The sequence below is a fragment of the Cyprinodon tularosa genome, unplaced genomic scaffold (assembly GCF_016077235.1).
Source record: "Cyprinodon tularosa strain WSP-4 unplaced genomic scaffold, ASM1607723v1 ctg448, whole genome shotgun sequence".
Classification (NCBI taxonomy): Eukaryota; Metazoa; Chordata; class Actinopteri; order Cyprinodontiformes; family Cyprinodontidae; genus Cyprinodon; species Cyprinodon tularosa.
In genome coordinates this window covers 100992-234171 of record NW_024039172.1, presented here as the reverse complement: position 1 = coordinate 234171, position 133180 = coordinate 100992, and the positions used below count along the sequence as shown (strand labels likewise).

Here is a 133180-nt window from a genome sequence, read left to right as displayed (position 1 = left end):
ACTGTAGTCTGTGAAAAAAAAAAAGTACAGCTATGGTCGGTATCCATCCGTATCCATGTCCTTTTACCGCAGAATAAAAGCATATTCTTTAAACCTTACCCCTGCCGGTTCATAGCGCCTGCAATTAGTCTCCGAGTTGTTAAGACGGCATAATGCTTCCTGTGAATCACAAAAAATACACTTTAGTAAAGCTTTAGGCTAGGCTGCTTTTAGCTTACCTAGCTAGGCTAGGCTGTCTTTAGCTTGCCTAGCTAAGCTAGGCTGCTTTTAGCATAGCTACCAGTAATCGAACATATATTTACCGCTAGCGTGGCGTTGTGCACCCGTCTTCTCTTCCTCGAGTTCGTATATCCCGCAAAGTTGCTCGACTGCAGATAGGGTGGCCAGATGTCCGGCTTTAGGGCGGACAGTCCGGATTTTCATTGCACTGTCCGGCGTTGCACCCAGCCGGACGTGTATTTGTCCTCCTTTACCCCCAGATTCCACATACTCCGTCAGCGCTCCGCCCCGCTCACGTACGGAGTACTTGTCTGTCTTCTTCTTCTTCTTGTCGAGTTTTATGGCGGTTGGCAACAAACTGTTAGTAGCATTACCGCCACTTACTGGTATGGAGTGTGGTTCGTGATGGTTTAAATATTGATCCTGATACATTCTACCCTAACTTCTTCTAAACATACATTCACACATTCACACTTAAAAATATAAACATATTTGTGCACAGCTTTGTATATCATTCCTTCACTCACAAACACACTTACTATAATTAAATTCTATGGAATAATTTCGTTTTCTTTAGAAATCGAATAATTATTTGTATGTGTTTACTCCCTAAATTTTTCCTCAGTATATCTAATAAATTAACCTTCTCCTTAATGTCTTCAAACTCTCTTCTCATATATCTTCTCTCTTTTTCATATTTATGACATTCTAATATAACATGTTCTATGGTTTCATATTTATCACAGAAATCACATTTGCCCGTTTTATGTTTTTGTATTTTAAAAAGTGTATGATTAAGTCCTGTATGACCAAATCTTAACCTTGTTATCACTCTTTCATCCTTTCTATTTCTTCTTCCATTTCTTCTTTCTCCTACCATCTTCTGAATTTTATAAAACCATCTTCCTGTTTTATCTTCATCCCACCTTTTTTGCCAAATTTCCATAAGTTTCTCTTTAATAATACTCTTTCCTTCTGATTTACTTATTTTAACTATAAAACTAATAGAATGTTTAATTGCCCTTTTTGCCATTTTATCTGCCCTCTCGTTTCCTTCCACCCCAATATGTGCTGGAACCCACACAAATGTAACTATCAGCCCCATGTTTCGTATTCTGAACAGTGTATGATTTATTTCTAATAAAATGTCCATCCTACTATCTGTATTACTTGTCTGTCATGTAAATCAATGAGAGCTGTTCCACATCCTCCGCTCGTCACCGCCCACGTACGTCTTCTCCGTCCTTCACCGTCAAAATACGGAGCTGAGCTATTTTTTGCTCCCCTCCGGTCCGTCCAGATCAAGACCCGCTATTGCAATCGCACCAAACAGAAAAAAGAATGTAGAGAAGACCCGGTTTGTCAAATTAAATTATAGTAAAAACAGATCGGTATCTAGAAATTAGAGCATAGTTTGTATATATTCCCAAAAACTAAAACAATAAATTTAGATTTTATTTCCTGGCAAAACATTCAATTCGGTTTATCCATTAAAGAAAAAAAAATTTTGAATTTTTAATCAATATTCTAATAATTGTAACAAAGTATTATATCCATAAATGTCGCTATGCAAAATGCTCCCTCCCAATCTCTGCTCTCAAAAATGAACTTTCCCTTTTCAAAAGATGTCTGAGAAAGATGCAGAATTTAAATGCAATTAAATTGTTTGAGTTAATTGAAGAATTTCAGTTGGTAGTCCCCACTGATTTATTTACTTTAACTACTATTATTATTTTATTTATTTTTATTTATTTTATTTTATACTTTGTTCCAGCCTGTGCATTTAATTTTATTTTTCAAAAGCAGGAGTTGTGATATTTCTTCTTGTATTGGAATATTTGTTATTGACTTGTTATTTGAGATTGTTATTGTTTTCTTATATATTCAATAACAAAAAAAAAAAAAGTGGAAATCTAAAAAAAAATTAACCATTACAGCCAACTGATTCTGATTAAAACTAATTTTTGAAGTAAATTATTTTGTGTATTTTTTTTACATAACATTTGCATACACAGTAATCTAGCGTACTTTAATTAAATAAATCAATTCAAGCTACCATCTATTTGGGGGATATTTATTGCCACACTTTGGGCCACTTAATACCAATTTAGCATGCTGACCTATGTCCTTATGACCACAGTGTACCAATCTTCTGATGGCTACTTCCAACAGGATAATGCGCCATGTTATAAAGTGAATCATCTCAGAATCATTTCTTGAAACTTTTCCACTTAAGTAATTGTGAATTGAGCATATTGACAGACAACATTTTATTTTTTATCTTAAATGCAAATTTAAAAAAAAAATAATTACTGCTCTAAATGTATTGCTCTGTCAGCTAAAGATCTGTTTTTGTCTCTATACTTTAATTAAATAAATCAATTCAAGCTAAAATGTAAGAGGCTATACCTGATCTCTTTGTATCAGAGATTTTCTTACCCAGGGTTGCAGGGGGGGTAAAACCCCCCCTGCAACCCTGGTTTGCATTTGTATAGCTCACAGCATGTTCATTTACATGTTAAAGCCTCCCCTAGAATTCCATGGGGGGGAGGCATGGGGGGAACACTGCCTAAGAAATTCCACGTCAATTTCTGACAATTTACGGGAGTTTTCGTCGAAGCCTGCAAATTGCCGTATACTGCCGCTAACCTGAAGTTCCACGACAATCTACAGTGCCGTATATTGACGAAAATCCCACTTTTCATGCAGTGTATAAAGTAAAGAGAATTGGTCCTAGCACTGATCCCTGTGGTACTCCACAGGTAACCTTTGAGCGTGTTGAAGATCTATCATTAACATGAACAAACTGAATTCGATCAGATAGATAAGATTTAAACCAGTCTAGTGCTGTTCCTTTAATTCCAACAAAATATTCAAGTCTTTCTTAAAGAATATTATATTATTTCATTTCTTTTGGTGTGTTTTTTTTTTTTTTGCTGCCACAACGGTTTAGTAATTACAGTCATATGAAATAGTTTCGGCACCCCTATTAATCTTAATTATTTTTATTTCTAAACATGTGGCTGTTTGCAACAGCTATTTGAGTTTGATATATTTAATAACTGATGGACAGAATACGATTTCAGTATTGAATCGAGGTTTATTGAACTAACAAAAAAAGGTGCAGTACACATTAAAACAAAATTTGACAGGTGCAAAAATATGGGCACATCAGCAAAAAAGACATTAATATTTTATAGATCCTCCTTTTGCAAGACAACAGCATCTAGTGGCTTCCTGTAGCTTTGAATGAGTTCCTGGATGAAGAGATTTTTGACTAATCTTCTTTGCCAAACAATTCCAGTTTAGTTAAGTTTAACAGTCGCCAAGCATGGACAGCCTGCTTCCAGATGTTCAATGATATTCAGCTATGGGCATTAGGATGGCCATTCCAGAACATTGTTATTGTTCCTCAGCATGAATGCCTCGGTAGGTTTTGAGCGGAGTTTTGGATCATTGTCTTGCTGAAATCTAAATATCCGTCTTTTCTTCAACTTGGTAATTGGTTATTGACCATTATTTTCAAAAATCTGCTGATATTGTGTGGAATCCAAGCGACCCTCAACTTGAACAAGATTCCCAGTGACAGCATTGGCAATGCAGCCCCAAAGCATGATGGAACCGCCACCAAAATCTACAGTGTGTAGCAAGTGTTTTTCTTGCTGTGTTTTTTGCTGCCATGCATAATGCCCTTTTTTATGACAAAACAACTCAATCTTTGTTTGATCAGCCCACAGGATCTTAAAACAAAATGAAGCTGGCTTGTCCAAATGTGCTTTTGCAAACCACAAGCAATTCTGTTTGTGGTGTTCTTGCAGAAAAGGTTTCTGTCGCATCACTCTCCCATACAGCTTCTCCTGGTGCAAAGTGCGCTGATTTGTTGAACGATGCACCGAGACACCATCTGCAGCAAGATGCTGCTGCAGGTCTTTGGACGTGGTCTGTAAGTTAGAGGTGGTCTGCGGGTTGTCATTGACCATTCTCACCATTCTTCTATTTTTTTTTTTTCTGGGCTTAACAAGAACCGTCCCTGTGGTCTTCCATTTCCTTCCTATGTTCCTCACGGTGAAAATGACAGTTTAAATCTCTGAGACAACGTCTTGTATCCTTCCCTGGAATGACCATGTTGAACAATCTTTGTTTAGAGATCATTTGAGAGTTGTTTTGAGGCGCCCATGATGAAGCTTCAGAGGAGATTCAAACAGGAGAACAACTTGGAACCGGCCACCTTAAAGGGGAATGACGTTTTTTTGCTTGTTTTTTTTTTTACATTGGCCCCTTGATCTTACGTTATTATATCATGTTCTACTCACCCATATGAGTTTTGTGTCATTTGGAGCCGTTCTGAAGATATTCCGTTAGGAAGACGTTACGTGGATATAACCTATGGCCAGCGAGTTGAGCGCACAAACTAAACTGTTCATAATTTATTATTTATGGTATGCCAGCAAATTGTTTCTTTCCCTTAACATTAGTGAATAATTATATTATTTTGAATACATATCATAAATATTAAACTTTCTAATATTTTGGATATTTTATCTCATTCTTTGAAACACCAGACTTTGCATATAACTTAATTAGTTGTGTAACTTTACAACATTTCTTTTAAATAATAAATTAGATGTCAGGAGTAACAAATTAGATCAGTCACTTGGTGCATTTACTTTTTTTTTTTTTTAACTCATAAGTCATTTTTTGGATTACTACTTGTACTTGAGTAAAACTATCAAGTACAGCATCTCCTGAGTAGAATTCTTGCGTATTTAACTACTTCTATGTTCCTTTCTTGTGTTTGCTCTGTTAGATCCAAGTCCCCAGTTGGTGAAGGCCACTAACACCGAGTCTAGTTCTGCTGGAGGATTCTTCCTGTTTAAAGGGAGTTTTTTCCTCTTCACAGTCACTGCATGCATCCTTGATGTCAGCAATTGCTGCAGAATTAATGATACAACACAAGTAAATCTCTGTTTCTCAATGCTTATCCTGGGAATGCTGCAAAGTCAGTGACTTGATGCACTCAGTTGGGTTTCCTTAGATGAAAAGCTTTGGACCAATCTATCTTGATCTAACTCAATTAGCTATAAAGTATCATGAGATAAAGTACTGTGATATATAAATAAACTGAATTGACATTTTGTAAAATTATCACATCCTTAGACTTAGACAAACTTTATTCTTATTTTTTTTGCACAGAGTATACAAAACAAAATTGTGTTGCTTACAGCTTACAACAGTGAAATTGAGCACTACCATTTATAAAGTGCAGAAGTGATCATCATGTAAACAGTATAAGGGAAAAGGAGAACCAGTTTAAAAAATAATGGTGCAAAAGTGCATTAATATGGAAAGGTTCAGTGCAGTGCAAAGTAAATATGGTGCAAAATGCAGTATAATATTGAGTTGTGTACTATTTAAAAGGATTATAAAAGTTTCAGCCAGGTTGGTGGTAGGAAATAATGTTGCGAGTGTGATGCAGAGTTAACAGTTCAACAGTCTGATGGCGGCAGGGAAAAGCTGTTACAGAACATGCTGGACCTGCAGTGAATGCTGCCAAGCCTCTGGAGCATGGTGGGAGTGTAAGGAGTCACTGATGATGTTACGGGGTTGGGACATGCAGCACTGGGATGAAATGTCCTTAATGGAGGGAAGAGGAGCCCCCATGATCCTCTCTGCTGTTCTCACCTTCTTCCAGTCTGAGGCGCTGCAGCCTCCACTCCATACAGTGAGCCAGCCGGTCAGAACGCTCTCTATGGTGCTTCTGTAGAAGGTGGGGAGGATGGGCGGGGGCATAACTTGAACATTTTCATGTTTTTTCACATTACAAAACCAAGCCTTAATGTTATTTTATAATATTTATATTTTATCAGTACAAAGCAGTGAGTTATCGAGTAGAAAACACATGGTTTTCAAACCTCTTTGCAAATACAAATCTGAAAAATATCACCTGGATTTGGATTCAGCTCATCTAAGTCAAAACCTTGCAGAGCCACATTTCCTGCTGCAGTTCTTCCAGGTATGTCCCCATCTTCACATGTGGATACTAAATAATATTTGCAAAGTAACTTAAGCTCAGTGAGACTGGAAAATGTATCAACTATACCTGGCCACAGATTATAAATTGAATAAAAGGTTTGGGTTGATACATGTTATTTGATTTAAGCAATTGCTTTGTTGTCCAACTAGTCTGTTTAGGGTGGCTTTTACTTTTTTTTATCCTTCCTCAAATCAACCCTGATCAGCCAGACTGAGGGACACACTTCAACTGGAAATCTAGTCTGAACCTACATTTAAAAACAACCGACCACATTTCTCATAGGGATTCATCTTGTTTGATGAATTCAGTTTGTTTTATGTTTTTTTTTTTCATAACTTTAATTCAGGAACAGATGAATGCAAACCTTAGGTAGGGCTGCTGACGATTATGATACCAGTTTCTAAAAAATTTTGCTGATATTTCATTACTGTGAAATCTGCCAGATTCATCATTGTTTGCTTGTCATATTTTATTTTTCTTAAAGTAGGGCAAACATATATATTTATAAAAATATAGATGGCAAATGCCGCCTTTCGCCCGTAGACAGCTGGAGATAGGCACCAGCTCCCATCGTGACCCCAGTAGGGATAAGCATGTTGGAAAATAGATGGATGGATGGTTGGCAGTTATCCCTCAGTTATATATTTAGTGTTTTTTTATTTTACATTTTAAACATTTCTATCACTTAATATAGTAGCTGAAGAAATTAAAATGAAATCAAGTGATGCGGGGGTTTTTATGCACTTTTTTTTTGTTTTCCTGCTATGTTGGTCCCCTGTCGGTCTTTACCTAGGGCCCCACATTTTCCAAATCCGCCCCTGGCTATGGAACACATAGGTAAGTAGAACTCGAATAAAGTTTACAGCAGCATATAAGGAAACAATTAGAAACTATATTAAAGGGGTTTGGATGCTTTTTAAAACACTGCTTTTAGTTTTCTGAAAATGTTTCAGCGTTAACTGTTTCTAACCCTAAATGACAGGTTGTCTTATAATATGAACACACCAGACTTCCTTTCCTATCCAGCGGTTCCCTGCGTATCCGCGCCCACCTCATGAAGTCAAACCCCTCCCTCACAGAAGCAAAGACAAACTGACTAATGGCAGACTTTGCTGTCAGATTTTTTTTCTTTCAGATCCTTTATAGAAATCCACCCCCCTGCTAATGTAGATCGGGTAGAAATCCTGGATCCCCGCTGGGAAGCCAGCATTACGCATGAAGCCTCAGCCGAGCACCATGAAGGTAACCTTTGGCGCTCTGGTCATCACTGCTGGTGTCTGCGGGATTCTCAGCTTCGCCTTTTTGGCCACTTCTCTGGGAACCGACCACTGGTACATCATAGAGATGAACCCAAATAATATGACTGACTTTGATGATCTCAGCTCTCATTCAGGATTGTGGCGCATCAACGAAGGTAGGTGGCAACAACTTCACCGCCTTTAAATATGATTTGATATTAATAACAGATAGTCATCTAAAACAAACAGCGTTTTGTTTACATCCAGGCGGGACAACACAAGATGACTCCATTGATTCATTTTCTGCCGATTCCTCCAAATACAACGAGACAGAGCTGCGCATGCTGAGTGAGTTCCTAACCTTTGTTAACTGTGCGTAAGGACAGCCATACCTCCGGTGTTTCAAAGCCATTCTCTGTTCTCAGGCATGCATGGTGCCATAGTAGTGATGCTGCCTCTCAGCCTGGTCCTGCTGCTGGTTGGAGGCATCTGCGGCCTGGTCAGCTCTCTGGCCCGGAGCCCAGTCCTGCTCACCGGCACAGCCTTTTACTTCTTTGTCTGCAGTAAGTCCAGCCTCATTTCACTCATTTATAGGGATGGATCATAGTCAACTGGAAATCAGAAAGTGGCTTTATTGCAATATTTCAATTGAAAAATAACATATTTTAGAGATACATACCAATTATTTTATTGGACCACATTATTTCCCTAATCATATATTTTCAAATGCATAAATCCTATATGTGAGCCATGTTTTGGCCTAATTGATTGCCATTAAAAACATTTAGCCAAAAGGGCCATTACTAATTTAAGAAGATTGCTGTGTGTTGAGTGCGTTATCTCAGCATAATAATGGAAAACTGTTAGGGGGTGAAGTGTGGTAGGAAAAAATGCTCATTTATTATTTCATATTGGAAATTCCCTGAAAGGTCTGGCTAGAGATATTTATTTCAAGTTGAGTGTGGTCCAGGATGCCGCTATGAATCAGGGACCTTCCTCATGTTATGTTGTTGATTCACTGTGGTTAGGCAGTGCTAGGCAGTTTCATAAAACTCTGTTTACATTTATAGTTAATACAACCATCAGATATATATATATATATATATATATATATATATATATATATATATATATATATATATATATATATATATATATATATATATATATATATATATATATATATATATATATATATATATATATAGGCACATTAATTATGTCTTTGATAAAAATTGTTTAAGTGTGTCTCAGCCAACCAAAATGGAGAACAGATAAGTTGATTATGGCTTGGCTACAATGAAAAGAAGGACTATGTTATTTACCTTTGCCGTCGCCTTTTTGGTTTAATTGGAAACAACCTTTCATTCCCTTTGAGTCAGCCCTCTGTTCAGAGGGCCCTATGCCTGTGGTTTATCAAGCCACAGTTGAAAATCTACAGGTAATCGTCAAGATGAAGATGAAAGTCTATAGAGTCACCAGTTCAGACAAGCCTTTTTCTACCTTTGGGCTTGTTGCCTCAATGTCATGCTTCATTTAGGTAAATTATGCAAAAGAAGCCCAGCCAGTGTACGCTGCACAGTACACTAAATAAACTATGCAATATATTCTCATACTTATATTAAAATAGGTATGTCCTGTTCCAAGAACATACCCTGCAACAGGTCTACATTTTCTTTTATTTAAAATCATTTTTTTTAGTTTCAGTTTTCATTTTGTTTTTAATTAAAATCTGTAATATAGCACAAACTCACAACACATGCTAACTGGAGGGTCAAGAAGAGTGAAGCAGACACACAAAAGTAACATTGAAGCACTGATCTATAAATACTAAGAACTGTAATAGTAAACTATCTTGAATTTTTCTGTGATGGGCTCCGGGGTCCAGGTACAGGTTTGGAAGGCAAACTTAGTGAGGAGGTCTGAAGAGATACTGAAGGATATTGTATGAAAGGATGTTTCATGGCTGGGTGGGGTAGGTGTGGGGAAGAGAGGAGTCTGAGAGGTGAGTCCTTGTTCCTGATTGGGCCGGGCAGACTTGCTTTTTTAAGGGCTGGACGGTCTGCTCGTTCCATCCACCGTGGTCTGGGACGGCCGACCCTTTGTGGAAGTGTGCAAACTGAGGGTTATTGCTTAGGGTTGGTGTTAAGGGGCGGGTACAGGTTTAAGCCAGATCCTGCCGTGGTACAAGAATGATGTTAAGTTTAGTGGACAGCAGATCGGTGAAGAGAAGAGTCTTGTGAGCGGCAAGCAGAGCCTGCTGTGCGACCAGGAGATCAGATTATTTTAGGGAACTGAATTTCTCTCATTACTGAATTTCAATTAGTTTAATTAGTTCTTCAGCATGTCCTTGAACCTAAAGGAACATCAGTCTCTTAGTACACAAGTTTTGTTAGTTCAACTTTATGCCACAATTTTTAAGAACCTGCTTTCGTAGGAGAAAACCCAATGAGTTAATGCATTTTCAATCAAAATAGATAAAAATTCTAATATAAAAACCTTTCATTTCATGTAGTATCTTCACAATATTATTAAATTCAATTAGAATTTGCAAAACATGCTCAAATATATAAATCCAGCAGATTAGTTTATTTGTTTTCAGTAATGGTGGTCTAGACAGTATTGTTATGTTCTCTTTAATATATGACGCAGTAGTGTTAAAGTAACTAAATTAGCTTGAATAGATCCAATAGATGCCAGATTTATGTTAAGTTGTTTTTTCAGTCTTTCATGCCATCATCTATCCCATCCACTTCCCTCTAAGGATGCGCTGAGATTTGTTTTGGTCATATGACCAATGTGTGAAAGGCTTTAAAACGTATTTATTTAGATGTAGTCCAGGGGTGGGCAGCCCATGGCTCCACAGCTGCATGTGGCTCTTTAGCCCTTGAGGCTCCCTGGAGCTTTTTCAAAAGTTTCTGAAAATGGAAAAAGATAGATTTTTTGTTTGTTTGTTTTAAAGGCACACTATGCAACATTTTTCAGTTAATTAATGTGTTCCATAACGTTTTGGATGATTAAATGAGTCATTTCAGGTTGAACAAAGATATTCTCGGCCGCCCTGGTGGTCTGTGGGGGAAATACCGCACTTGCAATTGCAGGAGCCCTCGGCCCGCACCCACAGGCTCAGAAGTCTCGCGAGAGTCGGTCTTGCTTTACAGCGAGAACTGCTACACCCCCCAGTTAAAAGCATTCTCGTTGCTAGCACAGTGGCGATCTTTGTGCAGTTATGCTACGTTCACGCAGCAAAAGCAGCAAAATCGCGTCTGCTGCTTCATTTTTGCTGCTTGTACCAGTTAGTTCTGACGCGCGGCTGAAGCAGCTTTGCTGCTCTGGCTGCGTGGTGCAAAAGTGTGTCTGAGGCGCGTTGGGCGGAGCTTCACTATCCTTTCTCTGCCTTGCAGCTATATTTGCTGTGATCAGTGGGAATAAAGTAGTTTTAATATGTGTTCAAGTAAGAAAATACACCTGAAAACGTAATCAGTGCAGTCAGTTCATTTAGATTATTATCCTGCCTTCAATATTTTTTCTGTCGGAGCCGCTCAGACCCCCACATACCAGCGGTGCGCCTAGGAATCCCTTCATCAGCAGCCTCTGGCCAGGTCGCCTCCTCGCGGTTCACCGCGGCAGCTGGTAGGTATTTTTCATCTCAATAATCCGAACTGCATATTCTGCCGGCAGATTTCTGCATTTTAAGTTAATTTAGGCATCAATAAACTGTTTAAGAAATGTGATCATAGCCTCTGATCATCAGCGCTGTGTCTCTCTCCCTGCGTCAGATGATTAAACGCGCCCGACGCGCTGCTTCAGCTGCTCAGACGTGCTGCGCCCGCTGCTCAAAACGCGCCGCAGGACCTTTTGCTGCGCCTTGACGTGCGTCAACCATTGACTTTGCATGTAAACTCGCTGCTTCTGTTGCGCCAGCTGCGTCCAGTGTGAACGCAGCATTAGTCATTCGTTGCGTTCGCCTGTCTGCTAAGCTCAAAACAACCGTGCCTGGCTTGACAGAGAAACCAGGAGAACAGCTGTGCATATTTACGACAGTGCACTTTTACTTTCGCCCTCTGGTGGGAGCCTCGCTGGAAAATCAACACCGGTTGCATAGTGTACCTTTAATATGGCGTGTAAGCGGTCAAACAAATATTCATTATATTTTCCAATGCTGTAAACATTTGTGTAATAAATAAATTCAAACAATAGTTGTAAACATTTCTGTCAACAAAAAATTGCATCATAGCCAGCAACACACGTTGCAGGCTGCCTTGCATGTTGCAAGGCAGGTGACTGCTGAGTGTCGGTGAGTCTTGGGCCGTGGATTCCAAAGGGAAAAAAAGAAAGATAGCTGATGAGAACAGAGGATTCAAATAAGAACGGATCATATCATTTGCTTTCATTACCAACGCGGCAGGATTGATAGGTATTGGGGAAGGAAGCCTGCATCTTTGCTTTATAATGAGAAGTTGTCACGAAATAAAATGTGCCATTTGGAAAAGCATTCCTAAGGAAAGTATGCTAAATATGCAGCCGACCACCAAGTTGTGAGTGAGAGAAAAAGTGCAAATGCAGAAATTCTGGATAAATCGCAGGAGCGCAAAGATAGATTTAATAAGTGGATTGGTCTCTGAACTCCACTACTGCTGCTAATTTTGTTGCAAGCATGAAAAACTGTCCACAGATCGAACTGGTACAGTGGCGGAGCCACAGGGATGGCTGGGGGGGGGCAATTGTCACCCCAGAAGTGATCCTTGCCACCCGTGTTGCCACCTGGCTGGAAACATTAACACTGTTTGGATTTTACGAAAATTTGCGAATAAAACAGTCAAATGTCCCAGTGGACTTGAATGCATCCTCATGCAGCACGCTTCTGCTACACTTTTATTGGTTAAGCTGACATTCAGTTCCTTCGTGCTCCAACGGCTCCAGAGCAGAACACGGCAGTGGTACACAGGATCAAGGATGAGCGTTTGGAAATTTCGTTTTAAACAGCTCTAGCCAATATCATTTTTTAAATTGCAGCCTTGAAAAACAGTAAAAAATACATTATTAACAAAAAATAGTAATATAAACATATGACTGTATATTTACAGTTCTAACATTTATCATTATTTTATTTTTTTAAAATACCTAAAAAACAAAAACCTGAACACCCAGACGGCTTCTTTTAAGAAGGGAGAAAATGAAGAGACCACTTTCTCCGCTTGAGTTTGTTGTGCTTTTGGAACCTTACAAAGAGCTTTTTAGGCTTAGTAAAGTTTGGCTTGTGGTTCCAGCTAGCACTACATCCTGCTGAAGAAGTTTCTCTGCTCTTAAAATAAAAAATAAACAAAAACACCTTCAGACCTTATTTGGACTAGGTTGGGTGTTTTCTTACATAAATAACCACAGGTTATGAATGTTTTGTTGTTGTGCTTGTGTTTCTTGGGGTTCACTTGAGACCATCTGGGGGCCTTTTGGGGTTCAGCGCCCTAAGATTGCCATGACCAGTTATTTTTTCCTTTGAGTGTTGAGATTAAAATAGTACATTTTATGTGGGCATTTGCTCTGTCTAACTGGCCATTGGACAGCTTGAAAATGAAGTTTGTTCTCTTCTTATTCCCTTTGACGAGGTAATTTTGTTGTCCAGTGAGTAATTGTGTTGGATTATGCCTTTCTCCCAAACTGCTTGGATTTTGACCTGTTTTATTCTCTTGTCTAAACCAGAGCCTAAATGTTGTTCTCCCATGCTAATGTCTTTAACAGATCTTCCTGGACCCTTGGTCCTGTATGATCTTTCTGACCTTACAGAAACAAATTGGCATAGTTGTGTCTGTAATGTGGGTTCTTACCTCACAAACGTTACCCTTGCCCTTTCATGCAAAGTAAAAAAAAAAATGAATTGAGGTAACAAGATAATGATCAGGTGTGGTTTCTATTTGCTCTGCTCTTTGTTCTGATGTAAAACTGCTGAGCTGTACTCAGGACTATGGGACTCGCATGAACATGTGTATATCTGTGGAGATTTATTCAATTCTGAGAAATTGAATTAGGTGTTCTCAGCAAAAAATAAATCTGAAGAAAACCGCATCCAAACGAGTAGGGCAGACTTTAGATTAGTGGGTTGATCGAGGTAAGATATTTCTTCACTTTTGCTGGGATAATTGGGAAGGGTTCTAAAATTTAAAGGGAAAACGCCTTTCTGGATGCTTATCTTTGAGGTAGCTTGATCATGTTTTTAGTTTCAGTTACAACTTGTTCAGAAACCTCTGCTCTGGGAGATAAAGTCTAGGTTGGCTCTGGCTGGACAGTTTCCACATTAAACCAATTCAGATAAAATGATGGGTCAGTCTTATATTGAGGACAACCTCTGGTTGAATTAAACATAACAAAAATACATTTTTAATAATAATAAACATTATTTAAAGCACCTTTCAAAACACCCAAAGACACTATACAGCAAACATAATCAACAATACTAAAAACAGCAATCAGCGGACATATGCAATCAGTGGAGGTATTTTTTATCTTAAAATTATTAGTTTTTAGCCTTGATTAAAACCAGAGATCAAGTCAACATTACGAGTTTGAGGAGGGAGTGAATTCCAGAGTTTAGGAGCAGAGCTTTGGTTCTCTTTGCTCCCTATGCTGATGAGGTCAGGCAAGACACTCAGTGAGGTGGATGGAAAAGGGGGATATGAGGATTTAGGAGGGGTAGCAAACTGAAGGAGAGCTTAGAAATATGGGAGGGGGGGCAAGATTATGGATTACCTTGAATGTGAACAACAGGATTTTTAACAGAATTCTGAAGTTGAAGGGGGTCAGAGATGTAATGGCAGGAGGGGGTTTTGATAATTAAATAAGCTGTTGACCAACTAAAGTTTATAAAGGAATTTCTAAAGAACACCAACAAGATGAGAGTTACAGTAATCAATTAGGGAGGTGACAAGACTATGAACAGCAACAGAAGCAGAGCACTGGAAAAAAGAGAGACAAAGACGATGACTTTGGATGTTGGAAATCGGCCTGTTTTCCAGTGTGGTCCTGTTTCTCTGACCGTGACTGAGTGGATGTGCTCTCTTCGTCCTCTGGCATGGGAGCTGCCTTGGAGCTCGTCTGCCTGGCTGTGTGTTTCCTGGACGGGGCCGCCTTTTACAGCTGCTTTTTCTATGTCTGCTTCTGTCTCCTTGAACCCCAGTCGGCCTCGGCAGATGGCCGCTCACACTGAGCCTGGTTCTGCTGGAGGTTTCTTCCTGTTAAAAGGGAGTTTTTCCTCTCCACTGTCGCTACAAGCATGCTTAGTGTGGGGGATTGTATTTGAGTCAATGAGTCAATGCAATCAACTGGTTTTCCTTAGATAGAAAACTTTGTATCAATTTGACTGTATGATCTGGTTGAACTGTAAAGTGCCTTGAGATGACATGTGTTGTGAATTTGGCGCTATATAAATAAACTGAATTGAATTGACTTTCTAGATGAAGATACACAGAACGGATAAAATCACTGATGTGGTAGTTTCTATCAAGGATGACGCCCAGACCCCTGGCCTGAGGATAGGGAGAGGCAGTGAAACCAGTCAACTCAATTAAAGAAAGTGTCAGCCTTGGACAAACTGATTTGGTTTCTACCAGGAGGTGTTTTGCTGCAATTTAGCTTCAGCAAGTTAGAAGTGAACCAGGATGTAATTTCAGCAAGGCAGGAGGTGAAGTATGAGGTAGGGAGATTGGAGTTTGGCTTATTAGACTTAATAGACAGATAAATGCAGCTGGGTGTCATCCGCATAACAAGGAAAATGAATCTTACATTAAAACATTTTTTTTTTTTTACCAAGGGGCAGAAGGTAGATGATAAAATGTAGCAGCCCCAGGACAGAGCCCTGAGACACACTGGCTGTGACAGGGGATGGATCAGAGCTGAAGGACTTAATTTGCTTCTTTTTTTATCCCTTCTTACGTAACTATTATAGACATATTAGTTTACTTGTTCCCTATTAGATACTATGTGCAGGAAGGAACAACTCACTGAACCATCATCATTTAAGTTCTAATCAAACTGTTGTAAGAATTTAATCATCTATGAACATAACATTGTTAATATTGTATGCTTGATTGGAATTCTAATAACTTTAATGGACTTTTTTTAAACCATCCAAGATTAAGTTGAATTGTGTACAAAGTGCAAAGCTTTTCTGTTACATAAATAACTGGGAGCAAAGCTTGTCCAAATAGCTGGGGCTCCTAATTATCACTCTGAATAGCAGAGTGCATAGTGACTGCATTTACATGGTGATAGTGCTCTTCTCAGGAAGGAGCACACTAATAGACCAAAGCTGCTTTGATGAGATCAAAGGGGACTTATTTAAAAGTTAATTTAATGTTTCAAAATATTTTCTGTCAAGGGTTTGGATATTAGCTACATCAGAAAAATCCCTAACAAAAGCAGTAGATGTCACTGAAAATTACACACTGTAGCTTTAATTAAAATATATATTGCAGAGAAATGTAGTAACTTCATTCACCAGTAATTAACCACACATAACAAAAACAGTATAAAGTATAAAGTATCACCACTCTTACTAAACCAAGGAAGCAATTAGCCCCAGTTATGTTTAAGAGAGATTTCAATGGTTTAATCTTATTTCACATTTGCTTTTATTCAGAAGACAAGTAAAAATACAGTTAACAGTTTTCTAAATCATTTTACCAGAAATAACTTACCCTATTCTAACCTAAATACTACACTGTAAGTCTGATTTCATGTTTTGTCACAAAAAGATATTCATATTTGTATTATGTAATCACTGTATGCTATACGCTTTTCTTTATCAAATTCTTGGAAACACCAGAATTTACATACAGCTTCGTATGATGTGTAACCATACTTCATTTTTTAAAATTTGATCCAGATATTATTATGAATAGTGAGTGGATCCTTTTTTACCAAATACTTGATTGTTCTTATTGAGAAGTTTCTTTGGCTACTATTCAGTATTATTTTAGTGAACATATAATTAAGTAGTGCTACTCCAACCCAAGTTCAATTTTTGGGTGTTCTGCCCAACTCTGAATACAGCGGGGGGAAACCCTGAGTGTAAATTGTCTTGACAGAAAGCTAAAAGTTCATCTTCAACAGTTTAACATAAATTAAAACATGGAGGTGGCAGCATCATGCAGTCAACATGTTTTTTTTTTTTTTTTAGCAGAGACAGAGAAGCTGATCATTGAGACTGCGGTAGATTTAAACTGGTAACCATAAACCCTTTTCCAGAGGTATAATGGGATGGTTTAGATCAGAGCATAGAAGTTAGAATGGCCATGCGAAAACTCCAGATCTAAATCCAAATGAGAATTTCTTGTGTTTGCAGTTGATCTTCTGAGTAGAATCTGACAAAACATTCTGCCCTAGATCAGAAAAACTAGAAAAAGGAAACAAAACTCCAACAGCTACATTTGCAGAGAAGAGTTGATCAATTAAGTATAGCCTAATGAAAGGTGAATACAAAACTATGGAAAAATGTTCACGTTTGTAAATATTGAAGACCATGTACCCTCTTTCCTTCCACTTTCATATTGTGCATTAGTTTTTGATGGAGTTGTTTATCCTGCAACTCTAGAGGGTTGCTAGACCTACTGATGGCTATCAGAAGGCACGTGTTAGGATATGTGTTAATGACCCAATGTAGTGTAAAGCACTTGGACTTGATAAAGTGCTATAATTTGTTATGTAAAATAACATTGGAATGAACTGGACTAAATTTAAATGTCACTAAATTTGAAACGGTTCAATGGCCAAGGTTTAAAGCGGTATATAATAGAGTGGCCCTCGGGATGAAGAAGACTACAGTAGGAACAAAGCTGCTCAACCCTTGGAAATGCTCAGAGAAAGTATTTTCTCAAATATACAACCATAGAGCAATAAATAGAACTTTTATGACTCAGGTTTCATACCAAAAGTTTTTTTTTTAGATAATTTTTATGACCATTCCTGTGTAGATATTCAGAATGAATAAAGAATCTATGGATTATTGATGTTTCCATTAACATTTTTACAAGTTTCCTGTTTGGCTCCACAGAAAAAGTAGGTTGAAATCTTAAAAAAAAAAAAAACAGATTGCAGAAGGGTTATCTAACAGGAAGATTTTGAAGTATTCAAGCGGCACCTGCTGGGATATGTGTTTCTATGGTAAAGAAAAATGCTGACGAGTTAAAACTCACTTTAGTTTGTTCTAATGGAGTGATGTAAATCAAGACGGGAGAGATTAGGAAACTAAAAACAGAAAAGAAAATGCCTGGAATGGAATATTTAACCAATTACAGTTTGGTTATTTGTAAAGTTAGATTATTCTTAACCATGTTAACGCTGTTGTGGTAAAGTGGGTATTTATGGTTATCAGATTACTGTTGGGCTTCCTTTTTAGCTCGTGGCACACCTCTTTGAGCTTGATCTGTTTGGGTTCTCTGCTGCCAAAGCCTTATGACCTTTATAAAGAGGACCTTGTGACAGATACTTACCTACAAAGACTGTATAGTCTTTCCTTAATAATCCGCACATGGTGAGGAACAGGATGGGGTGAAGGTTTGAATCAGATTAAAGCTTTCTTGTGAACATCTTGACAATCCGACCAAAAAACTGTTTGTTGATCAGCTCTTTTGATGCTTTTTTTTGGAGCTATAGTTTATTTAATATTAACTCATAAACTTGGCAAGTTTATATTAGTGTCTCTTTGCTGTGTTTAGACATTTAATAAAAAAGGTAAAAAAAAAAAAGATGCTTGAAATTACACCCTCACATACAGCATACCCAGTACTAATTAGTTTATGGGGGTTTAGTCATGAAAGGCACAATGATAAGAGCATCCTACCGCTCCACATAGCTGAACAGAGATCCACTGCCCTGAAAAAACGCATTCTGCAAACAGAAGAAATACATTCATAACGATGGAAGTTATCAGAAACATTAAAAGCATTTTTTTTTTGGTCAGGCCTTAAATTTCTTTAAAAATCCAACAACAAAGAAAGCGGACAAAGAAGTTTAAATCCATGGTTATGTTTTTTTTACTTCTCAATTAGGTCAAATAATCAACTGCAACCCACATTATGCCATTCCTCTTCACAGGCTCCAGTGGTGCAATGGGTCACCGCATGGTTCTTTTTCTTTCTAATTCTTTATGCCTCAATTTTACATTTTACTGCAAAAAAAGAAAAAAAAATCAAGTGAGTATTAAATGTAAACACACCTTACATTCATTTTAAGACAAGTTTGATATACCAACAAAATTTGTGAATCTGGCTTTTATATGCCAGTGTTCTGTCAGATGAGCATACCCAGTCAGACCAGCATACCCAGTCAGACCAGCATACCCAGTCAGACCAGCATACCCATTCAGACCAGCATACCCAAATACACTTTAAACTACCTCAATGGGCATGTACCCCTTTGTAATGTACAAAAAACTAATTAATTATTACTTCAGTGTTTTTGGAAGCCTATTAAAAAAAATTGTTTTGTACATGATTAAAGGGATACACGACTGTTGAGGTAGTTTAAAGTCTATTTTTCCTTCAAAACTAAAGGGATGAATGCAAATATGACATCTTGAGCGTGCGTATTGACTATGGGTATGCTGGTCTGATGCGGTATGCTCATCTGACAGAACACCAGCCTTGAATGTTGATGTTATGTAAACAGGTTTGCTCCCCCCACCATCCTTTCTCCTACATATGTGATCTGATGTCCAGGAGCAGCGAAGGTTGACCAAACGACAACTGCTTCATATCAGGAACTATGGCTGAGAGGCGCTCTGGGCGTGGTTCATGGACTCATATACAGACACCCACCAACCATATCTCACATGGTTAAGGATGCATTTGCCCTCAGAGTCATCCCCTTCACTCGCTTCCATGTGCTCTCATGTGCTATATGTAGATTTTTTTTTCTTTTTTTTTTGGGAAACCTTACATCAGTTTCTGTCATTCTTCTATATTATTGTTCTGTGTCTCTTAGATGGGCTGTTCTGGAATTTCTTTAATTTCACTTTGGGATTAATAAAGGCAAGTTGAATTGAATTTAACTGAATCAAGTATTCGAAAAATGTCAGATCTTACAGATGTTGTGCACTTGGTCTGCCATTGTTATTTATTTTTCAAAGGTCCCATATTATGCAAAATTCACATTAAATCATTTTGTAACAGTCATATGTATCCTAAAGCTTGTGTATGAGATTCACAAAAACCATCCTTTTACCTCTGTGATTGCCTTTCTCCACCTCTTAGCTAATGTTTGCTAACAATGGTCTTTTATATAAAATAATTTCACTGTCCAGACCACCCTGTAGCCTTCGGTCAAGTCATGGCCTTCCTCAAATGCATTCTTTATCAACTCTGACTGGTTGTCATGGTTGCGGGTTGTGGCCTCCTGGTCTTTGGGAGGATGGGGGCGTAAAACCAAGACAGCTCGTCCAAAGGAGGACAAAATAAGGAGGTTCTTGGTAAAGGCTCCCACAGACTGCTACTCTAGGTCTACTATCAAGACCCCCACGATGGCAGCCCGCTGCTCCCCAAGGGGAAGGGTTAAATGCAGAGGTACATTTCTCCAATGTTAGATCAAGAAAATTCAATTATTATTGTTATAATTATTATTAACCATGAACAGTGAATAGGGATGGACAGTTCATCAGGCTCAAAAGACATATACAGAGGACATATTCAGTGATATAAATTATCATTAAAAGGTTTAATGATTCCAGATAAAGGATGTTTAAACAGTGCAAAATCTAAGGACCCAAAAACAACCCTGGAGGTTAGAGTATCAGTCCTGGAAATGTACTTTTTCACCAGAACAGAAAACATCCTCAAACATGCTTAAGCTTTGCAAACAAATTCAAATGTCTGATCTGTTCTATGATCAGAGGAATTAAGCTTAGTCTAAAACTGATCTATGTCTTGGTCCTCATTTGAAGAACATTTCTGATGATGAGTGTTGCTTTTCTAAACAGTCTGACATTTATTTTAGAGCCTTCGCCTTCCCACTGGAAAGTTGCAGGTTAGATTCCAGTTGCCACATTACCTGTAGATGTTTTTTCTGAAAAGACACTGAAATCCACTTCATCACCTAACAGATTAAAACCTAACAGACAAAACTGAACCCAGATATTGACGTTGTTTCTAAAAGGCAGCTAATTCCTGTCGGTACAGACCGTCTTTCCGTTTGCAGTCTAGTCATTTCCCAGCTGTGTCTCTGTCTCTTTCTGTACCTTCACTCATTGCCGTCAAGAGCATAAAGATGAGACATCAGACCCATTTCCTCATCAAATCCCCTTCTCTGTTGCACCTCAGGGTGTAATTGTAATAAAATCTTTATTAGTCACCACCCTGGGTAACTCCACTTGCATCCACTGCATCCACTAAAACTCGGCAAGCTGTCAAATTTAAAAAGGTTTCCAATAGCAACACTGTGCATGTATCTTGTTTTCCTCTATGTAGATAAGGAGGACTAATATCCTACACATCAGTGGGTTTTTCAATATGAAATACCTTGGAGCTGGATTTATTTCTCAGATTACTGCTCAAGGTACAGTTCATGACCTTAAGCAGATCTAAAAAAGAAAAGCTCCTGATAGGATTGTCTATAGCTCATCCCGATTTTGAATGATAAATCATTTTTATGTGTTGCTGTGTTTCTATAACAATAATAACAGGAAGCAGTAAAGTCTTGGTTGTGTCTGATTAAACTAATATTGGGACTCCTGAATATGAAAGGATTGATTTTGAGCTGAAGCGCTACATTCAAATAAATATAAAGTATAAAAAATTTACAAATGAATTAATTTTGATGTCGAAATAATAACCAACTGTAATAGTTGGATGTTAAAAAATTAAGCACCCAAATATTTTGTAGTTTCTATAATGCCATGAAATCCTTTCACTGTGACTCGCTAAATAAATCCTGACATCTGGATTCTTGACCTGGTCAGCTTTCTGACCATCACCTTACTGTCTAGCAGTTATAGCTACACCCACTTTATCTCTCTCCTAAACCTCCCACCTGGAGAAGAATGCCTAAGAACGGCTCTTCTGTTCTGGAAAGTTAAAAATGTGTAGACTCTAGAATCCTGTCTCTCACCGTGACGGTGTGATGCTGAGAGGAAAGACTTAACATGGGTGGTGAGGAAAGTATGGGGCATTGTGGGATACCAGAACTGGACTCGATTTATGCTCCACAGGAAATGGAGAGATGCATTCCTACAGATTCCATCCTAACGGGCTTTGAGCCTTTGTTTGCACTACAGGAAGTTGGTTCAGCTGCATTAAATCTAAAACAAACACACCCGCAGACACTTAATAGTTAATTTCATGACCAATATCTATTTGTGAGCAGTTCTTTATGTAAATACATCATGCTATGTCCCTTATGCAATTCATACTTCGGGATGTTTTTCAGCTGCTATAAGCAATCCAACTATTCCCTCCCTTATGTGCCTTGGAATGTATTTTTCTGTTCCATAATTGCAATAAATAATTCATGTTTCTGGTTCGTTTTTGGACAAGAGATACATTATTTTCCTTAGACTGTTCAGATGAAGTAGTTGATATTTGTTGAATAAATGCTAATTTATGAAACTGCATTTAGTTTAGTTTTCCCCAGTTCACTAAACCAAAATACAGCTGTGTGTTTGAAAACCAACAACTAACTGATGTCATGTTCACACTTTTCTGTTTCCATTTAATGTTTTGTCATCCAGGTCTGCTGACTCTGTGTGGTGCAAGTCTCTACATCATTTACTCGTACCAAGCCCTGGCAGAGACAGAGAGTCTGATTGGACCTGATGGTCTAGCCTCCATCCACACCTCCTTCGGCTGGTCTTTAGGTCTGGCCTGGCTCTCCTACGGCTTGGAGCTCCTCACTGGAACTTTACTCCTCATCGCTGCACAAATGGCCAAGCTGCGGCAGAGAGGTCCCACTAAGGCCTGACACATCTCTCCATATGGATTTCAGTTGTGAAAGAAATCATTTTAAGCCAGAGTTAACTCAAAAGAAAAGCAAAGGTGTGGTAAGCTGGTGCACAATGCACCCGTAGTGTTTTACAAGAAGAAAAAAGTGAATGGCCTGTGATCGATTGTGCCCACTTGTGATATGTGTGTGTCAATCATGGTGTTTCATTTGTGGCAAACAAGCCTACGTATTTAATGTAAGATATAGAAAGTTGTTCACTTTAATATCATATTTCACACAAACTTCAGTTTTTATCATTGTATAACTCATATTTTTTGCTTTTAATATAACAAAGAAAACTGTTTAATGTTGTCATACCATGACACGGTACAAAATTAATAAAATTATTCTGAATGTTTATAGTTTTGCTATATGTAACAATGTAATGCCTTACTTCTGCTGTTTTAGCCCAATCAAACACTGGACCTCAGAGGTTTGTTGTCTACTTAACTTTTGGTACAAGTATCCAGAGTTTAACTTTCTCAGGAATTATTGGTTACTACTACACTGATGGCAGAGGGCTTTTAAATGATGAAGGTAAACAGAAATTTAAAAACTGTGGCCAACATTTGCACTCATCTTCCTTGAGTCATTTTTTATAGAACCCACATTTTCTGCAATTACTACTAAAACTTTGGGGTATTCTCATACAAGGATTGTTTACCTATAGAAACTGAGATTTGTTGCCACTTCTATGGAGTAGAAGTCAAACCCAGTCAGATTAAATTAAATTCAAATTCAAAAATACTTTAAATATGGATGAAATTAATCATGGAAAATATCCAGTTTTCAAGACATTTGATGGATTCTGAGTTGAATTTCTGAGCTTCAGTTGAAACATGGTTGATATCTGATTTCTTAACCATTCTCATGTGGACTGGAAGGAGAACTTAGCATCTGGTAGGAATCTCTTATGTTTATTTTTATTTATTTTTCCACACCTGAGACCAACATCCTTGTCCCTGCAAATGAAAAGTATCACTACAGTGTGATGATCACACCACCGTGTTTCACCATGGGGCCAGTGTAGGCATGGTGCGGAAAAGGGTTTCTCTCAACAGTGGCTTTGTCCTTGAAACTGTGTCATTTAGGTCTGGTTTGAGGAGGACATGACTGATGTTAGTAGCGCTGTTGGTGGATTTTCCCATTTGACCCATGGATCTCTGCAGTTCCTCCTTAGTTTTGATGGGTTTCTTAGCCACTACATTAATAATAAGTCTTTTGTCTGTGAGTTTAGATGAACGGGCATGTCTTGGTTGGTTTGCAGCTGTCATAGGATACTCTTTCCATTTTCAGATAAGGTTTTGGGCAGTGTTCTGTCAGATATTCAAAGCTGAGGATTTTGTTTTGTAAGCCATCTTCTAGAAAGAAGATGGCTTACAAAACAAAATAACTTGTCTGCTCTAAGAATAAAATATAAAAAGATGGACTTCTTTTTACATATTTGTTGCACTGAATTTATTAGGGTGTAAAATAACAAAGGGTCTGGATACAAGCACAGAAAATACTCATTTTATTTTAGGTCGGTATTTATTTGAAAAAAAAAAAAAAACAACGTGGGTGTTTTTCACTACAGTAGAAGGGGCATATAACTTCATACGCTGTCTGCATATATCCCAACACTTAATTCAGAGCTAAAAATCCCATCCCAGAAAAAAGGTGAAATGACAAAATTCCTGCTGGCTTCCATTCTAACTAACCATTGCCGTATGCTGATGTGAGACATGGCAACAAGGATAACATGTTCTCCCTGCCAGCAACACATGCAAATGAAGGCTTCCTCTCCCATAGCCGATTAGGCTGAGCATCAGAGGAACTAAGGCAGACCTTGACAGGGGTTTGTTTTTTCCTAAAGACCCAGTATTTAAGTCTGACTATACATTTTTACATGTGTAATGCATTGCATTTGATCTGTGCTTATTTTCATTTTCTATTTAGGTAAATAGAAAATTAGGTACATTTCTATATTTCACTTTTGAGGTAAAGGCTAAATTCAATTAACTATTAACTGGAAACCGACTTTATGCATAACTCCACTAATTTCTGAGCTTAAAGTCGTTCTTCTGTTTCCTGGCTGAATCCCAAATCGCCCCCAACCACTGATTGATTGATTGACTTTTTGATCTCATGGTGGAGAAATTTAGTCGTTACATGAACTCAAATAGTCAAAGGAGAAGAAGAAGGGGCCAAAGGAAAAAAAAGGTGCATGGGATCTCTACAGTATATACAGTCTCAATCTTAACGATCAAGTCTCACTCGCATTAAAGTCACACTCACAGCTGTGAAAGGCGCCTTGATTAAAGCGGGGCGGTGGGGGGTTCGAGATTTGGATGGCCTCTTCCATAGATATTATACACGTAGGATGGTGTCAGCAGCGTGTCCGACGTGCCTAGAGGGCGGCCATCTTGGATCGGACCACAGTTCACACAGGTGCTCTCAGAATAACAGGACGCGCCTTAGATCTCATTTTAATAACAAAATATTACAAAAATATCACAACCCCTTATAAGACCAAAACAAATTTTAAAATTAACTTTCAGTTAGATGACACATATTTATTCAGATTAAAAACTATTCAAACTGAACTCAAACTGGATGAGATATATGCAAGTTATATATTTTGCAAATAGATATTAATATGATAGACACAAAGTTTTATATTGATATGTTATATATATTATGTATAATATATATTCATGTAGGATAGTATTATTATTCAGTATTTTAAAGGTTTATTTTTTGATAAGGAGTATTATAATCTACAGAGGAAAATTTTTTGTAATGTGATTTACAAAATATTTTTGTTATTTTGTTTTTTAATAAAATTTATGTTAAATATAATGTATTTTTTGTCATTGTCAACTAACATCCTTTTAAGTTTGTCTAAATTTTTCTACAAATCTTTTTCAGACTGTTATTTATGCATATGTGAACATTTATTCTTTAATCAGTTAATGAGTAAAAAGTGAAGAAACATCTAAAGTCACCAGAGGATCTCCTGGCGCCATCTTTAAATGCTTGACTTTGTTGCAAAGTCTTTGTTTTCTTTGTGATGTGGTACATTTCCCACCAGGGAGGCTAAAATGTTAGTACGCTGTTTAGCAAAGAAGTCCAGGGGTAGAAGTAGGAATTAGAGGCTAATATAATAGTAGCAGATGAGGACTGGGAATAAACATTTAGCTCTGGACACAAATTAACCAACAGCCCAACATGGAGGGAATTTGACTGGAAAGTTAAGATGTGTTACTTTAGCTCTCCAATTATTACATCTAAATATGGCGGGACATCTTGGCTATGCTGGAGAAACTGTGGAAAGGTGGGGGATTTTGCTCATATATTTTGGGATTGTCCAAAGGTGGTTTTGGAAAAATGTGCAAACAGATATAAAAAATATTTTAGGCGTTTATTTAGATCTGGATATATCTGTATATATTTTAGGAATAATTCCCATGGACATGATCAATAAAGACAATAAATACTTGATTAGGGTCATGCTCCTGATCGCGAAGAAGTGTATAACATATGCATGGTTAAGGCCACAAGCTCCTAGTATCACAGAGTGGAGAGATAGAATCAGAAAAGTCTACATCATGGAAAAAACAACATCAAGACTACATTTAGGCTGGAGACCTTAAGTGGAAACCTATAGCTAAATTCATATTGGGACCTTGACGCCTCTTTGGTCTTTTTTTTTTTTTTTAGATTGTGCATCTCTTGACTTAATCTTCTATTATGTGCTTGTATTACTTTAATCTGTTTTCCCAGTGTGCCTACTGTTGTACGTTTCACCGTAATCATTGTGACTTATAAATCCATGGATGTTGTTAATGAATATGGGTTTCTCTTAATTGAGCTAATGTCTATCTGAAGGAAATGCATCTTTATTTGTCGTTTTTGGAGGTTCTTTTTGTAATTTTTTCCATGAATAGCCCCTGGATAACTGTTAACGGAGCTGGAATAGACAGCCTGTATGCCTGATGTAAGTGAAAGGTCTAAAATGATCTATAAAAATCAGATATTAAGATGTGAATTGTGAGATGTGACAAGGGTGGACATATGTATGTGTTCATATAAAAATTGTTATTGAAAATAAAAAGTTTAAAAAAAAAAAAGTCCAGGGGGACTCAGAGTGGCTCAGGTCATCCTGACCTTTCGCTGTAATCATGCTGCTATAGGCTTAGGCTGCTGGGGGACATAGGGACCACTATTCTATCAATCTGCTTCATTCTACTTCTATTCTCCAATTCTACATACCTTATAAAATGTGGATTTATCACCTGCGATCAGAGGTTGGTAGAGTTACCAAGAAGTTTTACCCAACATAAGTAGTTTTTGTATTTTAAAGACTAAAAATAAGAGGGCTGCCACCTTATCGTGGTGGAGGGGTTTGATTGTCAAATGACCTTAGGAGCTATCTATATTTATTTATCTATCTATATTTATCTATAATAGTATCTATAATAATCTATATTTTCTGGTGTGCAGCATGTTATTTCTATGCAGTCCATCTGTTACTCATTTAAACAGCACAGTACATGTTTTGTACTTGTAATTTACCGGTAGTTGTACATATACATGAAAAGTTATGCAAATATATACTGGTAGCTTGTTTTTCAAACTGTTCATAAAAGGGATTTGTTCCCAAACAACCATCTTGGTCCCCTACCATGATTAAACATTAAAACACCTGCAGTATTTAGTCAGGTGTGGCTAATCTATGAACAAAACAGGATTTTGTGGCTAATATTCAGGTGCGCCTTCTAGTCCAGAGAATACGGTATTTACAGTTTAATGGTGTCAAGGAGGCAGCATGGACTTTATGTTGCTCTGTTTCAAAATATTAAGTTATCACCTAACTGCTCAGTATTTCTGAGGGGCTCGGCTGCTCTGCAACAAGAAGATTCCAGGTTTAGTTCCTGGCTAAGGGTCTTTCTGCATGGAGTTTGAATGTTCTCCTTGTGCATGTGTTGGTTTTCTCTGGGTATTCCTGCTTCCTGCCAATCCAAACTGTTAGACTGTTAGGTTAATTAGCTTCACACACACTGTACACTGGAAAGCATGAGTCATAAGGGACTATGTTTCTCGGCTAGCCTGGGAGCGCCTTGGGATTCCCCCGGAGGAGCTGGCCCAAGTGGCTGGGGAGAGGGACATCTGGGCCTCCCTACTGAAGCTGCTACCTCCACGACCCGACCCGGATAAGCGGGAAAAGATGGATGGAAATAAGAGGAGAAAATATAAATTAAAGGATTACATTCATGATTACAGATGAATAAAGTTAGGCTGGAGACATGACTTAATGTAACTCGTTACAACGCATCTCTGCCTGTAGTACTCTGACAAATTAGATCAATCAGAAGGCATATTCTGATTCGTGAACATGACCGTATATGTGGTCTATGTATTTACCTACCGTAGTTATAGGGAACATTTGGAAAAAATACAGCAGCCTGTACTGCGCTCCCAATACTTTAAGAATCAAAATGATCATAGAAACATATTACTACTAACACAAACAGTTTATGGGTCTTTGTTTTTTTTAAATCATTTTCTTGAAAACATAATCTTTTGTAGAGAATAAAACAGTAGTTCAAAATAACCAGGCCTTATACTATAGATAATTTATTCCAGTTGATCAAGGAGAGTGGTTTTATGCTCCTGTGGAACCAAAATGAACCCAAACTGGTAGTTGGTTCCACAGGAGAGGAGCCTGATAACTAAAAGATCTGCCTCCCATTCTACTTTTAGAAATTCTAGGAACCACTGGTAAACCTGCAGAGAGCCAAGTGCTTTGTTAGGAACAATCAGATCTCTGATGTAAGATGGAGGTTTGCATTTAAGGCTTTATATGTGAGAAGGTGGATTTTAAATTCTATTCTGGATTTAACAGGAAGCCAATGAAGAGAAGCCAGGATAGGAGAGATATGATCTCTCTTTTTCATTTTCATCAGAACTCTGGCTGCAGCATTTTGGATCAGCTGAAGGCTTTTAACTACAGTTTGTGGACTTCCTGATAGTAAAGAATTACAATAGTCCAGCCTTGAAGTAACAAATACATGGACTAGTTTCTCAGCATCACCCCTTGACAGGATATTACTATATTTGCAATATGATGAAAGAAAGAAACCCTAGAAACCTTTTTGATATGGAATTTAAATGGCAGGTCTTGATCAAAAATAACACCAAGATGTTTTACTTTATTATCTCAGATAAACTCGATCCCATCCAAATGAAGTGACTGGCTAATCCACTTCTTTTTCAAAAACTGTGGTCCAAAGACTAGAACTTCTGTTTAGTCTGCATTTAGGAGCAGGAAGTTAAGAGTCATGCCGGTCTTTATGTCTTCAAGAGATGCCTGTAATCTAGTTTTGACTTTTAACTGATGGTTGAAGGTCTTAAAAAATAATACAGTTAAGAAGTCAACTTCCTTTTTTTTTTATTTTTTGTTTGCATTAAACTTTACCAGTAAAGTTGACTAAAATACGTGCACACCCTCAGATCCATTTTGCCACAGAGATCTCTAAAGCCCAAAAGGAAACTATCAAGACAGGGAGCGCCTCAAAAATGTACGTAGTAGGCAGATAGATTTAATTCCCTATTTTACATTATCTATTCAGTTGCCATTTGGACAGATAACAGAGACAGTACAGTGATGCCACAGAGATCAATTCACAATATGCCGTTTCAAAACACAACTAGCCAGTGGTGTTTTTATGACAATGTTCTTACGATCATATCATTGAAACAGGAAAAAGTTATGATTTTTTTAATTAGAAGACATTTGATGTCATTTGAAATGTCCAGTAGAAGATTTTCAAATTTCATCTACGAAGGGAGTTTTTATGAGGTTGCCGGAGGATGCCATCGTCTTCTTGCCAGTCACAAATTTCTTGGCAGCCTATAGGAGACAGGGAGACAAGAACAAAGACGACAAAATGTAGTCATAGTTAAATATTTTGGAATGACAGAATTCCACAACAGCAACTAATTTGGATTTTTTACTTGGAAATCACATTGAGGCTAAGAAGCTATGAAGAAATGTTCGATTGAAATATTGATTCCAAACACTTTCAAACCTGCACAAATTAACCTGCTAATATAAGTTAATATAATCAATTTGACTAAACAGATATTTAAAACTCCATTAAGTGCCGATTAACGGTTTTTTCCATTAAAATTTGTTCCATCTAACTGTTGGACAATGTCCACTTAAAAGGAGTTTCAGTGTTTTGATGGTACTGCCGCCCACAAGAGGACGCGGCTGGTCATTCTTAATTGGAGCCTTACTTTTATTTGCAAAACATGTAAAGCCAGAGCAGAGGCCTGTTAAAGCAGAAACATCAATTAATCCAGAATCCGGTCTGAGATTACCGTAATTTTCAGAGTTTAAGCTGCTACTTTTTTCACAAGTTTCAACCCTGCAGCTTATAGTGATGTGCGGCTTTTCTATGGATTTTTCATTATTTTTGTGATTTATGAGAGGTTTTGTTTTGCTTTGTTCCGCTACTTCCACTACTTTGCCTACTTTGGAAGGGCTGGCAAAGCTTACCACCAATGGTAATATTGAAACAGATGACAGAAGATATTCAGAGCAGAATCTCTGTTAAAGTCAACAAGAAAGGCTGGATGATGGAAAGCATAATGAAGGAGTGGTTGCAAGAATGCAAAAGGAAGCAACCTGGAGAATTCTTTCCCCACATAAAGCATTGTTCATTTGGACAGCATGAGCGCCCATATCATACATTCTTTGAAAGCAGCCATTAGGAGCACTAACTCAATTCCAGCTGTGATTCCTGGAGGCACAACAAAGCAACTGCACCCACTAGACATCAGTGTGAATTGTAACACTGAGCGTTCTGTGGGAGGCGGGGATGACAGGGCGCAATAAATCATTTATCAAAACTGTGAAAAGCAAGTTTTGCCTAAGTTTGCTGAAGGATTTTGACAATGTGGAGAAGTGTCTAAAGAGGCGTGGTAAAGAGGAGGACACCGCCACTAACATTCAGAGGGTGTTCCATTCTGACACTGACAACCAGGGGTTCTTTGCTTTGGACAGAGATAGAAGCAGAGAGTCGATGACGAAGGCATCCTGAGCTTGTTGTATTCCGACACTGAAGAAGAGCACTTTGATGGTTTTAGTGGGCAGGGAGAAGACCATGGTGATAAACATCTTTTCTTCTTGTTAAAGCCTAAGCTGCACCTTAGCCCAAAAGGTAGGCCCAATCTATATTTTCTGGTGTGCAGCATGTTATTTCTATGCAGTCCATCTGTTACTCATTTAAACAGCACAGTACATGTTTTGTACTTGTAATTTACCGGTAGTTGTACATATACATAAAAAGTTATGCATATATATACTGGTAGCTTGTTTTTCAAACTGTTCATAAAAGGGATTTGTTCCCAAACAACCATCTCTTTCCTGACAATCTCCTACCATGATTAAACATTAAAACACCTGCAGTTTTCACAAAACAGGATTTTGTGGCTAATATTCAGGTGCGCCTTCTAGTCCAGAAAATACGGTATTTACAGTTTAATGGTGTCAGGGAGGCAGCATGGACTTTATGTTGCTCTGTTTCAAAATATTAAGTTATCACCTAACTGCTCAGTATTTCTGAGGGGCGCACTGGGTAGCTCGCCTGCTCTGCAACAAAAAGATTCCAGGTTTGGTTCCCGGCCCAGGGTCTTTCTGCATGGAGTTTGCATGTTCTCCTTGTGCATGTGTGGGTTTTCTCCGGGTACTCCGGCTTCCTCCCAGTCCAAAAACATGACTGTTAGGTTAATTGGCTTCACACACACTGTACACTGGAAATCATGAGTCACAAGTGTTTCACATATTTTATTAATCTTCTTAATTCAGCAACCTTATAAGTTCCTGTTTCTCTCTATATATGCATTTATATATATAATACTGTTTAGGAAAACATGGTTTTGTTTAGTCAGTCAGTATTTAATGCACCTGGCACAGTGAATGGTTAAAACGCAATATGCTGCATTCTTACAAATATATTGCAAAAACATTTAGTCCTTCCTGTTAAGAAAAGATCCTTTTTATTAACAAGAAAACACAGGTTTTAAGGCAAATAGCTGCTTAATCAGTCATTCGTCGACCAATAAGATCAATCAACTCTAGATTCATTTATCACTCTGCAACTTGCATTCCTATTACCGGATTCAGAAATGCAGAATGGTCATTTTAAATGGGATATAGTGTCCAAACTGTGATCATTCTAAGGAATGTCCTCACAGCACTGCATCAAAGGAATCTCATAGGAAAGGTTATAATAGAGTAACATTCAAATAAAATCATCAAGTTCAAATTTCAGCATAACCAGGAGGCTCTCCTGGAGGGGATACACTTAAAGGCCTAAAAGTTGTTTAGAAATGGCAGCACATAGGAATGCTTTTACAGAGACAGTAGGATGACCTTTGCATCCTACTGTGGAACAAAGAAATTACCTTTTTCTAAAACAGCCATTGCATCCTGTGGGTAGGATGGTGGAGGCCTAATTTACCAAGCAAGAGTGATGACATTACAGCACAGCTATTAGAGATGCAAGTTATTGATTATCAATAAATTAATAAATGTAAAGTTGTTTGAGCAACTAACAAATTATTAATAGGCAAACTTTTTTTTTTTTATCTCAAAGGATCTTTCCAGTAAGATAAAGGCCAAAATCTTTTTTTTTTTGTACAATGAGCTCAATAAAAATAAAATTAAAAAAGCACATCATTGCATTAAAATGGACTGGGCCAGGTGCAGTAAATACTAACTGAATAATAAAATAAAAAAATAATTGTTTTCTTACACATTATAAAACTAGACATACGAAGAAGACGTAACAAAACAGGAACCTATTAAGTTAGCAAATAAAAAAAAATGAAAAAAATATGTGAAACATTTGGGATTTCTAATGTCCAGATGTGAAACTTTCATTTGAAATGACAGGATTTGTCACTTAGACACGCTGCCAGACCATTTGTTTCAGTGAAGCGAAAGCTTAGCTCTGTTTTTAGCATAATCCTGCATTCAGTACGGGAAGACATTTTCTGCCTCTAGCAGCGCCTTTAAACAGGTGCTTAAATAAGCGATAACATCAGGAGTTTATCAAGTGTTTATATATACAAAAATAATTACACAAAGTGAATCTGCATCTTTGGAGAATGAAATAAATTCCGGACCGAACTCTGGATTGATTAGTGTTTCTGCTCTACCTTGCCTCGACTCTGGCAGGACAAATACCACTGATGCCCCGCTTAAGAATGCATAACAGCAGCCTCTAGTGGACAAAGGTAACATTACAAATAGGGCTAAAATGATCAGATAAATCATAATTAATCGATTATTAAAATAACTGTCAACTAATTTAGTAATCAATTAATCATAAACTGGAATATAGAGACTGTAAAATATTGCTGTAGCTGACAGACCAATCTACTTAGAGCAGTAATTATACCGTATTTTCACGACTATAAGGCGCACTTAAACGTCTTTTTTTTCCCCTCAAAATGTGCGGTGCGCCCTATGGTGCGGTGCGCCTTATGTGTGTTGTAACTGCGACTTTTGAGACCACCTCATTGAGGAGATGATGAAAGAGTGGCTGAATGTAAGGAGGCCAGGTGTTTTTTTTCCACCCCTCACCATCGCTGTTAATATGTAACTCCATGCGTGCCCATCTCACAGCTGATGTGAAAAACAAATTAACGCTGCTCGACATCGGTGTGAACCGGACCCAGCAGGTGCAGCAGAAGCAGCGTGTTTACATGCAAAGTCAATGGTTGACGCGAGTATAGGTGCAGCAAAAGGTCCCGCAGCGCATTTTGGTGCAGCACGTCGGGAACGTTTAAGCATCTGAAGCACCGCCAACGCTGCTCAGATGGAAAAATTGAAGTTTTGCTGCTGGACGCGCCGCATCAACCAATCAGAGAAGCTGATCTGGGAGCTGCCAGCGAGACAGACAGCGCTCTGATGACATGATATTAACGCAAATGGAAAAGGCTGGATGGATGCGTGGCTGAGGCAGGTGTATGTGAGAAGACTAGGTGGTTTTTTCCACGCATCACCATCGCTGCGTGCCCATCTCACAGCCGATGTGAAAAAAAGATGAATCAAATGAACGCTGTGCTCGCCGTTATCCCGGGGGTCTGACAAAGGAACTTCAACCGCTCGACATCGGTGTGAAGCGGCCGTTCGAAGTAAGGCTGCGAGCGGCGTGGGGAGCGATGGATGACCGACGGAGACCACAGTTTCAGGATAAGAAGGCAGCGCCGGGCAAGTTACGCCACCGTTTGCGGATGGATTGTAGATGCTTGGACTAACGTGTCTGCTGGCTCTGTTGTTCAAGCTTTTGCAAAAGCCGGCATTATTTCTGAGGAGCTGCGCTGCACGGAAAGTGACTCTGACAGCGCAGATGGGGAAACTGGCATGTCTGATTTAGCGCAGCTGTTTTATTCAGAAACAGAGGAGGATGACTTTGATGGGTTTGATTAATACTTTGTAATAAATACATGAATAAAGCACAATCATACTCAGTTTTGCTCCCGCTGTATTTTTCTCCCTGAAAACTTAATTCAACAGCAGCCTCTGGGCCGCGTCTCCTCCTCTTCATCGCGGTGGCTGGCAGCTGTTTTTTCATCTAAATAATCTAAATCTTGCAGCTATATTTGCTGTGATCAGTGGGAATAAAGTAGTTTTAATATGTTTTTAAGTGAGAAAGTCCACCTGAAAACTTAATAATTGCAGTCAGTTCATCCAGATTATCTATTTCTGTCGGAGGCGCTCAGACCCCCACATACCAGCGGTGCGCTGACAGCAGAAATCCTTTCGTTCACCGCGGCTGCTGGCAGGTGTTTTTCATCTAAATAATCTAAATCTTGCAGCTATATTTGCTGTGATCAGTGGGAATAAAGTAGTTTTAATATGTTTTTAAGTGAGAAAGTCCACCTGAAAACTTAATAATTGCAGTCAGTTCATCCAGATTATCTATTTCTGTCGGAGGCGCTCAGACCCCCACATACCAGCGGTGCGCTGACAGCAGAAATCTCTTCATCAGCAGCCTGTAGGCTGGGCAGCCTGGGGTTCACCGCGGCGGCTGGCAGGTGTTTTTCATCTAAATAATTTTAGCTGCAGGCACCAGGATACCGGCAATAAAAGCGAACATATTCCGTCAGCAGTTTTCAGGATTTTAAGTTAATTTAGGAGTGATCACAGCGCTGTGTCATCTGCGATGTTGGTCTGTCTCACGGCCAGCTGCCAGGTTTGATTAATACTTTGTAATAAATACATGAATAAAGCACAGTCATACTCAGTTTTGCCCCCGCTGTATTTTTAAATACGCAGTAGAGGTATTTAAAGGTAGTAGAGGACTTGTACCTGTATATAAAAAACGCGCCCTATAGTCCGGTGCGCCTTATGTGTGTGTTAAATACAGAAATGGGACACATAACTGAGAGTGCGCCTTTTAGTCCGGTGCGCCTTATGGTCGTGAAAATACGGTAACAAAATTATATAAAAAAATATAAAGATTTTGCATTTACGATAAAAAAGAATGTTTTTGTCTATCAATATGCTCTATCGAGAACTCCTCAAGTGAATACGTTTTAGTTTACCTGGTTTAATTTCTTTTAAAAAATCTTCTTAAAGGAAGCTTTTGATATCTGATTTTTGATCAAAAAAATAATTGAGAGATTAATCAATTTGCAAAATAATCAGCAATTGCAGCCTTTACAACCCAGAAGAAATCATTCTGAAGCGGACATATCAACTCATCACATGGACATTTTTTTTTATCTAAAATACTTTTCTCTTCCCCATTTAAAACACTGAAATCAGAATTAATGTTGTTAAAGCTCCCCTGATCTCAATCTCCCTAGCAACCTATTCAGTAAAAGTAATTTTTAATAAAAGCCCTTAGAACTTATTTACACCAGTCTAGTAAATCACAGAAACGTCTGATAAAAACATATAAAACTGAAGCCCATAAATATTGTGAGAAGCAAAATATCTTTCGCTCTCCAAAATTTAGGCTAAAACTTATTAAGCCAAAGTTCAAAAGATACAAATTTAAGTTCAGCCTTGAAACATTACAGCGTGACTGAGCTCCAGTGGAAGCAAACATCTTACATTTGCAACATCCGTCAGGGAGACGTTGTCGATGTTTTTGGAGATTTCCTCTGGAGAGTGGTAGGTTCCATCAGCCAGAGCCTGGGAGCCCATGGCCTCCAGCAGACCCTCCCAGGTTTCCAGAGACATGAGAAACTGACCCCTAAGCTGAGCCCTAAGCAGAAAATAATAAGGGGGGAAAAAACATTTCTTTTTTTGGTGAATTAATGAAATCCTGGAACTTTGTGATCTACTTGATAAAAGGTTATAATGATATCTAGTTAAAGAAAAATTAAGTTATAATTAACTTGGGGAAATTCAATCCAGGTAAAAACTATTAAAGAGCTGTCTATCAGGGTTCCTTACTTGGCTCGAGTTAGTTCAGCAGCTGTGATTCCTCCATCAGCAACAGATTTCACCTGAGCGAGGGCAGCCTTGATCACCTGAAAGGGAAAAGTTTGACAGGGATCATCTTCCAAACATAGTCCATCAGAGAAATAAGTATTCTAATACTCACGTCACCAGCTGCTGCAGTCTGGGAGATGGTGTAGATCCCAAACAGACCACAGTCAGAGTAGCTGGCATTGAAAGCGCTCACCTGTCACAGATACACCAAAAGACCTTCATCCGGTGGATATCATGCACCAAAATCTTCCTCTATAGATGTTTGTAACTTTATAAAGATTGCATGAAAAAGTGACACAAGCACACACATCGAAGGGGTCTGTGGTTGCCTTGGCAACCCCCTGGATCAATTTGCTGGAGACACTGGAGCCCCTCTTAACATGTGGACCAGCTCCCAGTAAATGTTGCAGCACACTGAAGGCCAGAGCCTCGCTGGTACCAGCTGGTGCCGACTGGCTCACCACAGCAGAATGGACCAGACTGTCGAGGCTCTGATGCCGAAACTCTCCTGCACATGAGACCATGCCAAAACTGAAAGGTTATTTAAATGCTGTACAGTAACAACAGAAAAGCCTTAAATAGTGTCCATAAAGATTAGCGATTGCAGAGCTCACCCCCACGGTACTGCGCTTTGGCCCCCGTGGCTCCTGCTCCACCGCGGATGTTGAGGAACTGCTCCCCAACCTGCTTCAGCACAGAGTGATCAACACCTGATGGACCAAGAACATCACAATCTAAACTGAACAGAAACCCAGAGCTACACCACTCTAATAATAGGTTGGTGTCACAAGTTCTTTTCTTTTAAATACATTAAGGATGTCCCTGTACAACTTTTTCATTTCAGGTAAGATACAGAATTTGCAGTATAAACAAGGGATGAACGACTTTGCCAGAAATCTAAATTGCGAATACTTTTCAACCAATATTGGGGTCAATAAGTACAACAAGTCGATGTTTTACTCCAGGGTTTCAGTTTTTCCATGAACTGCTTTTCCAGAATACAGAGCTGCAGGACTTTGCTGTAACATTTGAAAGAAAAAGTGCTGTCTTCTACTATTAAGCATAGATCTAGGTGCTAGCTGCAACTCTCTGTCCCCTCCTGTGTGACAGCGTACCCACTTTAATCGTATTACCGCCACCAAAGGGAGAAATTGAGTTTTTTACTCTTGTTTAATGTATTGTGACTATAATTGAGAGCCTCTGTACTTTGAAAATTGCATTTTAAAAAATTGCGATAATTTCACAAATGCAATTAATTTCCCAGCCCTAATACAAACCAACAGCGATACTGAAGGAACATATCGGTTAGAACCTTAGATACTATTATTACTCACTTTTCATGTGTGGAATGTTAAAAAACTCAGATCAAGTTATTTAATTATAAGTGATGCACCAAAATCTTTGGCCAAATTAGCGACAAGTTCATTTTTGTTTTTATGGCCAATAAGACAATTAACACAAAAACAAAATCACATGTTTCTACTTGCGGCGGAAACAAGATGACATGGCAACCAGGAAAAACAGCAAGGGGGAAAAGGGATCTTAAGAAAACAGCAAAGCCAGCATGCAGAAACGCACACAGAAAAGGACTGAATACAGGTTTAGAGTGAGGATGTTTGAGTTTCAACTCTGTGCATCTCTCCCACTGTGCATTCAGGCCAGTGGCACAAAAATGATGCCATAGAAATCCATCAGCATTCTGATTATGAGAAGAATGTGACACAAAATGAACGCAAACACAGAACATGACGCTCCATCTGTGGCGGACGGGTTATGAAGGTTTGCCGGTGATTCGCTTAGGTAAAAATGCATAACAAAGAAATAAATATTTTGATACTTTTCTCACTGATTTGATGAAATTCCTTGGTTTCATTTAAGATTAGCGAACACATCGTAGCTAAAAATGCTAAAGGTGCTTCTCATTTTCGTTTTTGCCTAGAATTTTCATTTTGGTTCACCCTTAATTATAATATGATATATTATATTATTACTATAACATTACTCTGCGGAGAATCATTCATCATCATCATCATCATCATCATCACTCAACAATAACAAGTATGAGAACAACTGAACAATGTTTTAATAACAACGGCATACATAAACAGAAGCGTATCTAAGTGAGCTGTTTCTATCAGCATGCTTATATCATAGATATTAGATGCACACTGATATATTCTGATATTGATCAACTGCTTTAAAGAAAATCATAGATTTGGTACGCCTGCTGACAAAATTTGGAATAACTCCTTTTTCTAAGAAAGATCTAAACTAGAAGAGAGTTGATCTTTCAAAATCAATTCTATTTTATTTTCTATTTTATTTCATCAATATTTATAATAAATTCTTGGAATCTTGTTTTAGCCGTTACCTGAATTACATCACTGTGGAGTTATGCAACTTATTGATATTAGTTTTATATAACATTTGCCAGACAATTATAATGGAAGTTAATGGAAACTGTAAGGACAGAGAAATTGTATTTTTTATTTGATGTTATGTCATATCAGTCAATCTTTAGGAAAGTAATATGAGAACTAATATCCATAACTAGCATAAACTTGAAACAGAAGTGGAGTGTTCCTCTATTAGTATCTTCTTAGTATCTTAGACAACTTTTGTTGAGGCATAGACAGGCATCGGCTATTACAGGCTAACAAAGAACTCAAACGACCCCCGTTCCAAAGGGGCGGAGCCGTTCGTCAGGTTCAATTTGCATGTTTTCTAAACAAAAACAAGGCTTTGCTATTGGTCCGATTTATAGACCCTCAAACTCCACGGTATTTCTGACATTTTGAATTGAAAAAGCTTACTGGATGGGAAGTGAAATGACTTCCAACTTGGAAACAAAAGTACAGTGGATTGTCTTTTAACGTTTTTTGGAAGTAGTGGGTTAACTCGTGTATTTTAAACATGAGCTGACCCGTTAACAATCAGCATTTGGCTCCCTTCCCATTTGCAAAAAAGCTGGGTTTAAATTAGTTGGCAGCAGCACAGCTTCTTTCAGTGCGACAGAATTCAGGAACGCAAACAATGGAGGGCTACATGTAAAGAAGCATGGGCATAGTCAGTGAGCTTTGTTTTTTTGCTCTGTTATCTGTCCGAACCTCTCCGACCCGAGCTTCACCATGTTGATCAAGTGTAAAAAGATTTGTTTGGCTTGTTAGATTCTAAGCGACCGGAGCGATGTGTGAACATCCGCACGTTGCACTCAATGGTATCACGTAATTTAGCGGGTCGACTCGGTTCTGGTGTTTTCATAGCATGCCAATCAGAGGCGAGGGGTCGCTTGCCGGGTTGATTGTTGCTCGAAACACTGATTGTTCCCAGGTTTAAGTGGGTTTTTCAGCCAGTGTGAAAGGGATACATGTTAAATAATGACAATTCCTCTTACCAAGTCCCACAAGAGCCATTCTTGCACTGGTGAAATTGTTCTGGACAAACTGATGAAGCTTGAGGGAAGAGAAAACAAATTTCAGAAAAAAAGCCCCACTTTGAACAGGCATTTTACAATGTTGACATGTTGAAAATGACTCACATGTTCAGACTGGATGTTATCCACCATGTGGTCTGGACAGTACAACGAGTTACACAGAGCATTCTTATATGCTGCTCCATGAAGACCTTCAACCACACCTAAGAAAGAACAGATGATGTTTAACAAAACAGAAACAGAGTTGATGTTAAGTGTTTGGTTTGCCCTTTTCACAATAAATGCAACCATTTTGATATCTCTATACTGAAAGCGTATGTGTGAATGCAGCAGGCAGGTGCACCAAAGGAACTCAATCCATATGTTTGGACTAAAATGAAGTAATAATAAAATGCCAACCTATTTGGGGGTTCTGTGAAGCATGTGCTTTGTCCAACTTCACCCTCGGTGTAAGCTCAGATACCTCCCATGGTCTGAACTCAGGAGCTGTTGTCACATTTATCAGAAACTCCATCACAGTGTCACTGCAGACAATGAAGACGGAGGCAGAAACACAACAAACGGATATCAGAATAAGTGATAAGATCTGCCTTCAACGTCAGTCTCTGGAAAAGAAATGCATGATGAAAACACTCACAAGTCATCTCTCAAACAGTCGACTGTGTACATCATATTCTCCCGGGATGAAGTCACACTGTGCAGAAAAGGAATATACAGGATAAGGACACTGAATTGAAGTGTGACAATGCTTTTTTATTTAGGTGAGAGCACCGACCTCAGGCTGCCTCCCACGGCCTCAATACCACGGCAGATTTTAAACGCTGATGCTCCTTTGGTTGTCTACAAAGTCAAAAAGGAACACAGGTGTGTATAAAAGTAATAAAATATGTAAGTTTTAGCTTGTTTAAAAAAACCTTGGGAGTTTTGATCACCTAGAACAGTGATTCCCGTACTCCTACCCCTAGTGGTCTGCGAGTGCATTGCAAGAGGTACAATGAAATAGGTAGTGAAATAAAATAGGGCTGGGATCTGTTTAAACAAGCTTTTATCAATCAAAGGGGTTTTCTTATATGTGTGAGTTCAGCTTTGACACATTAAAATCAAGCAGAGGAACAGACTGGATGGGCCATTAAATACTGGATAATTTTGATAATAACCAAAATAAGGTTTCAAATTAAAGGTCTAGGTTTAGAGATCTGTTTCAATACAAATATTAAACATTAAAAATAACAAATCAGACTCATTTTCAATAGAAATCAGAAACCAGACACTAAATTTCCTTATAAATGACATAACTTTATAAATGAATAACAATTTAATAAGCAATATATTTACTACTCTAGTTTTCCTTAGGTGTCTTAGCTCATGAATGTGACCCTTTAGCATGAAAGGTCGCTAAAAACAGCAGGAATAACATTAGAATCAAATGGGCTGCTATGAAATCACTTACCAGGTTGGAGGCCAGCCTGAGGAAGTGGGTTACACCCTGGTTGTCGGGGGTTTCATAGCGACAGCCGGCTTTGACAAAGACACTAATTTTAGAGGCTGGGGAGTAGTTCTCCAAGGACGCGATCACCAGTCCGCTGGGCAGCTTGCTTACCTGAGGGGGGAGACGCAGACAGAGTGCCCCTTTACAATTAACATCATATAAAGACAATCCACTGTTTCCCAGTAAGCCTTGGCTTCTGGCCTATTCTGTATGTTTAGTGAGATAATTTACCAATTTCAAACAGAAGCATAACACAACAAAATGAGTCCACGGCCGGACTCGTAAAGCCAAAGCGCAGCCTGCCGTCACTCATCCCTACATACATGAATATCCTGGTAGGAGTTGGGAGCCCCCGGAGAGAGCTTCAGACCAGACAGAGGTTCGGTAAGGGACTGGCCTTTTCTAGCAGCTGTATAAAACCGTCTCTGTGGAGGAAAAAAAATATGTCAACAATCACTGACCTGCACATCCTGTGGCTGAAACCCTGTCAGTTCCACCTTACGGGCAGCCTGGGCTGCGTAAAGCCTTGTCTGGGAAAACAGAGAAAATGGGAAAGCAGGACATTACAGCTAATGTGTTATTGCCTATCTTGTGGGTTAATGGACCAATTGAAGGAAACAGCAAAAACACACAACTGGATGTTTTTAATGAGGATTAATTACTAACACTTTAAAAAGCTATTCAAAAAGAGAAGGTCTTTCAAGGGAGCAGACCAACTGTTCCTGTTCAGAACAACATTTGTACAGGCGTTAGGTCTTCCTTTTCCTCAAACACTGTGCAACAACTTTTTAAAGCATAAAAATTGTGGGGAGGGGTCTTCATAGGGTGGTCCATTAGTAACCACATTGTGCAATGTTCATCATAAGCATCTGTTATGGAAATTAATGGGTTTGGAAATACTGGAGGTGAAGAGTTAATCCAAGGAATAGACGAAGACTGATAGTAAGCAAAAATAATCAGTAATAGAAAATAATTAAGACTGTATTATATGTCATCCCATACATCCTTCATAATGCTAACGCATGTTAAAAAAGTGTTATGTTTAAAAACAACTAAAAAATATATGATAATTGTTGCATTTCTAATTTGATGATTTAAGATTCCCCAAAGAACAGGTGCTGGTCATAAAATTAGAATATCATGAAAAAGTAGATTGATTTCAGTAATTCCATTTAAAAAGTGAAACTTGTATATTATATTCATACATTACATACAAACTCATATATTTCAGATGTTTATTTTGTTTAATTTTGATGATTACAAATGACAACAAATGAAAATCTCAAATTCATCATATCAGAAAATTAGAATATTGTGAAAAGGTTCAAAATTGATGGCCCCTGGTACCACACTCTAATCAGCTAATTAACTCAAACCACCTGCAAAAGCCTTTAAATGGTCTTTCAGTCTAGTTCTATAGGCTACACAATCATGGGGAAGACTGCTGACTTGACAGTTGTCCAAAAGACGACCATCGACACCTTGCACAAGGAGGGCAAGACACAAAAGGTCATCGCTAAAGAGGCTGGCTGTTCACAGAGCTCAGTGTCCAAGCACATTAATAGAGAGGCGAAGGGAAGGAAAAGATGTGGTCGAAAAAAGTGTACAAGCAAGAGAGATAACCGCACCCTGGAGAGGATTGTGAAACAAAACCCATTCAAAAATGTGGGGGAGATTCACAAAGAGTGGACTGCAGCTGGAGTGAGTGCTTCAAGAACCACCACACACAGACGTATGAAAGACATGGGTTTCTGCTGTCGCATTCCTTGTGTCAAGCCACTCTTGAACCACAGACAGCGTCAGAAGCGTCTTGCCTGGGCTAAAGAGAAACAGGACTGGACTGCTGGTGAGTGGTCCAAAGTCATATTCTCTGATGAAAGTAAATTTTGCATTTCCTTTGGAAATCAAGGTCCCAGAGTCTGGAGGAAAAGAAGAGAGGCACTTCATCCACGTTGCTTGAAGTCCAGTGTAAAGTTTCCACAGTCAGTGATGGTTTGGGGTGCCATGTCATCTGCTGGTGTTGGTCCATTGTGTTTTCTGAGGTCCAGGGTCAACGCAGCCACATACCAGGAAGTTTTAGAGCACTTCATGCTTCCTGCAGCTGACCAACTTTTTGGAGATGCAGATTTCATTTTCCAACAGGACTTGGCACCTGCACACAGTGCCAAAGCTACCAGTACCTGGTTGAAGGACCATGGTATCCCTGTTCTTAATTGGCCAGCAAACTCTCCTGACCTTAACCCCATAGAAAATCTATGGGGTATTGTGAAGAAGAAGATGCAATACACCAGACCCAACAATTCAGAAGAGCTAAAAGCCACTATTAGAGCAACCTGGGCTATCATAACACCTGAGCAGTGCCACAGACTGATCGACTCCATGCCACGCCGCATTGCTGCAGTAATACAGGCCAAAGGAGGCCCAACTAAATACTGAGTGCTGTACATGCTCATACTTTTCATGTTCATACTTTTCAGTTGGCCAACATTTCTATAAATCCTTTGTTTTTATTGGTCTTCAGTAATATTCTAATTTTCTGATATGATGAATTTGAGATTTTCATTTGTTGTCATTTGTAATCATCAAAATTAAACAAAATAAACATCTGAAATATATGAGTTTGTATGTAATGTATGAATATAATATACAAGTTTCACTTTTTAAATGGAATTACTGAAATCAATCTACTGTTTCATGATATTCTAATTTTATGACCAGCACCTGTATGTGATTATGAGTTTACTCAGCTAGCCCTACAAGAAAAGCACAGTTCAACAATGTATATTCTGCATATAATTGAGAATTTATAGCAGAAAACCCTGAGATTCATATGTCTAATATTATTATTGTTGTTTGTTAATAAAGTTCATAATGAGATTTGCAGGCAAAGAAAACTCAGAAAATTACAGGTTTAGAAAATAAATATCTAAAACAGAGAACAGAAACTTATAGGAGCATCTCCTACTGAAAGAAGACAACACAAAAACACCTAATAAGACTTTATTGTTATAATGTTATAACTCCAAAAGCTTATATGGTGGCTACAACTATAGTCCTCAGAATAACCACAAGTTTTTCTTCTTTATTCAGAGCCACCGAGTGCTTAAGAAATGAAGGACTTTTGAACCAAATTATAAAGCTATATCAGAGTCACCGATCGAGGGAGAAAAAACAAATAATTTGCAAAACATTCACATTTATCTTAACCTATTTATTAATCAATTGTATCTTATGTTTGTTCTATTTGTACGCAGAGTCCGGCAAGAACCATAGCTGCAGATACACCAATTTTAAGAGGAACTTTAACGATAAAATTATTATTCCGAATAACTAAATGGTCTTCCAGGAGGTTATGTTACACTCAGTATTACAGCTAAATCTACTCTGTTCAGCTTAAAACATTTTTTATTCGGTTAGACTGCTATTTAACCAAAGTTTCAGCAAGTTGAACGTGTATATTTTGACTAAATCTATTACAGTTTAACCGAAAAAAAAAATGTGAAGAGCCAAAGCAATCGAGTTCGTTTTGTCGAAACATACAGGAAGCTACCAGCTAGCTGTGATTTCGCTGGAAAGGAAATATAATTAGTTGATTTAGAAACTCAAAATGAGCTTATAACAGTTTAACTGAAAGTGAAATGCAGTTTCCGATAAGTATGTGTTTGTGATGAAGTATTCTCAGGTCAAGCTCTTAAGCTAGAAGCTTACTCGGCCAGTCTTCATCAAAGCTACCGCTAACAAGTCCGCTGCACTTATTTTGTTTTCCTCATTTAGACGAAACTACTGTAGTGGAGGAACCGGGTCCGTAAATCTTTAAACATACAAGCTACGTAAGGTGAACCTCACCGAGAGCTGACTGAATCCCCGGATCCCCTTCATCTCTCTCCTTCAGCCAGGACGAACAGCCAATATGGCCGTCTTCAAAGTGCCCTACCCAGAATCCACCGCGCGTTCTTCGGTCGCGCGCAGAGACGCGCAGCAGGTAAGCGCGCCCTCTAGTGTCACAGCTCCGGCTGCTAAAAATATATAGTGGTTTTCTGAAATGGAATAACTATCTGTTTATGTTTTCTCTCCAAATTCTTCCTCAAAATATCCAATGAATTAATCTTTTCCTCAATATGTTCAAACTCTCTCCTCATGTATGTTCTCTCTCTTTCATATTTATGACATTTTAGTATAAAGGGTTTTATTGTTTCTTATTTTCCACAGTAATCACATTTGCCAGTGACATGCTTTTGAAATTTAAAAAAAGTGTAAAATTAAGTCCTGCTTGCCCAAATCTTAACCTTGTTATCACTCTCATTCATATTTCGTCTTCCGTTTCTTCATTTCCAATCGTCTGAATTTTATAAAACCATCTTCCTATTTTTTCTTCATCCCAGCTTTTTTTTTTTTGTTGTTGCCAGTTTTCTATCATTTTTTTCTCTCGAAATAACACCCTTCCCCCCAGAGTTACTTGGTTTAACTGTAAACCTAACAGGATTTTCAATTGCCCTCTTTGCCATGTTATCTGGCTTCTCGTTTCCTTCTACTCCAATAAGTGCTGGAAACCACACAAATATAACTATCAAACCCAGATTTTGTATTCTGTATAATGAATGAAATATTTCTAATAGAATATCTGTCCTATTATCTGATTGGTTGTATATTAAACTTGATAATGCAGAGCTTGAATCTGAACAAACTACTGTTTTTAGTGGTTTTGTATCTTCTACTGATTGTAAAGCTAATGATATTGCCAACATTTCTCCTGTGTATACTGATAATCCGTCCTAAATTCATTTTTTAGATTTTTGTATTGAATTTTGGTACAACAATAGTGATTCTTATTTTTTCCTGTTATTTTTGATTCATCTGTATACATTTGAATACATTGATAATACTTGTTTAGATGTAACTGGAATTAATATCTCATAACAATGTAAGATTGTGTTTATTTTCATTTTTGACATATCTACTGTTGCTTCTGGTAGAATCCACGGTGGAATAACTGAATAACTGGTGTTTGAGTAATTTCTAAATCAGTCATTTTTAAACTTTTTTTAATTTTATTTTCAATTTTCCATCTAAAACTCCCCATTGTTGGGCTGAACGTAAAGAAATAAAAGCTGTATTCAAAATACCGAGGGAGTAACTTCCAATCCCGCCTGCAGTGCCCTACAAAATAAAGCTCCAGCTAAAACGGGCATAGAGAAACCAATTGTAATTGTTTTCCTGCCTTTATCGTCACATATGCACCTGATCTAAATTGAATATACAGGGTTTACTGGGAATAAAGCTATCTATTGAGTATGAGAGAGAGAGATATCACAGACAAGACGCACATGAGAAGTCGTGTGAGACGAAGCTGAAGTTGGCTTCCGATTCGCAAAATGAATAAAGGGCAATTCCACTGAATTTTCTCTACCTGCATGTTTAATCTACTCTAATAAAAAAACCTACAACACCTAGAAACGTCTAGTGGATTATATTACTCTAAACTAATTTTTGAACAATTAAAACCAGGTCTGGGATTTGTGAAACCTTTTTTTTTTCTAATTTTAATTAGAGTAGATTAAAGATGTTGAAGGTAGGGAAAAATAAGTGGAATCGCCCTTTATTTATTTTACGAATCGGAAGCCATATTCAGCTTCGCGTTTTTCAGCATATGGTACTGGCAAACTTCAGATAATTGAAGCAAGGGTGGATAGAAAAATGTAAATAGATTTTCTTGATAAAAAAAAATCTGTTGCCATCTCCAGAGATAATGAAAATGAAAAAGAATACTAATCAAACTTATTGATCTCACATTGGAGAAATGTACCTCTGCATTTGGAGAGCGGTAGGCTGGGGAGCCCGGGGAGCGGAGTGAGGTTAAGGGTCTTGCTCAGGGACCCATAGTGCAGACTACTGCAACCTTCTCAGAGCACAAGCGCACCGCTATAACCCATTAGGCAAACACTCACCAGAAATAGTGTAACATTAATAAAAGCTTAATAATACAGACAATGGATGAAAGGTAAAAAAAAAAAAAAAAGTCAAAGAACTCTGGTTCAAAAAAGTTTAAAAGAAGTATAGGTGTATGGAGGACTGACTGCCATATATAAAAATAAATACAGAAATAAATAAATGCTCAATAAATAAATAAGCATAATTAATTGCTACCAAAAATACTATAAACAAATAAATGTAAGTAGAAATTAAATTATACAGTGAGACATAAATGTATATAACTCTGATGAGACAATAGAACATGTTATATTAAATTGTTAAAATTATGATTGTTAAACATTTTAATTGAATTTAATAAATACATCTTGGTGTAGTTGATATCTTATAAGTTAGTCTTTGAGAGACGTTCTAGTCCACGCCATACCACCCGGTGGCAGTAATGCACAAATTCGGTTGTCCGCCAATTGCCAAAAACCTAAAAGAAGAAGAAGAAGATCCCTTCTTCCATTAACACGTGTGGTGAACGTTTGTGCTCCCTGCATGCGTTAGAACTCAAGACTTTAAACCTGTTAAACATTTGGTGAAGCAACGTATCCTGCGCCGTTTTTTCCAGCCCCTTTAAAGCCAGAAGGTAAACAAGTAGTCCTCCGTGAAGCATTTCGCCGAGAGGGCCGAAATACGAGAAAAATACTCCGCAATGGTGAGTACTGCATTAGCTAACCAGTTTGCACACTCGTTAACTTTTAGCAAGACACTAGAGAGCGCTGCTTTGAGATAATATTTGTTATTTTTTAACTGAACACTTGTCGCCCTTATTTTTTGTGGCTGTATTGTTTCTGTTTTGTTAAGGCTGAGCCACAAGTGAACCCTAAGGCCTACCCGCTGGCCGATGCTACTCTCACCAAAACCATCTTGGACCTGGTGCAGCAAGCCTCCAACTACAAACAGCTGAGGAAGGGAGCCAATGAAGGTGGAGCAAATTACACAAACAAATCCTTTTACACCATATCAACGCCAAAGTTAATTTATGGAGAACTTACAGATTATGTGGGTCAGTCAGCAATAAATCAGTATTAATCACAGACTGTGTTCTATGACTTTGCTATAATCAATTAAATATTTTCTAAATAACACTGTGTGCCTTTTGAATATAATACATTTTTTAATTGTGTTGTGAAAACTTCACTTTATAAATATAAACCTATTGTTTTTGTTTGGGGGGGGGGGGGGGGGCTTGAAAACTAGTTCATTGATTTACAACAAAAATCTTCTAATTATTATCTAACAGCGCAGTGTTTCTATTTTGAATGGTTTATAACCCAACTAACTTGGCAAAAGCCAATTGGGGTGGAAATAATCTAGTGATCAGTTTCATGCATCAAGAATTATGATTAAAAAACCTAGTCCACAAGCATCCTCTTTTACATTTTCTCCTAAATTTTCACGTTATATGTTTACATTATTTATTGGCAGCATCTAAAAATATCAGATATATTTTCAATTTAATCATAGATATGAAATAATACAATATAACCTACACTTAAATGATTGTCCTAGGTCATCAAATCAATTCAGTCTGTCCAATAGGCTGCCTGTAGTGTCTTTAAATGTCCAGCAGGTGTCAGTATTCTGTCAGACAGTATCAACCCAGTGTCAATACAGTTTGGCAGTGGGTCAAAATACCCATCATTACAACCATCTTCCCATCCACAAAGGCAAAAATCACGTCCTTTTGCTTCTTTTTCTCAAAAAGAAATGCAGAGTATTCCATCTAAAACCAGCACAGTCATGTTTGTGGTACTTCAGCTTTCCATCTCAGATTGACGCTGTAATGTTCCCACATTTCATTGGTCTGACGCATTTCTCTATCGATGCCTAACCAATCTGTTGGCTCCTGGCAAGATGTATTGAGAGTTTGTGATTTCAGAACTCTCCAGACAATTCACCTTGCTCTTTTGTTTCCTGTCTATTGTTACCGGACAGGCCGATTAATCCAGGTGCTCAGACCTCAGTTTCCATGACGACATTGGCCAGAAACCTGCCTTTAAAGCTATGAGTTGTCGAGACTTCTGCATCATCATTGATATTTTTGTTCTTAAACCCTAATTTACACAGTCAGAGTCATGTAGTAAACAGAAACAGAACAGAAAAAAGGTTTTACAGAAATGCTTAATGTATCAAAATGAATGCAAAGTAATGTTGTAATTTAAGTAGTTCAAAAAGTATGTATTTTCATTTGTCAGAAAGTTAATTTACTATTCCATTATCAATTTATAATTTTTTTTATTTAATCTAGTGTCAATTCTTTTACGGCCCATCCAGTAATGAAAAATGACAAAGGACGGGGCTGTAATAGTGGAGTTGGACATATAGGACATTGGCTAAATGAAGTAAACTTGAGTTTTGGGTGTTTTTTTTAACCACAGCTTAACTTGATCAAGTTCAAGTAAGGGTTGCAAGCATCAAGTTGGCTTTATGCCACTTAGCTGTCATAAATTAGCTATTTGCATAATGTTAAAGAAATTTGTTATGCATCAGTGATCAACACAGATTTAGATGCTTTAGAATCTACATGTTGGTTTAATTGCTATTGTCTCAGTTTATCTAAGAGGTGTGCATTAGACACTCAAATATTTTTAAAATAACTGTATTAACCCAATCTTTTTACATTTTGTCTTTTACTTAGCCACTAAAACTTTGAACAGAGGCATCGCAGAGTTTATTGTAATGGCTGCTGATGCTGAGCCACTGGAGATCATCCTTCACCTGCCGCTGCTCTGTGAGGACAAGAACGTCCCGTATGTGTTTGTCCGCTCCAAGCAAGCGCTGGGCCGTGCCTGTGGTGTGTCCCGTCCGGTCATTGCCACCTCTGTCACCATAAAGGAGGGATCTCAACTAAAGCCACAGATTCAGTCAGTTCAAATGGCTATTGAGAGATTGCTGGTGTGACTTTTGAGCAACATTGGTAAAGATTTCCAAAGGTGGATGTATCCCTTGCTTCAATTTTATGTTGGATTTAAAAAAAATTTTTTGCATGAAAATTTTTTTTTTTTAATATTGTATATTTTGTAGGGTAATCACCTTTATGTTAATAAACATTCTTTTTTTTTTTTGCAGCTCGTGTTTTTTCTTTAAAAATGTGAGTTAAACTTTAAAATTAATCAAGCAAGTAAACCTTAAAGGAAATGGAAATTGCTGTAAAAACAGAAAAAGGAGAAAACCCAACAAATTGACATTTTTCAATGGAAAGTATTCATGGTTTATGTTGCACATGTTCGCTATCACCCAAAGTCAAAGTTTCATAGGAAAAGCCCCTTAAAGAAGTTTTTTAAATAATTTTATTTTTTTTTGCCCTTTCTCCAGATTATACACATTCTGTGATGTAATAGTTGAGTAAAACTAATTCCACATTTTTATTAATTTGGTCCAGCCTGTTGGCTGCTGTGTTGAAATTTACAGATTTTTCTTTGTCCTTAGTTATAATTTTATTACTCTTTTGCCTGAAATGCAGAGCCTTGAGGACAGATATCTAGTTAATGATAAACCTTCCTTTTGCTAGCATTCGCACTCTACAGATTTCGGCTTATGGGATAATTTATAATCGAGTGAGATTTGGTGTCTCCAAATGTATCAGTTTTATGAACCGAATCCCATCAAAATATATCTGGAACCATTACTCAGCCTGGCCAGCCAGACGTATCAGCCATGTTTACTCTGTATTAGTCTTGTAAAGGTAATTCAGTGGCTGGACTCACAGGGTCAGCCGCTAGGTAACTAAAGATGAGATACACTATATTGCCAAAAGTATTTGCTCACCCATCCAAATTATTGGAATCAGGTGTTCCAATCACTTCCATGGCCACAGGTGTATAAATTCAAGCACCTAGGCATGCAGACTGTTTTTACAAACATTTGTGAAAGAATGGGTCGCTCTCAGGAGCTCAGTGAATTCCAGCGTGGAACTGTGATAGGATGCCACCTGTGCAACAAATCCAGTCGTGAAATTTCCTCGCTCCTAAATATTCCACAGTCAACTGTCAGCTGTATTATAAGAAAATGGAAGTGTTTGGGAACGACAGCAACTCAGCCACGAAGAGGTAGGCCACGTAAACTGACGGAGCGGGGTCAGCGGATGCTGACGCGCATAGTGCGAAGAGGTCGCCAACTTTCTGCAGAGTCAATCACTACAGACCTCCAAACTTCATGTGGCCTTCAGATTAGCTCAAGAACAGTGCGCAGAGAGCTTCATGGAATGGGTTTCCATGGTCGAGCAGCTGCATCCAAGCCATACATCACCAAGTGCAATGCAAAGCGTCGGATGCGGTGGTGTAAAGCACGCCGCCACTGGACTCTAGAGCAGTGGAGACGCGTTCTCTGGAGTGACGAATCGCGCTTCTCCATCTGGCAATCTGATGGACGGGTCTGGGTTTGGCGGTTGCCAGGAGAACAGTACTTGTCTGACTGCATTGTGCCAAGTGTAAAGTTTGTTGGAGGGGGGATTATGGTGTGAGGTTGTTTTTCAGGAGCTGGGCTTGGCCCCTTAGTTCCAGTGAAAGGAACTCTGAATGCTTCAGCATACCAAGACATTTTGGACAATTCCATGCTCCCAACTTTGTGGGAACAGTTTGGAGCTGGCCCCTTCCTCTTCCAACATGACTGTGCACCAGTGCACAAAGCAAGGTCCATAAAGACATGGATGACAGAGTCTGGTGTGGATGAACTTGACTGGCCTGCACAGAGTCCTGACCTCAACCCGATAGAACACCTTTGGGATGAATTAGAGCGGAGACTGAGAGCCAGGCCTTCTCGTCCAACATCAGTGTGCGACCTCACAAATGCGCTTCTGGAAGAATGGTCAAAAATTCCCATAAACACACTCCTAAACCTTGTGGACAGCCTTCCCAGAAGAGTTGAAGCTGTTCTAGCTGCAAAGGGTGGACCGACGTCATATTGAACCCTATGGATTAGGAACGGGATGTCACTTAAGCTCATATGTGAGTCAAGGCAGGTGAGCAAATACTTTTGGCAATATAGTGTACAAAACTCCAAGGCTCTGTTATAATTTTGTAGTCCGTGAAACATGAGCAAAACTTAGGGGATGCGTAGTTTTCATGGTTCAGCTAAAGTAACAAAGCAAGAATTGATTATTATGTAGCAAATGAATTTTTGACAAATGAAATGAATTCTATTGACCCTTTAACAATCTTATTTCTCTACAACTGAAACCCTAAAACTGGAGTCAAAGCTCAAGTAGATGGTTAAGTCCACTCTTAGAAATTAAAACCTACCAAAAAATGTATTAATAAAAGACTCAGAACCTGATCAAAAAATAGGACTTCCTAAAATGCAAGATCAGACAGGTTTCTATTACATTAAGTAACTGAATAATGAAAAAAAAGTGACTCATCAGCTTAACATGTTACCATAAACATAATCTCTCAGAAAACAAACTGAAAATATTAACGATTCTTAGTTGGATGAAATGTATATCCAAAGGTGCATATATTTACTTAGCCAAATGGACAGAGAAGGGTGAAATAAACAGCCTATTTAATTTAGAGAAAATACAACAAATGCATTAAATCACTGATTAGCAAAGGAGATCCATATATATATATAGATCTGATAGATATACAGATATATATATAGATATATCTATATAGATATATATAATTAAACATTAGAGCTTGATAAAGCTGTTAAATGCTTATTGTTAAAGCTCCTGGCCCCTGATGGACTTAGGGGAGTGGGAGCCTTCTGGTTAGGGCATATATCTTGGAAATCTGAGGTTCTGAGTTTGAGCCCCACTCCAACAGACTATCACTCTGGGTCCTTGAGCAAAGATCCTTAACCCCACACTGCTCCCCAGGCGACACACAGTGGCAGCCCACTGCTCCCCAAATGGATGGGTTAAATGCAGGGAGTAAAATCCCAATTTGGATTGTTAAAAGGAAGAAAGATCCACAACAATATTAACTAGTAATGGGATTTAAACAAATATAGGCTCTGTTTAAATTCAGGGGCTAGACTGGATCCTTCGACTTGAAAATAAGGAGACCGGAAGAGTGGCAAAAGAGTGACTGTGAATTCAAACAGGTTTTTTACCGCTGTAGGCTATGTTGCTTAGCAACTGTGACAGTTGACACACAAAGCAGGAAAAGAATGAATACTGAAGTTTTCAAAACTGTTTATTTTTTATTGAGTGGAATAAAGATGCCAACCACCAGGAGCAGGAACAAATCAAATCAAATGCTGCTGTCATTCTGCACATCTCTGATGTTGCTGCTATTTTCAAATATCATTACTGTAAAAATGTCCATAGCTGCATATTGGTTATTTATTCTCCAGTTTTATATTGTTAAAACACTTTACAGAAGTGTATTGTTTATATTTTAACTCTTCCCTGTTATGTTATTCTTATACATTTTTCTAAGGTCCACATTTGTGTGACCATTTTCAATAATCTTTCTGCTGCTGTAAATTTGCCCATTGTGGGAAAATAAAGGGATTTTCTATTCTATTCTATAAAAGGGGTAGAAATATATAAGTAAATCTAAACAATGTAAGTATAAAAAATATATCTGCAAAATCTCTAATATTCCACAAAAAAAATACTTATTGCTGTTTTGCATATTGTGCAAAACAGCAATAAAAAGATAAAAATCCTATCAGATTTATAGTCCCCTCTCTGCAGATCTATTAGAATCTGTCCTTTAATTACAGCCAAACCCATTTACACAGTAACAGATAAAAACCTTTAGATAAATCAAACATTACCGCCACATATCTGACTCTATAACCATTAAAACAACTATTTTCATTAATCTCAGACGGAACTATTAAATGACTAGTATTAAACTGAAACTTCCGATTTTCATCACTGCTCAGCGCCAAGTACTCTTTCCTCTGATCACGGCTTGCTGGGTCTCGCAATGAATCCTGGGATATCCAAGGAGAGCGAGGATACATCGGACCCGTCCTTCAAAACGGGCAAAAAGAAGGACGCATTTTAAGGCCGCATAACGAGGACTCTTGGAATCTGACCAGACCTCGGCGCCGTGCTATGACGTAATCGGCCTTCGAATCTGGCCTTCTGAGGACGCGTCCCATAAATTCGAACAGGTCCAACGTTTCTGTTCCCCCTGTCAGGAGCGCGCATTGCAGCCAGAGAGGCGGATCTGGTCATTTTCAAAGCGCTCCTGATCATTTCTCGGCGTAAACAGCTCATATAATCATGTCAACTTTGTAACATTCAGTTTAATCTATTGCTCATTTTAAAAATGTGTAAAATAAATACATTAACGAGGTCTTCTTACTCTGTTTTGTGTTGTTTTTTTTTTAAACGACAAGAGAATCTGTATTTCTCCTACTTTTGTCCCTTCAGTCCGACAGAGATAAATGTCAGTCGCCAAACACAGATTTAAAACGTAGTGTATTTTTTATTTTTCATTGCTGATATAAGAGGGTGGAAACTGGCTGATAGTAGGGCACACAAATTACAACCAAACAGAATAACTAGGAAATGAAAACCAAACAAACCAAAACAGTTCCCCATAATGCACCTCTTCGTCCCGCCGAAGTAGTTTTGTTAACAAGTAAGTCACATAAAACTGCTGTTTCCCGCAGTACGAGAACATTGAACGTCGCATTTTTTTTTTCCACGGAGGAGGTTTGTCCGCACTTTGAATTCAGCTCAGAATCTGCGGGTTGAACTTTGCTCTTGCCAGGTTGTGGCTGTCAGAGGGGGAGACGATGGCTGATCCTCCCGTGATCATATGGGAACAAGAAGTTGGAAGACTGCTCAGTTACATGGATCTTATTCCCTATCTGGAGGACGCTTTGGGAAAGTTTTCCCGACGGGACAGCACCGAGGTGATCCAGCCTGTGCGCACAGTGGTGCCGCTGCAGAAACACGGCGGGTAGGTTTGACTGCACGACGCCACTGATCGAGTTAAGTAAACATTTACAGACTGTTCCTGCTTCAAACATGTCCTCTTTTCAGGTTCATGGGCCTGATGCCCACATACATGGAGAACGATGGAGTCCTGTGCACAAAGTTTGCCTGTTTCTACAAGAGGGAGAAAGGCTCCACTCTGCCAGCTGTTCAAGCTACGGTGGTCCTGTTGGATCCAGAATATGGGAACATCAAGGCTGTGAGTCAGTCTGTTATCTATCTATCTATCTATCTATCTATCTATCTATCTATCTATCTATCTATCTATCTATCTATCTATCTATCTATCTATCTATCTATCTATCTATCTATCTATCTATCTATCTATCTATCTATCTATCTATCTATCTATCTATCTATCTATCTATCTATCTATCTATCTATCTATCTATCTATCTATCTATCTATCTATCTATCTATCTATCTATCTACACTGTAAACCCGAATAAGTTGAAAATTCTCAAAATCTTTGTCGTAACCGTGCACGTGAATGGTTTTTAGTAGAGGAAATAAATATTATGACTTTGACTGAACTTAAAAAATATAACTTCAGTTTTCTCAAAAGCTTTCTTTGCATTACTTTAGTTTTTGTGTAATAGAAATTATTTTATGAGTTTGAATGACTTAAAAAATATACCTCCACTTTACTCAAATGCTTTATTGCAGTTATTAAGTTTAACCAACTCCAATTTGTAATCATTCTTAAAGATATATATATATATATATATATATATATATATATATATATATATATATATATATATATATATATATAAAATATACCTTATATATAAACCTTATACGTTTAATTCAATTACCTAAAGTCTAAAAACAGAAACGGACATCAAATCTCTTTTTTAGTTCACGTTTTTTTTATTTAAGTTTTAAAACAACCTTTAACAAAACATTGGGAACAGTTTCATTAAACTAGTTTTGCCAGAAAAAATATTAAGGCTTAACAGTTATACAGGTCTCTGAAACATTATTTAACAGAAAGACCATGCTAATTTTAAAATAACCTAAAGTGGATAGCCCATCCATCTTGTTACCCCCCCCCCAAAAAAAAAACAAAAAGGAAAGAAAAAAACACACAAATTAAACAACAAATTATACAAGCTATGGAGAAAGAAAAATGACATTGTGGTGGAATCAAAGCTAACATCCAATTATTCAACTAAAATTAGCCACAAACATTGCATCAATATTGAGGTAGATAAAGCAGAGGACAACTCTGAAACTACTGAAAGGGTAAACTGTGCTTCATTAAGAAACTCTTTTCCCAGACACATTTACGGCATGGTGCAATATTGAACTTTGAAGGAACAGATACAGTGAAGTCTCATTTACACACAGGTGCCTTCAACATTGCTGAACAACTCATTTTTCCAATTTAGAATGGTTTGAGTGGCCTGTTATCATCAAGACACAGCAGTATTTTCTGAACAAAGGTAAATGTGTAGACAAGTTTCTTTGGATAATCTAAATGTAATGCATATGTTAAGCCAAACAAGAGAAGAAGTGCATCAGCCAACCTGGGGAGACTTCTCACAACAAAGTCACCTTTGATCACGACACAAATGCTGTTGGGGTTTAACTGGATGGTGCCAGTGGAGTTTTCTGTTGCCACAGAGAGGAGCACAACAGGGTTGTCCTCAATGTCAGGATCAACTTCCCGCTGCAAAATACACACAGAAACACGAAAAGAAAAAAGCAAAATGTAATAAATATGATTCAAGAATATGTATTTGGGGTCCTGCACTGGAATTACAGTACAGCTCCTCATACAGAAATAAAATTCGTACACATTTTCTTAATAATTTTTCTCTTTATCTTGGGACTTGTTTCACATTAAGAACACAGAACAATTATTTCACATCTATTAAATATTAACTTCAGTTGCTCGTAAAAATAGTAGAGAACGAGAGATCTGTTTTACAGAAGGAACAATCAATTAAATGCTGACTAATGATGTAAAATACTCAATACGTTAATAAGGCCACACATGTTAATTCTATTCAGTGTAAATAGACTTACATTTTCTATTTTAATGTAATTAATAATGCAGCTTTAAAAAATATATAAAAATATATATAATACCTTAGATATTGGTGGTGTTGCTCAATAATTAGTTTCCACCCTGGATGAAATGAGCAGAGAAATAGAAAATTTATTTAATTTTTCAATTCGTTAAACATCGTGATCCATGTTTACTTTTTAAGTAAAAAAAAAACAAAAGTACCGTAAGAAAAACTGACTTACCAGATGAAATGCTGCTATCACGTCTGTGGGAATAATGATATTTGGCCTACAGCAGCTCTCTGTGAAAAAGTTTCATTTTTAATTTACACATAATAACCACTTACAAACTAAATTCAATGCACATATTTATATTTTTTGGCCATCATTCACACTGGTTTATCTCCATTTTAATTTAATTTGGATAGATTTGTAAATTTACGACATTTTTATTTAAAATATTTAATGAAATGACAGCCATCAACTCAAAAGTATTAATCTTCTTCAAATTAAAATAACGTTATTAAGTCAGAAAACTCATTAATTTATAGTTATTTTAACGGAAACCTTAATATTGAGTTATAACTTTAAGTTAGTAGTATCGTGGTGTATTCTTGACTATCGAAAATAATCAAATCGTTGGGTCAGGAAATCGATACTGAATCGAATCGCCATGATGGATGTGATTTACACCCCTAGTATGCTACACTGGGAAATACAGAGTTTCCTTAAAGCTGAAGTCTGTAAGTTTTTAAAAATCACTTTTTTGTCATATTGGCTAAAACTGTCCCTATGCCCAGACAGCAGTACATGTGATATGTAACCTGTGAAAAAAAACTGCCTCAATTGGTCCCGCATACTGCCTGTATTTCAATCTGGAAAGAATAATTCGGGACGAGTCAAAACAACCAATCACAGCCAGAGGAGCGTCTGATGGGGTGTCAATCACAGCCCCCCCCCCCTCACCGCTTAACCTGCCGCAGCGCCTGGCTGCCGCAGTCAGGAGGATGCCCGTGGAAGTCATGGCGGAGCGACAGCCACCAGCGAAAGAGAAACTGCCCTTACTGCCCCTGCCGACAACTGCTTACACGGCAAACTTCGGTATAACCAGCATCTTATATCTAGCTGCTTGGAGGTGAGTGTTATCGCTCTTACCGGTTCACACTCCATGCCGCCTACGCTGCTTGGACGCTTCTGGTCGCATGCGGTAGCCGCGCAGGTGCTGTGAGAGGGGTGGGGCTTGGAGGTCGGGCATGAGTGAAGCAGAGAGGGTGGGGGAGTGGCGTGAAACCTGTTTTTCTTCAAATTTTCAGTCGGAGTCTGCTCTCTTCTCAATGTTACAGACTGCAACTTTAATGTGGACTGAATTAATTTTAATTTGTCAGCAGTCCTTAGAATTTATTTAGGCAAAGAAACCCACTCTGACTTCACACTTTTCCTTTAGGAGCAATGAAACCAGCACGACTGCTTTATGGTTGTAAATAAATGTGTCTGAAAAGCATTTAAGCTGGCTTGGTGATGTCACATAGAACTATCCATCAATACCTTCTCAAAATCCTAAAAGCGCAAGGAGAGCTGAGGCTTCTGTAATGACCTTACAACGTTGGATCCATAATTTGAGGTGAGACAGGCAGTGAGAACGTTCAAAGCGTTTGTGGCAGAAAAAACACTCCATATCCATAGGACAGAAACAGGTCACAATCAGAAAAACAGAACAAGATACATATCGCTGCTTGAATAACCTGGCTCTGATGAAAGGCAAGCACGCAACATAATAGCTGAATAACCAGGTGGAAATGATCGGCGTTAATCAGACGCAGGACCAATTAGACAGGGGAGCAAGGAGGAAAGGGAAAAACCAAACCATCAGTGCCAAGATCATGACTGCTTCAGAATCGTTTAAAACAACCCAACTTCATGCAGCATGTCGATTCATATGAAAAACTAAAACCAAACAGAATCTGTATTAATAGAACTGTTGACGGATTTTCAATTATGGTCATATCACTGCATGCTTACTCCACAAGTAGTAACCCCAGGGTTATAGATGGATTTATTGATGGAGTGAAAAACAGGAGCGGAACTCCAACACATATCATGTTTGATCTGCAGAGGACTGTTCAGTGGAACAGATGCAGATATTCTTAATAAGTGATCAAGAAGACCAGTTTTGTGAGAGATTGTACATTACGGGCTCAAGTAAGCATAACCAAATATATAGATATTATCTCATAATTACGATATAAGATCTCGTAATTACGAGATCAGTATCTCTCATAATTACAAGATCTTTATCTCGTATGTCTTTTAATTCCGAGATATTATCTTGGAATTATGAGATACTGATCTTGTAATTAGGAGAGAAGCTGTCAGTTTTTTTTCTCTTTGGTGAATGCAATACGCTTCCGTAGAATCAGACAGTCCCACAAGAAGTTACAGAGTGATCATACTCCCTACATTCCTATCTCCATGTATGGAGTTGTTTCCTGTTTTTTCTGCTTCTACAACATCATCTCTTCTTGTGTATGTGTGTGCGGAAAGGTCATTCTCAGCCTTCACCTGCACATGTTGTTTTCTACACTCTGTTACTCTGTTCTGTAAATCTGCCCTGATACATATGAACAATAAGCTTTGCTGCAGCTTTAACTTAGCTATTTACTTCTTTTAGCTTCAAACGTGTATATATATTAGGGCTGCAACTAACGATTATTTTAAAAATTGATGAATCGGACAAAAAATATTTTTTATATTAACCTCTTTATTCCAAAATAAACATTTTAGACAGAACAAACAAGCACACCAGTACAGGTTGCTCATTAACTGCACTGGTGCAATATGAAAAATAAATGTTTGTGATAAAACTACGCAAACTTACATGAGAAATGTAGCTTTACATCCACAAAATATAGGGTACTTTGTTTCATAAAGTGCAAAAAAAGACATTTTTGTTTTTTAAAGCCCCTAAGGGGCTCAAACAATAGGCCCCCCCATTTCAACAAATGAGTTTTTTTAGACTAGAAGAGTTCTGCCTTTTAAGACAGGAAAGTATAGCAGTTAAAGTTGCTACTTGAGAAAATACTGAACCATAGAGATAAAAATAGCCCTGTGATTCAAATTATAAATTGTATTTGGAATAAAAATGAGAGAACTAGGGGTGCTAAAAAACACATCCTCCAAAGACAGATATTTACATGGGAATGTGGCAGATAATTAATTGACATATTACTGATCTTGCTGGATTTTATGCTTTACTTCCATAAATTGCAGGATCTTCTTTACTTTATCTTTGCCAGAAGATTTAAACTTCAAAAGCCTTGTCCTCATAATTTGCAAGTTAATTTATTTATAAAGGCTATTTTAATTATTGTGATAAATTTGCACAGAAGCACAGTCAGGGTGATTTACAACTTATTCCATACGACAATTGTCCTCCATCTGCAAAAGCCAGTTCACAGTTTTAGTTTCAATTTCCTGTACTTCATCAGGCACGGCAGGGTCATAGAGTTTACTTCCTGCTGTGGAAGGGCAAGGAGAATTGTCTGCATCATCAGAAACAGCCGCAGCAGTGAGAAAGTTGACAGGAGGAAGAGGATTTCTGTGGAGAAACCTTTCTACTAGATGTGACAGGATCTCTGATGCAATACACATTGATATGAGAAACCACTTCATATACTGTTGATTCCCATTTGTCTGCAATTTTCCTCTTTCCTTGCTCACCACGATTAGCAACCAAAACTCTGTCCCACACTTTGAGAGGAGAACCTTTAGCTTTGCGGGTTTTTTTCATTGCTTTGTGGCTTGTTCTGATTAACTGTTTTTTTGAGCAATGCGGGCAGCCACAGTGAGATCATATTTGAGGCGAGAGACAAACTCATAATGGTCTACAACTGGGCCAGTGGAAAGAGCATGCTGAAAAACCACATCAATGGGTAGGCATGGGAACCTGCCGAACATAAGGAAAAACGGAGCAAACCCAGTTGTTTCATTCTCAGTGCAATTGTAGCAGAATGTTAAAATTCTGAGAATCTGAGTTCGTCTGGCCTTGGACTGGGGAGGAAGTGCTTGTATGATGTTACCTAAGGTTCTATTGTAACGTTCAAACAAACATAGATGCTACTGTTGAGTTGTTCATAGGAACCATCGCACCCAAGCTATTGGAGCCGTGGGAAGCAATCAACAGAATTTTTGTGACAAATCTAGAGCTAATTCTACAAAACCATTATAATCATGACTTTAATGAAAACCCCTCAGCAGGTAAAGATATGTCAAGGAAGGATTTGAGATTTATGGACATTATGGTTTCTACCGCACATCTACAGGAAGATAGATATGTTCTTAATTTACCCCTAAGAAATAAAGTTGTGACCTTACCCAATCACTTTTCTAAGGTTTTGCAAAACATTCCAGAAGATTGGTGGGCAAAGGATCTAAAAGAGCTTAACCTAGATAGGGACAAACGTCCTATGGAGAGAGCTTTAGGGCTTCTCTGGTGTGTGGAATCGGATGACTTCAAGTTCAAGATTGGAGTTAAACAACAATGTCTCACTAGGCATGGTATGCTGTCAGTAACCAGCTCTGTGTATGATCCTTTGGAAATTCTTGAACCTGTCACTCTCACAGGTGATATGTTGCAACAGCTGTCACTGTTGCAACATATCACCTGTGAGAGTGACAGGTGCAAGTTGTTGCATGTTGCAACATGCCAAGATGTTGCAATAGGAACTCTGCAAAAGAAAATGTGGTTGGGATGAGGCTTTACCTCCAGACATTTTACAAAAAAATGGAATTCATGGACTCGAGCTTATACTCTTGACATACTTTCAGATGAATCAATGTATTCTACCAAAAGACTTTGGGGAGTCTGTTTACACAGAATTGGATCATTTTGCTGATTCCAGCAAAGATGGCTATGGAACTGTGTCATACATTGGACTAAAGAACTTCCAGAATGACATTCAAGTTGCATTCTTATTAGACAAGGCTCGAGTTGCTCCACTGAAGACCATCACAATCCCACGAATGGAATTAACAGCTGCCGTCCTGGCTGCTCAGTTGGATGCCCTTTTGAAGGCGGAGCTGCAACTATGGAATGATGATTCTGTGTTCTGGACCGAGAGTATGTCAGTATTGAAATACATCTACAATGAAGACACACAATTTCAAGTGTTTGTGGCAAATAGAGTCTCTGCTATAACAGAGACTTCACATCCTTCTCAATCGGTCTTTGTCAGACACGTGACTGACACGCCCCCTAGCGCCATTTTTGTGGTGAGCGGAAGAAAAACAAAACAGCAGAAAACAAGAGGAGAGCGCTGCCAGCAGTGAGGATTATCAGTTAAATGGAAAAGAACAAGAAAACTGAACGGATACCCTACCCAGACAAACTTTCTAAAGCTGCTAGGGAACGATATTATATATTATTATTACAGTGACAAGGCAGATGTTGTGGGCAGTTGCACAGATAGCTGCAGTTATTAGAGCAGTTTGTGCTGCTCATCAGACTGAACGAAAAAACTTGTCATAATTTTTGCACATTGATAAGTTGCACACTGTATTTGCTGTTCACTTTATCCAGGCCTGTTTTCACTGGGATCTGCAGTCTTCTTCACAGATATCACCTGTTAGGTCATATCTCTACGGAAGACCACAGTGAAAACAAGTCCTGGGAAAATGAAAATCTTCTAATTTAATCTAAAGAGCAATCTGCTATATACGAGGGAGGAAGAAAAAGTAAAACATTTGAAGCTTTGCACTGTTCTGCATTATTTATGTATTTGAGATTTTGTATTGCATTTTCATACATTCTCTGCTTGATTGAAAAGATAATAACAACGCTTGTTTCAAATTTCAAATCCACTCTTTATTGTACACACATTTTTACAACCTCAGAAACATTGTTAATATTTGAAGTGATGGTGAAACTTATATTTGTTTTGCTGTTATTTTTCAAAAGTAACTTTAAAAAAAGCAAAATTCTATTTCTGTGAAAAGAAGAATAAAAAAAGAAGAATAAAGTTGAAACAGTACTTGATCTGGCATTCATTTATTAGCTGGTTTCTCTGTGAAAATTTCAAAACAGTCAATAATCACTGTGACTCTATGTCCAAAGGCCTCCACAAACTGATGAGGCATAATTTTGTGCAAGGTGTCTCTATCTGGCCACACAATTGCACGCTTTAGATTTGCATATAAAAATGACAGCATTTTATTGAATGTTCTGTACACTGTCTTTGGTGAAACACGGAAGAGATAAGCAAGGTGTTGTGAGGGCAGATCCAATCTCAGACGCATGAAGGTTAACAGAGCATTTGAAATGGACTGAGAATTTTATTTTGAGCAGACATGAGAGGCAGCAGAAAATTAAACAAAGCCATAAAGGTTGCCAAGTTTGGTAGACCCGTATAGTACTTGACTTTTTCATTACTGTCTCCAAAGAAGCAATCAGAGATCTGCAGCTCATCAAGTTCACGCTGCAGCTCTCTGTTTTCTTCCAAAAGACGGTTCATCTCTGCACACCTGAGCACACACAGGTTACATTCTGTTTGTCCTTCCTGACGACCACCTTCTGTGTAGGGGTGGGTATTGCCAAAGAAGTCACGATTCGATGCGAATCACGATTCACAGGCCACGATGCGATTCTATCACGATGCATCACGATACTTGAATTATTGCGATGCATTGCAATATTTTCTCCTCCATGTTTTGTTTTTGAATGACTCGGCACAGTATCCCGCAGCCGGAAATGCTTGTGACACAAGGCAGCGTGCGTCAACACATTTGCAGCGACATCTACAGGACTGGAAGTTGTATTACACTTGTTTTTGATGTTCGCCAACCATTCATGCAATTTTATTTATTCATTTTTTTAAATTAATAATCGATTCTTGGCATCAAGAATCGATGCAGTAGATCACGAAAATTAGAATCACGATGCATCATCATCGCGATTATTTTGCACACCCCTACTTCTGTGTCATCCTTGGTGTTTGGCCGGCCAACGTTTTCAGCAGCCTTCTGCGTGTCAGTCTGTTGCTGGTTAGGGTTCTCTGTCGCCTCATGTGTTACTTCATCCTGTGGCTGAAGGATTTCATCAGCCTGATGGAGCCCCGTTTCAGTTGCTTGCAGGGCATTCTTTTTCAGCTGTTCCCGATAACCACGTCTTAAAGAGCGGTCTGTGTCTGTTGGTTTGATGTCAGTGTGGCCCAGATGCAGGGATGGAGCCCAGTCTGGGTCAGTTTCCATCATCTCATATGCGGGTTGACCTGCAAAGTAGATGAAAGGTTGAGTGTTTTACACATCTATTCAAAACACTATATAAAGCACCTTAATAACAGAGCCCATTAGATTAGATGAGTTATAAAATAAGATATGCTTATGTTTCCCACAGTGGGGAAATTTGCTATACCGAAACAGCACAAGTACATCGGACTAGTAAGGCCAGAGGTAAATAAATAAACTGAAAAGCTTACAGGACGAACAAAGGATTATAATAAATAAACTTAAGTAGATTACACAGGATGAATAAATGCAGTGAGTTGGCTGACGAGTGGGTATGTACAGTCTTTTTATATGTACACTGTATTTATATATATTTATTCATAAAAAAAATATATTTGTATTGCAGATTGTGTAAATGATTATATACAGATAATGCATTATTTATTAAATTTTAGCGGTCTAAAAAAGAAATAAAACAAACATCACTTTCCGCTTCTCTTCCACAGCATGTTTCAGTAGGTTTTCATGAACTCCTGCAACTTTATAAGCAAACCATTTCAGCGTGTTGATTTCTATTAGTGTATATTTCTAAGGACTTACCTTTGTGAAAATGCCGAGAGCAAACACGAACATGAGGAGATATTTTATGAAACGTGATGTCTTTCCTTCTTACAGCAGCGACCCACGGAGCCCGACGCCTCTTTGTTAAGTCCTCTGTCTGCGGTCCGTATTTTTTTTCCAAGTGGGGAATACGAAAAACCGTCAGGCCCCATCTGCTGTTTTCTGTTTAGAATTACTATTGCATCCTTTGACGCAGCACCAGTGTCCCATTATTTCCAAAGAAGCAACTAGAACACGTCTGCTCTCTGTTAGTTTTCTTTTGTTTGTTGCTGCTGTCTCTTCACCACAGAAATGGCGCTAACTACCCTAAATGAATTGCGCTTTTGCGGAAGTGACGTATACTGTCACAGACCGATGGAGGCATATCTGCTCAGAGGGAAATCCAGCAAATGCGGCCTCAACAGGAATGAGAATATCAGACTTTAATGTACATCACATCTGGTTTGAAGGTCCCAAGTTTTTATGGAAATCTGACCCGGAATGGCCACAAGCTTCCTTTTGATCCTGTGTTAGAAGTTGATGATCCTGATGTCCACAAAAGTGCAGTTGTGAATGTCACATCTTGTAATGAATTAAATCCTTCTGATCGATTCATTAGTTACTTTTCTGATTGGCAAAAGCTGAAGAAATCAGTCACTTTGTTTAACAAGGTAAAATCAATCCTACTCTAGTGTTGTAGAAGGAGAAAGACTACCAACAATTTTTCTCAAGATGACCTGAATGAGAAATCTGCACTGAATTTAGAAGATCTGTCGCAGGTGGAGTTTGCCATTGTACGCTATTGTCAGCAACAGCAGTTCAAAGAGGAAATGGCCAGATTGTCTGACAGGGGCGTGATCAGCAAACAGAGTTCTATCCATAGGCTGAATCCAATTTGGGAGGACAATATTCTATGGGTTGGAGGAAGATTGAGTAAAGAAACCATGCCAGTGAAAGAGAAACATCCCATTATTGGCAAAGATCAGCACATAACCAAGCTCATCCACGCTCATGAAAGACTAGGTCACAGTGGACGCAATCATACTCTGGCTGTGGAAAGGAGGAAATATTGGATTCTACAAGGACACTCTGCTGTGTAAAAATGTAATTTCTGAATGCAAATTTTGCTGACATCCAAGGCAAGACCAGTAAACCAAAACAATGGCAGACCTTCCAAATCAGAGAATTACTTCTGATTTACCTCCATTTACCAATGTTGTAGTTGATTTTTTTGGACCCATTGAGGTGAAAAGAGGGAGAACAATATGATGCCATGATGTCATTTTTACCTGTTTAGCAAGTAGAGCTGTACATTTTCAAGTTGCAAATTCTTTAACTACCAATGACTGTATAAATGCTCTATGTCTCTTCATCAGTAGAAGAGGTCAAGTTGTTAACATAAGAATGGAACAAACTTTATAGGTTTAGCAAGAGCACCGAAAGAGGCTTTGGATGCATTAAATCATGAGAAGATTAAAAAGACACTCATTCCATCTGGAGTAGAATGAAGTTTTAACCCGCCTGTAGGACCTCGTCATGGTGGCATCTGGGAGTGTATCATACGCTTGATAAAACGCATTCTAAGCTCAGTTTTACAACAATCATTGGATATGGATGGTCTTAGCACAGTTATAAGTGAAATTGAAGCCGTTCTTAATGATCGTCAAATCACAAAGCCATCAGAAGACCCAAAGGATTTGGAACCACTTATACCTAATCATTTGCTGCTACTGAAAGGAAAATCAACACTACCACCTGGACTTTTTAATAGAGCAGATCTGGTGGCAAAATACTTATCATTGCCCCAAGAAAGGCAAAAATAGACTCAAACTAAAAGAAACTCGGTCATTGGGGACATTGATATAATCATTGACTCTTAAGCACCACAAGGTTCTTGGTGTTTGGAAAAAGTCTTAGAGGTTATTCCTGACAAGAGGTTTTTTTGCACTGTAAAGTTGCAAACAATGAGTGGTGTTTTTGAGCACCCCATTACCAAATTTAGTTTTTTGCATGAAATGTAACTTATGGTATTGATTTAAACAAACATTGCTTGAAAATGTGTATTGTAGAATTGTTATGTCTAACAATTAGGGGCCAGTATGTAGAAGCCAATATGTACAAACTCTATAAAAGAAAGGTTTTGAACGCTTGGCCGGAAATTGTGTCAACAACAGCTGGCCGTTTGTATAATTCTTTGTTTTTGTAAGCAAGCAACAGTGGGAATAAACCAGCTTTTAACTGCAAGAACAGCGTTTGGACATTTCCTGTTTACCATCTCACCCCGGCAAATACTCCATTGGCTTTAAACGTTGGCTTAGCCCCTACAGTATTGTTTTCCCTATGAAGAAATGTATTTCACACGTCATATATACATATTTAGTCAAGCTGATAACTGGTAAAACAGCCACTTAAATGTGTAAAAATTTCTAGGTAAATAAAAGTTAATTCTTACTAGTATATTTTTGTTTTTTTCTGAAACCCAGTTTCTGCTGCAAAATTGTAAATTAGAAAGTACATTATTCTAGTTCAGTCTAGGAGTGGGATTTTGATCATAAAGAATCTTATTTTAGTAATCTGCAAATGCAACAGCCTCCCAAAAAATAGCAGCTTGTCTTTTCAGAATAAAAACCCAGTTTCACGGGACTTTGTGTGAGCGTTTTCACAATACTGTTATCAGGATATTCTTGAATCTATTTACTTTTAAGATGTAGAGTTTATAGATAAGGAAATGTGAAGTTTTATTCATGCTGCATTTTGTTCATTCATACCGATGGCCGCACCCATGAAATGACACTTTTTTTTTCTACCCATAGATGTGTGTTTTATATGGGTAGCCAACCCAGTGCTGGGCTCTGGTGTTAAAATAGCACAACTGCACCACCCTTTTTAAACCCTTCCCAAAGCGGTCCGAGCACAGTAACCAAGATATATAAAAATAAGTGCAAAAAAAGTGCATGAGCAGACCCCGTCATCTCCTTACAGTTAGCTTCCAGTAGTTGGTTGTAACTCACATCAGTAAGTTGCTTGCCAACTGCCATAAAACAGAAGAAGAAGATGAAGAAGAAGAAGAACTGTTAACAACAATCGATATTTTCTCAGCACTACATTTTATAAAATGGCTTCAAAAGAGACTGGTGCGACCAAAGGCAGCCTTCTTCACCTGACTCTCTTCAAGAAAGGAAATATCACTATTATAACCAAACAGATCTTCCTGAATGTTAAGGGCGCCACCATTTTCATTTGCTTGATTCCCTCCTTTAATCCTATTAGTAGTACCGTAGATCGTCACTAGGAGGTGAGGAACTGTGCTAGTGTGAAGTGTAAATGGCCGTAAGAAACAAAGCTCAGCACTGTTAACTGATCCAAGCTCGGTCCGAACTCGGCACGGGTCAGTTTCAGAGGGGTACTGTAAATGGGGCATATGTAGGTCTATTTACAAATCAGGGTCAGACAAACAAACAGATTAGCTTCAGTTGTGACTGCTTCACGCTTATATTAGCAATTTCTATCCAGGTCATTGATGGGGAGGTCATCACCAACATGAGGACTGCAGCTGTCTCAGCCATATCTGCTAAGGTATCTCTATTCCTGATCTAATTAAATAGATTAAGCTGCTCTGTTTTAGAGGATCTTTAAGTCAGTTTTGTGTCTCTTTGTGTGCTGCACAGCTGTTGATGCCTCCCGAAGCAGAGGTCCTGACAATCCTGGGGACGGGAAAACAGGCTCTGAGTCATTATAAAGTCTTTACTGAAATCTTCTCTTTTAAAGAGGTACAAATATTACCTGTTGATCAATGAATAATTCTGCAAAATTAGATTGGTAAATTGCATAAGACATATGCATTAAGAAAATACTTTGCTGGTGTTCAGAAAAATGTGATATACTCTTAGTAGTTTGTCAGAACTCTTTAGTAGAAAGAGATAACAAATAAAATCATGTTTAATTAAACACATCTAAACTTACAATAGTTAAAATAAATGTCACTTTTCCATTGTTATGTATTTCTCATTACTTAAGTACAATTTTATATCAGTTACACAAGAAATCTCACATTTTACCAATAAGTATTTCACATTACTGCTGAAATCTCTGGGCAAATAATATAGCCAAAGACCAACTGCCAACAGTTCATTATCTGGGCTGCAGTGACAAATCTCACAGTAACATCTTCTGGATGTCAGTGCCAACCCACCTCCTTTGAATTTCCCAGTCTTCTTTAAATCTCTGTCTGCTCATATGGTCAGAAAGCCTGGCTGAGAGACACTTGAGTGCAAGATATGATCCTGCAGCCACGTTTCAGTAAAAAACATAATGCTGCATTACTCCTGATTGTTCTGGCTGGGCCCATGCTAGGACTTGGAGTTCTTTTAACTTGTTTGCTAAAGATCTTATGATGATTGATGGAAAAGATTTGTTTAAATTTCTTCTTTCTCTGTCGTCTCCTGCTCTGCACCCCCAGTGCATCCTTTTCAACTCAGTTGGTACTTGCAGTATTGGCTGAGGTATTATTGCAGCTTTATTGATGTTAAAGAGCTGCTCCCAGGTGTAAAAAATCAACTTGCCATGGTTACAAATCATAAATATCCAAAAAGGACAAAAATATTAGTGAAAATCCCTTCAGTTTCACAACATACAACAACAGAGGTGAAAAACATCAGGAAAAAGAAACTCTGTTCCAAAAATGGACAAATTCAAGCTCTCTTAAAAAAGAATATGAGAGGAAAGCTAGCAGAGCTATTCCAACATTCAACCACCTTAAGCAGCGCATTGCTAGAGTACGTTTGTACTGGTAAGAAAAAGACTTTTGTTCTGCTTAAACTAGGTGAATCCAAATGATCACCTAACATACATCTTATAACTGTTACTCAGTTTTATTTCTGTAATCTTTAAGAAATTAAATGATCAATTAATTTCTAAAAGCTATTTAGTTGTGTTGTTCTCAAAAAGGGACAGAACATGTTGAAGATAGAGATCTTCAGCATGTTCTGTCCCTTTTTGTCTTGCATGTTTTTTTTTTTTAAATGCTTACCTGTCTTTTCTCAGGTTCGAGTTTGGAGCCGGACAAAAAAGGGCGTTGAGAGGTTTGTCTGCTCAGTCGGAGGTCCAGTAAAAGGATGCAGCTCAGCAGAGGAGGCTGTTAGGGGAGCAGATGTTATAGTGACAGTAACTGGATCAACTGAACCGGTGCTGTTTGGTCAGTGGGTCAAAGCAGGAGCTCATGTGGCAGGTGAGGTGATATGTGATAGCAATAGTAAAGGTCAAATGTCCATATTCACCCAAAAAAAGATTAACACTTTTATATGCTGTATGTAGCCTGTAGATGGCATTGCCCAGATGTCACACATCTGAGTGCGAACTGACTGCTGCCATCTTAGGATGGGTAAACATTTGCTTAGCAACAACAGAGGTAGAGATTTAGACATTACTCTCAGTGAATGTTTCATTCATGAGTACCAAAAAGTTTGAAGGAAAACTTCTCCCAAAAGATAAGAGCAAATATAATGAAAAATTAGCTCTAATCTTTTGGTGAAACATCACCAGGGTGGGGAGCAGCTACAGCTGACTGAGGCTAGCTATATAGGCCAATTGCGAAGGATCAAAGGAGCATAGCAGAAGAGGCTACAGGTGACCAGGAAGAGGACAACGATACGTTGGAGAACCTGGTCTTAAAGATCAGTCTGAGCTCAGAGGATAAGGTTGATTCCAGACAATAGGACACAGTGGGCAACGCCCAGAGAGTCCCAGACGCTGAAGTCCCGGAAGTTGGAGGACTGGCAGGACATAAGAACCGAGCAGATGAAGGAAGGCAGGATAATCCAGAGGGCCAAACCAAAGCCATTGTCGAGGAGTGCTTTGGAATCATAGCACATAGCACTGCAGGAGTCAGAGGACAGGTCAGGCACAAATGTCAGAAAGGGGTCAGGCAGGCAGGCTCAGAGGTTCAGAGGCAGAACGAATAAGGATCAAGCAATCAGACACACTCAGGTTGGCTAGAGAACTCTCATCAAAGGCTTGAATAATTTGGCACTGATAACTGGTTGAAGGCTGGTTAAATAGAGGCCAAAGCAGGTTTATTAGATGAATGGTCATGAGAACTGAGCGAAGCTAGGCAGGTGAATGAAATCAGTAATCAAGGCAGTCATCAGCACCAAGATCATGACATATTTTTGTTTTTGAAATTCAAATATAGTCAGTAGTTTTTGTGTTCTTCTATTATTTAAAAAAAGTATAGAAAATATCTGAAATAGATGTTGGTACTGATACCAAAATTGTACTGTTACAGCCCTTGATGCCCCACACCTCCAGTCTCTTTGTGCATCGAAAAGTTCTTGTAACCCAGAGAGAAATGTTGCAAACGGTCTGTTTTGCAGCTACTTGGTTCTGAAGTTAGCCACAAAGTCCACTTAGGCTTTGATCAGTCTCCAATTTGAGAGGGGATAAAGAGCAGGCTGCAGAGAAAAATGCAAATCATACCCCAATGATCATATCAAAGATATAGTGGAGAAATTTGCTTTTATGGGTGGATCATCAAAATAAGTGGTCCTCCTAATTGTCAATCATTCTACTGATATGTTTACATGAGGCCATTCTACGTGCTTGTCCCCATAGGCCAGACGTCACGGATTAGCGGACCCACCTGCTGGCTAATGCGAACCCAACCTGATTTAAAACATTTATAAATTACCGCATGTTGTCTGATGTCAGTGTCTAGACGTCACTTGCGCTGCTTCTCCTGTTACCCTGAAATCCCACATCCTCCGTCTCCACCCCGCAGCTCTCCAGACCTCCTGTGCAAAGCAAAGCCTACAGCCTCCGTATTGTTGCACTCCGACTTATCCTCTAAGCTTTAGGAGAACATGCAGGATATTATCATTAAATTCGCAGGAGAAAAACATGTGGAAATGAACGCAGAATTTAATAGGACATATTCAAAAAATCCTTATCAGCATCAAGCATATGTGTGGTTTCTGATGGAGATGAGAAATCTGCTTCCTGGTATTTTGAAGTACCAATAGTACATCCAATCTTTTAAATAAACGCTGTTAGTTTTTAAAATATATTAGAATTATGCCCTAATTTTTTGTTACCGAACTGTTGTTACTATATTTTCATTTGACAAACCGGATCTTCTCGCCGTTCTTTTTGATCTTGACCAGGCCGGACCGGAGCGGATTCAGTTCAGGTGTTTTGAAAAATATGTGAATCAGGAAATTGTCTAATAACAAAGTGAAAGATTGTTGTTCTCTAATTCAAAAAACAATTTAGATTTAAAATGGAATTTAAAAAAAATATTTTTTATTTAAAAATTCAATAACATGAATGCATAAACACCTCTTTTTATTTCAGTGTTAAATTTTGTTTAAAGTAACAGATTATAATAAAAAATGTCTCTGGACCTTTACTGGTTGAGGATTATCTTTATTCGGACCCCGCTGATTTTTAATTGGTTACCCCTGCCATAGGCTGTCCCCACCCAAGAGCGGTGACTATTAACAAGGATGGCGCAGGCATTGGGGAGCAAAAAGTAGTGTCGTCATCTGTAGTCCTTGCTCTATATAGAGATTGAGGAATTTAGGGTTTAGGGTGGACGTTCAGACACAGTAAGCTTGTATGAGCTATGAGAACAACTTTTAAACAGAGCATGGACAGGCAGAAATGGGCTTTTGAATGCTCTCATACGCTTTTAATAGGCATTCCTATTAAAAGTGGGGAAAGAGTTGTGCATGGGCATTTTTTTTTTAGTGAAGTGGGCAGGTTTTTTTTAATTAGCAAAAATCCTCCACTAGACCTTTAATATCATCATGGACACTGGTCCCTAAATGTCCAAAATTAATATCATGGTTAATGACCCAAGAGGGGTGTATCTCCCAAAGAAAGTTTAAAACACTGCAGTCGGTCTAGAGCAGTGGTTCTCAAACTTTTTCTGTCATTCCCCACTTTGGACAAGGGGGAATTTTCAAGCCCCGCCTGTCCCCATCGCCCCAACCAGGGCCGGCGATTCCTATAGGCCAGATAGGCAATTGCCTAGGGCGACAAATGTGTTGGGGGCGCCCTCTAGCGTCGCCCTTAGGCTTACTTCCCATTAATCATAGAATTAGAAAAAAAAGCGAATTAAACCGGTTATGAAGCGTCCGTCAGTTTGACTTAACCTTACTTATATATAAATAGCAAAATATGAACAAATAAATATACCACAGTTTTTTTATTTATTTTTTCACATTTAAGAGAAAATCGGAAAAGATTCTGGTCACTTTTCAAGCGCCCTCCAACCCGGAAGTCGTGACGTCAGAACGGGAGCGTTTATGCCGGTCCCCTGCACTAAATGCTATAGCCAAAACGAGAAATCTGAAAGCAAAATTTCGACTTCAACCGAACGATTCCTACCAGGAGACCATTCTGGTGTATCGGAGGAAGAATCTTTGTGTCTGGAGCCTCACATGTTCGACCCAGATGTTTCAGATGAAGAGAAGGCAGCGGACAACAACAGCGAGTCGGACAATGAATGGAGATTGGACGTCGGCCGGGAGATTAGATGAATGGTAGGACAAGTTTTTTCTTTTAACAGTTCAAACATTTTTTTTGTATGTTGACATCATTTTTTTCTCAGTATATATGCAGCAGAATTATGTGCTATATTATTAGCTTGAGAATGGGTAGAAGATACTAATATAAATAAAATATTTTGTAGTGATTATCTGCATTGAGTATTCAAAAGGGATGTACAAATAATCATTAAAATATATGAAGTTATGGCTGTTCATCATAGAATATGTGAACAAAAAAAAAAAAAAACGACGTGACCGTAACGTTACGTTAGGGCTCCTGACCCTGTCTGTGTGGGGTGAGCCGCGAGCGGGCCATTAGCTGCATAACGTTACATTAGAGTCTAATGTAACGTTATGCAGCTAATGGCATTGAGCTGCATTGAGCAAGCTTTGATATCGTTTTTGGAAAAAAATGAAGCGGTCTAAACCATCGGGAGCACAGGGACGAAAACGGAGAAAGGAGGATGAGGAAAAGAAAGCAAAGTATAGAGGTAAGTTTTCTCATCTCAGCCATTAACGTGTCAAACGAAATAAATTGCATCAACTAATGTTTCATTGCAGTCACTTAGCTATTGCTAGCTAACCCACCGTTACTTTGCTAGTTTGCTTTAGTAAACATGCTAATTACCAACCATTTCATTCGCAAATTCTAAAACAACAACGTTTTTTAATACTTAAATAATATTTGCTAAATTAACCTTAGATTTTTCAGTAGCCATAGATGTGTAGATTTGAACAAAATCTAGTTTGGTTCTTACCGGGGCTTTTACTGCCTGAAATATTCAAATTTGTTTCCATGCTCAGTGTTTAGTGGCACCAATGGTGATAGTGGTGCTGTTCACCCTTCTGCACAGTTCAGGAATATACTAAAATGTATATGTTTTCTTGTTTTTTTTTGCTAGATGCACTCAGACAATATTTGCAGAGGCCAGCACCTGCTGATCATTCATGTTCGCCTCTCTCTGAGCTTTGTAAGTACACAACTATTGTTGCTGTTATTTGTATTGTTATTATTATTATTATTAGCAATTATTACTTTTATAATCACATCACATTAATACTACTTCAAGCAGCCTAATAGTAATAATAGTGGTGGTGGTAGTTATTGTAATTTATCTACAAGTTACATGGTCAGATAAAATTAATTTGTGCAATGCAACTATGTGGTAGGAACATAGAAATGACCAAATGCAATTGTGTAACAAACAGCATAGATGAACTCTGTGTTTAATAGCTGCAGGAGAAGGGACATCCACTAGTACTCCAGGGACCAGTGGCACACAGGCCAACACACAGCCTGCATTAGGTGAGATTATTTTTAATAGTATTTATTCAAGCCACATCTATACTTTAAAGTACAATAGAACATTTTTAGCATGTATCAAATTGCAATAGCTTGTTTTCTTAAAGAAGTCAAATTGCAATAGCTTGTTTTCTTAAAGAAGTTAAGAAAACAATGTGGTTCTTTATTAAAGAACCACATTCATGATCATTTCACTTATTAAATACCGCTTGTCTGGCTATATGCTTGAATACAGGTGATGAAGATGAAGGGACATCCAGGACCACACCAAGCACTCTGGGCGCCAGTGAAACACAGACAGCTGAGACCAGGGACACACAGCCTGAAGGTAGTTAGTCCTTTGAATAACTAATTCAAGTCTACAACCATCTGACAAAATATACTAGAAATGAAAACACATGGAAATCACAATAACATTCCATCCCTATGAAAGTAACTTCATCTACAGTTTTATTGAACACCACTGATCTGGCCACTGATCTGAAGGGGCCACATTCCAGGCACCAGTGAAACACAGATCTACTATTATATTCTATATGCTGGTCTATAGTATAGTAATGTATAGCTGAAGCACAGCATAGTAATAATGTACATTTTAGTATATTGTAGTGTACCCCTATGAAAACATTAACATCCATTTTGCTTGTATGCATTTGCTTTTAGGTGGAGGAACATCAAACACAACATGCTCTGCTACTACACTGCCGCCTGCAGACACCTCACCCTCCACAATTCCTGATATCCAGGGAGAACCTGTAGACCCTGCTGACTGGCCAGCCCTCTGTGATGCAGTAAGGACAGAGTTAGATAGCAGAGGACCATATCAGACCAGTCTAGACTTTACATTTCCAAAAAGACATGATGGGAGAAGCTGCCACCACAACCACTTCTACAGGAAATTAGTAAATGGGGAGAAAATCAAGAGAAGCTGGCTTGTATATTCAAGGAAACACAATACTCTGTATTGCTTCTGCTGCAAGCTCTTTTCACAGAAGAATTACAACCTCATTAGTAGTGGCCTAAATGACTGGAAGAATTGTAGTGAGCTCCTGAAAAGCCACGAGCACAGTCCAGAGCATTTGGAGCACATGACCGCATAGAAGGAACTGGAGACTCGACTTGAACAGGGCCAGACAATTGACCAAATAGAAATGACACTCCTTCAAGCTGAAAGGAGGAAGTGGCGTGAAGTCCTGACCAGGTTGGTAGCCATAATACAGTCTTTGGCCGAGCGAAATATTCCCCTGCGGGGGGACTCAGACAAGCTATACCAGCCAAATAACGGAAACTTTCTTAAGGAAGTTGAGCTCATGGCCAAGTTTGACTCTATCCTCAAACAGCATGTTGCTGATGTGGAGGAAGGACACAGACATACAACATACCTATCAAAGGATACTCAAAATGAACTAATTGGTTGCATTGGAGAAAAAGTTTTACAATATATGTTAAAGGAGATAAAGCAAGCCAAATATTATTCAATTATTTTGGATTGCACCCCAGACATGAGCCACATAGAACAGTTATCTGTTATAGTTAGAATGGTTTCAGTAGATGACACAGACACCCCTACAGTAAAAGAACATTTCATGGGGTTCCTTCAGGTGGAGTCATCCACAGGAGAAAGCCTCTCCAACCTTATTCTGAGGAGACTAGAAGAATTCAACCTTCCCTTTGAAGATTGCAGGGGACAGTCTTACGACAACGGCACCAACATGAAGGCAAAGTCAAAAGGTGTCCAAGCCAGACTTCTGCAACAAAATCCCAGGGCTTTATTTGTCCCATGCGGAGCACATACTTTAAATCTTGTTGTTGCTGATGCAGCAAAAAGCTCCACAGATGCAATGAACTATTTTGGCTACCTACAGAGAATTTTTACACTATTCTCTGCCTCCACTCAAAGGTGGACCATCCTAAAGCACCATGTCAAAACAACTGTGAAATCCTGGTCAGACACAAGATGGGAGAGTCGCATTAACAGTGTACAGGCTGTGAGATTCCAGACAGCGGAGGTGAGGGATGCCCTTCTTGAGATCAGGGACAAAGCCACTGATTCCATGATTCAAACTGAGGCACAGACTTTGGCTGAAGAGGTTGGGTCATACCGCTTCTCCATTTGTAGCGTTGTGTGGTATGACATGCTGGCCAAAATTCATCATGTCAGCAAAGCATTGCAGTCAATCTCTATGCAACTGGATGTGGCTCTGAATCTCCTGAAAACAACTGAAGCCTCTCTGGTCAGCTACAGAAGCACCGGGTTCGCTTCTGCTCAGCTATCTGCAAGAGATCTCTGTGAGGAGATGAATGTGGACACTGTCCTAAAGCAGAAGAGGCTGAGAAAAACCAAAAGACAGTTCTCTTATGAATCCCCTGATGAGCCAGAGGGAGATGCGCTAAAGAAATTGGAAATTTCCTTTTTCAATGTCATTGTTGATGTGTCAATTACATCACTGCAAGAACGCTTCAAACTCTTAGGTGATGTTGAGGAGAAGTTTGGAGTGTTGGTTAACTCTCAGAATTTGCCAGAGGAAAAACTCGCAAAGGAGTGTGAAACCCTCAGCAACACTTTGAGCCATGGTGACCATAAAGATATTGACGGGAGGGAACTGGCACTTGAGTTGAAAAAATTTCCCAGTGTTGCCAAAAGCTGGCATGACGACAATGGAAATTCTGACTTACTTGAAGGAGAAGAAACTTGAAGAAGTTTTTCCAAATATGTGGGTGGCCCTAAGAATTGCTGTCACACTACCTGTGACAGTAGCGTCTGCTGAAAGAAGCTTCTCTAAATAAAACTACTTAAGACCTACCTGAGGTCAACGATGAGTCAGGAACGCCTCAATGGGCTTGCACTGATGAGCATCAACCAAGAGGTCTCAAATAAAATCTCATTTGATGATACCATCAACGAATTTGCAATTAGGAAGTCCAGACGAGTCAAATTTTAATGCTGCATCAATTTTGTAAGTGTCCTTACAGATGGTTAAAAGTATTTTTGCACAGTCTTACTTTGAGTGTGTAATAAATTATTTAAAATAATAAAAAAGAAAAGGTACTGAAGCCTATTCTGGTATTTGTCTATGCATCACTCCATGCTAAGTTACAGTTTTTTCTGAATGCTTAAACACAACCTTGATTCTTATAGCACAATTTCTAAAACTATTAATACTTATAGCAAATCCACTCACTGAGCTCTGCAGTTTTGTAACACACACTTTGCACAACTGTAGGCACAATTCACCGCACAACACTCTTTGTGGAACTGTAAACACAACTCAATGAAGCACTAAACAGATGCTGAAAACAGTACTGGTATTTTGCACGGCAAAAGTGAGTGAGGAGGGGGGGGGGGCGCAAAACTCAATCTCGCCTAGGGCAACCAAAGGGCTAGAACCGGCCCTGGCCCCAACACAATGCTAATGAAATATGCAACAATCTTAAAATGTTCCAATTTTATTGAAGTAACAAGTAGTATCTAAATACAAATCTACATCAAATAACAGCAAGCTCAAAAATAAAGAAAATAAAAATGCAGCTGTGTCAAAATTTGTATCAAGCTCAAAGATAGAAAAAATTAAAGTGCCACTCTGCAATCTGTTAATAAAAGAAAAGAAGTGAAATCCATCTGGCAAGACAGGTCTATTTATCCCTGCATTAGTGGCTGCAATGAGCCTGTTTTGCATTGCAGTTTCTCAAAACGGGGTTGCAGGCTTGATACTGCCACTCTCAAGTCATGCTCAATGTTCTGCTGAGATCTGTATTTTGTTTTCATTGAAGCAGCAGCTGAAAAGCCCATCTCACAGAGATATGATGTGGCAAAGGGAAGAAGAATGCACACAGCTCTCTGCCCGATGAGTGGATACTCGCTCTCCACTCCTAACCAGAAACATGAACATGTGGCTGTGTGAATCAAACGCCGTTATTTATTTAAGATAAAATATTTCAAATTCAGTTATTTATGATCAACCTGCGCCGTCAATCCCGGCGCATGTGCGCTTTATTTGCAGTCTGGACGCAAAAGTTAAACATGCTGTGTCTCTGCTCTGACTGCAGCGCTGATAGGGACTCCTGCAATAGCGGGGGAGAACGGGGTTGGGACGGGAGAGGCGCCCCACGGCAGCACCTGCCGCTGGAGGACAAGAAAAGGAACGATACGTGCTTTCACGTAAGAGTCTCCAAAAGGCGCTAGATTAGTTTTTTTGAAAAAGAGTCGCTGGAGGGGTCTGAAATATAGCGACAAAGTCGCTGAGTTGGCAACACTGGGGCGCGAAAGTTTATTCTGTTACAAATAATATGCCGACGTCACGTCAATCATTATTTTGGCACTTCAGTTCCAGGTGAAATTTTTCTCATATCTAATGTTCTTTTAATTAGACTGCATGTAGGCTAGTAATGATTACTTTGTGGGTTTGATTGGTCTAAAAAGCGGCAACATACAGCTATAAGGACAGTTTGCTCTCACACGTTCTACATTTATAGTCACACACACACACACACACACACACACACACACACACACACACACACACCGGAACTTGGCGCGCCCCACCTGTCACGTCTCAATTCCCCACCAGTGGGTCGCGCCACACACTTTGAGAACCGCGGGTCTAGAGCAATAGTGCATATATTCCACAGTTGTCAATGTCATAGTCAGATTTAGAACACACAAAGTAAAACATGGTTTAGTCAGATACACTAATGAAATCTGCTGAGTTTATTCTCAATTATATTAAACCCAATAGTCTATTTAAATGTTAGCTAACAATACAAAACAAAGGCTAAGGTTTGACTCTTGTGTATAACCCTGTGTAACAGCTGTGGGAGCCTGCAGACCAGACTGGCGAGAGCTAGACGACGTGTTAATGAAGGCTGCTGTGGTGTATGTGGACAGCAGAGAGGGGGCATTGTCAGAGTCTGGTGATGTCCTTCTTTCTGGGGTAAGTCATTTTTAAAACGATATTTAGCCTGGCATTTTAAATACATTGATTTATTAACAGAAAAATGTAAGATCGTTAAATTCTGGTTTTCAGGCAGAGGTTTTTGCAGAACTTGGAGATGTTATAAATGGAACAAAATCTGCTCAAAGGGAGAAGACAACTGTTTTCAAGTCCCTGGGTATGTAGGCTGATATAGTTAGACTGAGTAAATAACGAGGTTTAACTATGTTTCAGCTTTTAATCATCCCTGTGACACTTTTTATGTTTGTATTACATTAATAGGAATGGGAGTTGAAGATGCAGTGTCTGCTAAGCTGGTGTTTGACCAATGGAAGCTTAAAGCCACAAAGTGATGAGTTTGTTTTTGTCTCCAAATTTTCAATCTGAACTTTATAGTGATGAAAGAAGACGCAAACAGGAGTGTGTAAGCTTTATTAGTTTCGCTCAAAATGCAGCCTGTGGGCCACTTAGGGTCCCTGATCTCAGTTCTCCAGCAGTTAAAATTTTGCCCACCAGGACAGAGAGTCAAGGAGAATAGCTTTTGAAATATATATATAAAATGATATCTACAGTATATTAAGAAAACCTGAACTTTAGCACACTTTTAATGGTTTCTTCTAAATTATTATTTAATCAGAATGTTAAAAACAAAGTGGAATACATTCTGATGCACTTTGTAGCACTGTTTCTTTGCAGAAAGAATGTCATGGGTTTGATTCCTAGCCTAGGGTCTCTGTGCTCAAAGATTGCATGCCCTTCCAGTGCATGCAGGGGTTCTCTCTGGTACCTGGTTTCCTTTAATGTCCAAAACCATGACTGTTAGGTTAATTGTCATCTCTAAATTGGACATAGGTGTGAGTGCATTGTTGTATTTCTATGTCTTGCTCTGTAATACTTTTGCGGCCTGACCAGGGTGTATTCTGCCTTTTGCTCGTAGACTGCTTTGGCTAACCATGACCCCACGGATAAGCCAAAGAAGATGGATAGGAGTCTAAAATGAATATGCATATTCAATACTGAAATTAAGTTGTTCCTAATGTTGAAATAAATTACAAATCAGCTGGCGTCTTTAAGTCCCAAAACCCACTGATGTATCTGCTTCACTTGTGAGTTTTTATTTTTTTAGACGTACAAATGGTCAATGGCCTGTATAGAGCACTTTACACTACATTCAGTCATTCACCCATTCATGCACATACTCTCACACTGATGGTGACAAGATACATTGTAGCCATAGCTGGCTGGCCTTGTGCAAGTAACTGCCTTCAGCTATCTACACTTACAGCCCTGGGATAAAAAATAACCTATGAGTTATTGCAACATTTATTTTCACTTTGTTATTAATAAAGCACTAGTATATTGAGTTTCAAAACCTTTTAATCATTTGTCTAAAGGATGAATTTGTCTCTTGCAATCATATTATATTGATGTTATAATCTCCACCATGTATTAAAAAAAAAAAACAACAAGGATGTTTCTGCGTATTTATCACAAGTAAGAATTATTCAGCATCCGAAATATGATCACACTTCAATGTAAAGTGTGTTGTGCCATATGCCATGATCATACTTTTTGGACATTGGGAACCAGTGTCCATATTTCATCTTGACAGGATGACCAGAGGAGGAAAATGCAGCTTTGGTGAATAACAGCTGGGGGACTTCTGCAGCCCCCCCTTTTTTCAGCCACAGGCAAGTCACATGGAAGTCACAGAGGTGTGAAAACCTACCCCCCTCTGTGAGGACAGAACAAAACCACAGAGCACGCAGGATTCTCTCTCTTTTGCCTCCTTCTGCTCCAGCCTCTTTCTCTTTTGCCTCCTTCTGCTCCTGCGCTCAAAGCTGGGGCCCACTGTGGCCCACAGTGGAGATGCGGGCCCCAGGGGAACCAGATCCCCAGAACCATCAAGAATAAGTCAGAACCTTTCAGAACCGGACTGCTGCAAACAGACCTTTTGCAACATATTTCTCTTGAGTTTCAGAACTTTTAGAGCCAAACTGGATGAGGACCATGCCCTGGCTGTGAGACTCAGACAAAGAGCCCCTGACTGCAGAGCTGCAAAACTGGATGAAACTCAAGCTTTCCAAACGGACATGAAAAAAGGTTTGCAGGTCTGGCATGATTAGGGACAGAACAAGCAATGTGTCTTTTGATGATGCTAATCATATCGTGTGTTTACTGCCGAGTAAAGACAACGCTAATTGATGCTAAAGAATGGACTGCATGCTACGCTATGCTACAGGAATATGTGTTGAGCTGTTGCTAAAGCTTAGACAATTATTCACTAAGGATTTAAACACTGATATAACATTAGTGTTCACGTGTTCCTCAGATGCTCATTACATTTCCATTACCAAGTATGACCAAGAGTCATTTAGTGGAATCCTGATGATTTATTCGCTGCTAGCTATTTCAAAGAGGGTAAAGAATCATTTAGCTAAAGGTTATTGGTTCTTGATTAAGCAAATCATTTAATAGGACATTATTTGGCCAAATAATGTTTTATTCACCTCATGGATTTGCATTGTGAATTGGTCTGAAAACATTCCAATTTCTTTAAAATTACTGAAAAGCTAATTTGATCAGATCCCTAATTCTTCCAGATACACTTTGGTTTCAAACACAAAATCCATCATAAACTGTAATATGTTTTTCAACCGTTTTCCCCTTCCTCTTTGTACATAGTAGTTAGTTTAGTTTAGTTGAGTTTTACTAGTCTTGAGAGTGTTGAACTGAAATATGTTCGACTTGGAGATGAATGATTTTTGTTAATAAAATCTTATATTTTGAACAGAAGTTGTGGTGAATTTATTCCATGTATGTGCAGAAATAACTGTTTGACCATGATTAGTGCTCGAATCACTCTTTCATCTATTGTTCTAACACACAGTTAGTAGGACTGTGTGTCATAAACAGTATATAACAGCTGAATAATATCTGATTAAATAAGATGTTTTACCACCCCTACAGAGGAGGACAATAAAAACCTTAAAGTATTCAGAAACATAAATTCCCAGCGGGCTGGGAATAGAATTTTACATAAATCACAATGAGTGATATGAAATGTAAACAAAGGAACTAATTATGAAATATACAAATTATTTAGGCATAACATTCAACAGGGGAGCCTATTGTTAATATCTTGGCCCAATAGTGGTCGAAACTACTTGGAAAACTGCTCTGACTAAGGATGTTTCATGTTTAATTAATTGATTCTTTCATGCCTTAGTTAAATAAACAGATGAAACAAGAAGGAAAAGTACGGTGTTGGACAGGTGCAAACACGTAGTAAAAGAAAAAACGAGCTGCATAACTGTGTGACGTGTGGAAAAGGTATTCGATTATGAATCACATCATGACTGTTACAGTGCATTACAGTAAAGGTAATAATTTTTAACACCCTGCTATTTTGCAGGTTCTACCACTTAAAAATCATGGAGGGGTCTAAAATTGTCATCATAGGTGCATGTCCACTGTGAGAGACATACTCTCAAATCCAAGCTGTCCAGAGGCACTAGAGATAAAATTGTACACCTCCACAAGGCTGGAAAGGGCCACGGGGAAATTGCCAAGCAGCTTGATGAAAAAAGGTCCACTGTAGGAGCAATCATTAGAAAATGGAAGAAGCTAAACATGACTGTCAACCGTCAATTGGACTGGGCTCCATGCAAGATCTCACCTTGTGGGGTCTCAATGATCTAACAAAGGTGAGAAATCAGCCCGGAACTACAAGGGAGCAGCTGGTTAATGACCTGAAAGGAGCTGGGACCACTGTTTCCAAGGTTACTAATGGTAATACACGTCATGGTTTGAAATCATGCATGGCATACAAGGTTCCCCTGCTTAAACCAGCACATGACAAGGCTTAAACTTAGACAAACTTTATTGTCATTTTTGTATTCATAGAGTAGGGTGACCAAACGTCCGTATTTCACGTCCTGTCCCGGGCGTCCCGGGTTTTTTTTAGAAAGTGAGGAAATGTCCTGATTTTTTTAAATTACCTTAATTGACCATTAAATTTACAGGCACTAGGGCACTGTGCATGACGCTGCGTGTGATGTAATCCCGCCTTCCCGCAGGCTGCAGCGGGATGTACTTGCAGTGTGGGTAGCCCTGTTCTTAATCAGAATATAGATAGCGTGGCTGTCAGTACGCCAACAACATGCAAAAGCACAAATGTATGTTTACCAACGATTTACAAAAGAGTTTCCCCGCTTTCAGACCGGATCGAGACAAATGGGAGGCCTTGTGCACAGTGTGCAAAGCAGGCACATATGTCTCGGTGTCCAATGGAGGTGCAAGGGATCTGAAAAGCCACCTGGACTCCGAAAGTAAAGATAGTCTATTGATATGTTTGTTTTTTTTTGGTACATTTTGAGTTATTTTTGTTACACAAGAGGTATTTTTTGTTAATTAGCTCATTTGTTAATTATTTTTTTTCAATAGCCTACAGAACAGACATTATTTTGTTAATTGCTGAGGCTGAGTATCATCTGTTATTGGGAGTTGAGAGTTATTGTTAGCTTTTATTGTTAAGTGAGGGATGTTTAGATGAGACATTATTTCTTTCATTGTGCTATTCATTCATTACAGGAATTTTTAAGCATTTTTAATAAATACATTTTGAATAAAATTATCGTTTGTTATTGAAGTTATTGCTGTTGACTTTTACTGAAAAGCATTTTTAATAAATCAACTGTAGATATAGACATCTCTATGCATGGGAACAGAGAAAGTTGAAGAGCTTCTGTGCCCTTTTGACCAGTGAGCAGGTGTTCATAGTCCAGGTGAGGTTGTCTGATGGGCACCCCAAGGAATTTGGTGCTGCTGACCACCTCTACAGCTGAGCGTTGTTAGGCCTTAGTGTATATAGGTCTATAATTGACCAAGTCATCTGAGGTCAAGCGATGGTTTCTTAAGTAAAGGTTTACTGACAGCAACCTTAAAAGCCTTTGGTAAATATCCCTTTAACAGGGACATCAAGTCGAAAATTGATGTCCCTGTTACAGGGGCCTACTCTTAAAATAAGATATTTAGATAAAATGCACTTGAAATCAGAAAATGCCATTGCATTTTCTGATTTTAAATGAAAATTGTTGTTCCATTGGCAAAATCTCTCTTTTACCTTCTCAATTCAAGACAAAACGCACTTATTTTAAGAAAAAATTACTTATCTAGATTTAGATTTTTTCCAGTGTTGAAGGCTTAGTTGAAAAGAATAGTTTTGCTAACTCTGAAAGTTCAACTGGATCAAAGCGTTCTAAACCCCGTTCAGATTCTATGGCTACCTGAGATGCTTCCCCACCTTCCACAGATAAACCAAATAAAAGGCCGACAGTGGCGTCGGATGTAGGAGTTTGCCCTCCAATCGAAGGATTTACGGTTTGTCAGTGTCGTTGTGTCCTTGGGCAAGACACTTCACCTGCATTTTCTACTGATGGTGGTCAGAGGGCCCGGTGGCGCCAGTGTACGGCAGCCTCGCTTCTGTCAGTGAGCTCCAGGGCAGCTGTGGCTACAATGTAGCTTGCTACCATCATCGAATGCAGACACAGCTATTTATGTAATATTTTCAAACAGTTTAATGGGTTTTATTGAAATAATCTGGCAAAACTGCCCCTTCGATTTTATTCATGATTCAAGTGGCTCAAAATCAAAACCAGTCTGACACCCCTGCTTGATAATATAACATATAGATGAAGAAGAACTGTGTTAAATACCTTCTGCATCCTACAAATAATATCTCCACAAAGGAATGACTGTATTTTCTATTTTCCTCCTGTTACTTCCTTTGGAAACATGCTGAAGTGTAAAAAGGTCATCCATCATGTCAGCAAGTAATTGCTGTGGTTAAAGATACAACAAAGAGCGAAAACGGTTTGGATGTTGTTTGACAGCATCCAAACAGCAATACTCCTGTGTCGTCAGACCTTCTGCAAACCTGTAAAAAGTTAATAGAGCTCTCTTACTAATGAACTAAGCACCAAGTATTTAAGGAAATATTAGAAAGAATTAACCTCTGGAAGGGGCCTTGAACCTGGCAAACCACATGAAATATAAGCAGATTGTGCTCTTAAGGGTCTTACGCAACCTAAACTAGTCAAGTAGTCTAAAAGAGGATCTCTGGCTCTTGGAAGCTCCTCCAGGGTAGAACTTTCAGAGACCTTTTAAAGTCTAACATAACAACAAACAGACAAAATAAATAGGGACAACATAATGGTAGTTTACTTTGAAAAATATATTAGAAAAATGTCACACAGTATTAATTACAATTAATATTTTCCTTAAGTAATATGTACAATTAAACATAAATTATTTAGTGAGTGAACTATTACCCGTTTCATTTTTTCCTGAAGGTCAGCATCTGTATATCCTTTAGAGTAGGGTAAACTGCATTTGGACCTCCAACCAAGCTAGCAAAAAGAACTAGATAAAAGAACAGTGGAGCTGGACCTTCATGTACAAGGCTAACAGCGATTGCTCTTCCAGCCTTAGAGTATCTGTCCTGCCTGGGTGCTGTATTGCAAAAATATCTTTTGTAAAAATATGATTTAAAAAGATAGACATTTGGACAGTCAATACTTGAAAATGACAATCCAAAAAAAACCTGGACCGTTCATAGCTAAATGTTTGCATTCATCTGGGCCTTCAAACATTGGAGACATGGACTAGGCTTCAATGAGTAAACGTAAAGATTCCCTCCATGGGCCACCCAAATCAGTTGCCTCTTCATTATTTCCAAAATCATCAGAAAACTTCCCATTTAACTTCCATTCCACTTAAATCCAGGTATGGCTCCATCTAAAACTGCTGAAACACTGATATCGAATTTACAGTGCCTTCCTGTGTCGATATTTTTGGAAAACTTGTCCTTCACAGGCAAACTCTTGGAAAAAGTTTCAGATCTGAAAGTGGAAAGAAAGCACAATAGAACACATGGCGGGTAACATGTTTGAATCCATAACAATGTCTCTTAATGTGTTTGACTTTAATCCTAAATGGAAATAACAAAATTCTTAAATGTTCTTAGTTCAACAATGTATGAATATTCCATCTTGTAAAGTCACCAAGCTGCTGAAAGCTTTCCACCATATGCCATGCTGTGGATTAAGTAGCTTTCATAGCACAATTAAAGTTTGTTGTTTGAGTATTCCAGTTTGTTTATTGATATAAATTTCCCCCAAAAAAATGTTTTAAAGGAAACAGTGATTAAAAAATATTTGTTTTATAAAATATTTTATTTGTGGCCTTCACAAACAAGTAGCAAACTTTACAAGGGAAAAACAAGTACTTTAAAAAACAGTATCCTGTGAGGGGAAAAAAAAAACAAAAACATCTCAAATTATTGAGGTGACTAGCTCATTCCTGTGAGAAGTTATGAGTGTTTCAGAAATAACCACAATTCTCAATTCAGTCACTAGGGGGCAATGAACACGAAACAGGGGAACGTTCATTATGTTCACATTTTAATAATTTCACAACTACATTAGTTTGTGTAAAATCGCCTAAGCTAACTAAAAAAGGATTAAAATAGTCTAAAAGAGGACTAAACCAGGTCAAAGAACTGTGAAACTAGATATTTTAGCAAGTTGCCCAAGCCTTCACAAGCGGCCAATTTTGGTAATTTACCAGGTAACAAGCCACATTGAACAGTTCATCAATGATCCCACATGCAGCCAGTGGGATAACGCCATCAAAAAATTTGTTCTCCTTCACTCTCCAGATGCAGCGCTCTACATGGATCCTCAAACCAGCAATGTTCTGGGGACATGTCTGAAGTACATCATGTGGGTTCATCTGCCTTTTCCCGGAGCGGAAAGGTGGTCTGTAGACCTTGCAGGGGGCCAAATTGTCAACTAGAAATCCCCTGTCAACCATTATCGCCATGTCAGGCTCTAGTACACTGATGATGCCAGATTGTTTGAAGATCTCGCGATCATTCATTGATCCAGCGTAAAGAGCAGAGACAAATGTGATGGCACCATGAGGTGCTATGCCAATCATGGCCTTCAGTGTGGAGTGGGATTTGTATGTTGAAAACACCTCACTCTGCAACATGAGGTCTGATGGTGTTTGGCAGCAGATCTACAGTATATATATATATATATATATATATATATATATATATATATATATATATATATATATAGAGAGAGAGAGAGAGAGAGAGATAAATATATGACTGTCATAGATTCATACCGTGGATGTGGGAAATCTTTCTGAGGTAGCTGTTGAGGACTTGGTGTTGGTGACACGGATCATCTTTGTAATCACAGCAGGCTCCACCAGCTTCCAAAAATACTGGAAATGTCGATATGAGGCAAACCTGTTGATATGGTTTTAGAAAAAAATATATATAACAAATACTGCATAATTGTTGTCATTATCTCCAACTGTAAACCCAATGTTAAACTGAATAACGCAGAGATCTGTTCTAAAGCAATGTGGATAATTTAAATCCCAATTTAATATCACTGCCCCATTTAATTTTAACAAGTTGTCATGTAAACAATAGAGTGTTAACGAGCGAAAACTCTGTGATGCGCGCCCGTTTGATAATATTTCTGTATTTACTGCACCGGTAAAGCAATAAATAAATTATAGTTTATACAGTGCATGTAGCATAAAGACGAACAACAAAATTAATAACAAATACTAACCTGGTATAATGCCGAATGTCGTCGTCTGAGCATTTAAAACGTTCCAGACAGAAAAGGGTGCGCAGTTGCAGCCGCTGAACTTCACGCTGCAACATCTGAACTTGTTTTTGTAGGGCCTTGTTTTGCATCACTAGCTTGTTGATCATAACTCCACTTGCAGGTGAAACACAGCAATCGTGTTCAGGAGCCACAAACACCATCTCCGAACAGTCCACAGTCGGCGCTGCAGCAGCGGGGCTTTTGGCCTCTTCCTCCCTGGGTCTACGTTCCCACACACTGGGTCTTGGCACGGGCAAAGAGTAGTTATTCCATTCAAATAAAACGGGAAAAGCACCCTTTTTTAAGCACCTCTTTCCCCTTGGTGTCTCTAACAGATCATTATGCAGGAAATGTCGACTGCATACCCGTGTCTCTCTACAGGGACTGAAATCTTGCCTCCGAATTTTGCTTAGCCAATGCCGGCGTACTACACTATCCACAGGGAAGCAATGAAAACTAACTTTACTGTTGTACCGTGATGAACATGTACATGTACATTGGTTGGAAAAAATACCTGCCACCACACGGCCCTTTCTGGAACCAGTTTGACACCCCTGCTTTAGGATCAGTATTTTTTTATTGAATTGCATTGAACTGCACCACAGATTATTTGCTATTTGAAAGGTCCATAACCCTGTCTTGGAGTTCAGTCTTAGCTCACAAGACCACAAATCCTGCAAGAATCCAAGATGGTTTAAGGAGTAACTTGCAGTAGTAACTTAACTCAGAGTAAAGGCTACTTTGGCGTTTTGAAACTGAAAAACTAGTCAACTTTACAACAACAAAACAAAAAATCAAACAAAAAAAAACTAATTTTTAACAATAAATAAAAGCGTTAAGGGTGAAATAACAAAAGTTGGTGTTTTTTGCTGAAAATAGTTGTTTATTTATATAGAATAGATCACAGACACGAGACAGCTCTGCTTGACTTAAGCTTAAAAAATCAACAAGCCAAAATGTGAATCACATATGCTGAAACACCTGAACAAAGAAAAAAAATGTAAATGCAATGCTACCAATTTAAGCTTTTCAAATAAAAGCTAGAATTTTTTAATTTTGAGAAACATTAAGCAGATGCTTAATTAAACACATGCCAAAAGTCTTTTTATTTTAATACAATCAAAATCAATAGTATACCCTCATTACACTTGTATTTTCTTATAACTTTTAACATAATAGCTAAATAGGTTCAAGTATTTTAAATGGAAAAGGGTTTTAACTTATCAGGAGAGTTTCTGAAAAGTACTGCAATTACCACATAAGAAACAAAAACCCCAAATAACTAAAAAGTAGTAAAGATTCATTCTACTACTTTCATATTTATATAGGCCATCATCATTCACAAAAAAATACATTTAAGCATACTTTGTTTAAACTGAAATATATTATTTACATTAATCTTATGTCTTTTTAAATTCTTAGATGTGTTCATATTAACACCAGTTTATAGTTTTACAGCCGCATACAGCATCAATCATCCCAATAGGCTGTACTCCAAATGTCCTCTTAACTCATTTGCAAGGCTTATTCTTGTGGTGTTTTCACATACATTTTTTTTTCTCCTGGTAATTTTAAATAATTTAGCAAACCTATTGAAGAGAACAGTTTAACCAAGTATTGAAGTACAAATACTTCGTTACTGTACTTTAGTACACCTTTTAGGTATCTATACTTCACTCCATTACTTATTTTTCCTCCTACTTCTGACTTCTACTCCTCACATTTTCACACAAGTATCTCTACTTTCTATTCCCTACATTTTTAAAACCAACGTTACTTGTTACTCGCTTTGGATTAATGAAGAGGTCAGGGATTAACGGAGCGCGGTCCAGTGTTATGCCGAAAAGTGCATCCCTGCCGAGGTATGCATCCCCAGTCGCGGGAGTGCGCCTCGCTCTGTACAACTATCGATGAGGAAAACTGATTAAAATATGACCAATGGAGCTATTTGTTGTTATATTATGATATAAAACTTTTTAAATATTCCTCTCGTGAGAAAAAATTGTGGTTATTTGGCAGATTCATTTACAAAGGTAAGGGTGTTATGAAAAACATTAAATCCAAAGATAATGTCCAAGGTACAGCTGATTTATTTGTTGTAGTCTCTTGCTCTTCACACACAACAATAAACAGTGATAGCCGACATGAGTTTTGAAACTGCAAAGCTTTGTCTTCAGCGGAAAATCAAACGTGCATCTACACAGCATAGCGTTCACAGACCAGTGTGATGCCGCATTTGCGAATATCAAATAGCTGTGGTGCATTCAGGAGCATGGGCCATTTCATACTTATAAGGAAAGAGAGATAAATGAAACAGAACTTAACTCATACAATAATGTATTTATTCAGAAACAGTGTGGGCTTTCTTACAACTCTGAATGCTGTGTAATTGTATTTCTGTTATTTTTTGATTATGCTCATCTGCTAGCTTTTTATTCTAAAAAAATCTATAATATTACAGCAGCAAATTATCAAAGTTTTTGAAAAGCCTGTTTAAAATCTCCAAATGAGGCTTCAGATCATACAGCTAATATTGCGCATCCAATGCAGATCATTGGCTCCATTCACATCTAGTGAAAACTAGTGTAATTGGATGAGTCATATAACCCAAACACTAATTGGTTAGCTAAAGGAAATCATCAGAAGCAAGCAGGTGTTCTTCAAACTGCAAACGCGAATTGTCTATGCCATGCTACAATGTAGGTTTCAGAAAAAGATGTTGAAATGTCTGAAAGGTCAGACACAGACGAGAGCGTATCGGGAGACCGACAGGACCTACCTCATCCTTGGACCTATCTCTAAGAATTTTTTCGAAATAGTCGAAAAATTGAGCTTTCAATTCATATAGTGGCATCTGGCTGTTTTTTTTTTAAGGTTACGTTATACTTCTATACTTTAAGTAGCTTTTGGAGCACATACTTTTTCACTTTTACTTAAATAAAGAGGTCAAGTTGATACTTCAACTTTTACCAGAGTGTTTATAAACTGCAGTATCTCTACTTCTACTTAAGTAACAAATGTGTGAACTTTTGACACCACTGACCAAGACAGAACATCTCAAGGATAAATCCTGGAATTCAACAAACTTAACAAAAAAACAAAGGGTCAAACAAAGGGCCCATCAGCCAGGTCAGTTTAGCTCTTCCGTATCCAGAAATTCGGCTAACATTAAATCTTGTTGTCTATAAGCAGGCTCCAAATATGGACGTCCCTCTTTAATGTGTCTTGCCATTTCCTGTTGTCTATGCTGTAATCCTCTTGGTTCCACATGAGATGCTTGTATGTTGGCTTTCTGAGCCATGGGGGATAAAGGGACCGGTACAAAACTATGATAAACAACCAGTGGAGAAGTTAAAACTTCTAATTTGGGTGCTTGAGGAACACCACCATCCGGTTGTTGTACTGGCAGCTGGATATAGCCTCCTGTCGCAGGATCAAGGAAAGTTTTTGTCTTGACTTGAACTGGCAGGTCAACAAAGAAGTATTGCCCTGAGTCTGGATCCTGAAGGAGCTTTCGTTGGGTTATAGGGAGAGACTGTGTAAGAACAGCATGGTCCATGCTAGACTGACAAGAAAACTGACCTGTGTGGTTAGACTGTCTGTATAGAGGTGTTCTATTAGTGTTGTATGCATCAGTACTTTGGCTTCTTCTTAGGGGTAGGCCTTTGTTTGGCTTTTCTTTGGCTCTGCCTCTCTGTTGAATATCATGCTTGATTGAGTTTTCAATATGCAGAGTCCTTGGTTCAAGTCTCTCACTGATTGGCAGATTTGTGCTAAACCTATGCTCTTCTTGGCTTCCCAGGTATCTATCAATACTCTGTGATCGATTGAAAGGCCTTTTTGACATAGGCCTCTCACTGACATGAACTTTGTACACCGGCACATTACTAATGATGCTGTCAGTATTATAATCCTTACAATCTGGCTTTTCTTTGGCATAACTGTCAGTGGTGTGAATTTGTCTTTCTGATGTTAGATTGGTTGGTTCAGATGCTCTTTGGTAATTGCCTTCCTTGGAATCCTGTCTCTGTCTCCAGCTCTTGTGGTTTGTTTCTACTTCATTTTGATTGTGGTTGGCTGAATGGCATTCATCCTGAACATGGCTGTCGTTGCTATGGTGTTTTGCAGTATGGTTATTGTCATAATTTTTTTTTTTATTATTACTGCATGTTTTGGCACTGCCACTGTTTTTCTGCTCTGATTTATTATTCCTCATATCTTCTGCCCTGTGTTTTCCGCTGCTTTGAGATAATTTTTGCGTCAACCTCTGGGACTCATCCTTTTTCATCCTTCTGTTTGTAAGTTTAATCGCTTTTTGAACTGCTTTTTCAGATTTTGGTAAGACTTTTGGAGGTTTGGGTAGCCCATTTTGGCCATTATTGCTTCTAGAAATAAATACTGGTTCAATAACATCCTTTGTCTTTTTTCTTTCCATAAAAACTTTAGAATTTTCAGCTGAGTCATCAGTTGGTTCAGCAGTGCTAGCTTGTAAGCCCTTTCTGCCTTCAGATGAAGGGTTCACCATACAAAACCTTTCTTCTTGTTGTGGGATGAATGAACAGCCTTCATTTTGAATATTTGAGGATGCAAGCAAATACGTTGGTGATTCCCCTGCTGATATCTCTTTCACTTTAAAGACGTCGACTGTAGTAATGCTGATATTGTTGGTAGAAAGGTCATTTGAGACTGAGGGCACTCGGTTTTCATTTTCCTGTTGTAACTGTTTGTCAAAATCTAATCCATTTGACATTGATGGCTGTTGTTTTTTATTTGTCTGATGTAACTGTTTGTCAAAATCTAATCCATTTGACCTTGCTGGGCTGTCCATAAAGGGTAGCTCTTGTTGCGATTTGGTAGACTTTAACGGCTGCTTAAGGCTACTTAGCTTGTATTCCTGACCACTTAAAAAACAGCATTCCACCCCTGTTTCTCTCAAATTATTTGGCGATACAGTCTGTCCTGGTTCATTAACCTGCTTAACCTCTGTTGGTGAGTTTCCCAAAAAGTAGAAGTCTAAACCATTCTCTGCGGTTGTATTTAGTGTACTTTCCATGGTAAAGTAGCAGGATTTTGGTGACATGCTAGCTTGATCATGTTGGCTCTTTACAACTCTAACATCTTTTTTCAGCAGAAAAGGTGACACAATGTTTCTAGGGATTTTACCAAGTTCTTCTGCATCTGTATATATATCTTCATTAGTTAATTTAAAATGTTCATGTTGTGTTTTTTTTTTCTTGTTTATATTGTCATTTTGCTCAGTAATACTGTCTGGTTTTAAAGAGGCTTTTCTTTCCGACTCGTACATTTCCTGAGGTTTAGCATGACCTTCAGATGTGGCTTCTATTTTCAGACTTGTGTTTATCATTAACTTGTTCCCCAACCCAAACGTAAACATATCTGTTTCTGAACTTTGTTTTAAACTGGTATATTTCACCTCATCTTGCCATTCTTTATCAAATGTTTCATGCTGGGAAAGTAGAGCTTTGTTAACATCCCCACTTACATTAATTTCAGGACCTGTGCTGATTCTAGATAATTGCTCTTCACTGCTTCCAAAATTTGGATTCCCTTTTTCCCTTCTGCCCACTTTTTTGGTTCTTGGTGCAACAAGAGGAGCATCAATCCATTCTTCATCCCTTTCATTTGTCAAGTATTTCTCCCTGTTGTTACACACATATCCTGCTGTTTCTGGTAATTTTGTCTCTCTATGATAATTATCTAAGTTTTTTATCATGCCTTCACCTTTAATGTTTAAGATTAAACTTTGCTTATTACCCTCTGTGTCAATGTCCGGCACTGCTTCCTTATTACCTAATCTGTCTTTCTCAGGTGGTCCAGGTAGTGTTGTATTTTTTTTCAAGTCACCAAATCTTTGTTTAAGGTTTTTCTCCTTGTGTGGAAAAGTACTGTCATTCTTTTTTTCAGTTGGTTTAAACATACAGTTTTTATGGTCTTTTCTACCTTCCTGTGACCAAGTTTCACCACTTTTTTCAATAAAGTTGTCTCCAGCTGTTGTAATTTCACCCTGCTCTGTAAATTTACATCTATTTTCTCGCTCTGCTCTAACCTCCTCAAGTTCCTCGCAGTCATAATTTAGAATTGCCTTTATCGCAATTAAATTTCTGTTTTGGTTCACAAAGACATCCTGCTTGCCGTGCTCCTTCGCAACAAATATGTTTTTCTTTGTTGACCCGTTTCCTCTCACAGATAGCATACCTTTCTTTATATTTCGAAGCTTCCTAGAAATTAAATTGTTTTTAGCCTTTGCGTCTTTCTCTATTCTAAAAATCTCTAGTCTGCTCCTCATGTTCTCAAGCTTGCAATCATTAAGGTGTGCTCTTTCCAGCTCTTTTAAAGCCTGAAAATCATTAGAAATATACTCACTATTTCTTAAACGTGCTATTGACTCCATTTCTTCATCTGTCTCCATTTTTGCTTTCATTTTCAGATAGGTTTCCTTGTAGTTTGCTCGCTCATTGCTTGTCAGTGATTGTTTTTCATGTTTGATAAAATCGTTCAGTCTAGATGAAAATACCTGTTTATGTTTCCCCTGTTCCTGGGCAGATTCACATTCTTCAGTTTGTAAATCTAGTTTTGCAATTAGCAAATCATCTTTAGAAACCTTGTCAGCATGCATTTGCTGCTTACCTACAGACAAGCAAAGCAGTGCATCTGACTTAGAAAAATGTCTCTTTGGCACTGGTGGAGGTTCTTTGTGTACATTGCATTTACCAACCGGTATTACATGACATGGTTCATTTTTCAATAAAGCATAGTTGTTTCCTGTTACCAAACTATCCACTCTACTTTCAGAGGCTAGTTTGAAAGCTCTCTGGTCAATTTCTTTCTGTCTCAATATACTGGCATCTGGTATATGGTTGCTGTTGCTATCTAAAAGGTTTGCTGATTGAGCTATATTTCCAGCCATACTGATGGCTTCCTTTGCATCTTTGATCACATTTGTTCTACAAATGGTTTGGTCACCTGTTTTGTCTTCTTTGGGAGCCAGCTGAACTGCAACTTCTTTATTATGTTTCAAAACCCATAGAGTTTTGGCATTAGTCTCTGTGTCCCCCCCAGATGATAGCTGCCCTATCTTAAGTGTTTGGGGTGAAATTACCGGCATATAATCTGTATCAACCTTTAAAGGAATTGAGGACAACCGTGTGTTTGTTGACAGTGCATTGGAACAGAGTTCTCTTTTTCTCCCATTATTCAATATATTAGTATCAGCAAGAGCGTTGTTACTCTGAGGACCTGAAGGATTATTTAGATCACTGTTAACATGATTTGTTTTCTCGTACATAGTGGGGGATGAATAGTTTAGCTTTCTTGGGAGTGGACTTTGACAATTTTTTGGGATATTTAGTGGTAAAATGCGGCTGTCCTCACCATGATAGATATTACCAGCTTCACATTTACCTTGCAGTACATTTTCTACCAAATAATCCTCTGATACGGGCTTGTCACTGTTATGTGTTGTAATACTGACATGTGATGGGGATACAATATGTTCCAAAACAGGACTAACTGTCAGCCCATCTTTTAAAATTGCAGGTGTACTTAAGCCAGAGCCACTGCCCTCAGAAAGAGGGTGATTTGTGTTATCTGATGGTAAAGTTTGGTAGCCACCTTCAATAAGCTCAAGAGTTTTGAATTTCTTTGGGCTGTATTGACTCTTCACCCTCTTCCTGTTGTCTTTCAATTTAAAAAGGATACTAGATGCAAGTGATTTGTAAGTTTCCCGCTTGACCTGAGGTTCAGGAGTTACTTTGGCCTCAGAGTTAGTACTGCCCAGTAAGTCACAGACAGAGGGTGAGAGAACTGTTTGAAGGGTTTCTGTAGGCTCTCCGGAAGGAATGATAGGAGTCATCAGGTGAGAGATGCTAAATGGTGTAGAAGCCAAAGAGCTTACTTCTTGAATTGTCTTAACTTCTGCAGATTCAACTTCTTCATCCATTGGTTTTGAATTTCTCTCTTGAGTTGGTTTTCCAAGTTGATTTGCCGCAACCATATTTTTTGCTCTGCATCCAGTGCGCCTCCAAGGGGCAGCATTTTTATCCCCTCCATCTGAAAGGCACCTCTTCTCAGTTAGAGTTGCAGCAGGTTTAGGCAGGGCCTTTGATGGAGGAGGAGTTGTAGTGGGTTTAGGAACTTTGGCTGCAGAGCAAACAAAAGTTACTTTCTGACATGACTGTAACTCATTTTTATTCAGAATCTGAGTTGTGTGTAATCCAGTCACCTCCTTGTAAGAGGGTATGTTGTACCATTTAGAAACATTGTCAGCAGAGAGAATATCAGTGACTGTATTGTCTTTTCCAAAGGGGTACCGGTTAAAATCTGTCCATGATTCAAAAGGACTAAACTCACTGTGAAGGAAAAAGTTTTTGATGTTGAGTTTTCTCAGCTTATCCGTAGATTTAACATTTTTAATCTTTGTCAGTTTCCTAGATGGAATCTTGACATCCTTTTCATTAGAAGAACCATCACTGGATTGATCAAGCTGATTGTTATTGTAGTATCTATTTGATAGACAGGTGTGATAATCAGAGGAAAATTCTGAAAGCTCTTGTTCTATGCTTCGAAGTGTCGATTTATCCCATGCTTCATCATTTGAGTCAACCATACCTCCAGTTCTTTCCTCTGCAGTATGCAGAACTTTGAGAAAGGATGACATGTGGGATATGTTTTCCTGTTGGTGTTGTTTCCAGTGCTGAGGATTGATTTTATCAGATTGATGTTGCCCTGCTTTTTTAGATTTTCTATGCACATTTGTTTTAAAGGGCTCCCCTGCCAAAGGCTTAAAGCAGCTGTATGGCGAGTATCCCCACAAAAAATCATGATTGTACACTGCTTCATCACCAACACAGAGACTACGGAATGCCCTGTCAGTCAGGGTGCTGACCTCTCGATCTGTCTCATCCATTAATAGGTCAGTGAAACCATTGGGGAAACGATGGTGAAGCATGCTTCCCATCCGATGGTTTATGTGTCGCTTTTCAAGGGAGCTCATGTTATCAGCAATTTCGTTAGTATTTTTCATTACATGTCTTGTGCCCTCTGTTGCTGCTGCAGCTAACTTGATCCTTTCCTCCAGCTTACTTCAACATCAGTGAACTCCTTGGATTTGTCTTTTCACCTACAAAGAGAGCAGAAGAGTCAGTGTCAACATCAGTAAACCTCTAAGCCTTACAGTGTAAGCAGCTGGAACATAAAAAATTAACATGATTAACCTATAATAATAGACATTTGACATATACATTTGAGCTTGCCAGCTCTCCTTGTAAGTAAAGACAATCAAAGGTCCTTTGTCCTTCTTCCCAGGTTATTTGGTAAGTGTTTGGGTGTCTAAAGGTTACCATGGTGGCACTTCATGGCAGTGGCCAAGAATAGCTCTTGACAATGTAAATAACAATTTCACAGAATATGCAGCTTAAAATGCTACAAACCAGACATCAAAGTTGCATCTATGATTGCAAATGCTTGCTGGAGCTACGGTCAAAAAATGTTTAAAATACAGACATTCTTGACCGTTTAAAAAGCTGACAGATGTAAACATAACTGGATCCCTTACCAAGCAAGGCTTGAGGAAGAGATGCGCGAGACAGAGAAAGCAAGGCTGCAGAGGGGGGCTAACTGCAAGGGTAAGCAGAAATCCTCATACACCGCCGCTTCCACCGATTCTGCTCTCCAACCTCCGCTCATTGGATAACAAAATGGATAATATCCGACTCAAACTCTATTCAAAAAAGGTGATATGTAACTGCTGTGTCATCAGCAATATTGGGCAATGCTATTAACCTGCAGGGGCTAACGCTATACCGAGCTGATAGAAACAAAGAGCTCTGCGGTAAGACTCGAGGTGGCGGGCTTTGTCTTTACATCATCAACAGCTGGTGCAACAATGCTAGATCGGTCACCAGCTTCTGTTCTCCAGACATCAAGTTTCTGACTGTTAAATGGAGACCGTTCTATCTACCCATAGAGTTTAGTATGGTTAGCATTACTCCTTTTTACGTGCCCCTTAGTGCTAATACAAAAGTGGCTATGTGGACTTTGCAACTCGGGGTGAAAACACTTGAGACCTGCGGGACTGGGCGGGTGTACAAGGAGTGTGCAGATCAGTTGGGTGCTGTCCTCACAGACATTTTTACCACCTTGCTGGACCGAACCGTAGTGCAGGCATGCTTCAAGTCTGCCACTATCATTCCAGTCCCAAAGAAGCCTCAGCTCACCTCACTCAACGATTATCGTCCTGTCGCACAGACTCCAATCATGATGAAGTGCTTCGAAAGGCTGGTTAAAGAACACATGGTCTCCAGTCTGCCGCCAACATTTGACCCATTTTAGTTCGCCTACGACGTAACTGCCATCTCTGCTCTCCACCTGAGCCTGGTAAACCTGGAGAGAAGAAAACCCACATTCGGATGCTCTTACTGGACTTAAGTTCAGCTTCCAACACCATCAACCCACAGCATCTGATGAGCAAACTGGAACAACTGCTAGACTTCCTCACAGACAGACCTCAGTCAGTACGGGTTAGACAGAACGACTCCGATGTCATCACCCTAAGTACAGGCTCCCCTCAGGGCTGTGTCCTGAGCGCCCTGCTGTTCACCGTGATGACAGATGTCTGCGTCCCCAGGTTCACCACCGACCACATTGTGAAGTTTGCAGACGACACCACAGTGGTGGGCCTCATCAGAGACAACAATGACCTGGACTACAGAGAGGAGGTGGAGCAGCTGGTGATCTGGTGCAGAGATAACAGCCTGATCCTGAACGTGGAGAAGACGAAGGGGATCATCATTGACATCAGGAAGAACCAGCCTCTATTGCTCACCAACAGCTCAGCTGCAGACCTGTAACTAGCTGTAGTAACTAGCTCAGCTGTAGTGCTGTAACTGCTGTAACTAATCATGCCCCACCCATCCTCACCACCTTCTACAGAAGCACCGTAGAGTTTTCTGACCAGCTGTCTCACTATGTGGTGTGGAGGCTGCAGCATCTCAGTCTGGAAGACGGTGAGCAAAGTGGTGAGAACAGCAGAGAGGATCACTGGGGCACCTCTTCCCTCCATTAAAGACATTTCATCCCAGCGCTGCATGTCTTGGGCCTCTAACATTATAAATGACCCCTCACACCCCCAACATATATATATATATATATATATATATATATATATATATATATATATATATATATATATATATATATATATATATATATATATATATATATATATATATATATATATATATATATATATATTTATTTATTTATTATATATAAAATGTTAGAACTTTAAATTTACGGTCATATGTTTATATTACTGCTTTTATATATTTTTTCCTATTTTTCAAGGCTGCACAAAAAAAATTTAATTCTCCAGAGAACTGTTCTAAACTGAATTTCTTTTTGTTTTACGCTTGTGTAAACAAAATGAAAAATCTGGCAAAAAAAAAAGAAAGGTTTTAAGGGGTCATTGAAAGATTATATAGGGTATTTTGTGTTGGTCCTTAAGGTCTCTGAATAGGGTGTGTAACATTGGTTGGGCTGCAAATGGCATATTTGCTGTTCTATACTCCCTAATGCAAGCCTGGTTAAAAGCCCTAGAATGAAAGGACAGGTTTTCTTCCTTTTATGGTATGAATATATTTAGATGAACTGTGCGCTGATTGGTTGGTTTACAATGAGCGAAGCCGCTGAGCAAAGACGCATCTTAGCAACAAAGCACTCCCTCACTGAAACATTGAAATTGTTGATATGGTTGGGTGACCAGACGTCCTCTTTTTCCTGGACATGTCCAAGTTTTCATACCTAAAAAAAAAAAGGCCGGGGGGAATTTCAAAATCGTCCGAGATTTTGGTCAACTACAGTGCAGCACGTAGTCTAAATACACCGGGTACTCAGCCGATCCAAGCCTTCAGGTCCGAGGCTGGTCCGGGAACCCCAGCGGATGGGGGCAGGGGACGGTGCGACTGAACCTGACCCAGTGACAGCATGTTTTCCCCCCACCTGCCTTACTGTGCTTCCCCCCACCAGCCCACTAAGGCAGTCCCAACCCTTGGGGACTCATTCTTGCAGTCATGGACAGAGCTTCCGAAGATTGCTAGATACTTTAATGGGTTTTCCTTTCTCCAAACTGGCGAATTCCTCAGGAAATTGCTTTTGCTGACAATATTTAACTATGGCCAATTCAGCCTTGTCCAAAGCTTCCACCATGAGTGGCTTGGTCACAGTATATTTTCTGAAGTTTTTCATCTCCTCTTTTATGGAGGACTCTGTTTGCTCTCCAATGAGGTCAGACTTTGCCAGGGACAGATGTAACTGTCTCTACTTCGCTACACAGGACAGAAGCCAGTTCTTTATTTTCAGAATCCATGCAACAGATCTCTTTAAACGTATCCAGGAGGAAAAATACTGGATCAGGCAAGACAGAGGCTCTTCTTCTGTATGTATGGGTTTAACCACTGATATTCTCTTTACCTCAGGATCTTCAGGTGACAGCACACTGATATTTTGTGGACTGACAGGCCACTCACTCAGAGGCTGCAGCAAGAACTGATGTCCTGACAACCATGCAGGATGTTTGATCAATGCATCAGCTTTCACTAGCCTGGAGGCTATGTGTGCTGGGTTACTAGCACCGTCCACATATCTCCATTGTTTGGCATCAGATACCTTGAGAATTTGTGAGCCTATGTTGGACATAAATACTTTATAGCGTGAGGTCTCATTTTTAATGTACTTTTTAATGTACTCCTTTTGGAGCTCCCTTCTCCACAGTACATCCATACCGCTTGCCATAGTTGCAGCTCTTAGCCCCATCCTAGGGATGGTTACAGAGTTAAGAGAAGCAACTCAAGATTTTCCCATTACAAACGTACAATGCATTTCAGAATTCTTGTTCTTCAACACCAAGTAAGTAACTGCTCCGTATCTATCCTCACTGGCGTCACAGAAATGGTGCAGCTGTGCTGTCTGGGTCTTTCCAAAATTGATGGGTTTGAGACACCAACTGACCTCAAATTTGCCCAACAAATGGAGCTGTTTTAGTAATTTCAACCAGCTCTTCAAGACTGACTCGTGTTAAGTCTCATCCCATCCTAATGCTATCCTGCAGAGGTCTCTCAGGATTTCCTGTGCTGTCAAAGTCCCTGGGCTCAGCATTCCAAGAGGATCATAAATGGAAGCAATGGTTGAAAGTATTTCTCTTCTGGTAAGTGGTCTATCCTTAAGCTTCACCTTGAACCTAAATGAGTCACTTTCAATAGATCTTTCAACTGGCAGATAATCCAACTCCAGGTCCAACTTCTCCATGCTCTGTGACTCACAGGGATTATTTTAAGTACATTTAGTACATTTGGTCTATTGCTCATCCAGACTCAATGTCGGCTATTTTCACAACAGCTTCCTTTCTGAAGCGAGTCACAACTCCAATCAGAGAGCTCGTAAGATTAGGGCCTTGGAGCAGTTGAGCATTCAGTGATGTTCCTTTTGTGGGATGGTAAACTCCATGGTTTGGAATATATCAAATCTTTCCATCAGCGCAATCTAACTCCTTCCCTGGAAACTTCTCAGCATAGCCTTTGATCAGAAGCTCCTTTATAAAAGTGTTATAATCGTTGTAAAAAGTTTCTGCAACCTCTGTTTAAGCAATTAGCTGTCACCACATGTGTCAACACAGCAACTACGCCCACGTGATACATAGACATGCACACCTATCATTATGGCTCCTACACTAGGATTATTCTTATTCTCCTTTATTAAAGGCACACTATGCAACATTTTTCAGTTAATTAATGTGTTCCATAACGTTTTGGATGATTAAATGAGTCATTTCAGGTTGAACAAAGGTATTCTCGCTCGCCCTGGTGGTCTGTAGGGGAAATACCATACTTGCAATTGCAGGAGCCCTCGGCCCGCACCCACAGGCTCAGAAGTCTTGCGAGAGTCGGTCTTGCTTTACGGCGAGAACTGCTACACCCCCCAGTTAAAAGCATGCTCATTGCTAGCACAGTGGTGATCTTTTTGCAGTTATCATGGCGGAACCAGCATGAAAACAGCGAAAGCCCATGTCGGAGCAGGCAAGAAAGAGGAAAAGGGCTCTGGACAGAGAGAGGAGTCGTACACGGGTGAACATCGGGCAAGCTTTTTCCGAATGGCGAGAGCTAAAATAAAAAGAAGGCTGCAAGGCTGACGCGGACCTCGCGTTTCTACTGATGCGATTGTAAGTAACATTGGAATGGTTTCTCTCTCTCTCTCTGTGTGCATGTTCATACTTTCACTGTGTTAGTCATTCGTTGCGTTCACCTGTCTGCTAAGCTCAAAACAACCGCGCCTGGCTTGACAGAGAAACCAGGAGAACAGCTGTGCATATTTACGACAGTGCACTTTTACTTTCGCCCTCTGGGGGGAGCCTCACTGGAAAATCAACACCGGTTGCATAGTATACCTTTAATGGGGAGAAATATGCTGCTCTTGCTTTAGAAAGGGTCACCTTATACAGCCGTAAAGAACTCTGTTTAAATAATCCTTAAGGTTATTAAAAAGTGGCCAGAGGACAGGATTGTGAGGAAATACTGTTTCTTCACATTCTATGCCATATGTCAGCACAAGATCCAAACTATGAAGATGAAAATGTGTTGGACTATTCACATGATGAACAAAGCCAATAGAATCTAAGATAGCATTAAAGGCTGCTCTTAAGCTATCACCTTCAATGTCAGCATGGGTGTTAAAATCCCCCTCTATGATGACCCTGTCAGTATTTAATACCAAATCAGAAAGGAACTCTGAAAACACATCTAAAAATTTAGAATAAGGACCGGGTGGACGATACAAAGTTACAAAAAGAAGTTTTCTTGCTTTCCAATTTGGATGAGGAAAATTAAGGGTTAAATGTTCAAAAGAGTCATAAGTATTAAATGCCGTTGAAGTAATCAGCAAGCCAGACTGAAAGATTGTTGGTACTCCTCCTCTGCCCAGAACTTCTGGGTATGTGAAAATTTAGACGGCTTGAAGGAGTTGCCTTATTTATGCTCACATAATCAATCCTCTTGCTGCAGCCAAAATATGTGCATACAAATGGAAACAATACATTAGTTGCAGCTTTTGGCTGTGATGCCTACCCTTTCAACAGCCAGAACTCTTCCAGCAAACATACATGGAAAGCAGTCTGTATTGTGCGATCAGATGAGAGATCGAGCATGCTTTCCTTCAGCTCTGATGAAAGGTGATGCGCGGTGAAAAAGGTGCAAGGTTGGGGTATCCAATCTCACTTTTCCGGTGTGTCATCATTTGGGGAATACTTACTGAAACATTCAATGAGGCTCCTGAGGTGAGAGGCAATAATTTGTTTGATAGTTTGAATGGTTATTTTGTAACTTAACATAAAGTCATCCAGCTCCGTGAACACAACGCCTCCCCCATCCACTTACGCAGCCTACTGCTCCAACTTTCTCTAAACTGCTGTGACTTAATTAGAGAGAAAAGGTACTTCTATGTTTGAAACTTTTACAGACAGATGGAAGCTGCTTATTTTTTCAAAAATGCTGGCGAAATATGCAAGGCTCGCACCCAAAATTGGGTCTGTCAGGAAACTGTCAGGCACTTCCAAGAGCCTTGTTAAAACTTTGCAATGAGAAAGCCACCTAACCTCTGAAAGAAGTGCTTCATAGTCTGATCCTATTTCATGACAGTTTGGCAAAAATTCTGCTTTGCACTGATTGGCATTTAATAAAATGAACAATGTTAACAATTAACAATATTAATCTTGTATGAAGAAAATCAAAATGCTCTGGCCCTTGACACATATTGGCAGGTGCATCTCTGTGGATTATTTAGTGCAGAAATTTCATATTGGTGGCTATCTCCAAAACACAGGCCCTCAAACCTTTTCTTGCCCCATGTATAGGTCCATCTCGATCACTGCACACAGATACAAAGCTTTTCCATTTATTCATTTATTTTCCCAGCCACCTCCAACACCATGCTGATTCGCTGACCACAATCTCCCACACAAAGAGCAGAATATAATACAAATGCATCGATTAAGTAAATTTTGAGGATTTAATGACCCTTACTTGTAAAGTGTTTAGGTAGCCAAATAGTAAAGTTTAAATTCTTTCATTTTAGACTGTCTGGGATCTATTTCTGCAGCCGTCGCTCCAGCTATGTAACAGCCGGCAGCAGAGAGAGAGAGAGAGAGAAAGAGAGAGAGAGAGATCAAGTTAGGGCCAAGTGAAACTACTTTTGTGCAATAAAAAGCCTGTTCTCCAATCTCTTGTTATTTATATTTTCATATTTTTCCAAAAATGTGGTCAGGACTCCAAGGCTGGGAATGACTGCTCTTGGATATAACTACACCCTCCCCTTTTCAGATGGCTACTGGAAAAGAAAGCTGTTGTCACCATGGTAACAGTCCAAGCTCTGGAAGACAAAAACAATTAACAGCACCCAAGGCCTAGATAAAGGTGTTTTCTCAGAATAACACACTGCATAAAAACAGCAAAAAATCAAATTCATATAAGTCCTCATATTAGGCTAATTAATAATTTTAAAAAATGTATACCGCTCTTTGATATAAGAATTATAAAAAGTCACATCCGCTCAAGAAGATGGACCTCAATTCCTTTTCCCCTGTTGCCAAGCTTAAACTAATTTGAAAAAATAATTTGAAACTTGAATGTTAGAAAGCACACTTAAAAGAAATGCTATCAGAGTTACCACATAAATTCCCAAAGTGCAATGTCCTTTTTTTGTTTTGTACAGTGTCGTGTCTGGCAATGTGGCAATAAAAATTATTGTCTTGATGCCAAAAACAGCTAGCCTCGTGAGACCATCCTGATCTCGCAAGCTTTCAAGATTTTACTCGCTAATCAGTCTGGAGACTCTCCGTTGAAGAACATTTGGAGCCGTTCACCAAACGAACGTCCAATCAGCGTTAGCTTTGAGGCTGGTTGAGGTGTGACTCAACGAGAAGCGCGACAGTTCAGTCTAAAGAACATGGCGGCTTCAGCCGATGAAACTAGCATTAGCGTGGCTATCGAGCAAGTTTTATCGGAATTACAGAGTATTTCTTCACTGAAAGAAGAGCAAAACACTGCTCTGGAGGCTTTTCTCAGAGAAAAAAATGTTTTTGCTCTTCTCCCGACTGGTTTCGGCAAGAGTTTGATCTATCAATTGGCTCCTCTTCTTCGTCGCTCTGTTACGTCATATGCTTCGTTGATCTGATTGGTTTATTTGGCCTGTCTATCACCAACATAGGCCAATCAGCTAACCAGTATTTTCGCCCCTTCCCAAAATTATTTCTACAGAAGGTTTACATATTGATATGTGGAGGAAATCCATCTGGCAAAGTCCGGTTAAAAATGAGCCCCACAGATATCACTTTCACAAGTGGAGCAGTAGGGATATTGCCATAATGTTCCGCTTGTTTCATGCATATAATTTGCTTTATTATAATTTTGCACTGAGTTTTACAGATTATATGGAAACTCCAATGTAAGTAGAACAGAAGAGGAAAAACAGAAAAAAAGGAGAAAAGATGAAAGAAAGAGGAAATAAAAGGGAGGTAATAAAAAATTTTCAGTCTGCTTCATCACCTGCAAACAGATGTAAAAAAAAAAACAGCACAACCAACAGACATGGTGCGAGACATACAATAAAGTAATATCTAGATACTATCGCTGAAGTAGTATTATTTATTGAAGAAAAGAATATGGGCTTTCTGTATGGAAGTGAATCCCTGAGTACCTGGAACTTAACACCTGTAGTTGTTTGTGAGAGTGCACTTGTACATGTAAAGTTTATCCAAAGTGAAAATGCTCAATAGTGGTTGTGGAGAAGCGAAGAGGCACTAAATCAGAGCACTGAGTCCAGCTCTGGGAAACCCAAAGCCCCCAACGCCCAAAGGGACCCAAGACCGGCCGGCCGGGGCCTGGATGGGACGGAGAAGCCGCCACAAATGAGCCAGTAGCCACCCGGGCATCCACCCCCAAACCCCGGGCTCCACCAGCGCACCGGCCAGCCCAGGCACCAGCCAGCGGAGGGAGAGCAGGACGGGGGGAATGGGCTTCACAACTGGCGAAGACTTGAGATGTTCTTGGGAGAGGGAGCAGTTCAGACCCCAACCTGGGAGAGAAAAAAACCCAAAAAACTAATTCTCACTCATTCAATCACACCTTCCCACCCTAGTGCCCCCACTCACACCACACAGAGAAAAAAAAAAACAGCAACACGGATGGGGCTGGGTATTGTTCAAAAATTTTCGGTTCCGGTGCCAATACCGATACCTTCACTTCGATACCGGTTCCTGAACGATACTTTTTTCGATACCAGTTTTATAAAAATCAATTGGAATAAAAAGAAAATTACACAACATAAAAAGTACAAATCTGGAGTTTTATTTTAAGCTCTGATTTTTCCATTTACATTTTTCCTCTTACATAAAAAAAAAAAATCAGTGTCTAATATTCACTGTTACATTGTGAGGAACTTTTTACTTAGCAGTTTTCCTTTAGAAAAATTACCATGTCTGACAAACAAGCCCGTTGAATGGGATCCTACTGACAGCGCACCGCTGGTATGTGGGGGTCTGAGCGGCTCCGACAGAAATATTGGAAGGCAGGATGAACTGACTGCACTGATTAAGTTTTCAGGTGGATTTTCCCACTTAAAAACATAATAAACCTACTTTATCCCCACTGATCACAGCAAATATAGCTGCAAGGCAGAGAAAGGATAGAGTAGTAGCGGTAGAGTAGCGCGGTGGGCGGGGGTTTTCGACCGCGCAGCCAGAGCAGCAAAGCTGCTTCAGCCGCGCGTCAGAAGCTGGTACATGCAGCAAAAAAGGAAGCAGCAGACGCGATTTTGCTGCTCTTACTGCGTACAGTTTGAAAGCAGCATGATTCACTCCGCTCTGGCTTTGCTCCGCCCATGGGCTGCTGAGAGCGCCGGCTGCGGTCCACTCTTCTTGCAGTCAAACACCGAGCAACTTTCTGCTCTTAAATTGTTTCCGTGCACGTGAAGCCGCACTTTTGACCTGGAGGATATTTTAAAGGGGTTCCACGACGCTCGCAACAAGTTCACAACAGATACACATGAACCCTGGCTGTAGGCGTGACCACCTGTGTATTGTTCCTGGATGACGCAATCACGTTAAGTGTTACAGCCAATCACCGAAACTTGATACCGAAAGACGAGGCATGTTTCGATACTCGGTAGAACCCAAGCATTTTGGTCGGTACCATAAAAGAACATGTCCCGCACAGCCCACCCAACAAGAGCTCCCCCACCCCCCCTAAATAATTCCCCCAGCCACTGCATGCCCCTCCCTCCAACCTTCTTTGGGGAGAGCAGAAGTGACAGCCCCGCCATCAGCAGGCCACCCCCCCGCAGCAGCCCCCCACCAAGACCACGGACCAGGCACTTCACTCTTCCTCTAGGCCCCAGACTCCGGGTGGCAGCCAGGGAACAGGAGTGTGAGAAGACCATGACCATGACCAGGTGTAATTAAAACTGGGACTACCAAAAGGGGGTGTCCAGCACAGTCCACCTCCCCTCTGGGAGACAGGCAGTGCCAGCGCACCCTCCCAATCGACAACCCTCAATGTCTAAGTTCGAGAGGGAATGGGGGGAGACAACTGTGGTGAGGCCCATGAAATAAGCCCCCCCAGGTGGCCTTGACCCCAACGCCCCCAGACAACGCCCTACATAGATGTGTGTTGTGAAAATGTTGTAGATGTAAATGCAAAATAAAATTGGGGTCCATCCCAGACAAAGCCCCCACCAGGCAAGAGCACGGACCAGTACCGAGCCAGGGAGCCAGACCCGAAGCCATTCTAAAATCGTCATCCCTCCACCACCACCCCTGCCCGCCCACCGGAGATGTAATCCCTCCCCTACATTAACATTCAAACCTCTTACCACACAAGCGACAAAAGACATCCAGGCTGAGATCATTCCCACTCCCCTTTCCTCCCTTTCCCCGACGAGAAGAGTACAAACCCCTGAAGCATCTGTCATAAGGTGTTAATGTCTATGCCCCCCCCCCCCCGGCCCAACAGGGTCCGAGGCCTCCCAGCACACCAAAGGCCGCGGCAGGGCTGGACAGTCGAGCGTACACCGGCCCAGACCCGGAGCAGCATTCCGCACAGATTCCGAACCCCCAACGCCCCTCCAGCACACCCACCCGAGGGCAACGTGCCCCAGGGACCCCAGACCCACCCAGCAGCAGCACAGCTACCAGGCCAGCAGCCCACGTCCGCCACAACAGAACCCCCCCGAGAGCACCACAAGCGGCCGCTGTAGGATGCCCCGTGGCATCCCAAGCCCCACCCCAAAGGGGGTAAAATACCCCGGGGTCAGACCCGCCAGGCACCCCACTCCGAGCGCCCCCCCGAGCCTTCCAGGACCCAAGAACCCCAAAACTAGCCCCCGCGCCCTGTAGGATGCGCCCCACAGCTCCCCACTACACCAAGAGATAGAGCCGATGAAGGGAGCCCAGAGACATCAGTCTGATGGGGATGCAGATGCTGTCTCAAGATTAATATGACCCAACAACAGATCTCTATACTGATGATGCTGAGTTTATCCTTACTTTTCCAATTCATGAGGATAGTTTTCTTTGCGATACATAATGCAATGAAGGCCATGCAAACTGATTTTTTTTTCCAGAGAGCTTCCCTCAAAGTCACCCAGCAAGCAAAACTGAAGGGGAAAGTGAGATTTTACAACCCAGGCACAGTGATAAGTGCTTATATACATTTACCCAGAACATCTGAACCGCTGACATAACCATAACGCGTGAATATAATTATCAAGTTGATAGCCTGTGCACAGATAATAGATTGTGCAAGACCCATCTTGAAAAATCTTAGACCTGTATAGTGCACTCTGGAGGATTTTCTGTTGTATTAATTGTAAATTGGGGTTTCCAGTCATGTTAAAAGTTCTTAGAAATATCTGAGACCAGATGTTTTGTTCAAGGTTGGCTGATAAATCCTCCTCCCAATTAGTAATAGGAAGAGATATTGTATCACCCAGTTTAGTCAGTGTCCTGTATAACTTAGACAGTAGTTTTGGGGGGTTTAAATCTTGGAACTCTGATATATTAGTTGGAATTTCTAAACTTCCATCAATATGCTTAAATTTGTTTCTAATTATAGCTTTAATTTGCTCATATTCTAAGAATTTATTTTTGTTAATGCCATATTGCAAATTTAATTAAGCAAATGTGATAAACTCCGTACCTTCAAATAAATGATCCAGATAGTTAATACCTTTATTCTTCCAGTACGGAAAGTTTCTCATATTATTGTTTTGTCAGGGTTGTTCCAGATGGGTGTAGGACTGCACAGGATAATTCCCACCATGCTGTCAGGGAAGAGCTGATGTTAATATTGTCTAATATTGTCTTCTTTCTTAAAAAGCTCTGTCCACCTCGTGTCCACCCCTACTCATCAGCACGTTCTCACCAACTATGCAGCTGGAGGTGCGCACAGTTGATCTGAGTGCCACACGCAGAAGAGAGACAGGACAAACGTTTGGATTCTTTAGCTGTTGTAAACAAAATAATGTAACAGAGCATCTGTAACAGAGTACATGCAGTTAATTACTACTTAAGAAACATAATATAACATAACATAACTTCTTTAAACACATAAAGTTAATTAAAAAGATGAATGCAGAAGCAACAAAGATACAAAAAAATATTATAAAAATGGCCCCATAGTCATCCTTCTAAATCGTCTAATTAAAAAAGACAGATTCTCTACGGCTGCATCTGTTAATTGAGGATGTTTAGTTTTAATAGGAACCAATGTTTTTATCCTTTAAAGTAATACAGCAAGTTTTTTTTTTCTGTTTCACTTTAAAATATCTGTTTTATCTAATATAGCATGTATACATTTGTGTTCTTTTACAAGTCTTGTTACAACCCTACAGGCAAATGATGTGCATTAATACTGCTGCCTAAACAGATGAACTGTGCAGGTCAAAAACTCACCCAAATGCAGCCCCTACATCAGCTTTCGATAATTCTACAAAAAATGCCGCCTAGAATGCTACAAACTATGCATACTATGTACCTATGGCCACCTGTGCCTGCTGGGGCTAAAGTCCTCAAGTGTTTTTTCTGGAGTCGTAAATAAAGCCAGCCTTGACTACTTAAAAAGCTTCGGAGTGCTTGGAGCAAAAAAGGTGTGCAAGGCTGTGGAAGCGTGGCTGCAGAGGCAGGCTAATAGCGAAGCTAAGAGTGAATCCCCACAGACCGCTACTCCCTTCACTCCTGCCCTCCTACGTCTGCTTTTGTCTAGACAAAAAAAAATTATCATCTTCAACTCAAACTTTCTTCAAAGGAGATCAGTAACTGCTGCACTATCATCCTGACGAGTAATGGCTTAACTCATCCATACCGGATTTGCCGTTAGCCTGGAAGGGCTCACAATATTTCTAACCGGAAATCTAAACTCAGCGATAAGAGCCAGGGAGAGGGCCGTGTGTTCATATCAACAACAACTGTAGTAATTAGTGTTGCGCCAAAGCCATTTTTGGCCCCGAAACTCCATACCTGGCTGTGCAGTATCAGCCGATTACCGATACCATTCCAGTGCCATCTGTTTGAAATTGATGTGTGTGTGTGTGTGTGTACAGTATATATGAAGAACTGAATATTACTTGGATGTAAAATAATTGTCATCATGGCTTTGTCAAGCTGCTGCAGCATTTGTGAAGCAGGAAAAAGACTATTACAAAGTGAATCCAGTAGAACTTTTTATTGCCTACCTCGAATGGGTGACAATAGTTGAAAAATCATTTGCCTATCAAAATGGTATCGGTGCCCTATTTGTTATGATATCAATACCACAATTTTAGTGCTGTATCCGGGTCCCGCCTGATACTGGTATTAGTATTGGTGCAACACTAGTTGTAATAATGCTAAATTGATCACATTTGAGTCCAGCGCTGGGACACCCTAAGTCCCAGACGCCCAAAGGGACCCCAAGATCCAAAGCACCAAGGAGGGGCCAGCCCAGGAAATCAGACTCCCACCAAGGGAGGAGGAGAAACAGCCCCAAGGAATGCAAAAAATGCATGGTCATGGTCTTTTCACACCCCTGTTCCCCGGCTGCCACCCGGAATCTGGGGCCTGGAGGAAGCGCAAAGTGCCTGGTCCGTGGTCTTGGCAGGGGGCTGCTGCATAGGGGTGGCCTGCCAATGCTGGAGCCCCCTCGAGCCGCGAGGAAGAGTCCGCAGGCTCAGCCGGACCCAAGGGATAAGCCTCCAGGAATGTGTCAGTAGCCACCTGGGCATCACCACATTGTGAAGTTTGCAGACTACACTGTAGTGGTGGGCCTCATCAGAGACGACAACAACCAGGACTACATAGAGGAAGTTAAGCCGCTGATGGGCTGGTGTAGAGACGACAGCCTGATCCTGAATGTGGAGAAGCTGGACACTCTACACACTACACACTTTATTGCTCATCACCTTCCTTGAACTCTAAAGCCCATCAAGTTCCTCTGCTGTAGCATCAGACTGACCTAAAACTCTTCTGAGAACGGACCTGGTGAGACGGACGCCCCCAAGCCACCAGGATGCCGGAGCCCCCAGGAGCTGGGGGGACAAGTCTGCGGGCTCAGCCGGCAGCCAGCCACCCTGAAGTGAATCTGGCCCTGGGCCCCAGGGATCTGAGGCCCCAGGGGCGCCCTACCCCCCGGCAGGAGCCCCAGCCAGGCCCCGGCCAGCCAGGGCCTGCGGAGAAGCCTTCAGGAATGAGCCAGTAGCCACCTGGGCATCCAACCCCAAACCCTGAGCTCCACCAGTGCACCGGCGAGCCCAGGCACCAGCCAGCGGAGGGAGAGCAGGATCGGGGGAATGAGCTCCCTACTGGGCTAAGACTTGAGAGGTGCTTGGGAGAGGGAGCAGTTCAGACCCCAACCTGGGAGAATAAAAAAAAAAAAACTCAGTTTTTCAGGCTTCTGCTCTCAAGACTTAGTTTTGGACTATTGACTGCACACCTTTCTAACTGCCTAGAGAGTTCATTGTTGTTACCATCACTGCTGTATATGCCTCCCCAGCATATACAAAAGAGGCCATAAGGTTTCTCTACAGGGAGGTTGTTTTCATCATTGCTGGAGATTTTAAACATGCCAATTTAACCAAAATGTTGTTGACATTGCAACTCGGGGACAGAACACTCTAGATTTAGCCTACTTTAACATAAAAGATGCATTCAGAGCAGCCCCCTGCCCCCACCTCGGCTCGTCAGACCACCTAATTCTTATTTTTTTAAAATTAGGTGGCCATCTAATCAGAAAAAAACCTAAAGTGAAGTAGGTAAGGGTGTGGACTGAGGGTGCTGTGGATGCATTCCAGGACTGTGCTGAATGCTCTGGCTGGAATATGTTCAAACCAACAGCTACCTAGAGTATGACAACAAGATATTGATGAGTAAGCACCACAAAGAACATCATAACCAGGGCCACCCAATAACCCTGGATGACTGGGGAGGTTCGAAAATGGCTAAAAGGGGAGAGGGGGCACATTGGCCGCTCCAGTTTGCCTATCATAGGAGCCGCTCCACTGAGAACGCCATCTCCTCTACTCTTCACCTGACCCTAGCACACCTGGTGAACTGGACTTCAGTTCAACTTTCAGCACCATCACTCCACAGCATCTGTTGGGAAAACTGGAAGGTCTTCTATACAGCCCTTTGCAATTGACTGCTAGACTTCCTCACCAAAAGACCCCAGTTTGTCCGGGTTGAACAGAACATCTCAGACAGGTCAAACAGGCCCCCCTCAAGGCTACATCCTGAGCCTCCTTCTGTTCACTCTGATGACACACGACTGCAACCCCATGTTCAGCACAATCACATTGTGAAGTTTGCAGACTACACTGCAGTGGTGGGCCTCATCAGAGACGACAACAACCAGGACTACATAGAGGAAGTTAAGCCGCTGATGGGCTGGTGTAGAGACGACAGCCTGATCCTAAATGTGGAGAAGCTGGACACTCTACACACTTGATTGCTCATCACCTTCCTCAAACTCTAAAGCCCATCAGGTTCCTCTGCTGTAGCATCAGACTGACCTAAAACTCTTCAGAGAACGGAACCCCTGGTGACGGACCCACAATGAGCTGAGGCCGAACCGCACGTCTCCCTCTTTTTCCCCACTTCCTTCCTGGAGAGGAAGATGTTTCAAAATAAAACCCACCCCCTTCTCTATTAGATGCTTTAATGAGGTGCTACACTTGGGTGAAAGACAGGCAGATAGGAGAAACTTGAATACATGCTGATGTTTAATATGTGCTGGTTTAAAGGTTGAAATTAGTGCAAGTGATATTTCTTTCTTCTTTTCTTTCTATCCAGCTTTCCTTCTCTTTCTGCTTTAAGGTTAGTCTATAGAGAACTTTCATCATATGAAAAGGGGGGTTACACACACACACACACACACACACACACAACCATACCCCCCCCCCCCCCCCCCCCCACACACACACACACACAGCCCTGCTTCTGCCGCTTGGTTGAACAAACTTCTGCTGCTGTTATTAATGCATTTTTAACCATTTATCTTTTAAGCTGAAAGTATTTCTGTTGTTTTAATTGCACTGTTGTTATTATCATATCTGCTGCTATTCCAAATGGACATTATTGAATGTATTAACATCTGGCCTATCTTAGACAATCACAAAAGCCAGTTAAACGGACTATTAGAATTTTAGTCTTTTTCTTTCATATAATCACTTAGTCTACCTCGTGTTTATTTTCTAATATTGTGCGAGGTGCTTTGCATAGATGTTAGATTTATTTAATCATAAATTATTAAAATAAAGACGTCATTGTTTAACTTGCAGTTGTTTGTGATTCATATACGAATGGTTTATCACTCAGGCCAGATCTACCCTCTTTTGGTAATAGTTTGAATAACCTGAGAGGAGATGAAAGGCATAAAGCATGGTAAGTAAGCAAATTAGAGCTACAATTATTCAACTAAGAACACTAAATTGATTTCACCTCCGATTTTGAATAAGTTAAACAATTAACTACAACTCCAGTTCTAGTTAATCATTTATTCATTATCTGCAGTATATCATTTTGCACAATAGCAATAAGCTGCTCATTAACTGTTTGAAAAGCTGTATGCATCGAAATCATTTTGTATACACAGAGTGTATACAAAATGACAAATACATTTGTTTAAGTCCATTGTACCATAAAATTATAAATTCTAATAAATGGCGACATTAATAGATCAAAGTGAAAATTCCAGTGATGCGATCTTTGTCACCGTCTTGGTTTTGTTATGTTTTCTTTTTAGTACTCAGTTTTACTTTGCTCCATGTTTTCTAGTTTTAGTGGTTTAATTCTTATTTAGTTTTGTTTTCTGGTTATTTTTCAATCACGGTCACAGTCCTGGTTCTGTTATGTTTTCTTTTGAGTATTCAGTTTTACTTTGCTCAATGTTTTCTAGTTTTAGTGTTTTTGAATTCTTTTTTTGTTGTATTTTCTGGTTATTTTCAGTTTCCAGGTTTTTATTTTTTGTACTCTGCTGCCCTCTTGTGTTCTCCGTTTCCCTAGCTGGTTTCTCGTCTAACTTCCTACAACTCCATCTCTCTGAGTCCTCCTCCTGGTGATCGTTTCCCCCCTGATGTCTCAATAGTTTCTGGTTCGTTTGACTGTGTTTTCATATTTTTGATCTTTGGATTCCTGCTTAGTTTCTGGTTTGTTTGGACTTTTTTCATGTTTGTATTTTTGGATTCTTGGATTCCTGCCTCAGCTGTTTAATCTGTTAACATTTCATTAAACCAATAAGACACTCACCTCTGCCTCCCTGACTCTGCATTTGGGTCCTCAAACCACCACCAAATCCTGACAATCTTCTATTTTTCCTCAAATAGAAAACTTTTTAACCTATCTGTCTGTATGATTTAATAGAAGTGACTCGAAAAAAGTTTCTGAATCTGACTCAACTTTCACATATTACATCTTTGTCAAACACACTTAAACTAATAAACTTAGCAGTTGCCACTGCCTTTAAGCCATAATGCTATTTTTCATTATAAGTTACTTCTGAATTCAAAAGTCTCCTTTAAAGCTTTTTTAACTAGCCTTGTATTGATGACCTTTATATTCACATCATATGGTGGCTTGGACCAAGCTTAAACTATGTAGGCAGCAGACAAGCACCTCAGAGCATGTGCATAGCTATTTTGAGCTGTTCTTCAAGTTGCTTGCACCAACTATATTGCAGTTGGCTTTAGGAGGATTTTTTTACCTGTGTATTGGTGAATAAATTCAACATTTTACATAAGCCTGGTTCTTATGTAATTTGTACACTCTTGGAGCAAATACAGTTCTCCTTTTGCAGATGGATGGAATCTGCAAACTTAGAATGCAGACTGTTCAAATGCATGCCAATTATGTTAAATCAATTACAAATCACAGTAAATATCTGCAACAGTGTACTACCTAGCCTGAGTTCTCAGAATAGTTCAATAACCTATTTATACCGCCTGACCTGAGAGCCTGTCACAACATAACACTACACTTCTCACCCACCCGTCTACCATATCCCTAAAGAATATTTTTTACTGTGTCAAAAAATAAACTTTCCATTAGTCAGTGGATCTGACTGTTAGAGTACAAAAAACCCCCCGAAAAATTCGAGAGCAAAAATGATGGCTTGTTCCATGAAAAGTGGGAGGAAAAATCCCAGCTTAACTAATCTTGCCGACTTAGAACAGATGCTCAAATCTTTAAAGCTTTTCCTCATTATGGGGCAGTAAAATCATTCTTATGTTATTAATTCAAAGAGAGCTTCTGAAAAAGCAATGCGGGCAGATAGTCTCACAGTCTGAAACATCCAGCAGTTGAAGTTGGTATGTTTTGGTGGTTTGCCAGGCCACAGAAGTGTTAGGAAATCATCTCTGCTAAATCTTAGCAAGGTCTGAGCTAACAATCTAAACTGTGTATTGAAACAGAAGTTGTTTTTTTTTAAACTAAAAACTAAAACTTCAACAAAAGGATTACAATTGGGTATTATCTCTTAGCAGCCTCTCTTAGCATCTCTTAGCTATTATCTCTTAGCAGCCTCTAGCTTTCCATGGCTCTGAGAAAAAGAAGTTTATCAACAGTCTTTTGTTAAATAAGTACTATTCTTTTAATTCAATGATATAACAATTGATTCTATAGAAATAACTCTCTTATTTGAAAAGTTTTTCTTGATAAAAATCAAACATAGGTTCATTCTAACTAGCTGATAGCCTTGCACCGCTCCAGAGAATTTCTTTACATTTTTAAAGAACTCAGAGAAATACAATTAATGACACCATTATTGATAACAACTATAAAACTATGCAGAATATGCCATAGTTTAATTACCAAATTAAATTCTCAAGAACTTATTGACTTCACTGTATCTGATTAAATATTTTGGCCCACCTGGACTACTTGGTGGCCAACAAACTAATAGTTCTCATACCTGAAGATCAGTTAGCAACCCTGGTACTTTCCCAGCAATTGCTCATATGTTTATATGCCAGAAACAAAGTAAAACTTGTAAAATAAAGTAAAAAAAACTGTGAAATAAAATGAGAGCAATTATCAAGTTATTATTCAGTTTTCGGTAAATGTTTCATAATCAGTGAAAAGAACATGGCACCATGTTTTCAGTAGTAAGAAAAATTTTGCATAAGTATTTATATAGTTGAACGGAATGGTGACTAGAATATTTTTTTGATGTTCATTCTTCATTCTTCAAATAATGACATCGTGGAGCTGTTTTACCTTGGTGTTGGGTGTATCACGATCCAAACAAGTCCGAATGTTCTACACAGACCACTGTAAAGTTAAGAACCAATCCCGGGAGTTAAATCCAGCAATCCAGAACAGCACCTGTAAAAATATTGCAGTTAGTAGTGATTGATACTGTGTTGAAAAAAAAGCTTTTGAAAATAGGAGAAAAAATCTAAACAAAAAACTTACGCCAGCCAAGCAGCTTCTGAATCAATGTTCACATACACTAGGGTGGCTGCTTTGCTCCGCCTGTGCTAACAAAATACCAAAATAGACACACAAATCAGTGTGGCCAAACTGAGCAGCAACGCTGCCCTTGATACCTCTCATTGGAATAAGAAGTAGGTGTCGAGTGGCAGGGCAAGACAGGCTGGCGAGGGTAAATGGACACTGTCATTGGTTATTTTTGTTACCAAGCATAAAAATAGAATTGGCTCATTGCATATTTTTTTTATCTGGACTGTGCCACTTTTGATAATGAGACAGTCTTTTTTTTTTTTTTTTTAAGAAAACAGATTGACTAGATTTGATAATACATTGTGGTTAATGGTAAAATGACCTGATGATTATTTGCAGCCAATTTAATTCCCTTGGTCATTTACAGAAACTGATCTGCAATTTAACAGAATGCTTTACTAAAAGATTTTTGAGTGCTGGATTCATGTGTTTGCTGACTGGCATAATCAAGACTTATTTGGACTCTTAGCTGTTTCTCAAAATCTGCTTAGAAATGCTATGATGAGGAACAATGTTAGCAAGAAGTATAGTTTTAGCAGCTTTTGCTGCTGTTAGATTATACTGAAACTAAAGGGTTTGGGGCATAAGACCTGGGGTTTATCAGGGAGTTCAATTTGCATTCCAAAAATACAGAAATTGTTTTTGTAATGATCTCAGAATGTTGGACCAAGAATTCGAGGCGAGACAGGCAGTGGGAGAGTTTAAAGGAGCGCGGGGCAGCTCGTCAGCTGCAGGTCCTATCTCTGCAGAGATAGGAGAATACAGGTCAGTGACTGGATGTGGAGCTGAATACGACTTGGAGCAAAGTCACTGACTGGATTCAAAGTTCAGTCCGTTCAAAGGGAACACAGCTGTATCCAGGCGGGAGGTTAGACCGTAGTTGCGGCGGGCGTCGCTCCCATAGATCCTTGAGAGCGTGCGGAGCAGGCGCCAGCTGAAGCCGAGCAGCAACTGAGTCCAAAGGGGAAATCCAAAGCCAGAGTCAGAAGACAGGTCCAGGTTCAGAAGCCGGTAGAATTCAGGAAACAGTCCAAAAGATCATACAAACAGAGCAGATTAGGGCAAAGTAAAACTCGAGATCCACAGGACAGAAACTTGTCACAAACAGGAAGACAGAATAGACTAAAGAATGCAAGAGTTAGTCTCACCAAAACACTCGAATAACCTAGCACTGATAGGACGCAGGATAAATAACAACATAAATAGCAGAGGAACCAGGTGGAAATGATCTGCATTAATCAGCTGCAGAACCAATTAGACAGGGGAGCAAGGAGCAAAGGAAAAAAAACAAACCATGAGCGCCAAGATCATGACAGTTTTCTTTTCCTTTTGTCATGATGGGCTTTAAGGATCTGACCCACATGCAGAAACACACTCAGAAGCCAAGGGAAAAAGTTAACAGGTTTATCGTGGTCATATATTCAGCCTTTTAGCAGGCTGAATATATGACAAATTCTTGTGGTCGGTCCAACCCACTACAGAATGAGCTGCGCCCTCTAGCCAGTGCCTTGACTCCTCTAGGGCTAGTTTTTTGGCTAGCAGCTCTCGGTCCCCAATATCACAATTCCTTTTGGCAGGTGACATTCTGCGGGAATAAAAAGCACAAGGATGAATCTTCTGATCAGAATCAGACATCTGGGGGAGAACAGCTTCAACTCCAGAATCAGAGGCGTCCAACTCTAAAATGAACTGTTTAGTGAGATCTGGTTGAATGAGAACAGGTGCATTACCAAAGACGTCCTTTAACTGGTTGGAAGCTGTGTCTCAGGGGCCCAGATAAAGGGGGTCTTGGTGGATGTTACAACTGTAAGAGGTAGAGCTGTCTGTCTGTAATTGCGGATAAAGCGCCGATAGAAGTTAACAAATTCCAGAAATCTTTGTAATTGCTTGCTTGTCTCAGGAGTGGGCCATTCCAAAACAGCTTTGATTTTCTCCTCTGTGGGTCTTACCTGTCCGCCCTCTAGGATGAAGCCCAGGAACGAGACAGATGGTCTGTTGAATTCACACTTCTCGCCCTTGACAAATAGATTGTTTTCCAGTAAGCGCTGAAGAACTTGGCGAACATGGATCCTGTGCTCTGACAGGTTCTTGGAAAAAATCTAAATGTCATCAATGTAAACAAAAACAAAGACATTGAGGAAGTCTCTCAACACATTGTTAACCAGGGCCTTGAAACAAGAAGGGGCGTTTGTCAAACCAGAGGGCATCACCAAATACTCAAAGTGTCTGAGAGGACTATTAAAGGCCACTCATCCCCCTCCTTTAATCGGAGAAGATGATAAGCGTTTCTTAAATCCTGTTTAGTGAAAACAGTTGCTCCCTGGACAGGCTCAAAAGCAGAGGACAAGAGAGGCAAAGGATATTTATTCTTTACCATAATTTGGTTCAGGCCTCTGTAGTCAATACAGGGCCTCAGGGAACCCATCCTTCTTACCTGCAAATAAGAGGCCTGCCCCAAGGGATGATGAAGAGGGTCGAATGATGCCAACAGCCAGGGATTCCTGAATGTATTTTTCCATAGTCTCTCTTTCAGGCTTGGAGATATCAAACAGGCGGCTGCTGGATAAAGGTGCTCTGGGAAGCAGATCTATGGCACAATCATAAGGTCTTTGGGGAGGTAGAGATAAGGCTTTAGACTTGCTAAATACCTGAAATCATGATAATCTGCGGGAACTGAGGAGAGATCAGGAGGGTCAGCCTCACATCCTTTAGCAGGTTGAGCGCCTAGTGGAACTGCGGAGCGGAGACAACATGAGTGGCAGTTTACAGAAAAAGAGTCAATGTGCTGTTGGACCAATTTATAACAGGGTTGGAAAGCTGCAGCCATTCAAAACCTAAAATAATGGCTCACAGCCGGAGTCGAGTAGAGCTGATAGGGAAAGGGACTTGTTATTTATCTGGAGTGAAGCAGGCAAAAGTAGATGAGGAGAAATTGAAGGAATCTTTTGGTCCGCCAGCCACCTCGCCTTTACTGGTGGACCCTGGCTTTTAGGGTCAGGGACTGGCAGAAACAAAATGACCAGCCTCACCACAGAAGAGACACAGCTGAGCTGATTCTGCTCAGGACTCAGTCTTGTGGTACCTATCTGCATAGGTTCTGGAGAGGAAGGACTGGAAACAACCTCTGCTATAGCAGCGTGGTTGGTAACAGGAAGAGGTTTGGGATGTGTTATTCTGTTACCTCTCTCCTTGGCACAGGCTCAAATCCGGTTATCCAAGTGGATCGAAAGTTTTATGATGTCCTCCAGTGTCTCAGGATCATTGAGAGTATCGGGCTCATCCTTTGTAGGATCATTTAATGCGTTAGAATAAACGCATTTGAAGGCAGCGCTATTCCAACCTGAAGCAGCAGCCAAAATGCGGAAGTCTATGGAGAAATCAGATACAGACTTCTGTCCCTGTTTAGCTTCAATAGATCACGGGAGCTAAGCATTTTATCCGGGTCCAGATAAAGGTCTGCTTAAACTCAGTGAGAAACTCCTCAAAGGAGCAACCATAATTAGGAGTAGAAGTCCAAAGCTCAGTCAGTTAGATGGGAGATAACATAGGAAATCTTAGAAATATCCAGAAGAAACTTACTAGGAGAGTGGTTGAACTGGATTATACATTGCATGAGGAAACCCCGGCACTTCTTGGGGTCCCTGTCAAACCTGGGCAACAGGCACTCAGAAAAAGGGGAAAAAACAGGAGCTTGAGGTGCGGCAACCTCGCCGGCTGGGCCGGGAGCCTGGTGGGAAGCAAAAGGAACAGCTTCGGTTAGATCAGAAACTCGTCCGTTAAGCTCGGCCTGCTGGTTGACCAATTCAATTAGGATGTTGTCGTGCTTATATAGAGCTGTTGTTGTTGATTTAGGGCTCTCTGAATGGCCTCTGTTGGATCTTCGGTTTGGCCAGAGTGTTTTGTCATGATGGGCTTTAAGGATCTGACCTATATGCAAAAACACACTCAGCCAAGGGAAAAAGTTAACAGGTTTATTGTGGTTTACAAAACACAGACTGAGAGATATACAGCTGGGCAACACTGTTGAACCTCAGCTGACTGGTGAACAGGAACGGGAAAGTCTGAAGGGAAGATCACAATGATTAGTTCAGGGACCATAGGAATATTGACTGAGGCTTGTAATTTGCAGGAGAGGCACTCATGTTTGCGGAACTCTTGGTTAATCTTTGGATCCAGGTTTTCGGGGCTTATCCAGAGATGAAAGAACTCGTTGGAGGGCGAAAAGGCAGACTAACGTTGGGTCCAGAGGAGCAATAGAGTGGACTGTCACCGGGTTATCCTGAAGAGGACTTGAACGGATCATGTGGAGGTTTCCCCCTTGCTCAATTGTGAATCAGTTTATCCTTCCAGGGGGGGTAGAAGGTCCAGGCTTATCTAGTGGATCAGGAAGGCTTCCTGCCGGAGAACAAAGACAAAGCAAGCTTAGACTCAGAAAGACAAGGCTAAAGGTTAGACTCAGCTAATCTCAGTTTGGCTAGAGTACCCAATACTGGCAAAGGTCGAGGTAGTGACCCAACGAGCCGCAGATGTGCGAGGAGGCCCAAACGAGGACAGGGCACCATCTAGTGGTGGAAAAAGAAAACACAAAAACAACCCAGACAAACTGGATTCCTAACACCTTTGAGCTCTACTTTGTTGTCCCACATAGGTTTTGATGACTATTCTCTGATGTTTTAATTTAAAACTTAAACTCAATTAAAACTAATAACTAAAACTAATAATGTTGAACTAATAATAATAACAATAATAAAGTAAATCTAATAACTTGAAAAACATCTTTAAAGTAAGGCTTGGCAATAATTTTTGAAAACAAACTATTATCACTATATTGGCATGACTCATAACAGAGGATCCAGTATTCAAGGCAAGACAGTGTGATACTTAAAAAAATTTAAAACACAGATCTGCGGTTCTACAGTAGCAGTGGCTTCGGTGTCTATGGAGGAATCTCTGCAGGAGCTTACCATTGCATTTAAGGTTGGTGACCACAATAATCTGTTGTTGGGTGGTTATGAACGCAAGAGTCACTAAAGTGGTTTTAGACTTCAGTCCGTGCCCAGAGAACGAGGAAAGATCCAGCTGGTGGGCTGCCAACAAGATGCAGCGGGCGCCGCCAGAGTGTCCCTGATGCTGATAATAATCAGAAGAAGAACAGGCAGTCCGAAGCCAGGTCAGGCAAACAGATAAGAAAAGGAACTGGCAGGTTCAGAGTTCCAGGAGTCCAAAGACAGTTCAGGCAAACCGTTAAGATGGGAACAAGCAGCCTCAAGAAATCTGAAACACTAATGTATGCTAAAAACGCTCTCACCTCTAGCTAGAGGGTACCAATGTCCATTTTTATAATAATAATAATAGAACTTATTGATCTCACATTGGAGATATCAATCTCTGCCTTTAACCCATCCCCTTGGAGAGCAGTGGCCTGCCATCATGGGGCACCTGTGGAGCAGTGTGGGGTTAAGGGTCTTGCTCAGAGACCCAGTGTAGTAGTCTGTGGGAGCGGGACTACCACTTCCCACTAGTTGAACAAGAACAAGAATAATCTGCCCCTGATGACTGGATGCTAGCACCTTAACTAGAGCCAAGAGCAGGTGGATCACATGAGCAGTAATGAGAAACCGGGCGGAGTTAGACAGTTTAATGCAATGAGTAATTAAGCTAGTCATCAGTGTCAAGATCATGAAACAGTATCCTGAACTATAATAGTTCTTGATTAATGATCTTGTAATTCACTTGCTGGCAAGAATTGAAAAAATACTTAAAATCCTGATTACGTATAAATACTCATCTATAGATTCATACTGTCCTGTAACTTTGCTTGTTCAAGTTCTTTAGAACTTGAACAAGCACTTTTAAATCAAATGATTCAAAATTCTTTGATGGACTTGCCACCTATCCAGGATTTACCCTGCCTCTCGCCCATAGACAGCTGGAGATAGGCACCAGAATCCCTCACGACCCCACTTGGGAGAAGCATGATTGAAAATGGATGGGTGATTCAAAATTTTCTTTCAGGAGAATCTTCTGAAGACTGCCCTAGGTCTGGGTTTTTTCTATCAACTCTGACACATTATCATATCTACTCAGTTAAATTCAGTTTATTTATTTAGTGCCAATTTACAACACATGTCATCTCAAGGCACCTTACAATTCCCCAGATACAGTCAAATTGATTCAAAGTTTTCTATCTAAGGAAAAACATTTAAATGCATTCACTCATTACGGTGACATGTAGGGAGAGGACGCACAACGAAGGCTCCCAGCCCACTTTTTGTTATTCTCCCTTGGAACAAACTTTCTGCACGAACTTCGACACAATATTACATGCTAAAGTTGATTTGATAGTTATCTCACAGACTAGCATGTCCAAACATGCAAAATCAGTTAACTTACAAACTCCAGCTAGCAACCTTCCAACAACAACAGAGGACCCTGTGTCACCCGACAAACCTGCGGCAACAATGGTGGCCATGGACCAACTGGCAGCGGAATTCGCTAAGCAGCGAACATCACTTAAAGGAGATGTTTCTACTCTTATTCAAGACGCCATTATACCGCTACAAGCTTCACTTGACTCCCTACAGACAACAGTGACCTCATTCCAGAACCGTCTCACCGCCGTTAAAGTCGGTGGCAGGTGGTAACTTCGAGCGGTTAACAGCGGCCAAGTCTACCATTAAAACCCTCCAGAGTCAGACCCAGTCGCTGCTGGATCGGTGAGATGAGCTCGAGAACCGCTCACAGAGATCTAACCTCCGCATATTAAATATTCCTGAGGGCAGTGAAGATGGCAAAGATCCCTTAAAGTTCATGTCTGACGTCTTGATGGAAGTTATGGGTCCTGATGTTTTTTTTTAAACTGCCTGAGCTGGAGAGAGCCCACCGTAGCCTGACCTCCAGAGCCGGCCAGAGATCTTCCCCTTGAACGTTCCTGGTCTGCTTATCCAGATTCCAACAGAAAGAAGCTGTGCTGCGTTGGGCCAGGAATCATGAGCTCAAATATTTGAGGCGCCACTATAAGGATGTCAGTGCAATGCTTGCTAAAAAGAGAGCCGCGTTTAAAGGCGTCGAGCAGGCCCTGTATCGGAAGAACATCAGATCCCAACTGCTCTACCCGGCCCGGCTGCGAGTGACGTGCGGAGACGATGTGTTCACCTTCTGCTCACCTGAGGAAGCTCAGAAGTTTTATGATCGGAGGTTTGGTAACTCGGAATAACACTCCATGACATGCGATATCAACCTGCACCTCACAGACCCGAGGTTTGATCACTCAGTGATGTAACTATTAGACTTATCCACTGTATGAAAAGTGGGATTTTCGTCAATATGCGGCACTGTAGATTGTCGTGGAACTTCAGGTTAGCGGCAGTTTACGGCAATTTGCAGGCTTCGCCGAAAACTCCCGTAAATTGTCAGAAATTGACGTGGACTTTCTTAGGCAGTGTTCCCCCCATGCCTCCCCCCCATGGAATTCTAGGGGAGGCTTTAACATGTAAATGAAGATGCTGTGAGCAATACAAATGCAAATCAGGGTTGCAGGGGGGGTTTTACTTCAAGTGACATTTTTCTAAAAGGTAAGAAAATCTCTGATACAAAGAGATCAGGCTCAGTATAGCCTCTTACATTTTAGCTTGAATTGATTTATTTAATTAAAGTATAGAGACCAAAACAGATCTTTGGCTGACAAAAAAAAAAAATTGCATTTAAGATAAAAAATAAAATGTTGTCTGTCAATATGCTCAATTCACAATTACTTAAGTGGAAAAGTTTCAAGAAATGAGTCTGAGATGATTCACTTTATAACATGGCGCATTATCCTGTTGGAAGTAGCCATCAGAAGATTGGTACACTGTGGTCATAAGGTCTGGCCAGGTCAAGGTCCGCAATTGCAATCGCACCAAACAGGAAAAAGAACATCGACAAATTCCGGTTTGTCAAATTAAAATATAGCAGCAACAGATCGGTGACTAGAAATTATAGCACAATTCTTATATATATATATATAAAAAAAAAAAAAAAACTAACACCGTTTATTTAAATGATTGGATCCAAACTATTGGTTATTCACCAACGAGGAAGCAGATTTCTCATCTCCATCAAAATATTTATTTTATACCGAGAGACTTAAACTTTAATCAAATCCATTCAAAAGAAACTTCTTATTACAGGAATGAAAAGAGATGCTGAGTTTGGGAGAAGAGAACAAGTTCATTCAAAAAAAGCAGTTTTGAATTATCCTTATCCCCATTACAAAAATATATATATATATTTGGGCAGAAACTGAACATATGCTGGATGATGGTGGGATTTTTTTAATATGCCATATTAAATTAAGCGCTCACAAGGTTCATACAGGAATGAGTGACTCTAATTTAATGCTATTTTAATGCTATTAGAAACTATTTTAATGCCATCAACAAGAACCATGTACAAAGGTTATTAGTGTACATGAAATATGAAGGAGCTGTAAGCACAGTTCCATGACTCCTGTATGTATGTAAACACACACACACACATATATACGTATATATATATCCTCTAGCTTTTTCTCCGCCTCGAGCTTCCTTTCCGAACATACGGCTTTATAATCAGTTCCAGGCAAATTAATCGTGATATAATATATCTGACGAAATTGTTTTTATAAGCTTTTTTTATTAAAGAATTATAAATACTTCGATAAACATATTTAAATATTTTTAGTGCCAATTAAGGCCTTGATTTAAAAAAAAAATGAATGAATTGTAATTATTTTTATTGATCCGCAGAAACCCTGGTTCATCTCGCGCATGCTCTCTACAGCGGAGGATGTATGCAATACACTTTTCAAATAAAAAACAAAATCCTACTTTAAATATCAAAATGTACGGTTACCTGCTGGAACAAGTGAAAGTAGTGAGATATTTAGGTGTGTAGATGGACTATAAATTAAGTTTTGGAGTTCATATTCAGAAATTAATAGAAAAATGCAAAAAAGGAATAAATGTGTTAAGATGCTTGTCAGGAGATGATTGGGGAGCAAGCTGTCAGTCTTTGAAGAGAATTTATTATGCAGTGATTAGGTCAAACATAGATTATGGTAGTATAGTTTATAGCTCTGCGAATAAAACCTTACTTAATAAGATAGAAGTTATACAAAATCAGGCTTTACATATTTGTTGTGGAGCATTTAGATCATCTCCAGTAGTATCATAGTTGAATTGGGAGAAATGCCACTTGAACAACGAAGGACTCAACTGAGAATGAGATATTGGGCTAGTGTAAAAGGACATGAAGAAAATCATCCAGGCAGACTTCTTCTGAAAGATTGTTGGGAATATGAATATAACGAAATACAAAGCTTTGGATGGGTAGTAAAGAAAGAGGCAAGCAGTTTCAATTTGAAAGATTATGTAATAACCCCAACTGTTCCAATACCGGCAATTCCCTCTTGGATGTTTTCTACACCAATGATCGATTTACAAATACAAAAAATAATGAATAAACGGGGGAAAAATACACCAACTGATATCATAGTACAACAACATTTAAGTAAAGAATATTATTCAGTTCTACAGGTATATACAGATGGGTCTAAGGAGCCAGAGTCTGGAAGAACAGCAGCAGCAGTATACATTCCGACATTCAAAATAAAAATTGCAAAAAGAATATCTAATCATGTGTCAGTATTTACAACTGAAGTATTAGCTATCATATTAGCACTACAGTGGATCGAAGAAGTTCAACCACTAAGAATTGTAATGTGTACAGACTCAATGGCTACGCTAAATAGTCTTCTAAGTGGAAAATCTGAAACTAGGCAAGATTTAATATTTGAAGTATTGCAAAGTCAATTTAGAATAAGGCAGTTAAAAATACTAGTATACTTTCTCTGGGTGCCAGCACATGTGGGTGTAGATGGAAATGAGAAAGCGGACAAGCTAGCAAAGAAAGCATTAAATCATCAGCAAATAGAAATGAATGTATTTTTAAGTAAATCAGAAATGAAAACATTGATTACAATTGAAACTCGAAAGAAATGGCAAACGATATGGAATAATGAGTCAAACGGAAGACATTTGTATCAGATTCAAAAGTTTATTGGAAAGGAGAGAAAAGATATGGAAATAGGAAAAAAGATATAATTATTTCAAGGCTAAGAATAGGTCACACAGCATTAAACTACAGTCTTTTTAAAATAGGGAAACATGAAACAGGAAATTGTGACAAATGCGGAGATCCAGAAACAGTACAACATATTATTTTTGAGTGTACTGCGTATGTAAGGGAGAGAATGAAGTTCATACAAGAGTTGAGAAAAATAGGGATTAATGGGAATTCAATAAAAGCATTGTTAGGAAACGAGATAAGACAAACAAGAGTTAATGAAATATTATTCAAATATCTAAAAGATACAGGAACAATTAATAGGATTTAGTTATAGGATTTTTTTTTTTTGGGGGGGGTATAGCGCAGTCTTCCAAAATTGTGCACTCCACACTCCAGATCAGTAGGTGGCGGAAATGCACCTTTTACGTTGGCCTGCCAATCCGCCATAAAACAACAGAAGAAGAAGAAGAAGAAGAAGAAGAAGAAGAAGAAGAAGAATGTATGCTTTGCTTTGTGCAGGCGGTCTGGAGCGGAGTATGTCGGATTTCGGGGTAAAACTCCTCTTGGACGCAATGGCGACTCTGCATCGAACAAGACGAACTCAAAGAAGAGAAGCTAGCGGTAAATATATGTTCGATTACTGCCTGCTATGCTAAAAGCAGCCTTGTCTAAGCTACGGCTAATAGCAGCCTAGCCTAAAGCTACGGCTAATAACAGCCTAGCCTAAAGCTATGGCTAATGGTAGCCTTGCAAGAACAAGCTTTATTAAAGTTTCCTCTCTATCAATTACAACCCCCCCCCCCGTTTCTCTCGTCAGAAACTTCTTGGCTGACGAGAGCTTCTGAGAAATGATATCCCAAAAAATTTGAGGACTTCATAAATTTCAACAAAAAAGATGATGTCTCTCCTTCTCTCCTGTGGGAAACATTAAAAGTAGTGATTAGGGGTGAGATCATAGCCTACTCAGTAAAAATGAAGAGGATTAATAGAAATAAGCAAGAGGAGCTTATTAAAGCTATATCTATGGTGGATGCCCAATACTCTGTTTTTCCCTCCCCCGAGCTCTATAAGAGGAAGCTGGACCTCCAAACACATTTTAATTTACTATCAGCTGAAAAAACAGAACGTCTTCTATTAAAATCACGTGGGTATGTTTACGAGCGTAGTGACAAGGCTGGGCGTTTATTAGCACATCAACTCAAGTGCCACTCTGCCTCTCAACAAATCCCACAAATTCGTAGAGAAGATGGCACCCTAACTATTAATCCAGAAGAAATTAAGGACACATTTGCCTCTTTTTACTCAAATCTTTATACCTCAGAGAAGACAAATAATTTCTCTGACATGGAAGATTTCTTCAATAACCTCCAAGCTCCTTCTGTAACAACAAATCACAGGACAGAATCCGAGCTTCCATTAAATTGTAAGGAAATTATTACTGCAATAAAATCAATGCAGAGTGGCAAGGCACCAGGCCCAGATGGATATCCCATAGAGTTCTTTAAAAAGTTTTCTCATAAACTATCAACAATTCTACTTGATATGTTTAATGACTCACTGTCCCATGGATCACTCCCGCAGACATTGACTGAAGCATCAATTACCCTCCTACTTAAGCCAGGTAAAGATAGCAAAGACTGTGGCTCGAACAGACCCATTTCCCTCCTAAACTGTGATGTGAAGATCCTGGCCAAAGCCCTTGCCTTACGCCTTAAAACCACAATGCATGACGTGATTTCCGCCGACCAAACTGGTTTTATTTCTGGCCGGCATTCATTCACAAATATCCGTCAGCTCCTAAATGTTATCCACTCTCCCTTGTCCAGTGCTGTACCTGAAGTAGTTATCGCGCTGGATGCAGAGAAAGCTTTTGATTGGGTAGAATGGGGATATTTATTTGCATGTTTAAAGACATTTGGATATGGCCCCAATTTGGTCTCGTGGATTAAACTTTTGTATACCTCTCTCAAAGCCTGTGTAATCACTAATGGTAAACGCTCACAGTACTTTCATCTATCAAGGGGCACCCGTCAGGGCTGTCCAATCAGTCCATTGTTGTTTTCCTTGGCTATAAAACCCCTGTCTATTATTCTCAAAACTTCCCCATCCATTACTGGGATCATTAGGAGGGGTAGAGAGTTCAAGGTATCTCTTTATGCTGACGATTTATTAATGTATGTATCTGACCCTGTTTTATGTGCTCCTCATATTATCCACACCCTGAAGAGGTTTTGCGCCCTCTCTGGGTACAAACTGAACTTAAATAAAAGTGAATGCTATCCTGACTTGGCCCTTCAAATACAGGATGGTGGCCTGCCGTTCCATCTGTCTAAAAACAGCTTTAAATACCTGGGCATTAATATTACAAGAGATCTGCAGAATCTTTACCAAGAAAACTTCTATCAGTTATTCAAGAAAATTAAATTAGATTTGAAGAAATGGAAATTACTTCATCTATCTTTGGCAGGAAAAGTTAACTGTATCAAAATGAACGTGCTTCCCAGATTTCTTTACCTATTTCATTGTATCCCACTTTATCTCCCTCAGTCTTTTTTTTTTAAAATCTATTGATAAGGCTCTGATTTCATTCATATGGAATGGGAAGAAGCCTAGAATACGGTTAGAACTGTTACAGAGGCCTAAAAACCAAGGTGGCTTAGCCCTTCCCAACTTATGTCACTACTATCGGGCCTCATATGTTAAAAAAATTATGTACTGGCTCCACACTCCTGATGCAGACTGGTGCCACTTTGAAGCTGTATCTTGCATCTCTACTTCTCTTAGAGCCCTGATCACTTCCAACCTTCCCCTCCCTTTCTCACAATATACTAACAATCCTATAGTCATAAACACTCTCAAAATATGGTCTCAGCTCAGACAGAACTTTGGGTTTAAAAACCTTCTCCATCTGGGTCCTATACACAATAATCACCTTTTCCTCCCAGCTAAGGTAGACTCTGAGTTTACTATCTGGCAGAAACGTGGCATTCTTAATTTTGAGGACTTGTACATAAATGATAGCTTTGGAACCTTTGAAGATGTATCACATAAACTTGGCCTCCCTCGGTCTAGCTTATTTAGATATTTCCAAATCCGCCACTTTCTTCAACATCATGACCCCAGCTTTCCATACATATTACCTTCTGGTCTAGAAGATCTATTAAAATCTCAGTTTAATTCCAAAAGACTGGTCTCCAGAATCTATGATAGTATATTCTCTTTTAAAAACATAACACTAGAAAAGACCAGAGCAGACTGGGTCAAAGAGCTGGGGGAGGACTTGGAAAAGAACACTTGGGAGAACGCTTTATTAAGAGTAAACAACAGCACTTTCTGTGCTAAGCTAAACATTATACAATTTAAGGTCCTACATCGTATTCACTATTCCAAATCAAGATTAGCTAAAATATATCCTAACACAGATGCAAAGCGTGATAGGTGTCGAAACACTCCAGCTGACTTGACGCATATGTTTTGGTCATGCCCAGCCCTGGCAACTTACTGGTCAACCATCTTTAAAACATTGTCAGAAGGATTGAATATTAATCTTCAACTCAACGTTGCTATGGCCATATTTGGTGCAACAGATGGAAGATATATGACATTAAAGGAAGGCCATAGAAACATAATTGCTTTTACAACGCTGCTTGCACGGAGAAGAATCTTACTGTGTTGGAAATCCGAAAATCCACCCAAGGTGTCGTTGTGGTTTAGTGACCTGACACACTTCATGCAATTAGAGAAAATAAAATATACTCTAAGGGGGTCTAAGGACAAATTTTTCTCTGTCTGGAGTCCGATACTGACACATATAATTAAACTTAAAACTGTGCCCACTTAAATATCCTCTGCCAGTCCTTCTGCGTTTGGATATGTGATCTGGATCTAACCCATGTGTACCATTTCCTGTGAGGTGCAGAGTCTTGGTGCTGGAGAGCTGAGATAAATGTTCGTTATGTACGCTTGTGTGTACATATCTGGATGTACATATGTATGTAAAACTGATTATTTTTTATTTCTTTGTTATTTATCCATTTATTTCATTACTTTCATTTATTATTATTATTTATTTTTTTTAATCAATATTCTATATATATATGTATATGTACGGGTATCTGTAAGTATGTGTACATGTGTATATATGTGTATATATGTATATATTTCCTATTTATTTATTTATCTATTTTTTTTTTAGCTATTGTCTATTTTTATATTACTTTTAACTATCTACTCCTGCTAGATTGGTGTCCAAACGGTTCTTGGGATGGGGGGGTTAAAATGTAAATATGAGTATCATGCCTCTTGTATGGAAATTATAGAATGTACCACTGATGCTCAATAAAAAAAAAAAAACAATAAATGCATTCACTCATTGATGAAGGCAATTCCTCACACTAAGCATGCTTGTAGTGGCAGTGGAGAGGAAAAACCTCCTTTTAACAGGAAGGAACCACCAGCAGAATAAGACTTGGTATGAGGAGCCATCTGCCGAGGCTGACTGGGGTTCAAGGAGACAGAAGCAGACATACAGAAAGAAGCTAAGACATAAAAGGCAACTGTAAACAAGCTCCATAGGCGGCCCCATCCAGGAAACACACAGCCAGGCAGACAAGCTCCGAGCCAGCTCCCTGCCATAGGACGAAGAGAGCACATCCAGCCAGTTACGGTAAAAAAAAAATAGGACTACACTGAAAAACAGGCCGATCTCGAACATCTATGAACAAAGGTGTTGATGGCAGCAGCACAGCTGATGTTTCTCTCAAGGTAGTGTCACAGCTCAGCCAAACAGGAAAAGACGAGATGAAGCTACTGTGAGAAAAAGCAGAAAGAGAATAACTTTAGAGATTGAAGTAACAAATTCTGCAGAGTGGGAGAATAGAGAGAGAATGAAGCAGAATGATGAAATGGGAGTCCCTATGTCCTCCAGAAGTCTAAGTCTATAGCAGCATAACTATAGAGACAGCTCAGGATAACCTGAGCCACTCTAACTATAAGCTTTATCAAAAAGGAAAGTTTTAAGTCTAGCCTTAAAAGTAGACAGGGTTTCTGCCTCACGGACTAAAACTGGTTGTCATGATGGGTTTCAGAAAAGCCCAGTATGCAGAACACCACGGAGACAGATGAAAAGTTTAACAAGTTTATTTAAGCACAAGCACATGGATTTAACACAGGAACTGGTTCAGGCCTGGGGGCAGGTTCACTGGAGTCTGTGAGGATGACAGTTCAGTTAGCTTGGGAGCAGATGAGTTTGAGTTTGAGAGTTTCAGATTTATACCTTGGGGAGTCCAGGTTTGGCTTTGAGAGAGGAACTGTTGGGTCCAGGGATTGTTTAGTTCAGCAGAGTTCAGTAACCGCTTCAGCGTCTTGCTTCTAGCGTGAGGGCAGACCTTGACTTTGGGTTTCCAGCTCTTAGTCCAGAGCAGCATGAGAATCCAGAGAAGAGTCTTCAGGTTTGGCTCAGAGGGCAGGCTCGGCAGGTTAAGCTCATCCAGAGCTTACAAGGGAAACTGGATTCCTGTAAGCAGAGACAAAGAGGGATTAGAATCCAACCAGGGAATAGAAGCAACGAAGGTACTCAGGAGAAGCTGGGCTCAGGTGCTAACCAAACTGGATAAACACTGCGGCGTTGAGGCAAGGTCTGAAGGCCGGTTATATACTGGAGGATCCTCCTGATGATGAGATGCGCCTCAGGTGTGTCGAAGGCTCAGCTCAGGAGGATCCACGGCGAACTTACGAGACATCCCCTTGAGGGGAATGTCCCGAGTGGAGAGCCATACCTCCTGACCGACGGTGTACTCTGGGGCAGGACGTCTCCTTGAATCAGCGAAGCGTTTAGTTGTCTCCGAGGAACGGTTGAGTGTAGCAATGGTGTCCCTCCAAATGCGTTGACACCGACGGATGTGATGGTTGACTGATTGAACCGAAATCTCTCTCTCGTCTGCAGGAAAAAGAGGAGGTTGATAACCAAGAC

General features: G+C 39.5%; 7 protein-coding genes and 2 long non-coding RNA genes across 11 annotated transcripts; 5 read left to right on the top strand and 4 right to left on the bottom strand.

Annotated features, from left to right (window-relative positions):
• Positions 1 to 7328: 7328 nt before the first annotated feature.
• On the top strand, positions 7329 to 22813 carry tmem235b (transmembrane protein 235b). The gene is made up of 4 exons (XM_038300357.1): positions 7329 to 7667; positions 7759 to 7839; positions 7917 to 8054; positions 22205 to 22813. Exons 1-4 carry the CDS (start codon positions 7469 to 7471, stop codon positions 22432 to 22434), a joined length of 648 nt encoding a protein of 215 aa, XP_038156285.1. The 5' UTR covers positions 7329 to 7468; the 3' UTR covers positions 22435 to 22813.
• Positions 22814 to 29017: 6204 nt separating this feature from the next.
• Positions 29018 to 44870, bottom strand: LOC119793266 (cytochrome b-c1 complex subunit 2, mitochondrial). 2 transcript variants are annotated; one of them, XM_038300353.1, is made up of 14 exons: positions 44728 to 44870; positions 41343 to 41411; positions 40843 to 40992; positions 40168 to 40232; positions 40030 to 40086; positions 39792 to 39916; positions 39498 to 39595; positions 39354 to 39411; positions 36574 to 36669; positions 36268 to 36467; positions 36072 to 36152; positions 35921 to 35997; positions 35576 to 35729; positions 29018 to 29350 (listed from the first exon to the last, which is right to left on the bottom strand). In XM_038300353.1, exons 1-14 carry the CDS (start codon positions 44758 to 44760, stop codon positions 29267 to 29269), a joined length of 1347 nt encoding a protein of 448 aa, XP_038156281.1. In that variant the 5' UTR covers positions 44761 to 44870; the 3' UTR covers positions 29018 to 29266. The 2 variants fall into 2 exon arrangements, with proteins under 2 accessions (XP_038156281.1, XP_038156280.1); XM_038300352.1 differs by lacking the exon at positions 41343 to 41411 and adding an exon at positions 41205 to 41306 and having other exon boundaries at positions 44728 to 44845.
• A 2430-nt stretch (positions 44871 to 47300) lies between these two features.
• On the top strand, positions 47301 to 49928 carry snu13b (SNU13 homolog, small nuclear ribonucleoprotein b (U4/U6.U5)). Its single transcript, XM_038300337.1, has 3 exons — positions 47301 to 47512; positions 47662 to 47782; positions 49499 to 49928. Exons 1-3 carry the CDS (start codon positions 47510 to 47512, stop codon positions 49759 to 49761), a joined length of 387 nt encoding a protein of 128 aa, XP_038156265.1. The 5' UTR covers positions 47301 to 47509; the 3' UTR covers positions 49762 to 49928.
• A 4443-nt stretch (positions 49929 to 54371) lies between these two features.
• crym (crystallin, mu) lies at positions 54372 to 80483 on the top strand. 2 transcript variants are annotated; one of them, XM_038300360.1, is made up of 9 exons: positions 54376 to 54731; positions 54815 to 54965; positions 68114 to 68176; positions 68269 to 68370; positions 69644 to 69827; positions 79259 to 79380; positions 79474 to 79558; positions 79663 to 79729; positions 80318 to 80483. In XM_038300360.1, exons 1-9 carry the CDS (start codon positions 54565 to 54567, stop codon positions 80373 to 80375), a joined length of 999 nt encoding a protein of 332 aa, XP_038156288.1. In that variant the 5' UTR covers positions 54376 to 54564; the 3' UTR covers positions 80376 to 80483. The 2 variants fall into 2 exon arrangements, with proteins under 2 accessions (XP_038156289.1, XP_038156288.1); XM_038300361.1 differs by lacking the exons at positions 68114 to 68176; positions 68269 to 68370 and having other exon boundaries at positions 54372 to 54731.
• Positions 55854 to 57286, bottom strand: LOC119793273. The gene is made up of 3 exons (XR_005282081.1): positions 57026 to 57286; positions 56864 to 56903; positions 55854 to 56441 (listed from the first exon to the last, which is right to left on the bottom strand). It is a non-coding gene; the product is annotated as an uncharacterized LOC119793273 (long non-coding RNA).
• On the top strand, positions 73426 to 74773 carry LOC119793272. The gene is made up of 3 exons (XR_005282080.1): positions 73426 to 74117; positions 74381 to 74452; positions 74685 to 74773. It is a non-coding gene; the product is annotated as an uncharacterized LOC119793272 (long non-coding RNA).
• A 6220-nt stretch (positions 80484 to 86703) lies between the features above and the next one.
• Positions 86704 to 90509, bottom strand: LOC119793270. The gene is made up of 3 exons (XM_038300359.1): positions 88038 to 90509; positions 87577 to 87703; positions 86704 to 87462 (listed from the first exon to the last, which is right to left on the bottom strand). Exons 1-3 carry the CDS (start codon positions 88664 to 88666, stop codon positions 86959 to 86961), a joined length of 1260 nt encoding a protein of 419 aa, XP_038156287.1. The 5' UTR covers positions 88667 to 90509; the 3' UTR covers positions 86704 to 86958.
• Positions 90510 to 91206: 697 nt separating this feature from the next.
• On the bottom strand, positions 91207 to 117219 carry LOC119793261. The gene is made up of 4 exons (XM_038300344.1): positions 117076 to 117219; positions 116878 to 116985; positions 96319 to 97215; positions 91207 to 96236 (listed from the first exon to the last, which is right to left on the bottom strand). Exons 3-4 carry the CDS (start codon positions 96344 to 96346, stop codon positions 91207 to 91209), a joined length of 5058 nt encoding a protein of 1685 aa, XP_038156272.1. The 5' UTR covers positions 96347 to 97215; positions 116878 to 116985; positions 117076 to 117219.
• On the top strand, positions 107341 to 108531 carry LOC119793260 (extensin-like). The gene is made up of 2 exons (XM_038300343.1): positions 107341 to 107590; positions 108149 to 108531. The coding sequence occupies exons 1-2, from the start codon at positions 107341 to 107343 to the stop codon at positions 108529 to 108531; spliced, it is 633 nt and encodes a 210-aa protein (XP_038156271.1).
• Positions 117220 to 133180: the final 15961 nt, after the last annotated feature.

Coding starts and splice junctions, on each gene's coding strand:
- LOC119793261 (XM_038300344.1), bottom strand. CDS start 96,346: ATGGTACAACATACCCTCTTACAAGGAG. Junction 96,237..96,318: donor ACATACCCTCTTACAAGGAG/GTGACTGGATTA, acceptor TTTGCTCTGCAG/CCAAAGTTCCTAAACCCACT.
- tmem235b (XM_038300357.1), top strand. CDS start 7,469: ATGAAGCCTCAGCCGAGCACCATGAAGGTAACCTTTGGCGCTCTGGTC. Junction 7,668..7,758: donor ATTGTGGCGCATCAACGAAG/GTAGGTGGCAAC, acceptor GTTTACATCCAG/GCGGGACAACACAAGATGAC. Junction 7,840..7,916: donor GACAGAGCTGCGCATGCTGA/GTGAGTTCCTAA, acceptor CTCTGTTCTCAG/GCATGCATGGTGCCATAGTA.
- snu13b (XM_038300337.1), top strand. Junction 47,783..49,498: donor GAGGAAGGGAGCCAATGAAG/GTGGAGCAAATT, acceptor TCTTTTACTTAG/CCACTAAAACTTTGAACAGA.
- LOC119793266 (XM_038300352.1), bottom strand. CDS start 44,760: ATGAAGGGGATCCGGGGATTCAGTCAGCTCTCG. Junction 40,087..40,167: donor GCCGTGGGAGGCAGCCTGAG/GTCGGTGCTCTC, acceptor TTTTCTGCACAG/TGTGACTTCATCCCGGGAGA. Junction 35,998..36,071: donor AGACTGCAGCAGCTGGTGAC/GTGAGTATTAGA, acceptor TTTCCCTTTCAG/GTGATCAAGGCTGCCCTCGC.
- LOC119793270 (XM_038300359.1), bottom strand. CDS start 88,666: ATGCAATTCAATAAAAAAATACTGATCCTAAAGCAGGGGTGTCAAACT. Junction 87,704..88,037: donor GACATTCGGCATTATACCAG/GTTAGTATTTGT, acceptor CCATATCAACAG/GTTTGCCTCATATCGACATT. Junction 87,463..87,576: donor AAAGATTTCCCACATCCACG/GTATGAATCTAT, acceptor TATATACTGTAG/ATCTGCTGCCAAACACCATC.
- crym (XM_038300360.1), top strand. CDS start 54,565: ATGGCTGATCCTCCCGTGATCATATGGGAACAAGAAGTTGGAAGACTG. Junction 68,371..69,643: donor AAATCTTCTCTTTTAAAGAG/GTACAAATATTA, acceptor GTCTTTTCTCAG/GTTCGAGTTTGGAGCCGGAC. Junction 79,730..80,317: donor TGGAAGCTTAAAGCCACAAA/GTGATGAGTTTG, acceptor TTTTGCTCGTAG/ACTGCTTTGGCTAACCATGA.
- LOC119793260 (XM_038300343.1), top strand. CDS start 107,341: ATGTCCCGCACAGCCCACCCAACAAGAGCTCCCCCACCCCCCCTAAAT. Junction 107,591..108,148: donor GACCATGACCATGACCAGGT/GTAATTAAAACT, acceptor CCGGCCCAACAG/GGTCCGAGGCCTCCCAGCAC.